This window comes from Acanthochromis polyacanthus, chromosome 16 (assembly GCF_021347895.1).
Source record: "Acanthochromis polyacanthus isolate Apoly-LR-REF ecotype Palm Island chromosome 16, KAUST_Apoly_ChrSc, whole genome shotgun sequence".
NCBI classification, from domain to species: Eukaryota; Metazoa; Chordata; class Actinopteri; family Pomacentridae; genus Acanthochromis; species Acanthochromis polyacanthus.
In genome coordinates, this window is record NC_067128.1 from 26,071,181 (window position 1) to 26,215,359 (window position 144,179).

Consider the following 144,179-nt stretch of genomic DNA (forward strand, 5'->3'; position numbering starts at 1 on the left):
CAGGACAGGTATTTTGGTATGAAGGTTTTTAACACCTCTGGGCTGCCTTCATTTTTCAGAGCTGTTTGCTATATCCATCTTTCTGGGAATTATGTACTTAGTTTATTTTTTTATTTTACAGTTAGTGTTTGATGTGCATGGTTTCATAACATATAACATACAGGTGTGGCAGGGTCTCGAGGTTTGACATGAGCCCCTGCCACTGCTGAGAGGAACTGTTTAAGCGCTGCGAACAGAGCATATGAGCTGTCCTGGAGGATCCTGCTCACTGTCCTTATGCTATACCAGTGTCTCCTTCTCATACAGAGTCTGATAAGCTGATTGATGAGTCAAACAAGCAGGTTATAAGGAAAGTAATGACACCCTCAGTGAAGGTGAAGTAAAATGTCCTCTGGATGTTTCTGCTGACACATGAATGTTGCTGGCATTTTCTGAGGATCTCCTCCAGAGACATGTACAATGTATATGACATATACAATGCATATACATTGTATATGTCCAGACATATACAATGTATATACATTGTATATGTCCAGACATATACAATGTATATGTCTAGAATCTCCTCAATGTACAATAAATAAACACAAGAAGTAAAAGAAGACAACGACGACGACGAAGAAGAAGACACGCTTCACACCAGTTGGTGGCGGTAATGCACCGATTCGCTGTTTGCCAATCGCCAATAAACCTCAAAGAAGAACAAGGAAGCGCAACATTTACTGCAGGCGTCATGGCGGACACAAGAGAAAAAGCGCTGCAAGACTACAGAAAGAAGTTATTGGAACACAAAGAAGTTGATGGACGATTGAAAGAATGTAATGCTCAGTATTACTTTACGTTTCCGATTTCGCGAAAAACATTTTGTTTGATTTAAACAGAAAAATGATACTGAATAGCCAACATCGGCTAGCTGATCAGCTAGCTAGTGCTTTGTCATGCAGTTAGCATCTTCGTTGAAATGAATAGAAGTAAACCGGTTGTCGTTAGCAGTACTAGCTTAGCTTAAGAGCAGTAGAGAGCAGCAGTAATACGTTGCATATCAGTTGGTTTAGTACTTTATGTCAGTTTTTGTAGTCATCGTTTTCACATACTGCATCGCCTTATTTGTTTACGTTGTCAAAAGCTTCACGTTACGCAAATTTTGGACTGATATCCCAGACATTAAGAGGCATGTCGACAGTACGTGCTTCAAAATTTGACAAGCAGACAGTTTAATTCTTGGATGTAATTGTCTTTAAGGCTATAAACAATGCAAGATGGAAATCTTTTTTCATAATTATTGTTTTATAGTGAGAGAACAGCTGCGAGAACAAACGAAGCAATACGAGAAATCAGAGAATGACCTAAAGGCTCTCCAAAGTGTTGGTCAGGTAAGAATATTGTCTAACTTTGATTCTGTAGCCAGTTCAATTCTGGGTTGTTGTGGCTTTAACAGGTTGCTCATAGAACTTACTTCTCTTGCAATTTGAGACAGTAGCCATTTGCAGTGTGCATCATCTCTGACTAAGGCTGTATTATCCACAGTTTTCATATTATTGCATTATGCAGTAGCCACTCTACTGAAGAAGCGGATATCTATTTGAAATTTGAGAAGATCAGTTGGCACTAAGATGATAGGTGTTTGGTCTTTGTAATGTAGCATGTATAGGGTGGCAGGCATTATTGCATGTTTGGAGCCACCAAAGCATATGGCAATGTTGATTGTCTGCCAAACGTTATCTACCAAACAAAAATACATGAACTAGACCCCCTTTGGCGAAACTCCTGTTGTTTAATTGATCAGCATGTCCATTTGGTGCCTTTTATATGCAGGAAGACATGAGTGAAATAACCCGTCAGTGTCATCGTTGAGGTTTCCTTCTGGAGAGAGCAGTGTACATTTGACTTCTGGGTTTTCATACTGTATGTAACTAACTTGAGGAACAAAGTTAACTTAGTGGGTAGTTGTTTTTTTTCAGAGATACAATTTCTGAAATTATGATGGTCTTTTCTAAGATCAGTCAAGTACGGAAATGTCTAACTTTTGAACAGTATGCTATTTTTATTCTTATTGTTATCATTAAAGGGGAACTTCGTTTTTTTTTTCAACCTGGGGTCTGTTTTCATATGTCATTTCATACATGTGAGTGATGGAGAAATGAATTTTCGACATAGCTCCAGTATTTAGGCAGGCAGCTTAGCAGCTCAGCTAGGGAAAAGTATGGGGCAACTGTCCCCCCGCGTCAAAGTCTGCCCTAATGTGCTTTTTTTCCCCCACACTTGCTAGAAAGCAAATCTCGTTCCGAAATCGCGTGATAGCTCACGCGATTTTACGCGATTTCAAACTGGTGTTTTGGCGTGAGCTGTCGCGTGATTTCGGATTTGCTTTCTAGTGTCCCAAGATTTGGATACAGACCACAACAAATAGCGATCGCCAAGTAATGTGGAGGTTTTCGTTCACTTCTCATCTCTAGTATGTTGTGGGACACTCGTTGAGACTATCTGAGCCGGTCAGTGTGGGGGGAAAAAAAAGCATGTTAGGGCAGTCTGGCTGAGCTGCTAAGCTGCCTGCCTGGCTGAATACTGGAGCTATGTCGAAAATTCATTTCTCCATCACTCACATGTATGAAATGACATATGAAAACAGACCCCAGGTTGAAAAAAACCAAAGTTCCCCTTTAACATATTCATACATATATATCCTGAGGCATTATTTAAGCCTAGGTTGATTCGGTAGCAGCTAGGACTGCAGCTATCAGGTGTTTTAATTATCTAATATTCTATCAATTATTCTGGCGATCAATTGAGTGATCAGATCCCATGTTTGACATGCTCATTACAACCTCAAAAGTGGAAGTGAGTACGCTGTGCAACAGAAATAACGGTACTGATGGAACACAGGCAGACATTTGCGGTGTATTGTACATATACAGTATAGTAACGGGGTATTCAACTACAACTCAAAGCCATGGGAGCCCGACATGTATGTTGTTGGTGATGCAGGAATCGCATAAATATGATTTTATTTTTAGTACATTTGAACTGCTGGTACTGCAACTGATAAAACACAAATAATAAAACTGATTAGTTTATTAGTATTTATTACAGAGAATATTCAATCAATAACATTAGTTTTGCTTTGATTTGGCCACAAATTCAAATGATTTCCTTCGTTGTGGCACAATGTCAGACCTACATGCACTTCAATACAACATCGTGTTTAAATATATGAACATGATCAATTCGTTTTGTGCAGAAAATGAGTCAAATTTTAAACGCTTCTGTTTGTGTGGACGAGTTTGAAGCAGAAAGTCTGAGTTATCAAAGAAAGTTGAAAACCACCTTCATCCCTGTTAACTCTAACTGGGGTTGTAGTTTTTGTCGAGCCGACATACACAAAGAAAGCCTGACTATGTCAAACTGCCTTCATAGTTCAGTCTCTGATCTGCTAAACCAGCGCCACAAACACTTGAAAAGCTGTGGCGGTTAAAATAGAAGCATCCCCTTAAAATTTATTGATTATAGGTCCGAGTCCGTAAAGGATGAAGTCTGGGTCCGGATACTGTATTTTTGGGTCGTGTGTTTCTCAGCTTCTCTTGAGAATATCCCATATGTGATTATTGGGGGGTTCAGGTCAGGTAAGCTGACTGGCCAATTAAGGACAGCTATATCATGGTCAGCAAACCATTTGGGAGCAGTGTTGGCACCATCAGCAGGTACCAAGTCCTGCTGAAAAAGGAAATAGCAATGTAACAATGTGTCAATAAATGTTAATGATAATTAATTACACGGCATCCCAAATCATCACAGACTGCGGAAACTTCCCACTGGACTTCAAACATCTTGGATTCTTTGCCTGTCTCTATAACTATATAGTTAAGAGTTCTAGAAGTCATTGGAAACTCAAGATATGATATATATGTGGTCTTTACAAGTGTATGAAAACTTTTGTTCACAATTGTACATATGGAGACATGCTAATATTGTTTTCTTAGGGGCTATTTGCTTTCTTTATTGTCCAAGATGTTTATCATATATTATCCATTTTCTATCATCTTAATTAGAATAAAACATACAGCTTGGAGAGTTGCACAGTGGTTGTTAGCACTGTCGCCTCACAGCTATAAGATCCCTAACTGGTGTCCCGGCTTGGGCCTGGGATTTTCTGTGTGAAGTTTGCCTGTTCTCCATGTGCAGTGTGAGTTTTCACCAGAATAGAGAGGATCAGAGGTTCATTTATTCTGTCTTTGCTAACCACGTCTCTTCCTTGCAGATTGTTGGAGAAGTGCTCAAACAACTCACTGAGGAGAAATGTAAGTTTATTGGCTGATATTCCATTTACATATGTCCTGTCTAGGGAGCTGTGGTAAACTCAAGTCGGATATATGGGATATTTCAAAATGCCTAAAGCTCAACTTGATGTCTACCGTTGCTCCACTTGGTCCTCGCAGTCTTGTCCAATTGATTGCATTATTTGGCCTGCTCCCCTCTGGTTCTTTTGTTTTCCTTTATCATCTATCTACTGAGCTTGCTTGGTTTTAGTTCATTCATGTTAACAAATAGACGCAAACAGAAACTAAACCATGACTGGAATGTAACACAGTGCTTTATTTCATTCAAGTCTATCCTTTCTCTTTAACATAGTGAAATAAGTATGTGTTTTTCCAACAAATTGAATCTCTAAAAGAGAATGGACATCCTGAAACAACCAAAACCTCACAATATATTGGAAATTATAATAGACGGAGTGGAGGTGATACAACAGAAATCGCCAGTTTGTAACAATTGTATACACTATTTGCATCATGTGCTGGCACACATGTGCAATGCATAAAATTAATGAGGTCGTTGCTGGCTCCTATAATGTTGTCCCACGCTTCAGGAAGCTCAAGGTAGCACACATGTTATGTTTAAGAAAAAAATAGGAAAACTAATGTGCAAAGTAACATGCAAACTGTGCTGACAGAAGCAATAAGGTACAAAATTATGCTGATATTCACAACAAAAACTAATATTACAAAGTATAAGTACAGTATTAAAAAAATAGAAATCAAATAGAAGTAATAAGCATATAGGAGGGGTTCTTGGATCCAAGCTCACTAAAGATTGTTGGGTTTTACAGTACAGTTGATGGAGCAGCCAACAGTTGAAGTCATGAGCCACTGTCCTTGACCAAGGTGTTATAGTGTCAGATGGCTGTGGGGATAAAGAATTTTATGTACCGTTTAGTCCTGCAGTACAGTGAGATGAGCCCCTCATTGTAGCAGCTCCTCTGTCCAACCAAGTTCCTGCCTATGATCGTAATTGACATGTCAGCATCCAGTTGTCATTGTTGTCTTGTCATCAGTAGCATTATGTAATTTGGAAAAAGCTACAGTTTAAGGTCATTATTTAAGATCATTTCAAACATGATATACTTAAAATTACAGGCTTCATCAACTTGTTAAAGGGACAGAATTCAGGCATTGGTCAGATTTCTCTTAATGTTATTGACCGCCTTATGCAGACATACTCTCCACAGTGCAACTGAGAAACTGTGACTGTATGAGAGCACTGTCGACTTTTTGCCTTAGATTCTGATCATTTTTTTCTACGGGTAATATTTTATCTGTTAGTGTAGTGAAGTTTTATTGTTATGGATATTTCATTTTGTAGCCTAATCGATTTGAAATGTAGAGCAAAATGAGTGAGAAGCGTTTTGGCACAGAAACTCCTTTGCTCTCTGGGAAGTTTTTGGAGAAATAATTAGTGAATGACAATAAATTCTAGATCTCATTTCTGTTCAGATTAGATTTTACTAACTCATGGACACTCCTTTGACCAGTGACTGTAGAAGGCCACCTTAAAATACAGCTTTATTCAGCTGACATGATTACTCAGATGTTAAAGGAAAGACACGGGCTATTGGATCCTGATATGTCACTTAGAGCCATAGTCAAACATTTGAATGTCCGTAACTACACCAGTCGTCTAAGGAACTGTTTAAGACGGCATGGCACAGCATACAAACTGCCATATGATGGATTGATGTCTTTAACAATACAGTCCTGTCCCCCCCAAAATGCCCTTCAGAAAGAGTGGGACAACATTCAACAAGCTCATTAAGTCTTTGTGGTGTAGAAAGCTGCCTTGTTCCTGAATTGTAGCTTCTATCACTCTACTTTCCCTTGGTCCATTATTTTTTGCAACATAGTGTGTACTTGGTTTGCTTCATGACAGCCATTCTGTCATAGAGATGCTGTGTCTTGGAATAAAAGCTTATCCTTATGCTGCATAGAGAGCAACCAACTACCGTAATTGATTAATTGAGGAAACGATCACCAGATTATTCGACAATGAAAAAAATCATTTGCAGAACTAGTTGTTTTTTTTCTTATCTCTTCTCTCCCCTTTGTTTCCTGCATGCCAGCTTCTCCAGTATTTGTTCTATGTCAAGTTAGTTTTATGTAGGACCACGTCTCTTGAAGCTTAGCACCCTGTGAACACCCTGAATTATCTAACTTAGACATAACATGCTATTGTATTTTGCTTTATTTCCAGTCATTGTCAAGGCCACCAATGGCCCCAGATATGTGGTTGGATGTCGTAGACAGGTAGGTGTGAGATATTAAATCATTTTAATTATTTTGACGCGATGAGTCTTCTGTAGATGAATGGAACTTGATTGGTCAATAGAACACTTCTGAAACCCAACTGTGTCCAAGACCGGACCTTCTGACTGATGATTTTAAGCTGTGTTGAAGAATGTGGAGGAAATCGTCCTTCATTGCTTCATTTACTTGTGTCAGTGTATAAAGCACCAGTTCCACTGGCAGCAAGTAGCCCCAGACAGTAACTGTACCATCACCACCACCATGCATAATACTAGGTATAGTGTTCTTGGAGTTAAAGACCTCATGTTCTCTCGCTGTGTTTTTTTTTTCTAATATGTGTATGTAAAATTTTGTTCACAACTGTAAGTAATGGTCGACTGGAGCTTTGATGGCATTTGCTTCAACTGGTACAGTAAATTCATTATGTGGCAAAGACATAGACAAATCAAAATAAAAGTTTCCTTCTTGATATAGAATGTGAATTGTAATCTGTAATATTTTTTATCCTAGTTGGACAAGTCACAGCTGAAACCAGGCACAAGAGTGGCGTTGGACATGACTACACTCACTATAATGAGGTAGGGTGGATATGATCATTACTTAGAAACGGGTACACAGTATCTCGGGCTAATAAATGACCTAATGGTAAATGTGTTCCTGCTTTGTCTGCATCTTGGTATTTGGCATTAAAGCACCCTCTCTCCCCAGATTAGCAAAGCAGTGTTTAATAATCAGCACCAAAGGGTTGTCAAAGAATGTGTGCCACCAAACTAGGCTGCAGAGAGCATGGAATTCAAGCTGAAGGTCTTTTATGTGCAAGTCAGTGTTTTACCCCAGGAAATTAAGCTACAGTGGTAAATCACACATATCCTGTTTAATTATTGGATAAAGGGCTCAACACCCTCATAAAATCATTGCATTTTCCGTGTGAATAACTGCTACTGCTCTTTCTCTCTGAAGAACAAAAAAGGATGCAAATAATAAAATATATGTGGTGAAAATAAATAATACAATTAAACAGATTGCAGGTACAATTAACTGAATGAAACAAGAACCTTCAATGAACTGTATACTTTGATGAAGGATATAAGATCCAAAAATGATAAATTAATCAAAATGGGTAGAAACAGAAGCGAAGTGATCTTAAATTTAAATTGATCAAGGCGTTGCCACAGAATTAAGTGTTGTAGAGATTTCTAGCTTGCTGGAGCGTAACAATTTAAAGATCTTCCAAGCTCTGTATAGAGGGACTTGCAGTAAAAGCCAGTCATTAGACCAGTCATACGGCCCAGAACACCAGTCTTATATAGCAGTAATGTAAGATGATAACTTTCCAATAAGGGCATTGCCAACAAGAAAAGCACTCAGAGAGCGCATTACTCTGCCAAGACTGCTCAGTCGTATCATTTCCGACGGCTGAAATCTTGAAAAAACTTCTGTGGCAGAAATCACGGCAACATAGAATGTGGCCATTTAATATAGATGTACCCACAAACAAAATGACCTTGCGCTGACCACAGGTGTGTGTTATGTATGTGTAGGTTATGTACGGATACCAATTTGCATGGCCAAAATATGTTGTGGGCGGCAGGAATTGATGGGATTCGGAAACACCCCCACAATTTAATCAATTGTTCCTTGTCTCAGTTCTGTTGGATGTGTCCCGATAAGTCTGCAATGGTCGATTTGTAGCAGGATTGCAATTGTGATCATCAGCAGGCAGCTAAAATAATGTTGACTTGTCACAGTGACACTGTGCCTATCTCACAATGATACAGTAATCTTTAACAAATCCGTGGAGCCAGACTATAAGCTGCGTCACTGCCAAAATCAAATCAGTTGGTCCTTCTGTCATTTCTGACTTTCCCTGAAAATTTCATCCAAATCCGTTATTCCATTTTTGAGTAGTGTTGCTAACAGTCAAACATATGGCGATCATTTATTGCTCCACCTCCTTGGAGTAATAAACAACAACATATTCTTATCCTGTCTTTCAAGAGAAGACCAACTAACTTTTTATGATGAGTACAATAAAAATTAGCAGTAATCTAAAGAATGATGAACTAAATGTTTAACAGCGGAGACTGAAGCATGCCTATAAATGACATCACCATAATCAAAAACAGAGAGAATAACCACTTAATCAGTCTTTTTCCACCAAACCGCGGACAAGAATTTCCCCTTTGTTTTGCAATATTTTTTAAATCATATTTGAATATTAGGCCTGTCGAACAAATGTTTTTTTCCCCTTTTGTTTCATTTATTAGCCATTATAAAGCAGCGTATTTACATTATGGTATAAGCCTCAGCAGTATAACAAAGTGCTGAGTGTCGGTTCCATGCTAAGTGCTGTGCTTAGTGGGGTTTTTTTTTCTTTTTTTGTGGTGTGGGAGACCTGGGAAATGTACAGCCTTGGGTAAAATGCTGTTCTTGTTTCTGTCACTTTTTAATGAGCCAGCCAAACACAGTGGAGGTGAGACAGGACAAAAACTACAACAACCAACTGTCATATTTTACTTGCACATTGCAAACAGCAATGTGGGAGAAATTATACTGTTGGTCTCCTAGTATGCATATCTGTACCAGATGACTTCTCTGGACTACTTGTGGACTGTTAATAATTTAAAAAAAACATATGCATTGTGGTTTGATAAAGAGCAAACCATGCACACAGCTGGTAGAATGTGTTTGTATGACGTCAGCATGAGTGTCCTGTTCTTTGAAAGGTATCTGCCCAGGGAAGTGGACCCACTGGTGTACAACATGTCCCATGAAGATCCTGGCAGCGTCTCGTACTCTGAGATTGGAGGCTTGTCTGAACAGATCCGTGAGCTGAGAGAGGTATAAAAAGCCCTCAATAATAAAATCATGCAAGTCAGACTCTCCATTTTTTATTTTATTTTTTTTAATTATGCGTGTTCCGTAGGCAGCTTCAACATGTTTTGCAGCATGTGAAATGGTGTTACCAGGGGCTTGTATATATTTTTTCCGAAATGACATTTGTATGGTGGATATAGAAGGATTCTGTTTTAGATTACAAGGGCGTGAAGATGACCACCACTGATTTTGATTATTTTTTTCTGTCCATTGAGTCAAAAACATTGCTGTTGTGTTGCAGGTGATTGAACTGCCTTTGACCAACCCTGAGCTCTTTCAGAGGGTGGGGATCATTCCCCCTAAAGGCTGTCTGCTCTACGGGCCTCCAGGTTAGAATGAATGACATTACACCTATGTTTATAAGGCTACAGCACACACCAGAGGCATCTGTTTGTGCTTGTCACATTTATGAGTACAGTACGAGTTTCTGAATCATAAGCACTTCCCTGAATGTTTTATAAGATTATCTATTTAGCTTTCATGGCACACATTGGTATCTGTTGTAAAGTAGTTGGTCGATTGTCTTTATCGAGTATCTCGTAGTGATAATTTCTTTATGAAACAGGCACTGGGAAGACTCTTCTTGCCAGAGCAGTGGCTAGTCAACTTGACTGTAACTTTCTTAAGGTAAGTGTCAGTACCAGCATCAAGATGTGTAGCCACATTGCCGGGCGGTCAGTCAGCTGACACTATCTGTGTTCGGGTGCTGCAGGTGGTGTCCAGCTCCATTGTGGACAAGTACATTGGTGAAAGTGCTAGGCTGATCCGAGAGATGTTCAACTACGCCAGGGACCACCAGCCATGCATCATCTTTATGGATGAGATAGATGCCATTGGTGAGTGATGCGAAGCACCTGGTTTGGTCTTTTTTCATCCTGTGGTTTTGTAAATTATGTTTAGTTTTATATGTAAATTATGTTTAGTTTTATATGTTAACTGTTTCTTTTCCAGGATTTCTATACTGCTTTTGAAGATGTAATTTTATTAGAGTGAGAGTTTTATTAATTGCTAAGGAAATCTACAGTATTAATCCAGCTTAAAGAAAGTAAAAAAAAAAATGCAATTACAAAGACTTAATATACAACAGCTAAGATAAACTAATATATGAATTCAGTAGAGTACAAAAACAAAATGAATCTGAAAGACTTAAAAATAGGAAATTTGTCTGTTTTAGCTTTACATGAACTGTGTTTCAGAAACTCCACTCAAGGCTCTGAATCTTTGTTGTGTGTGCTTGGTGTTACCTGTAGGGGGCCGTCGTTTCTCTGAGGGAACCTCTGCTGACAGAGAGATCCAAAGGACTCTTATGGAGGTAACTGAATCACTGCAGTGTCTTGGACTATCGTAAGAAGGAAACATTTAACAACAGCCCCTGCTGTCATAAATATGCAGCTGTTTAGTGCCATTTTGCATTTTATTTACATGATGTAATGAGTGATGATAATGATGCTAATTTCTTCATTTTAGAAGTGAGAGTAGACATGGACACCAGAACAACTAAATGTTCCTTATCTAGAGATATTAACCAAAAATCTTGATATTTTGTATGATCTCCTTTGACCATGATAACAGCTTGCATTCTTGCTGCTTTGTTTTTCTGTACTTTTTGACAGACTCCTTTGTTAATGAGTTCCATAGATTGCAGCTGTTCCCAGAGACTCGCTTTGGATGAAGCTTGAAACAAATCCCAGATCTGTTCAGTAGTATTCAAATCTCAACTTTGACTTTGCCAGTTCACCAGTTCCAGTACTCCAGATTCTATTTTCTTGATCACGCTGCACAGCTGTGAAGTATGCTTGGGGTCATTGTCTTCTTAGTATATGAACCCACGATCAATCAGGTTCAATCCAGAAGGGATTCCATGATGCACCAATATGTTGGGTCGACCTTCTTGTTCATGATACCATCCATTTGAACTCATTTGCCCATGCCTTTTCCGCAAATAGAATGCAGTACCATAGTGGAATCTCTACTGTTTTTTACTGTGTCCCTGAAAAATTTGAGGAGTTCTTGGATGTTTGCAAGCCTCAATAATGGCTTCTCAGCAGATTTTCTTCCGTTTACGTAGCAACATTTTTGGTCATCAGCAATACTGTTCATTTCGGAAATATTTACAGGTGTGCAGTTGTAGGTGAACAGGAAATAGAGAAGGGGACTCAGGATGCAACCCTGTGGGACGTCAGTGTTCAGAATAAAGCTGAAGTTCCTCAGATTACATGAGCTAGATGACTGAGAATCTACACAAACATACTGGCTTTATTGCTGCAAATTGGGCAAACTTGCGTGATTTTTTTTGCTTTATGAATGTAACTGTAAGGGAAAACAATTTAAGCCACTGCAATTGTTGAATTTTTGAAAGCAGACAATCTTTGTTTTGTTTTCTGTGTCCTGTCAGCTGCTAAACCAGATGGACGGCTTTGACACACTGCACAGGGTCAAGATGATCATGGCCACAAACAGACCTGACACTTTGGATCCTGCCTTGTTGCGACCCGGCAGACTGGACCGTAAAATTCGTAAGGTTTCCCTTTATTACTGTCTATCTTGTTTTTCAACTGTGTCCACACGCAGCAGAAAAAAATGTCGTTTTTTATGTCGTACAGACATTGAACTCCCCAACGAACAGGCTCGTCTGGACATCCTCAAGATCCATTCCAGCCCTATCACCAAGCACGGAGAAATAGGTTAGTGAGCAAAACTGATACCTAGATGAGTTTGCTTCCTCTTCCTGTACACTCCTGTGCTGCCTGTAATATGCTGTCATACCCTGTCATCACAATGTGACTCAAACTGATTAGATGTGCTCTCAGACATTAATATTTCTATTGTTGGTTGCTGGTGTTATTTAGGTGCAGGGCTCCAGACTAACTTTTTTTCCTAGGAGCACAGTGGCCCCTAACTTAAAATTTTAGGAGCGCAAGCAGAAAATTTAGGGGCGCACACCAAAATCGACTTGCAAAGTAAATATTCACATTTCCTCTCATTGTCACTGTGTTGCTGATAAATACTTTAACAATAAATGCAGAAACTATATTTTAAATTCACAGTTTATTAGGGCTGGAGCTGAATATCCGAATACACCCCCCCCGCCGTCGGACATATACACATATGTCTATAACATATGCACATATAAATATTCGGAGATTGTCTCTTCCCGCGCCTTCGGCCCATTTCGGCTCATCCCGCCGTGTTCTTCGGCTCATTTCGGCTCCTCCATTCGTGTTTGTAAACACCACCCGAATGGCCAGGTGGCTGCCGACTCTGACGTCACGCTTCACTTAGTTGCATAAACACAAGACAAGATGCTGAAGACCGGTGTTTGGGAATTCTTCAATTTAACTAAAGACTAAACGAGGGCAAAATGTGGACCCGGTTGGACGTTACGGGGCGGAACGAATATCTGGATATTCGTCTTTAAAAGGGCCCGAATATTCGGAGGCTTGTAACCATTCCAGCAGCACAGGAAGTGTTTCTCTAAGATGAGGTTTCTTGACATGACGAAGATGCTGCCGAAAAGTCCGAAAATTCACGTAAAGACGAAAGAAAACGGTTCCCCGCTCTTGTTGTCTAGCAAAGGATGTGTCTAAACTTATAAGCAGCTGGAATGGGGACAAGAAAGGAGCGAAGGACAGAAAGGTGAATTTGTGTTTAAAATAAGGCTGACGGCTGAACGTAAAGAAAGGCTTTGTGAAACATCAGGAGCTTCACCGTCATTCGCCCCCCCGCTCTCAGACACATTGGCCCGCCTTCTTCTTCTTTGGTGTTCGTCTCCTTACTTCTTTTGAAGTTAATATCGGTTGGCAAACCAGCTCATCTGCACATTACTGTCAACTACTGGACTGAAGTGTGGAAGCAGAAGTTTGTCAGCAACAAAAAAAAATCAATGATAATAAAAAAAATTTAAAAATGGCAAATTTACTGGTTGCACATGCATGAATAGATGAAAAATGTACTCGCACTCTCAAATTTTGGTCGCAAAATGTGACCATTTAGTTGCAGTCTGGAGCCTTGAGGATTCTGCCCTAAATGACAAAGCAGGTTTAGAATAAAAACTCTTTCTAAATAATAGGATTACCTCCCTCAAATGAATAAAAGTTAGGTAAAGCATTAATATCATTAGTCTTCATACCTTTGTCAGTATTATTTTGTTCACGTTTTTTGTTACTTTATAAAACAACCAATCTCTTCATTCTTTGCTGGTCAGTTTTGTATGCTTAGTGCACATACACAGCCATGTAAAATAGGTTGTTCTGTTCTGAATAGGTTTAGAGTTTAGACTCAAACTTTTGATTTTCATTGGCACCATCAATTGAGAAACTTTTCTCCCCATTTAAAGTGGTGCTTTTAAAAAGAGTTATGTTTCTGCAGATGTGCAGTAGTGCTCCAATGATCCCAGTAGTAATATGAGAGCTTTGATTTCTAGATAATGGATGTTCTAAGCAACTAACACTGAGAAAGTGGAACACTACTCAAGTGAACAGGGAGGAAGAGATAATCTAAGCATTAAGTTTTCTGTGTTTTCATGGACATTTTCAGATTTTGAAGCTATTGTCAAGCTGTCGGATGGTTTCAACGGTGCTGATTTGAGAAATGTGTGCACAGAAGCAGGTTAGATGGTCATTTGTATTCATTATTAGTTACATTTCCATAGTCTACATTACCAATGAACAGCTGTTTTTATGTGGACCTGTGTGTTTGCAGGATTATTTGCCATCCGCTCTGACCGTGAGTACGTCACTCAGGAAGATTTCATGAAGGCTGTGCGGAAGGTGGCTGATTCAAAGAAGCTGGAGTCCAAGCTGGACTACAAGCCTGTATAATCTCTTCGTCATAGTCTTTTCTTTACCAGATATTTTTCACTGCGTTGCCATGAATTTGCTGTGTTCTATGCTTCAAAATCAGAAAAGTGTGTTTATGTCTGTGGGAAGCAATATCAGAAAATATACATTGTCCTTCCAAATGCCAACGATGACTTTTTGTCAGTAACCGTAACCGTTGTGTCCACAGTGTTCTACCAAATTAAAGTTCTGGCATCCCACAAAAGTCTTGTATAAAATTACACAATATACTGAAATACTCCATTATGTCTTAAGTAGTATGTTTTCCAATATATTACCATTCATTCTTTCATGATCTTCATGTGTGATGAAAGTTCCACATCTCAGTAACTGCATTGTCCAGAACTAATTGAACACGTGATTTTGAGCACAGTGACCGTGGAAAGAGTGTTTTCACAAAACAAAGTATAAAATCTTGACTTATTTACTTACTTAGTAGTTTTTTTCCAGAGCTTTCAGCTGATTTCTGGACCACACCTGCATAAGAAAGCTGTGGCATTTCAGTGGCAACTTGAATCCCTTTGCTAAAGCCTTGAAGTGTTGAAAGCACTTGAAAAATCCAGTAAGTGAACAGTCAAGATGATTTCTTCTAATGAAACACTGTTTTGCTGTCAAGAAAAAATATCAAAGCGTGTCAGCCAAATAACAGTAAATGATTTTGTCTGTTATGTTAAACAATAAATGTATACTTAATGTTTTCAGTTACACAGGACTACATAAGGATACAGCTTGATTTCACTCGATAGGAAAAAATGTGGCATTGTGGCAGCTGTGCAAGAGTTTGTATAACATTCAGTGTAATCTGTAAACTTTTTAAAGGTCACATATTTTTAGATTTTTCCCTGTACTGCATGGTGGCTTCTGACTTTAGGACTTTCAGTTCCTTCTGTCTCTGATCAGTTGACAAATTCACAGCACATCTTTTGTTTTAATGCATATAGGATGACTTCATCACATGACATTGCAGTTACATCAGTTTGGGGTCCAGAGCAGCAGCTCGGAAATGACTACAAAGGGACTGTCATTTAACGTGTTAATGGGTGGAGTTTTAGTCACCATTTTATACTCAAATAATATTCTGACAACAGAAACGGTAAATTGTGCTTTAAAATATTGCTATGTAAACTGTTTTTACATAGTTCTTCCAATTTCACAGGCTCAAAAGTAATTGGGCAAATGACTAGTAAGCAGTTTCATATCCAAGTGCAACTCATCTCCTTTTTATTTTACCATAAAATATGTAAATAAATGATCTGAAGGTCAAGTGTTGCTGTCCATCCTAATGCAGTTTGAGTAACAAAAGTTATTACTGTAATAGTTTATGCATAACTTGCTTTAAGAGTTCAACAATACTATTATCCTCAAGGTGCATTTCATACACTTAATATCCCCCCTGTGCTTCCTCGTAGGAATTGTGCAAACTTTCTGGTTCTTTATGTTGTCCTTTGTCTCTTTCATGGGTTTTACAAAAGAGGAAAACAATCACATGCTGGACAAGAGCCACCTCTAGATGATACCTTGTCCCAAGGACAGATTTAAGAACTATTATGCAGCTATGTCACTGCTAGGGATCTGTTTGCAACCAGACAGCAGATGGTGCTGCCTTTATTTAATACACTCAGAGGATATCATCTGCCCCTGTTTAAGTCTTGTGGAGGAAAAAAACAGATTGCATCTATTATTGAGAAGTATCATTTATTTTCAGTAATGGGTTTTTTTTTTTTTATAGATTTGTCAGTTTGTTGCACATCATCACAAACACACCAACTTACTTTGTGAAATGTGGTGGCAGCATCGTGATGACGTGCATCTCAACAGCAGGCCCTGGAAAGCTTGTAAAGGGATCTGCAACTTGGGAGAAGACAGCGAAAGTATGCAGCCTAAGCTACACTAAAATGGTTTAAAGATGTCAGGCTGATTGAAACCAACCCACAAAGGCTCAATGCTGTAAATGCGTCCAGAGGTGCATTTACTGAATACTGGCTTCAACGTAGTGAACATTTTATGTTTTGTATTTTGAGTTAATCAAGGTTACTTTGTGGAAATTTGTGTTGAAAGGGTTTTTTTTTTTTGACAAGAAAGTCAAGGCACGTCAGTTCTATCAGCTGCCTCAACCCTGCCACTCTAAACACAAGTTCCCAGTTTTGGAAGCTGTTATTTCCTGTTCTAAAAGCAAACACATTCACTGAATGAGGAAAACATTGAAAAATGACACCAAAAATGATTACAAAATCTTTGTTATTTACATGCTTTAAAAACAAAATCAACCGTGATCTCAAAGTGATCAGCTGTGACAGGGACAATTTTTGGATATTTGCTTCTATGAACATAAATATAGAAGATTTACCTCAAAGTGCAAACCACTGCTAATATTCATATGTACACACGTGGACAAAATTGTTGGTACCCCTCAGTTAAAGAAGGAAAAACCCACAATTCTCACTGAAATCACTTGAAACTCACAAAAGTAACAATAAATAAAAATTTATTGAAAATTAAATAATCAAAAACAGCCATTACTTTTGAATTGTTGATTAACATAATTATTTAAAAAAACAAAGTAATGAAACAGGCCTGGACAAAAATGATGGTACCTCTATAAAAGATTGAAAACTATTTGACCAGAGTGACATGATTAACTCAGGTGTGTCATTTAATTGACATCACAGGTGTTTCCAAACTCATAATCAGTCAGTCTGCCTATTTAAAGGGAGACAAGTAGTCACCCTGCTGTTTGGTGAAAAGGTGTGTACCACACTGAACATGGACAACAGAAAGCGAAGGAGAGAATTGTCCCAGGACATCCGAAAAAAAATTATAGACAAACATCTTAAAGGTAAAGGCTATAAGACCATCTCTAAACAGCTTGAAGTTCCTGTGACAACAGTGGCTCATATTATTCAGAAGTTCAAGACCCACGGGACAGTAGCCAACCTCCCTGGACGTGGCCGCAAGAGGAAAATTGATGACAAATTGAAGAGACGGATCGTTGGAATTGTATCCAAAGAGCCCAGAGCAACCTCCAAAGAAATTAAAGATGAACTCCAAGGCCAAGGTACATCAGTGTCAGATCGCACCATTCGTCGTTGTTTGAGCCAAAGTGGACTTCATGGGAGACGACCAAGGAGGACACCACTGCTGAAAAAAACTCATAAAAAAGCCAGACTGGAATTTGCAAAAATGCATGTTGACAAGCCACAAAGCTTCTGGGAGAATGTCCTTTGGACAGATGAGACCAAACTGGAGCTTTTTGGTAAGGCACATCAACTCTATGTTCATAGACTCAAAAACCAAGCATACGAAGAAAAGAACACTGTCTCTACGGTGAAACATGGAGGAGGCTCAGTAATGTTTTGGGGCTGCTTTGCTGCATCTGGCACAGGGTGTCTTGAAAGTGTGCAAGGTACGATGAAATCTGAAGACTATCAAGGCATTCTGGAGAGAAATGTGCTGCCTAGTGTCAGAAAGCTTGGTCTCAGTCGCAGGTCATGGGTCTTCCAACAGGACAACGATCCAAAACACACAGCCAAAAACACCCAAGAATGGCTGAGAGAAAAGCGTTGGACTATTCTAAAGTGGCCTTCTATGAGCCCAGATCTGAATCCCATTGAACATATGTGGAAGGAGCTGAAACATGCCATTTGGAGAAGACACCCATCAAACCTGAGACAACTGGAGCTGTTTGCTCATGAGGAGTGGGCCAAAATACCTGTTGACAGCTGCAGAACGCTCATTGACAAATACAGAAATCGTTTAATTGCAGTGATTGCCTCAAAAGGTTGTGCAACAAAATATTAAGTTATGGGTACCATCATTTTTGTCCAGCCCTATTTCATTAGTTTGTTTTTTTAAATAATTATGTTAATCAACAATTCAAAAGTGATGGCTGATTTTGATTATTTAATTTTCAATAAATTTTTATTTATTGTTACTTTTGTGAGTTTCAAGTGATTTCAGTGAGAATTGTGGGTTTTTCCTTCTTTAACTGAGGGGTACCAACAATTTTGTCCACGTGTGTATATATATATATATACACACATACACACACAGTTCAGCATGCATATATATGTGTGTGTGTATACATATGCAGCAAATTGTGTGTAGTGATGAGGCAGCTCCAGCAATATCTTGTACACAGACATGCATGAAAAACATTTCAAATGAAATGACAGTGGCATTCTTAAGTCATAAGTATGACTTAAGTACTTAATGGATGTTTGACAGCACATAAGAAGTACTAGCAGAAAATGCTACATGCCCTTCCATGCATTTGTGTAAAGTTTTGTCATAAACTCTGGTAAAATCTTCATCTCAATAACATGAACACAATCTTTTTAAACTAATTACACACATAATTCATACATCATTCAAGTTAAGTCAGCAAAACAACTCAAATTCCCAGGCTAATGTGATCAGCAAAACCTGTCTCTTCAAGAGGGCACAGCTAAACTGACTCCTACAATACAATGCAAAATGTTCAAAAAGTCCACAGTAACACTAAAGGCTAAGCTGAAGGCTTAAAGGAATCATTGAACCTGGTTAGTATCTCTGTTCGTGAGTCTAACATTTGCTGAACACTGAACAGTCAATGGGGCTGCCCATGGCAGGAAAACACACATGAAGCTGTTGCTTTTAATCACTGTGTATCTTATGTTTGCAAAAAAAAATACCTTAACACTCCACAGCCTTTCTGGAAAAAAGTTTTTAGGATTGTTGGACGTGATAAGGGCAAATCGTCTCAACATGAAAACATCATCTCAAAGATGAAGTACAGTGCTGGTAACATCATGATGGAGGCTGCTTTGCTGCCTGTATGCCTGGACAGCTCACCATTAATGAGGAGAAAAATGGAAGGTTGAGTGGCTCAGTTAGTGCCCAGGTCTTAACCTAATAGAAGACTTTAGAGAGCCATTTTGTTATTTCTCTATTTTTGGGTGGGGGTATTTTTCTGAATACTGAAGGCAGTACAGTGGATTTTTCTGCAGCACCTGCAGCATAACCCATTTCTATTAAAGATACTACTTCTCTACAGTGAAACTTGCATTCAGCTTCTATCTTTCCATAGAAGCATGATGTAAAATAATGTAACAATCAGGATTTGGTGTCAGCTGCCGCCAGACTTACACTGACTGACATCACAGTCACAGGTTCAATATGGAGTCACTAGTCTTGTGCTGGTATCTGTGTCAGGGTAAAGGACTCCAGGATAAAGGCTCTGCAGATGGGGCAGTGCTGGAAGTGTGACGCACAGTTGTTACACACACAGGCGTGTCTGCACGGCAGAAGCACCCTGTTGACCTCTGCATTCTGACAGACTACACAGTCTCTGCCCATCCCCTCTGCCCAGTTCTCCTCCAGTACTGGACTCTGCTCCACACTGCTGGCCTCCTCGTTGGGTCCACTGGGTTGGGTATTCTGCTCTGGCTCAGGAGACCCAGAGATCCCTCCACTATCAGCTGACATGAAGAGTGGCTGCAGGAGACAGAAGGCATGGCTTTCTCACAAGCAAATACTTGGATTTGGCATAGCAGAAAAAACACTACACTGCTAGTGACTCCATTCTGCTGTCCTTGTAAGAAACAACTTAGCAGTAAGCCTGCATTACAACCTGGATGTGTCTCCTTTCAAAGATGTGGCTGTTTATCAGACAAATTGCCAAATGCTCCACACTAACTCACTTAACAGCCTCCAGCTGAAACAAAATGCTGCAGCCAGAATTCTGACAGGAACCAGTGAGAAAGATCATGTTTCTCCTGTATCAGCTTATCTTCTTTGACTCCCTGTAAAATCCAGGACATAATTAAAATTTCTCTTTGGAGATTAATAAAGTATCTATCTATCTATCTATCTATCTATCTATAATCTATTTTCTCACATACAGAACTCATAACAGACAAGCTCAATTATATCTCCACAACCTTATTGTACCATAGTACCTTAACACTTTGCTCTGCAGGTTACTTGTGGTTTCCAGAGTTTCCAGAAGTAGAATGGCAGGCAGAGACTTCAGTTACAACCCAGAGAGAGCAACAAACTATCCATCATAAGTGACTGTTTGCAGGCTTTTCAAATCTGGATGTCTAACAACCACCTTCAACTAAATCACGTCAATCTCAAGGCCTGCGGGCCATATTCGGCCTGCGAGATCATTTTACATTGATTTATTATTATTGTTATTAATGGCCCGACGATATGAAGCGCTGATAAAACACAAACTACACATCCCATAATGCAGCGCAACAGCTGCCTTGCCGAATGATAGGTTACCTGGGAACATTTCCGCCTCATTTAAGTCAAGCGTCTGTTATTGTCTGCAACCTTATTGTAATGTCAAAGCTAGGCCTTAACAATGGCGAAAACAAAAGTTGATTCTGCAAACAGAGCCTTTCAAAGCGATGGGAGGCTGAGTTTATGTATGTTGACACTGCCGGTAAAGCCGTGTTCAACACTGCTGAAAGAGCCCGTTTTAAGTTGTTAAACTGACCATTTAGTCAATTATGAAAACATATTGGTACCAATTTATAAGTCCTAAGAAATTAAATAATATCTTTATTAATGGTTAATACCTTGTGTACAGATGCTTTACAGAGCAGACTGTGGAAAGTCTTCCTCTAGCATTACTTCATTTGTCTCATTATCCCTTTATTCTAATCCAATGACCACTTACCTCCTCAAACCAAAATCCATTTGTAATCCATTACCAACGTAAAGTTAATAGGCTACAACAAGAATTATTCTATTTAATGACTTTGTACGATGTATAATTGTTGACTGAAACTTCATCTGACGACTTATCACTTACAGTCAGCAAATGGATTAATCGTGGTTTACTAGCTTCTGAACTCCAGATAACCACAAATTTTATATAAATAAATATGGATCACCTCACTGCCTCAGTTTAAGAGAAAAGCAGCAGAAAATGTTTGACTCAAACTGTGGCGCACCTTTAATTCGTACATGTTCCCTTGTGAAGTGAGAAGGTACTGAAAGAGAACTCTTGTAGAAAGGTCGTACTTGTCATCAGGAACATGAATAACTGTCACACTTGCTACCTGAAAGTGAAAAGACAGTATATGAGTTTTTTTGAATCAGTTGTCTCAATGGGCTACACTTGTTTTTTTTAAAGCATAGGATGTGCTGTCTGATGGACATGATAATGCAGATAATGCAGCACATTTCAGTCTCTCCTGGAAGTCATTAATAGTGTTGCACAGTTGTTGCTTAACAAGTGAAAAAAAAATGTGCAAGACAGGGAAAAGGCTCCTCTTACAGCTCTCCCGAGATGAACATATCGTTAGCCTAACAGCATAACTGCCTAAGTCATTTTTTGGCCTTCATGACTTAGGCAACTATGCTATTAGCAGATCGGTTCAGTGTCCTGGAAACACTGCTGTGGTGAAAATATAGATATAAAGCTGAGACTGTGACATGAGTCTGGCCATCATACTCACACACTTACTCAAATGAGTTCACGACACTCCCAAATGAAGATGTCTACATTAGATGAACTCACAATATTATACATGTGTCTAGCTCCTCCCTCTGCCACAGTCAGTACAGCCACAAGGGGGTAGTGTTCTCTTGGCAGCGGCCCAAAATCCGTGATGCCCTGATCAGCAGGAATCTGTGTATGGTGTTCTTCTCTGTTTTCTTTGCGAATACTGGGAGGGTGGGGTCAAAGAGGTTAATATTAGGATTTAGTTTAATAGACAAGTCAAACAAATGCCTTCGTCTTCGTGAGTATTTATCGTGTTACCAGAATAAAACGATTGCATCGACCACTTTGACTGAAGCTGCTACAATAGCACTGTGCCAACATTATCACACCTACCCCAAATGCTTAAACACTGTTAACAACACATATTTGGAGGCTTAATTTGATCATTTGTGCTACTTAGTGTATTTAATTCTTCTCATAGTAAACTGAGCAAAAACAAATATGACCTTATGTCAGAATTGCTCGTGCCTGAAACGGGCCTCCGTTATTGCTGCTTCCAGCTTTCTCAACATCTGAACATTATCCAAATTACTTCATGCTCGACATTTGCTGTGTTGTGTTAGCAAAACATTAACATTTAAAATGAAATGATGCTTTTTTTTTTTAGCTATTACTAGCACCATTTGAGATTGAAGGTTAACCATTATCCTCTGCCGACATGGAGCATAACCTAGTAAAGGGTTGCACTGAACGATCGTATTGTTTTTTCAGTCACACAATGTAACAACAAAGGTTTAAATTATTCTCAAGACTTTTTTTAAATTGCTTGATTAGTATAATAATTTAACAAAAACAAATCCCAAAAGCTTGTCTCGTAATTATTTCAAAGGTGCTCACACTAATTATCTGTTGTGCTATATTTGTTTTTTGTTTACTGCACTTTGATGAAGCCAAATCATAAAAATAGCTAAGTACTGCAATATTTATTAAAGCATCTTTTAGCACATACAATAAAAATAAAAATAGTGGGTTAGGCCAGATCAGACCAGGTGGTGCTAATGTTTCTTGTTAGCAATGTAAAGGATACTGGAACCTCTGGTAGTATTGGTACTGGAGGTGTAATGCTTCCTGGAAATGTTCGGGGGTGTGAAGCCTCAGGCCGTGCTGATGGGCCTGCAGCGCTCTCTGCAGGGCAGTGACCTCACAGCCCCAGAAACAGCTCAGGACACAGGGCTCTAGACAGCAAGGCCTCACTGACACACCACCTGCGAAAGGGTGTATGTTAGTATTATAACATCATGGGATACAACAGATAAAGGAGCTACTCAATGGGAATACTGGATATGTAATTCCTGAGGGCATATGAAGGCAAGATTCATAGCACTGCATTTTTACAGTTGTCCAAATTCTTTATTGGAAATCTTCATATATTCACATGGATACTTTCAATTCAACAGCAAACCCGGGACCAAAATTACATCTACACTGTGTATTTTCTAAGCAGCAATTTCTGTTCCTTAACATGATACTAATTTAGAAACAGCTACACACATGGAAGGTGTACAGTATAATCTCTAGTACACTGGGACAGGAGATGTTAACGGTCATTCTTTTGTACTAGTCAGTCTTCAACATTTTTGAGTGCATTTAACATCCCCAGACACTTTAAATCCAAATTCTGCTATCTCCACGCTTCCCAGTGACTGCATCCTGTTCCTAAAGATGATTGTTCTCACCAGTGACACCTGCTGGCCCAGAGCCTAACACCAGGGTGAAGGGATTGGTCACCTGAACCATTTGTCTCTCAGGGGTTGATACAATGGACTCTGTCTCTTCAGAGCTGCGAAGGATCACAGGGACATCAAAGCCACACCTACAGGACACAATGCAGACAGAGCAAAATGTGAAAGAGCACAAAGTGGGTTCATCTGATGCTGCTCAAATAAATAACTGTAAAGCTGACAACTGTATGCACAAGAAACATCTGTTGAAATCTGAATTCCTTGGAGTGACTGCCCTTACTGCCATGTTGTTGCTGACTGATTAAACTGCCACTGTATTAACTCTCTGTCCATTTTTAGTCCAAAAACGGGATATAAAACTACTGCTATCCCTGTTACTTTAAAAGTGGGTATCTGTATATCTCAAAAGATTCTATCATCATCTATCATATTTACTTGTAGAAACGAAATATGTAACTTTTATTGGAGGACAATGAATTTTAGTAAACCAAATCCCTGATCATTTCATGTGTTGTCTTGCATAACAAATTGGCATGTCCGTTTACATTAATATTTCTTACCAACAACAGTTTTCATTGAAGTAGCACACTGCCATTTTCTTGTACCACATTTAGCATAAAATACAGAGTGGTGTAAAGGCAGTGGGTCTTTGATTCCTTATTCAGACAACTTTATTTGTCCCCAGAGGGCAATTAAAAGGCACGTAGAGCAGGCAGTGCAACAATGACGTAATAAAGAGAGGGATTTAGTTATTACTGTAGTGTAGTTTCTATTCATAGTATTTTCCTCATTTCAATCCTTTGATACAACACGTGTGTGTCTAAATAACTTATTTCTTTACTACTCAATCCATTTTGCTGAAATTGTTTGTCAACATCAGTGATGTTAAAAAAAAATCGACATGTAATGACATTACAACAGCTGCCTCACACAGTACATATTGCATCGTACAGTCATGACTTTCTTTGAGGTGGGACTCCCATACCATGCCCATGGCAAATCCCCATCCAAACTGATACAACAACTGACAAAAGTAGCCTTCGCCGACTAAATCCGAACATACTTAGAGCCAATATGTAAACACAATGCATCAACACAGGGTAAATTTACTGAGCTAAATATCACTTACCAGCCGAGCACCATGGCGGCGGTTATAACAAAACATAAAGAAACCACACTGATGTAAAACAGCGGCGAGTACTCATATAAGGTGACTAAAAAACCCGCTGCCATTTCATAACATTTATATAGCTCACTGAACCTGTTTTATTTAGACTGACGGCCATTACAGGAACTGCCGAAGTAGAACTACGGTGGCCTAAAAGGTACTTTAGGTACACAGCAAGCCTTACATCTATTACAGGAATCACTTCTCAGTTTTGATTGTGCCAGTAATGCAGCTTCATAGTCACTTCAAAATGTACGGTTATTTAAATAGTTTACTGTTAAAAATCAGATGCCTTCCTAAGTCCTCAAGTTTGAGCTAACAACCGAAATTAATTAAATTGCAGAGGAAAGCAAGAACAAACTGACCTTCAAATGTAAGGTATATAAATATATCTTGAATGTCCTCCTTGCCATTATGCTTTAAAATGCTTCGTAAATACACACAAAAGTAAACCCTACATAAACGGCTGTATTTTCAGTCAATATATAGTTGCATCATAGGCGCACTGTATCAGTTTGATTTTAGAAAACCCTAGTCTTGCTCGCGTCTATACATTTATTTTGAATTCTTTAACAGGAAGTAAAATTTTTCATATTTGACTTGACATCATAAAGCAACTGAGACTATCATCCTGGTTTATTCATAAAAAAATTCCGGCATTTATCACGAAAGCTGGGAATGCAAAAGAGAGTAAGTGCATTCAGCAAAGCAGGAAGTGTATATGTTTTGTATGTAGTTTTGTAGCTATAATGTTAATAAATTCTGTTGGAAGGTCAGAACATTTCGGCAGACAGATGTTACCAGCTGGGAAGGAAGACGCCGTTAATCTGGTATTATCGCCTAGGATATCGCTGTGATTTTTATTAGACTTTTTTATGTATAGCCCCAAATAATTTGCGGCCACATCATGAGCAATATGAAGGACAAACCGACTATTCGTCAACAGAGCTCGGAAAATAACTCTGTCAGCAGTAGTGAATGGGATATGGCAAATGATGTGTTTGTGTCTAGCTACGATGACAATCCGATGGGAGACAGTGTTGATGCGGTGAACAGGGACCCAGTGCAGCACGGCTTGGACAGACATCTGCCTCTGTTAAGGGGGGACTCTCATTTGTCCCAGGATGGCATGATGTTGGGCCTGGCTGGGGAGGAATATTCTGGCTCATCCTATCTGGACATTGTTCCAAACTACACCGAAAGCGATGGAAATGTCACAACCAAGAAGCGCATACGGTCCAATAGCTCCAGGCACCGCGGTGATATCGTTACGGAGCTGGGACCAGAGGAGGTCCGGTGGTTTTACAAAGAGGATAAGCGGACATGGAAGCCATTCGTCGGACACGACTCTTTAAAAATCGAGACTGTCTATCGCAGATTCTGCGAACAGAATCCTCATGGGATCAAACGCCCCGCCGATCCAGCTGAGGCCGACGGACAAGAGACGGTCAGGTCCGGCGAGGTCCAGTCCGAAAGCTTGGCCGTTGACACAGGAACTGTCCGGGCCGAGCCGGCGGTACAGAGGGACGGGGGGCTGCGGCGCTCATTGTCAGAAGGGATTAAAAACTCGGATATCAATGTCAGCGTGGAGGCAGTGTGTGTCAGAGGAGGGCTGTATGAAGTGGATGTCAGGGAGAAGGAGTGCTACCCTGTTTACTGGAACCGTGAGCATGTCAACTATTTCAATTCATAATATTAAAGCTGTTACAATGTACTGCTACCTTTAGGTTACTAGTGCTATTAGTATGACTGCTTTATCTCACCTGTTTTTACTAATAAATGAGAGGTACAAGTATTACCACTTGTGCTGCTGCTTACACCAATTCCTATTTGTGCCCTACTGTTGGCTGTAGACTTATTAACACTACTGCTAGCACTACAGTTTCAACCACTTTGAATTCTAAGTCTAAAGCAAAAAGACACAAGTGAATATTCACATTACAGTTAGCACAGAAAATCAGAAAATCCTCACACTGTGGAAGCTGCAGTCAGAGAATATCACAAGACATCTGGGTCAAACTTGAATATTTCACTTGGACATACGTAACTGTATGTACAATATGCATGAGCATGACAGTATCTGTGCCTGAACATGTGTATTGCACATGTGTGTACTGTATATATGTACATATATGCATGACAGTATAAATTTGCATGCATGCCTGTGTGTAAGTCTGTATGCGTGTATACATGCATGTAGATGCGAGTGCATAGTATTGATCAAAGGTTTACATGCACTTCTTAAAACCAAATACACTCCCCTCCAAAAGTATTGGAATAATGAGGCCAATTCCTTAATTTTTGCTGTAGCCTGAAAACATTTGGGTTTGACAAAAAACTATGGATATGAGACAAGAGATCAACATTTCAGCTTTTATTTCCAGGTATTTACATCTGGATCTGCTACACAACTTAGAAAATAGCACCGTTTGTTAAAACCCACCCATTTTTCATGTGAGCAAAAATATTGGGACGTGACTGGAAGGTGTGTTTTGTTGTCCTAGTGTGTCCTATGCATTGATTATTCAAACAATAAATAGTGCTCAATGTTGATGTTCAATTTCAGATTTGGGTTTGCCAGTGCAGACTGCATCTATAGTTAGAGGTGTAACCAACATGAAAACCGCAGAGCTGTCTGTGGATGAAGAAACAGCAACTGTGAAGCTGAGAGAAAATGGAAAATCAATCTGAGATATTGCACAAACATTGGCCATAGCCAGTACAACCATTTGGAATGTTCTGAAGAAGAAAGAAACCACTTGTGTTTTAAGTAACAGACGTCAAATGGGTAGGATAAGGAAAACAGCAGCAGCTGATTATGGAAACACTGTGAGAGCTGTAAAGAAATGCCCTAAAACAACTGTTAGTGACATCACAACAACTTTCAGAGGACAGGAGAGAAGGTATCACAATCTACTGTTTGCAGAAGACTTCATTAACAAAAGTACAGAGGCTACGCTACACGAGAAGATTAGCAAAAAGAATTGGAAGGTCATGCTGGAATTTGTCTAAAAGTACAGAGATGAGCATCAAAAATTCTGGGGAAAAGTTTTATGGACTGATGAGACAAAGATGAACTTTTACCAAAGTGATGGGAAGGCTAACGTTTGGAGAAAGAAAGGATCTGCTCATGATCCCAACAAGCAAGCTGATCTGTGGAACACAGTGGAGGTAATGTCATGGCTTGGGCTTGCATGGCTTCTTCTGGGATGGGCTCATTAATCTTCATTAGTGATGTAACACATGATGGCTGCAGCAAAGTGAACTCAGACATCTACAGAAACATTTTGTCTGCCAATTTAAAGAAAGATGCAACCAAACTGATTGGGAGCTCCTTCAACATGTAGTGAAATAATGACCCAATACACACTGCCAAAATAACAAAGGAGTTCATCAGGGGCAAGAAGTGGAAGGTTTTAGACTGGCAAAGTCAGTCTCCAGACCTAAACCCTACATAGCATGCATTTTACCTGTTAAAGAGGAGATTAATACAAAACAAGCAACAACTGAAAGAGGCTGGAGTGAAAGCCTGCAAAAGCATCACAAAAGAAGAATGCAAAAGTCTGGTGATGCCAATGGGTCACAGACTCGATGCAGCTATTCTATGCAAATGATTTTCAATTAAATATTAAGTGTTATTTACTTAAAACTAGATTAAGTCTATCTGTTCCAATACCTTTGCTCACCTAAAAATGTTGTGTTCTGTTACAAACAATGCTACCTTCCAAATTGTGTATCAGATCTAAATGTGCAGTGGGTGCAAGTGGTGCAGTGGCGAGCAGAAAGTGTGACTGGCATTATGCATGTTTGTGTCTCTGTGCATTGTGTTTGTGTGTGGGCAAGGAAAAATAAGGTTTTAAATAAATATATTGTGGTGTCGCTCAGAACAAGACCGTATTCCTGTCATGAGGGGTCAGTGGTTCATTGATGGAACGTGGCTTCCCTTGGAGGAAGATGAAAGTGACCAAATAGAGCTTGAGCACCTGGCCTGTTTCCGGGGGCAACAGATGAGGGATACCTACGAGATAGAGGCGATGATCACAACAGTAGACTGCAAGGATGGTAAGGAATATAATACAGAGGATGCAAGAAAGCAGAATTAGAAAGATATACATGAGTGGCAAGATAAATGTGTGTGTAGAAGCAAGTATATGAATGAGAATAAGTATAGAGGCTGTGATCACTCAATAAGGGGTAACCATGTGCACACACAAATGTGTGTGTGGTAGGGATAACTTCTACATTTAGAGCAAGGTCACAATAAGTCAGGTGAGAACCAATTAGATGTTTCTATCATGACTTCTGTAAATGAACTTAAATGCAGAATAAATCAACACACACACACAAACACGTTCTACACACTCTCATGGGGAATAATGGAATAATTATGCTGGATGAAGTGTGTCACTTGCTGTTAATCACAATGTAACTGCCTCTCAGCCATCCACAGTCTGAAGCTGAGTAGGAGTCATGTGGACTGGCACAATGTGGACGAGGTGTACCTATATAGTGACGCCACCACCTCCAAGATCGCACGTACTGTGACTCAGAAACTGGGCTTCTCAAAAGGTATGCAGAAAAATGTTCCTGTCTATTTCATTCATTTGACCTAGTGAATAGTGTTGACATGTTGACCTGGGTGAAACACAAATTCAAGAATCACTGAGACAAAGACGTACTGTCAGAAGAAAAATGTAGTATCTGAGCTGAAGAACATCATGAAAGGCTAATTCAATGAGCAACACATAACAGCTCCATACACTTTCATTGTTCTGGGTTGAGGCAGAAAAGTCAGAGATGTCTTTAAACCAGTACAAATATAATCCAAAACTATCTGACTTAATAACAGAAACAAAAATACAAATATGTGAGTGAACTGGCCTTTATACAAACAAATCAGTCAAGCAAACAATTTGTAGTTTACAGGACTGACTAAGATATACAATAAAATCCATCTGAACTTTACATCTATGGTGAATTTGAAAACCATTTTCAACAAACGTCTAAAGGGTGGTAACGTTGTTCCATTTCATGAGAAGGAAACACAAACATAAAACTTAGTTTGCTTAGTTTTGTAAATGTGCTACCGAAAAATAGCTGCATTGTTGCTAAAAATATTGGATTGACCACTTCAGTAGTCATTTGATGGCAATGTCAGAAAACTAAATATAAATTCACTGCTATGGAACGCAAAACATGCTTTCTCTCATGTTCTCAGCCTCCAGCAGTGGGACACGCCTCCATCGGGGATATGTTGAGGAGGCCGCACCTGAAGATACTCCACCTGAAACCACACATATTGTCTTTGTGGTGCATGGCATCGGCCAGAAGATGGACCAGGGTCGCATCATCAGGAATACCAGCATGTAAGATAGTATGGTGTTTTGAGTGAACGCTTGGAGAACTGAATTCAATCAGAATAATTTTCTAATAAGCAATTGTTTTCCCTTGGCTGGTGGGCAGGATGAGAGATGCTGCCAGAAAGATGGAAGAGAAGCACTTCTCTGATCGGACAACAGAGCATGTAGAGTTTCTTCCAGTGGAGTGGAGGTCTAAACTGTGTCTGGATGGAGGTATGTAACTTTCCAACACAGAAGCTCTTTAACTGAATAACTGACCTGACATTATGTTTTGCCTTGAAATATAAAAAATATTACAGAAAAAACAGGTTTTATTATTCTACTATATACTGACCTACATGTGACCCATATATCTACATATTTTAAAATTAGGATTATTTTACATTTAGGTAAAGCCAGCAAATGCAAGACATGGTATCCATGGTTTCAACTTCGTGGCACCAAAAATTACATTTCCAGCACACACTCTATTCAGTTCAATTCAATTTTATTTTATTTGGCACCAATTAACAATTTACAGTCAGGTCCATAAGTATTTGGACATTGACACAATTTTCAGCATTTGGGTTCTGTACACCACCACAATGGATTTGAAGCAAAACAACCAAGATGTGCTTTAAGTGCAGATTTTTTACTTTAATTTGAAAGTATTTTCATCCTATTCATTTGAACGATTGTAAGATTCAGGTGGTAAAAGAGGCTCTTACTTGCCCGGGATGGCTATTGCAGCTGAGATGGTGGAAAAGAATAAGGTGAAACTCACAGAGGATGCAGATCTTCATATTTATTCACCAGCACATCACGAAGCAGTCCAACAGCATTTCCCCAGCACACAGAACAGGCCCACCTCAAAATCCCCTCACACCCAATATATAGGTGAGCTTAAACCACTATGCCCCATTGACAGGTAGAATCCAAGGAGCAGTGCAGCAGAATTACTTACAATATATTACAATTTATATACAAAATATGCCTATTTATTATTAACAAAACACATTACAGTTTACAAACTCATATGTACACTAAAAACTACCCCTTTAAGTTACATTAATTACCCACTACAATACATTTTCCCCAGCCCAGCCTCCCCTCCCATGAGGCCACTTGGCTCAGTCCAATCAGGGGAGATGAACAGCACCTGGACTGCACTCACATGGGCGCGCCTCCATGGAGTAACCCAGCCAATCACACCTGATCAGTGAGGGAAGACGGACAATCCCTCACAACGATGTAGGAATTATAACACATAGATGTGCTCTCCACCTTTTTAAAGTACCAAAATTATTTGGACAAACTAACATCATCATAAATCACACTGTCACTTCTAATATTTGGTTGCAAATCCTTTGCAGCCAATGACAGCCTGAATTATAGAAACCATAGACATCACCAGACACTGAGTCTGGTTTCTGGTGATGCTCTGCTAGGCCTCTACTGCTGCTGTCTTCAGTTCCTGCTTGTTCTTGGGACATTTTACCCTTCAGTTTTGTCTTCAGCAAGTGAAATGCATGCTAAATTGGATTCAGGTCAAGTGATTGACTTTGGCCATGTTCACAGTATGCTTTAGGTCATTTTCCATCCGCACTGTGAAGCGTCGTCCAGTGAGTTCTGAAGCATTTGGCTGAATATGAGCAGATAATCTTGCCCGAAACACTTCAGAGTTCATCCTGCTGCTTTTTTCAGCAGTCACATCATCTACAAATATAAGAGAATCAGTTCCATTTGCAGCCATACATGTCCACATCATTTGACTACCACCACCATGTTTCACCGATGAGGTAGTTTGCTTTGCATCTTGAGCAGTTCCTTCCCTTCTTCATACTCTTCTTTTTCTATCATTCTACTACAAGTTGATCTTTGTCTCCTCTGTCCAAAGGATGTTGTCTTACAACTGCACAGGCTCTTTGAGGTGGTTTTTGGTAAACTCTAATCTGGCCTTCTTGTTTTTCAGGCTCACCAATGGTTTATACCATGTGGTTAACCTTCTGTATTCAGTCTGGTGAAGTCTTCTCTTAATTGTTGACTTTGACACAGATATGCCTACTTCCTGTTGAGTGTTCTTGATCTGGCCAACTGTTGTGAAGGGGTTTTTCTTGACCAGAGATTCTTCTGTTTTCTGTCATCCGCCACATTTGTTGTCCATGGTCTTCTGGGTCTTTTGGCATCGCTGAGCTCACAAGTCCGTTTTGTAAAAAGAATGTAACAGTTGATTTGACCACACCTAATGTTTTTGCTGTCCCTCTGATGGGTTTGTTTTGATTTTTCAGCCTAATTATGGCTCTCTTCACTGATAGTGACAGCTCTTTGGAATTCATATTGAGAGTCGACCTCACCAGATTCTAAAAGCAAATACCTCACATGAAATTAGCTAATTAACCTTTTAACCTTTCTAGTGTAACTATATGGAAGAGAGATAGGGATAGAAGAAAGGAGAGGTGATCAGTGCATCATGGGAGTCCCCCAGCAGTCTAAACCTATAGCAGCAAAGCTAAGGGATGGCTCAGGTTATCCTGAGCAGCCCTAACTATGAGATTTATTCAAGGGGAAAGTTTTAATAATAGTCTTAATAGTAGAGACAATGTCTTCCTCCTAAACCCAAACTGAGAGCTGATTCCAAAACAGAGGAGTCTGATAACTGAAGTCTCTCCTCTTATTCTACTTCTGGGAGCTCTAGAATCCACAAGTAAACCTGCAGTCTGAGAGTGAAGTGCCCTGTTAGGATGATATGGTACACTAAGGTCTTCAGAATTAGATGAAGCTTGGTCATTAAGACTTTTTTGTTATGTGAAAAGCAGGATTTTAAATTGTATTCTGGATTATTACAGGGAGCCAATGAAAAGAAGCAAATACAGGAGAAATATGATCTAGTCCACTAGCTCCTGTTAGAACTCTGGATTGTGTCAACTGGAGTTACAGCAATTAAGCCTCAAAGTTACAAATGCATGGACTAATTTTTCAGCATCACTCTGAGACAGGATGTACCTGATTTTGGCAATATTGCACAGGTGAAATAAAGGCTGTCCTGTAGACTTGCTTTATGTGTGAGTTAAGGACATACCCTGGTCGAAAATAACTCCTAGGTTTCTTACAGTAGAACTGGAGGTCGAGCCAATGCCAGTCAGAGTAACTATCTGGTTTAGATAGTGTGTTTCTGAGGTACTTAGGGCCACATATCATCACTTCAGTTTTGTCTGAATTTAAACTAAGAAAATTACATGTCATCCAGATGTTTATATCCTTAAGACATGCTTGGAGTTTAACTAAAAGATGGTTTCATCTGGCGCTATAGATACATTTATTTGGGTGTCATCTGCATAAGACTGGAAATTTATACAGTGTTTTCTAATAATATTGCCCAAGGGGAGTGGCTACAAAGTAAATAATATTGGTCCTACCACAGAAACCTGTGGAACTCCATAACTAACTCTGGTGTGACTGTAAGATGTATTAAAGATGGATGTAGCAACTGGCTCCAAAAATGACAGCTCAGGATTTATTTTTCAGTAGTTTTCATGGTCAAAACCAGAGATCAAGTGGCCGATCTGAAAATAAATCAATATTGAACTTTTTACTAAGCGTCAAAGTTTTAGTTACATCATGGGGCATGGCTACTTGATTAACAGTCTGGTCAGGTATGATTGACAGGTTGTCTGGTCACTTATTCACTGTAAACTCTGATCTCCTTGTTTGGATGTAATCTTATATAATTACTGTTAATTTATTTATCAGTGGAGCAGCAGAATATTTTCCACAGAAAGTTTTACTGCCTGTTGGCTTTTTATAACTTGTATCTATAACTATGTATCTACCTTCGGTTGATTCTATCAGCAGATACCGAAAGGACTCTGATAGTTCGGTGAGTAATTGCTTATTTTCTTATTGGTGCCACTTTAAAGGCACTTGTATCCAGCTTTAGTGTCAGACATAATGTATGCAATGCACTGTTGGTGCAGTTTATTTCTGAGCGTGTTGACCCAAGAAGAGACTTAGCATCCCGTAAATATTACCTTTAATGTGAATTAGTGATGCTAACTGAGCTAGCTACTCAGTCCTAACCTGATTACAGATAATGTAGCAGCATTAAGCTAACAATGTTTGTGTTGTATTTCATGTAAACAGCCTAAGTGTGTTGTGTTAGTGTAATGTGGTACATTTAGTTAATAGAACTGTCCGTGGAGACGCTGGTTTGTGTTAATATAATGTTTAGAAAACTTCAATGTGATTAAAACATTAACATTAAGATTCTACGTTGTCAGTAGTCGTGAATATCTGTTGAGTCTCTGAAGTTAAACTGAATAAAACTATAAATATACTCTGTAATTGTTAATATTGCTTAATGAGCGATTCACATGTTGTAGTACTTCTTACTGCAGTGTAGATTGGAAAAAACTTCCAGAATATGACCAAAGTAATGATTAACACTACAGATAATTACATTTAAACTGCAGCACAGGTAAGCTGAAGAATAAAACTCTCTCTCCTAATGGTAAAGTGACTGCGGGCCTTTCTGTCTCAGTACTTGAAAAACTATATATGAAATAGGAAATCTTTTCAGGGTCACTTAAAAATTAACCTCTGCTGTTGATGCTGATACTATGATGTCTCTGTTCATCTCAGGTGTTTCATATTTACTGTGAGGCTCTTCTGAGTGAAGCCAATAGAAGGAAAAGCTCATCTGGTTGAAAAAAATGAGACTAAATAGATGACATCCTCAATGAATTATTTACAGTTTAGCTTTCACTTACAAAGGGGACAGACCAACTCTTTCAGCAAATTATTACTCCACCACTTTCCTTGGGTGGAGTTATATGACGATCAGCATACGTTTGTCCATCTGTTCGTCTGTCTGTCTTTCTGTGTGCAACATTACTCAAAAACGGAATGACACATTTGGATGAAATTGTCAGAGAACAGCAGAAATGAAACAAGGACCACCTCATTCTATTTTGGCAGTGATGCAGCTTATAGTCCGGATCCACAAATTTGTTCAAGATTTCTCTATCATTGCGAGATTGTGGCACAGCGTCACTGTGACTATGACAAGTGAATGCTACATCAGCTGCCTGCTGATGATCACATGATTGCAATCCTACTACAAATTGACAATTGCGAACTTATTGGGACTTATCTGTCAGAAATCATGTAACGACTGAGCAACCTTGGCAGGGTACTGTGCTCTGTGAGTGCTTTTCTTCTTATTCTGTTTTCTTAGTATTCACAGGTTTCATTTATCACCTAACTTCATATCTGCTGTTGTTGCATAAATACAATACAGAGTACATGTTGCTATTATTCATAGCAGATATGCAGCATTAAAACATAAACACATTCAGGCCAAGACCTTGATTATTACCTTTACTGCACACGTAAAAAACACATTATTTAACAATTCTGAACTGTAAAGATGTGTAAACCCATTTATTAAATGTATTACATAAATAATGTGTTGCCCAGCTTACAGTGAAGTGTAAATACTAAACAACCACAAGACAGATATGTATTGTGAGGAAAGGGAGCTGAATCTGCAGCAACATTATTGTTGTTACTGGAAAGATGAGGAGGATATCAGTGCTGCTCTTCCTCACAGTGATGAAGGAAAGAAGACTCTTCATCTCAGACAACCACAGCTGAATGTTCATGTTCTCAGTAGCTCTCAGTCCACATCAGACTAGATGTTCCCAATGATCCAGACCAAGGCTGGAAGGAAAAACAGTGAGGACAAGATCTACAAGGTTCTTTCATTCCAACTGCTGGAACATTAAATATAAGAGTGAGCACATCAGGATATGAATGTAACAAAATAGATTGTTTTGTTTGTTGTCCTGTTTTTTAATCTTATGGAAATGTCTGTTTTCCTGGTTGAGGCCAGAGAACAGTTTACAGCCTCAGATGGAAAATAAAGTTTATTATTTTTATTCTAATGGATCATTAGCATTAACATGAGCTCCACACAATTATCTAACAATAAATTGTTGTCGAGAAAACACTCTGTTGTTCTGTTCTACATTAAATGTCAGCAGAAAAGTACCACTCACCTTTGTAGCTCAGTATGATGGTGGGTAGACCTCAGTAACGTTTCTGTTTCTGAAAGAGAATCCTTTTAGCAGATGTTTTTCTCAGTGAAAAGAACAGACGCTCTTAAAAACAGTCAACAGTCTGAACCAAAGAACACTGATGTGAACCCAGAAAACTGAACTGTTCTTCATTCATTGAACTGAGAGATCAACATTCATCAATAACAGAGCTAAAAGTTAACTAATTTATGATGCTGGCAAACCTGATTTATTATCAGTGTTAACACTAAGTCAGGAAACGTAACCTGAGATTTACAAAACAACTTTAAAACAAGATGTTTGCGCATGTTTTTTCCATCAGAGATTACAGACTGATGTTAACTCACAGTAACTTCAGCTACAGTAATGTTGGTCACTACTTTTTTATGTGATTGTCCATGTGTGGAGAAGAGTACAAGTTACACAGATGACTTTAACGCTAATCTGTTGAGTTTATCTTCACTTTTGGTGGCTAAAATGACCTTGAGAAAGTGTTGTCGAAAACTTGAACGTCAGTGCCGTCACTCCAGGCTGGAGGTTTTTTATCAGGCATGGAAAGACAGTCTGACAACTTATCAATCTAAGGTGTCTGCTGCAAAGGCTGCATATTATTCTAGTTTAATTGTGGATAACAAACATAATTCTACGCTGTTACTTGACACAGTTTCCAAACTCACCCAACACCATCAAGTTATTAGCAGTTCTCTGATCTGTCTGCACATAACTTTCTGTTGTATTTTAATGACAAGGTAGAGGATATCAGAACTGAAATTCCTCAGTGACTCAACTGACCAAGTAGAGGGTTGAGTTATTTTTCCTATCTACGGAAATGTAGGGTTCTTGGATTCTGACCTTGTTTCTTTTGAAAATCTCACCAAGGTTTTCATGGCAGCGCAGTGTACAACCTGCTCTCTTGATCCTCTGCTAGAGTGGGCTATTAAAGAGCTTTGGTCGACATTAGGCCCTTACGTTGTATATCTTGAATATATTGCTTTTCACTGGAGTTTTCCCAGCTTGTTATAAATCTGCCATTGTTAAATCCTTGTTGAAGAAACCTGGCTTGGATGCTGACTCCCTAACTTATTACTGGCCCGTCTCAAACCTGTCTGTTTTGTGAAACGTGTTTGAGAAAGTGGTTTCAAATCAGCTTTTGAAGCGTTTGTCATTAAATAATCTTTTTGAGCCTCTTCAGTCAGCTTTTAGAGCGAATCACTCCACAGAAGCAGCGCTGACAAAAATGGTGAATGATTTGCTACTAGCTGTTGACTCAAAGGCATCATCTGTTCTGTTGTTGCTGGATCTCAGTTCTGCTTTTAATACGGTGGATCACTGTATTTTATTGGACAGACTTGAGAATTATTTTGGCATCTCAGTCCAGGTGCTCCAGTGATTGAGGTCTTACCTGAATTCTAATCATTTTGGTTGAACAGTTCATAAATAGTATGTATTACAGGTCAGAATCGCAGTTTGTCAGGAAGTGAGAAAGCATTAATAAATAGGTCATGTTCTTTTGGGACTAACAGTTGTACTGTACGTATTTGTATGTTCTTGCTACAGACACAGTGGACTCCATCACTCCAGACAAAGTGCGTGGTCTCAGAGATATGCTGAACAGCAGTGCCATGGACATCATGTACTATACAAGTCCTCTGTACAGAGATGAGGTGAGCCTGAGACTGACCTGCACTACAGCTTTTCAGTCCCCTTGGGGAACCACATCCAGCCTGAGGTTCAAGTTTATGACCACAGATTTAGGTGGTCACCTTGCTAGCAGTTTCCGAGCCTTAGTCCCATTAATATGAATCAACTAACTTCAGTCAAAACTAAATCATGAATACTCTCATTTTATCCAAAATGGCTGTATAGCACTAAATTATGGTCTACTGCCAGATGGTGAAATAATGCCTGCTTTATCAAACTTCTATGATATTCAATATTTTTTCTTTCTGACATTAAAAATACAGGTATAGACAAATATCTTACACATTTTTATATGTGCTGTTGTTGTGTGTCTGTGTAGATTACTAGGGGTTTAACACTGGAGCTGAATCGACTGTACTCACTCTTCTGCTCGCGAAATCCAGACTTTGAGAAAAGTGGGAAGGTGTCCATAGTGTCGCACTCGCTGGGCTGTGTCATCACCTTTGATATCATGACAGGCTGGGACCCCGTGCGTTTTCATCATCAAGAAGCGCCAGACCCAGAGAAGACAAAGGTCCGCTGGCCAAGTGATGAGGAGCGCCACCTTCAGGAGCAGCTGAGGCTCACTCACCTCAGGTACTGCACAGCTTATGAGTTTGCAGGTCTTGTAGTTGGTGATGTGCTGGATGCCCTGAAACACCTGCCAGGGGTCGTCATTGAAGTGGTCCTCAATCTTTGTCCTGTGACGCCTCTCTTCAGGTTGGCTCTAGCAGCACTGAATAGAGCCCTGTTACCCAACCTGAAGTTGGTTTCATGGTCACTGAGAAGAGATTTGACTTTGTCATCCAGGGCTTCTAATTAGGGTACGCCCGGATGTTTTCGTTGCCAGTGACATAGCCAACACAGTTCTGTATGTTGTAAAGTGCAGCTGATGTGTACTCCCCAAGTCCAGGTTCTGAGAAATGTCCCAGTTAACCCTTTCAAAGCAGTCCTGCAGCTATGAAGAAGCTCCCCCAGGCCATTTTTTAACATCTGTTGTGGTAGTTTGAGCTTTTCTTCTGAAAGGGATGTATGGTGTGGTTAAGAGTATAGACAAGTGATCTGACTGGCCAAAGTGTGGAAGTGGTGTTGATTTAAAGCCTTTCTTGATGTTAGACTAAAGTTTATCCAGTGTGCTTTCCCCTCTAGTGGAACAGTTGATGTGTTGCTCAAATTTGGGGAGAACTGTCTTTAGAAATCTGCATTCTTAAAATGATGATATTTGCTCTGTTGCGAAGGTGTGGTGCTGTGCAAGTTGTCTAGGGCTATGCTGGTTTTAGCACCCAGTGGAATGTAAACAGCTGTGACTATAACAACAGTAAACTCACTGGTAAGGTGAATGGGCCTGCATTTAACTGTCAGGTACTCCAAATCATGAGAATATTGGCTGTCCATGATTTTGGCATGAGTGCATCAGTTGTTGTTGAAATAAATAGACAGTCTTCATTCTTTGCTTCTGTCCCAGCGAAATGCTGTGTGTCCTATTATCTCCATGGCAACACTGGAAATGAGTAGGTGAAGCCAAATCTACGATATAAAGAAGAATGCAACAGTTCCATAAGAGTTTTTTGCTTGCTTGTTTTTTAACTCGTCCATTTTGTTGGTAATGGATCTGGCATTTGTGGGAAACGTGCTCCATAGCGGTGGTTTGTATGGTTATTTTCTTATCCTTGCGAGTAGACTGAACCAGCAACCTCGCTTTTGCTTCAAAGTCTCTCTTCATTCATGTCATCTGAGTGCTAAGAGATGATAAGCGCAGTTTGGTCCTTACTGACTCTCGTTCCAGTTCCACCAATGATTACATATATTTTTCAGCCTTTCTTCTAAATTACACCTAGCTACATTACATATATGTAAGACCGACTGACAAACATGTAACTGACTTGCATTGAAGTTATTAATGATATCCATCATTATGGCCAGGTTGAGGGACTTGGAGGATCAGTTCCAGGGTCTGCAGACCTCATCTTGTGTTGCAGTGCCAGCCTTGAAATTTAAGGTAAAGTTCAGATATCACAAGCCACTGCCATTCTGTTCAACATGTGTTGAAACATTCAGATTCAAAATGCAACTCTGATTCAAAATGCAAATATTGTAATAAAAATTAATGACACTCTGATTCAAAATGCAAACTTTGTCTCTAGAAGGATCATAGGCATCTTGAATGGACAGAATAGTGGATTTGAGGAGTATCTAGCGCAGGTTTCCCCACGCCTGAGGTTGATGTACTTTCAGATCATGCAGTAATCATTCAGACTTTTCATTTAGAGTTTCTACAGTCTACATTCAATAGTTTTCACTTTTTCATTAATTGTCGCTGGGGTACAGAGGTAACTGGAATACATGAACAGGATTTTGATATTAATGTATCACAGCGTTAAAAAAAAGTACAAGTTTGGTTAGAATGCAAGTTCATTTCAGAAACCTGCCTGATTAAGTACACACTGCTACTTGAAGTAACAGTACAACCACAGTCCTTTGTAACTGACCCCTGAGCAGCCCGGTACAAACTTTAGGGTCTGACAGCCAATCAGAGCAGAGTGTCTTGTTTTTTAACTGTGAGGCCGCCCTACTTTTGGCATTGCAGGTAGAAAATTTCTTCTGCATGGGCTCTCCTCTGGCTGTGTTCTTGGCATTGCGAGGAATTCGGCCTGGAAACAACGGTATACAGGACCACATCCTACCCACGCCAATCTGCAAACGCCTCTTCAACATATTCCATCCCACAGACCCCGTGGTGAGATACAGGCTCTACAGTTCAGCGTGTTACCATGCATACCAGTTTTATGATTTTACTCAATACAGACCAATTAACAAGCTGTCAGTTACAAGGTTCAACAACAGTGTTTCTGAGAAATATGTAAAGAATTTGTATTTGTTTCTTTCAGGCATACAGATTGGAACCTCTTATCTTAAAGCATTACAGTAACATTGCACCTGTTCAAATCCACTGGTAAGACAATTCATCTTGTTGTATATGAGAGATAAAATGCTTGCTATTATTTCTACTGAAAATGTGTCAAAGCTATAGATGATGTGATGAAGTCTTGCAAAAATCACTCACTTTTTTTTGTGTGTTCTTTTGGTATAGCAGTTGGTGAAATGGTTTTGTTGTGCTCAACATTTTCCAACATGACTAGTAGTAAATACTAAACTTAAAATAGTGAAAATTATCATATTATAGCCTGTCTCACATAACCCAACTACAATTGAAACTGTATTGCCCAGTTCAATGAAATTAGAGCTGTAAGAAGAATAAGGACTACATGTCTCAGTCATCAGAGGTTGATGTGGATGTGATGTGCAGGTACAACACCACCAGCCCAACACCCTATGACCTGATACGGCCCACTCTGCTCAATCCTCCGAAGGAGACCGCGTCTGTCTCAGACTCCGAGAGCATCCCTAGCCCCTGCACATCCCCACCCCAGGCCCGGCGGCACTATGGGGAGTCCATCACCAGCTTGGGCAAGGCCAGCATCATGGGTGAGCCCACAGGAAGAGTTATGACTGCATGGAGTGCAACATAAGTGTTTGTGTTGTGTCAGGCTTAAGAATCAGTGTAAGAAACAGAAACGCCAGAAAAAGCCTGCAGTGGATGCAAAAGCCAAATGAAAAGCCACATTTTAGTCACAGTAATCATACATTCATGGTTAAGCTGATTTGATCTCAGAGAAAGAAGAGCTGCCTGCACTGCTGATATTGCAGTATCACCAACAGGAAATCATGGTCTTGAGTTTTCAGTGATTCTAACAACTGAATTTTCTATGATGGAATCAATGTAACCCAGACAAAAAAAAAAAAAACAATCATGCATTTTGGTTCTTTGATTATAGGTCTTCTAAAAATATTAAAACAACTGCTGGGTCAAAAATATTCAGTAATAAGTTATAACAATTTTAATATTTGGTTAAATATCCCCTGGCCATTTTCACCACAACTACGTGTTTTTGGTTAGCCATTCACAATCTTTTGGCAAGCTTCTGATTGTATCTTTGACCACTCCTTTTAACTGAAGTGTTAAAGTTAAAGTATATTTGTTTTTTATTCCAGACACTTGTTTTTTTCATTGCAGTTCACAGGTTCTTAATTGGGTTTCAGTCAGGACTTTAGTGAGACCAGTCTGAAACCTTAATCCTAGTTTGATTTAGCAATACTGTTAACACTTTTGACGTGTGTTTGGAGTCATTGTCTTGTTGGAACACAAACTGCCTCCAAGCTCAATTTTTGTTTCATCTCACTACAGAACTTTCCTCGAGAAGGCCCTCTTTCTCTTCTTGTCCATATGATCAGCAGCAAACTTCAGTTGAGAGTTAAAGTGCCGCTCCTAGAGAAGGGCTTCCTTTTTTGTGTGGCAGGCTATCGACCCAAAGCAATGTAACACACCTGTATTTCACCAGCTTGTAATTCATTGCAGACCTGTGTGATACATATGGTGTAATATTTAATATATATTACTTAGAAATGCATGTACACAGCTACACTATAAGAAAATAAATCACTGAAGAACCGGGCAAGTTAAGTACGGCTTATGGACCTGGAGGAACATCAATGAAACACAAATTTCTTTTTAGCAGCTATAAGTATATTAAAACAAGACACTTGATGTAAATCAAAGAAAAAAGCAAATATAATCAGTTAAATGAAAAATTTACAAAATACACAACCATTTGAAGTATCTAAATTATACAGTTCAACAAGTTTCAACCATGCAAGTTTGCAAACATAATCATACAGTTCAAAATGCAAAGTCCCTTTAAGGCTTTCTAAATCTCAGAGGGGGAAAAACGAATAAAGGGGGTAAAAAAAAGTAACATTTTTAAAAACTGTTGGCACAGCAAGAAAAATCACTAATTGCAACAGGGTTTTAATTTGCAAGTCTAGCATTCCCACTTCCAGCAGCAGCGTTTTATTTTGCAGCGTTCAGCATCTTAAAAATAGAAGCTGTCCTGAGCAGCGCATCCTGAGTAGGGTCTGTAGGTCAGTCCAGGTTCCAGTCTTTTCTAGTTTGTTTGTAATAATAGAATTCATTGCTGAGGGTTTCAGCTTAGTCGTGTGGTCTTCCAGGACTTGGCCTGATGGATTGCATGCATGCATTAATTCAGCTGCAGGTGTAGGGTGGGGCCAAGGTGTGCTACCATTGGCTTATTAACTTGGACCAACAGCTTAGCTGTCCAAAACAACCAGAGCAGCCTTTCTGATTGATTCCCAACCAAAACTATTGTTGAGTGGCCCATTTTACTTGAGTTACACCTGCTTTTTGGTAATTCTTGGTTGACTTGTGACCATCCTGACCAATTGTCTCTGAGCATCACAGTTGACACACCTGTCTCATGAACATTACTAACAAGCATTTGTTTGCACAGTTGATTATGGAATATGTAGCTGCTTTAAAATGCCTCCAAGTGACTTTCATGACTTGTTCAAGTCAATGATTTCCTCTTTTTTTTTTTTTTTTTAGATTTTTCCACTGTAGTATTTGTGGCTGAGTCTATTGAGTGTGGGTTCATTTTAAATTGGCTCAGAGGAGTGACCAGCTGTAGTCAGTCAGAATCACTTGTGAAATTAAGGAGCTATGCCACTAAAAAAAATTTAATAACTCAGCCTTCCACATCTCTAAAACTAATCATTGAAGTTGCTCTTTGCATATTTTTTACCCCACAGATTTTGTCACATTTCCAGAAGACATTAAATAAATATATTAAAGAACCAAAAATGCGTTATTCTTTTTTGGAACAAAGACATGTCTTAATGGTTCCATCACAGAAAATTTTGAGTTACAGGGGTCAGTGGAAACTCAAGACTGCCATGATTTACATGGTCTTTATAAGTGTTTGTAAACTTTTGTTCACTACTGTATGTATGCCCTACTGAATAAGCTCCCACTCATCAAGCAGCTGTGGGGATACGACATCAATTGGTCATTTAGACTTGCAGAGAACCAACATAGGCAGAGGAGATTAATGCCTTTCGTGCCTGTACACTACATTCAAAGCTGTAGCTAGTAGCTGGATACCTAAGTTTGGCAGAAATTTCCCATTTGATTTATTCATACAGCAATAAAAATGCAGGCAGTTCCCACATGTTGTGTATCTCTAAAGGTTATTCTGCCCTTGCGGTTACATGTCAAGTTTTATGCTGACATGGACAAATACTGTGGAGCCTGAGAGAACACTGACAAATTACGCCATCACTGATACTGGATGTGGTCAAAGGTCTAATAGACATGTGACTCGGAACCAGCAGTGGTCAGCAAAACATTGTGTCTGAGCCTACAGAGCTTTCTAACCAGGTCAATGATGTTTCCTAGAGAGTTTCAGCTCAGTACAGTATATGGAGCATGGTAAGTGAGAACTGTAGACACTTCTGTTGATAAAGGAGTTCAGTTTGTTAGAGATTATTTATTTACAATATCCATCCTCTATACACCGCTTTATCCTCACTAGGGGTGCTGGAGCCTATCTCAGCTGACACTGGCGAAGGCAGGGGACACCCTGGACAGGTCGCCAGTCTGTTGCAGGGCTACATATACAGACAAACAATCACTCTCACATTCACACCTACGGGCAATTTAGAGTAACCAATTTAACCTCAGCGTATTTTTGGACTGTGGGAGGAAGCCGGAGAAAACCCCCGCATGCACAGGGAGAACATGCAAACTCCATGCAGAAAGATCCCAGGCCCAGGCCGGGATTTGAACCGGGGATCTTCTTGCTGCAAGGCGAAAGTGCTAACCACTACACTACTGTACAGCCCTATTTACAATATAGTAATATATGTTTATGTAATACATTATTATTACTGCCCTCAGGTGCTGCGAGCCTCGGAAAAGGAATCGGCGGAATCTTGTTTTCCCGCTTTTCCCGTTCCAGTGGCCAAGTGGGCGGAGTGGAGGAGGATCCATCAGATTCAGAGGGTGGAGGCTCTGAAGTGGAAAATGTAGCATCAGCAGAGGAAGGAGTGACAGTGACAGAGGGCGAAGAAAAGGACAAACAAATAGAGGAGGAGCAGAGGGAAGTGGAGCCTGCCATGTCCCAGTCCACCTCAGCTGTGATGGACAGCACCTCCTGTAAGTGCTGTGCTTTTTTTGAGAAACTCTGGTAAACATAGTATGAAAGCCAATTTTACCAATTTCCTATAACAAGGATTAATTGCATTATCACATCACCATTTTTATCAAGACATGTTGAGTTCCAGTATCCCCCATAAGCTTTCAGCGCATTGTGAAATTGTGTCACCTGGTTCAGGCCAGTTCTGTCAGTGAACAGTGAACCTATTTAGAATTGATTTTACGTATTTGTACTTTTGTGTGTGTTTAAACAGCTTCTTAGATCTTAATGGTTTAATATTTAGGGAAATATTTTAGACTATATGCAATTTAATGCATATGTCTATTAGACTAAATCAACATTCTTGAAGTCAGTATCCTCCCATAATAGAACACTAGGGTTATACAGTACCTACAACTGCTTAATGATTTGTGACTTGAAGAAAAATAACATTGTTTCTTGATTTTTTACATTTTTATATTTTTTTTTCAATATACATAAGAAAAGGAAAAAAACACACACAATGAAATATGCATGATTTGAATTAAAAAGTAACTTGAGTATATCTTGTTTTCCAATGGTTGTTTCACCATTAGGCAGAGAGGAAGATGTGTCCTCTGAGTTTGATTTGGTCACCATGATATAGCTGTTACGTGTGGTTTAATGTGGGCAACAGGTATCAAGAGTCAGCATGTCATTCCCTAGCTCTCTTCTCCCATATTTCCTCTCTGTTTCCAGTGACTCTCTAATAGAGGTGCAAATATCCAAAGGTAATCGATCTTTAAAAAATGTAAAATTATAGATTTAGATAAAATACATTTATTATGTTGTATAATATATTGTACATTTATTTCAGAACATTTTAAAGTTCAACAATGCACCCAAAGAGAATATACATCGGCTGAAAAATCTCAATTTGTATGATATAATCTGCAGAGTTGATGTGAATATTAGAAATTTCAACACTTGTTCAAATGGAAATGGACCATAGCTAATACCATTAAGAACCATTCAGATAGATACACTGAATCAACATTCTGACAGTGAGCACTACAGGCAATAAGTTCGCCCCCCCCTACCCCAACACTCAAAGTCACTGGGAACGACTTATATTTTCTGTAACTGTATACTAACAAAACTGTTACTTTCTTTGTTCCAGTGGAGCTGGAGAGACGCATCGACTTTGAGTTGCGGGAAGGCTTGGTGGAAAGTCGCTATTGGTCAGCAGTGACCTCGCACACAGCATATTGGTGCTCTTATGATGTGGCTCTGTTTCTCCTCACCTTTATGTATAGACCACAAGAGCCAGCTGAATCTGCAGAAGACAACCCAGACACCTCATAACATCAGTGCAGGGTTATTATGGAGTCGTCCTTCCTGGGTTCAAATTCGCTTTCTGTTCACACCTTTTGAAACTGAAAGTGCAACTAATGGTGAATGAAATTAAATTACCTCATTTTTCACTCTCTAATTTCCTCAAATAATTTTGTGCATCACACAATTTTAAAAATATGAAATCTAAATAATGGGTGATTGAATACATGATCAAATATTCACATTGGAAATATGATTCATAATTTAAATTATGGTTACTTTCTTGATTGGTCAGTTTCTTCTCGTGGATTCATATCAATTTTTCAATGTTGCAGGTTAACTTATTATGAAAGTAACTTAAGAAATTATGGTCCCGATGATATCGAGTGACACTACTTGTTTTTTTTTATTTTATTAGCTGTTGACTTCCCCAGAGTTAGACTTAAACTTTGCATCTCTGCTTGTGGCCTTGAGGCTATGTTGTTGCAAATTTTACAACACAAAAGTCTTGCACAAAAATATTGGTTAGTGAAGTTTCATATAAATTTTGTCTGTAACACATTTTCATGTATGAATTTGCATCATGTACCCACACATTTCAAGATTTCGATTTGATTGGAAATAATTAAATTAGAATCGGTAGTCTTATTTCCATATGTTGCTATCAGAACAGAAATGCTGCAATTGAGTGAAGTGAAAATGAATTGAACCAGCAGAGACACAAGAACACACAAATTGCGTACTTAGTTTGCATGCCATCTCACTTCATCCTGGGTTACACACTGTAACATCCATGTGATTTTTCCTCCAGACTGTGTACAGAGTCTTCCGTCAGCGAGGTGTTTACTCTTAAAACTTGCCACTGTGCTCTGGACTTCTCTCAGCAGTTGTCAAAGCCCTCCACTATGTTTGGCTGTATTAATGATGTTGTGCTTATGGTTACTTGTTTGACCACAAAGCTCTGTAGGCCAGTGACTGTCAATGTGCTACTGAAACAGTAGCACAGAGAAAAGCCTACTGGTTTTTGTGAGTCTAACCATATGCTTGCTAACATGTTAATAATTGCTCATAATAATTTCTTGTAATCGTATTGCATCCTATTCTAGAGAAGACTAAAAGGAATTCTTTTTGCTATACAGTGCATTAGGCAGACGCTGAACCTCACAACTTGAATACTTAGAAGTAATGAGAAACAGTGAATATCTTGCCTTACCCTAACACTGTGTCTACATAGGAGATCAAGTGTAAGCAGCACGCTAGTAGACAGAAAAGTAGTGAAGGTGCTCAATTCATGTAAAAACAGTATGTGCTTAGACAGTATTGACAACTGGAGAAGACAGGAGCTTGATTTGTATAGCTAAATTCCATGAGAATTTGCTACAAGACCAATGTAGCATTCCTACTGAACCAGGAGTCACCTGAAGTTGAGTTATGTTGTGGCCAGTATGGACAGGAAAGATGATTGCACGCAAAAAATCTATCCTTTAATTTTTTTAAAAAATCACTGGGAGCCTGAAAACTCTACCTTTATATCAATCTACATTTTATTTTCATGTTTACATGGACTGAACTGCTGTGTCTATCAGGAATGAAAAGCATTATTCGCGGCCAAATGTTTGGCTAGTTATTCTTGTAGCTGTTACAGTTCTTACTCAGTGCGAGAGACAGCATGATATTGACTGTAATCTCTATTCAATATTACATGAAAAATTGCACTTGATTTAATATTTTAGTGTCTGTTGTACAAGAACTTAGCAAATTGTCAGTCACAAAAGATTGGTTCAGTCAAAAGTCAAATTGAGTGACCCAGGTTGGATATCCACAGACAAAAGGTTATATCAGAGAATATGTTTTCCATAATGGTGGTAGAGCAGGTTGTCCAATAATTGCAAGGTTGGTGATTCGATCACTGCCCATCTGCATGCTAGAGTGTCTTTGGATTAGGCACTGACCTGGAAGTTGCTACCAATGGCGAGCAAGCACTTTGCATGGCATCTTTGCCACTTTTTGTGTGTGAATGGATAAATGAAAAACACATTGTAAAGCGCATTGAGTACCATGAACGTAAAAATATATCAATGAAGACAATTCACACATATTTCTTCAAGTTTGCACATTTAATTTTTTTAAGGAATTGAAGTTGCACTTCAGCCCAGGCCAAGCATGATATAGCTATGTGCAATGAACATTTGGACTTGGATAATGAAAATATGGAGACACGAGCATGCAGATTACCATTCAGGACCTACTAACTCTACAAGGTGTCCATTGTAATCAAATAACAAACTGAGATACATTTGACCGTGCCATACCGAACACTTTTTTCTTTTTACATTTTTGTTCATTGTTTTGTTGTGATACATGTTTGCATTATTGTTTATCTGTAAGAATTTCCTGTACCTGACGTACACCGATCAGGCATAACATTGTGACCACTGACAGGTGACGTGAATAACACTGATTATCTCTTCATCATGGCACCTGTTAATGGGTGGGCATATTAGGCAGCAAGTGAGCATTTGTCCTCATACTTGATGTGTTCGAAGCAGGAAAAATTACCCGGGGAACACATGGCACCAGGATGCACTATGGGAAGAAGGGAAACCATCAGAGGCAGTGCGATGTTTTGGGCAATGTTCTGCTGGGAAACCTTGGATCCTTTATCACGTACCACCTAACTAAGCATTGCTGCGGATCATGTACACCTTTTCATGGAAACGGTATTCCCTAATGGCTGTGACCTCTTTCAGCAGGATACTGTGCCATGCCACTAAGCAAAAGTGGTTCAGCAATGGTTTGTGGAGCACAACAAATTTGAGGTATTGACTTGGCCTCCAAATTCCCCAGATCTCAGTCCAATCAAGCAGCTGTGGGATGTGCTGGACAAACAAGTCCGATCCATGGAGACCACACCTCGCAACTTACAGGACTTGAAGGATCTAATACGATACGCCAGATACCACAGCACACCTTCGGGGTCTAGTGGAGTCCATACCTCGACGGGTCAGGGCTGGGCTGTTTTGGTAGCAAATGGGGGACCAACACAATGTTAGGCAGGTGGTCATAATATTATGTAATACATAATTACTCCTGCAGGTGTAGATGTGTTTTGTACCTACAAACCTTTCAAAGAAGAGATGAGGAGAAATTGTGTTGATGAATTTATGACTCTTGAAGAGCTCTGCCTCCTAAAATAGTTTGAAAAAATACAGTTCAACATAACTAATCATAATAAGCTTCAACTGAAGCTTATTAAACTACAAAAACATCTTGCTGTCAACTATTTCCATATGCAGTAGCACTGCTATCTTAGGGGATGTTCACTGTCTGGTATTCAAGTTTTTTTTTTTTTTTTTTTTACAAAAACACTGATATTTAAATTATAATTTTGTCGCTAGCAATTGTCTCATTTGAATATTTTAATGTGATAATTCCTCCTCTGCTCCAATTTCATCATACAATGCCAACAGCTTACCAACAAAATTTTGTTTCTTATGCATATCTGACCTTGTTTGTGATGTTCATGTCTTTCTAGTAAAAATTATAAGAGCGAATGAACATATCCTTCCGGCTGAGCAACTTACCATTATATGTGCCATACCTAAGAACACAAGTATATGCTCGATAGAATTGTTGTTAGCAAGCCAGACATATATGTAACATATGTGATGTTGTGAAGGTTTGTCTTTCTCCTTGATGTGTCCAGAGCATATTTTTCTTTTTCTACTACACTGAAAATGAAATTGAAACATTCTATATATCGGCATTCAGGGAAAAGAGGTGTCCATAACACATTCAGGAAAAAACAAAGTCTTTTGCAACCTCATTGCTAATGAACATTGAATTTCCATTCGGGGATTAATGAAGTTATTGTGTTGTACATTTCTTCATGAACCAAATTAATTAATGACTGGGATTGGACATGACAGTATACTGTTTACATTTTGAAAAGTGCCATTTTTTCAGTCATACCTTTTTGTTAAATTAGGTATTTAAATTTTGAGGCTGGTCAAATTCTTTGGGGACTTCTTTGCATCTACTTTCTTAATTGATTGAAAGTAAAATGTGATGAGTCTGACTTTGCACATGAGGACACTGTCCTTTTGTTTTCATGCTTACTCTTTCTACCTTCACTGTACTTTACCTTCTAGAGTGATTTGGTTCTTTACCTTGATAGATCTTTGGTTTTTCATTAAAATAAAGAGAGGCTACACCGCCATATGCTCTCCATTCATTCATTTAGTGTGATCTCAAAAGCTCCTATTTTGCTTCCTGAAATGCTCAGTTCAGCCTGTTGACTTATCCAACCTACTACCTCGACTTTTATGAACCTGTTTTTCTAATAACATTCTTTATTTGTATTATCAAGATTCAAGAGTTTTAATTTGCCACATGCTCATACAGTCTGTGCAGTGAAATGTAGTGACTTTTCTAAAAGCTGCACAAAAACAAGACATTACAAAGAACACAATTTTTTTTAAAAAACATTGAACATTAGAAATAGGTCATATCATAAATAGTGAGGTGGATTTTAAACTAAAATGCCGTGTACATTGTGCAACACTGTGCAGTTTGACTTGAGGTCAGAGTTCACAGTCCAGATGGAAAGAGGAAAGAAGCTCGTCCTAAGTCTTTCTGTGTCCACCTTCATGTTCTTCAGGTGCCAGCCAGAGCATAGCCACTTAAACAGTCCATTGCTGGGGTGGTGGGGGAACAGGATTCCATAATCCTGTTCGACCTGACCTCAGTCCTGTCTTCCAGAGTGGGGAGCTCTGTACCCATGATACGCTCTGCTGACCTCAGCACCCTCTGCAGGGTTCTCCGGTCATAGTGTGGTTTCCATAACATTGGGTGATGGTCCCAGTCAGAGCGCTCTCCACCACTCCCATCATATTATATTGTGTTGATGACAGTTGTTAGTGTTTTTTTTTTAAGTTTTTGTTGTTCTTCATATTTTTGTTTTAGGTTTGGTTTAGTCTGTACACTGTGAGGTCAAAGTGTGACTGTTAGATACCCGTAAAACTATTTACATCCCTGTTTAACCGCTATAGAACCGTCAGAGCCAGTGGCAGATTTCAAAAAGTCTTGCTGAGATAAGGCTGTTCTCAGCAGCTACACTGAGCGCTGACTGTCCAGTCATAGCTGTCTAACCAGTACGCTCACATCACCGAAGCAGTTGGAACACATTTTTAATTAGGCTTTATCTTGATAAATTGACCACAGATCTGACATTTATACAACTACTTTCTTGCCTGAAATAATCTTAAAACTACATTTTGTGTCACAATAGCAGTAGTCTTACCAAAGAAACTTATCTCTGAAAGTTTTGTCCTCGGTCTTTGCTGCTAGTCGGCGCAAAATGCATTATGGGTTATTTGGCTGCCCAAGTCCACACAAGGAACAGGAGAAGAGATTGGTGAGGGATGTGGAAACATTACACACATTGGCACACATGCATGATAACAATAACGTAAGCGATACATATGTAACCCTTGTTATGATAGAACAATTAATATGTTAAAGGTAGACCAGTATCAGAAGGCTAGGTTGCTCGGAGCCTGAGGTCTTAACATCAATAAAGAGACATGAAACAAAGATAAATGTGCCAAAAGTTGTATAATATACACACTCAGTGCAGGTCAACTGCACAACAACAAAAGTATGCCAGTACAATTGACAACAAAATAATAAAGCACGCACAATGACAAACAAAACTAAAAAAAAAGTGTCTGAGTCCAGTCTTTCAATGTTAAGTCGTTGGATCAGTCGTTGGGGCCCAGTCCAGATGTGTGTGTGTCTTATCTGTGCTACCATGAAGTAGTAAAGGCAGTAAATCCTTTGTAGAAACAATCTTCCTGTTTTCTCTCAAGTTCTTGTAAATTAGCTCACCATACAGTTAACTTGAATCTCAGTTCTTTGATGGATGCCTCCTTTAATGGATGTTCTACTGGATGCTGGACAGGTTCAGAAATCCACCTCTTACCAAAACCTGACCTACAGACAGGTCATACATCCATATAAAGTGTCATCCACATGTCATCCTCAAATTAGGCTCCACTTTACTTCAGCACTTAGTATGAAACACCATCAGTATAACCTTTGCTTCAATTCACAGTTGTTAATTGGCTCTGTTGTAGGGCTGCAACAATGAATTAAAATCGATTCGAAATAGATTTTTCAAAGCGTTGGCAACGAACTTCATTATTGATTCATTGCGTCGCGCAATTCATGCATCACGTGCCATGTCGTGGAGCCATCTACTTTTCCTGCAGAGGTTTGTCAATGCTAGTTGACTGAAATAAAGTTAAAAAAAAAACTCCACCTGCAGAGCTTTGTCAATGCTGGCTGTCTAAAATAAAATTTTTAAAAAATTTCTCCTGCAGAGCGAGTTGAACAGAACAAGGTTGTGGCAGAGCTGAGGCGGTATTTTCAGAGGGAAATAAATTCATGGACGACCTGACGGTCACCACAACATCTGTGCCTGGATACTCCAGGGCCTGGAGAAGTTAATCTCCTGGGAAGAATGGATTTGAAACAGGGAAGCCTGCTAGAAGAGCTTTCAGCAGCTCTGAAGCCTTTTGAATGTGCCACTGTGTTCATGAGTGGACAGAAGTACACAACAATATCGACCATACCTTCACTTGTGAAGGGGCTACTGAAGTCCACCCAGAGTGCTGCCTTTGAGTCAACCCCACTCCGGGCTTTCCAACTCACTGCTACGGAGGAGCTACAGGAGCGATGGAAAGGGGAGACTTTTTTCTCAGATACAGCACCTAACACTGTGATTCTTGCAACAGCCCTTGATCCAAGGTTTAGAAGACTTAAGTTTCTTTCACCTGATGAAGTCCTTCATGTCCAAATTAAATAGCAAACAATGGCACTTGCAGAGAAAAGGGAGATGGATGTGCAGCAGCATGGCAGTTGCAGTAGCACCTCCACTGATACTCCAGCTGCTAAATCAACACCTCCTGCCACCCTACTGGATTCATTTCGTGGTTCTGATGGTGAAGACGACAACAGAGGAAGTCAAGGGGAGGATGTTCATGCCCAAGTGAGAAACAAAGTCCTCACATACTCTGGAGAAAAGAACCTTGCCAAAGAAGAAAATGCATTGCAGTGGTGGACAGGCTGGGTTATATTATAGTAATACTACCATTGGAATGACTACTAATACTTGTATTCCAATTTAAAGTACTGAAAAGCAAAAAATGGTTTTGACATTACCCATGCCATTTTGAGTAAGAATATCTCAGTAACTACAAATATAACCCAGCTGCTTTTTTGTACAGTCATAGAAGACAGATGGAACTGTCTTGTAGAAAAATTTGGGGTCTCTGGTACCTGTCCCACACTGAGATTTTTGCCACCAAAAATAGCCAATTAAAACTCTCGTCCAACTTTGGGAGCTCATATTTTCCAAACTGAGGTACCTAGAAAGCTCCAGTTTGCTAAGTTATCACACAAGTTTGTGTAGAATGGAACCCAGGGGTGTCAGAACACTTCTGTGCAGTATTTCTAGTACTTTTAAGGTCCCAAACCCCACTCGTGAGTAGGTATCTCTTAATTTTTAGCATTTTTAGCAAGCCCCCATGGCCTGCAGAGTGTAGGGAAACACCTGAGGATGTTTGTGGGGCACTAGCTACATGCAGAGGTCTTGTTTACCAACTCACAGCTCTCTGGTATGTCTAGAGGCTGAGAAATAACCACTTCAAGATGCAAAAAAACCCTGGCGAGGCTTTCTATAGCCCGAATTCTGAAAATTTCAGACCCCCACAACTCAGAAACTATTTGAGCTACAGGCCTACAATTTTGCATAGAAAGTACTTTTGTGACTATCTAATGGAATGCAAATTTAGGACTAATTTGAAGATGGTGCAGCAACACCCCCAAGGAATATCTGACCATTTCACCTGGAATGACCCATCTTTTAATTCCCTCCCAGTTATTATCTTTGATAATAAAGTGTGACAGACTTTATTATCAGTCAGATTGTGCTGTTGTAATTTGTGTGTTTCAATATAATGTAATTCTACTTAAGTTCTTTCCCAAAACTACTGTAGTTTAAGATTCAATTAGATTAGAGTTCTTTAGAGGTACAAGTCTTGTAAATTGAGGGAAAAACTTGTGATTTTTTTTATTGGCTGTCCAGTTATGTGTTCTGTCTTGTAATGTACATCTACTGCATATGCATTGAATGCTTCCCACTTTAGGCAGTGTTCGGTTGCTATGTGTTCTGTGAGAAAGAGGCATAAGTCTTGGGAATTGACAAAGGATCTTGTGTGTCAAGGTTGTTATAAATGGAGATTGCTTCCAAAAAGCATCTATGTCTCTGCTGATGTAAACACAATGCAGAGAAGATAAACCATTGCTTACATAGTAACACTACAGCAGCAGTTTGTTAGGATTCCCTCTTCACCACCTCCTGCCTAGCTCCCTGTTTTCCTATCTCTCTCCATCACTCATCAGCGACACACTCGTCAGCAAGCATTCAACAACTCGCAGCCAGCCTTCACTGCCGCTGGCAGTCACACTGGACTAGAAACCTCTACCAGTCTGTCAGCTGTTTGGGGGGAGAAAAGCACAAGAACAGGTAGGGTAAACTTCTGACCTACAGAATGATGAATTGTGAATATTGAGTTTGCAGTGGGCAGAATAATTAACTTCATTTCATTGACCTCTGAAATGTATGTTATTCTTGAATGTGAGTTGATTCACTACCAAAAAATGTCATTTATTTCTCAAACCTCTTAACAGCAGCTACAAATATTGTGGAAAAAAGTAAAGAATTACCAGTTATATGAAAGAGAAAATTTTTCTGATCTAACAAAAATTCTGATGATGTAGATAAAGACTTGAATACTTCTTAGTGTTTATTAAAGAAAAACAAAAAACTAAGTTATATAAAGATCTGACGGAAAATGGCAAACAATAAAAATCTATCAATAAAGACAAAAGAAGCATAACACATTTACATAATGACTTAAATTTACGATCAAGAATTTTCTGGTATTTGAGTCATTAACATAACTTTTCACCGCAAGATATTACACTGGCCTAAATGTTTAGAAATTTAAAAAATTATCCGAAATGTTGGTAGCAACAAATAATCAGATTTTTATTTATTTTTTTGGCCCTGCACTCTTTTACTTTTAGTCTCTTGGCCCACTTTTTGAACATCAATTTGGTAGCTAGACATAATGAGCAGAGTCCTATCCATCCTTGGCTTGTGTAGGTTTTAAGACCACAATGAACAGTCAGTCTGCCATCAACAAAGAAGTCTTCATCCCTCGTGATGAGCGGCTGTTGGTATCAGTGGAGGTATGGAGGAGGAAAAGAAAGAAGATCTCTTTTCTGCCTCCTGGAGCCAAGAGAGATTATGCCACATTCATCTGTGTTTCAGGTAATAATAATAATAAAAAAGCCTTTTAGACTTTCTGTCTTTGATTAAAATGAAGCTATCATGCATGGCCTGTAATTCTGTCTGTACTTTCCAGACTTAAGACACTGATGATGAGAGTGTAGTGTCCTCGTGCAGTGTATTGAAACTTTGACTAAACACCAAGTTAATCCTAAGCCAAAGAAGACAGTCATAGTTAGACTGACCATTTATTGTCACACTTCCTCATTAACATGTTGGTGAAAACTATAAATAAAACAATACAAATTTGACAGCATCTGTGTTTTAACTTAATATTGCATTGTCAGAGACTTCAAAAATGAAATTACATCACTTTATGCCTTTTGGGTAACGTCACACTGGCCACTAGCATGTTTTTAAAGCTTGTAAATAAATGTCAAATTATATTTTTAACCACTTATCCAATACCCTTTTTAACAAAGTATCACTATATTTTTAACATCCTTAACATCACATGTATGAACCTACAGCATTGCATCTATGATCAATTTTAGCAGATGGCAGCAGATTTACATTCAGAGCATGCTTACCATGTTTGCCTTGCTTTTTGAAGAACGGGGAAGAGAAAGTAAACAGGAAGGGCACTAACAGGGCGTGATGTCATCAGATGAACCACCATCAAAAATGCATATTTCACAAACATTTTAAACTTTTAGCAGTTATTAACACATTGTGTAACTGAAATTAGTAAAAACGAAACAAATGTCTTTGTGGCAGGACAGAGAGGAAGTCCAACCCTCACTTCATTCATTAAAAAACAAGGCACAACAGACTCAAAACATATCAGAAGATAAATTCAGCTATGTCAGTAATTTAGATAAATACAAATAAAGTGAAATATGATTATCAAATTGCACAGATAATCATTTTGTCACAGTTACTGATTTTCTTTATTGGTATTCAAGCAGCACTGAAAGTACATTTGATTATTTTTTTTAAAAAGATTCAGCATTAGCCTATAAGAGGCTTAGAAAAGCATTCATTGTTGCACGTTTGCTCCCTTTGAAACATAACTGAACTCACAAAAATGAGAGCATAGGTATTTCAAATGCCTATCCTTACATTTTACTGACAGCAGTGTGAATTGTGACTCTTGTGTCAAAGAAACAAGAAGAGAAGTAGTAATGTTTGCAGCAAGTAGTTGCTTTAGAGCCCCACAAGATCATGGACTGGGCTATTTCACCTAACCACGGCTTCATCATAGTTGTATGAGATCAAGAACTGATCATATGAGTGATTTGTATAATTGTTATTAATAGTACAAACTTTTGATGTAACATTGTACATGAAGCATCTACGTATTTGAACCATTTCAATTCAAAGCTTTGCTTGAAGATAGTTTGACTGCACCAGATTATATAAAATAACTTATTCACTAACCTTGTTTTACATTTAAGGACCAGTGTATAAGAATTCGTAGCATCTAGCAGTGAGATTGCAGACTGCAAGCAACTGAACACACCTCTCTCACATCTTGTGAGAGCATGTTGGTGAACCTATGATGACTGGCAGTTGCACATAAGAGGCCCATTTTTAAAGCCAGAGTTGGGTTTGTCTATTCTAGAAACCTGGTGGCATAACATGAAGCAGTACTTGCTTCTCATTTAGATATATAGGGCTTATGCTAAGCTATGGAAAGCACAATGGTTTGTTGTCGCAGATGAATATACACTAATGCAATCATTACTGTTAATACTATGTTCCATTTCTGCAAATAGATCCTTCGAAATCCTACACACCAGTCCTTTGATCAGTCAGTCTGTGGATTTTTAGCTGCAGTCACATTAACACTCAAATTTTTTTTTGTTTTACAGTTTTACAAACTAAGCCTTTGTTTAGTATGGGTCAAAACCAGTGTTGTTGATAAGAACAGATACACTGTTGAATGTATCATTGCAGCCATTGTTTAGGAGAATACAGGAAGGGCGGGAGCAGAGCTGTCAATGGACATGGGAGATAAAGAGCTGCAGAAAATGTACGCACTTCAGAGACAGTGAAAGTCAACGTAACCATCAAAAACAACAAACAAATTTATGGCTGAGCAATTCACCTACTTGTGATTTTTATCATATGAACAACCCATTAACAGTGTACATAAATGTTGTTGAATGCATTGATTTTGAGCATGTTAACATGTTGGTAACACATTATCAACATGTAATCATATATATAAATTTGTAAGTTATTCTGAGACATTTGATGACTTGACCACTTTCAATGAAAGAGTGTCATAAGTTCCCTTTTGCTGCTGAGCCCTCAGGTTAACCCTCATCAGTACACGTACCAAAACATATTATTCTGTACACCTGGGGTCCAGCTGGACCCCAGAAGTATTTCGTCTGTGTCACATTTCTGTCCCTGTCCATATCCTCTCAATATGTATTTTCTTAAAATGTGTGTCGTCTGTAGATACAAATGTGAAAGAAACAATGAAACTTGGGTGGCTTATGATGCTTTTATTCAAGAGAAAATGAAATGAGAGTAACACAACATTTTCACTATTTTCATACTTTTGGGATTTTTGGTGGAATTAACATGTCCCATTATACCTCTGATGGTACAAAGTAAAGAGACATTAATCGTTTATAGTAGAATAGCATATATATACAGTTCTTGTGATTAAAATTTCCCTCTTTTCCACTGGGGTCCAAGCGGACCCCGTGATAGTACAATGATGTTTAAGGTGGAAATATAGGTCCAACGGAAAACATTTAAATCATCAGTTCACAAAACAGTGTCAAATTTAAATAAACACATAGTGTTTGGCCTCAATGTATATGACACTTCCATTCCTCTGCACAATTATATACATTCGTTGCACACAACACTGTGAGCGGAATTGTCCTTGCAGACATTATTGGCACACATAGTGCAGGCTTGCTAGATCCTCTGGTCGGCCTCCCTTGGGCAGGTAGCATCACCCTTTAAGAGCTGGTGCTCTCGCAGCTGCATGCTGGTGAATATTGAACTGCGTGCTGATGAATGTTTACCTACTTACTCTTTACCTACTAATTTATTTTATTTTATTTTAACTGTACTTGCGCCAAGAGCACCAGAGAAAATTCCTTGTAAGTGCAAAAACCTACTTGGCAATAAATCGCATTCTGATTCTGATTCTGATTCTGATTCTGATGTTGAGCTGAATCATCCATAACTGATTCGGGATCAGACTCATGGTCTTCAGTTTCTGAAGCTTCATCAGGTCTAGCCATATAGTCATCATCATCTTCTACATGAGAGGGTTCAGAATTTGATGGTTCGAAGTCACTTTCTACGATCATGCGAAGGGCCTGGGCTGCAGTGTATCTTACCTGTCTTGCCATAGTTCAAATGATAACTATTAATGATTACTGACGTGTATTGCTTACAATATTAGTCTAAGAACTCCAGTGGCGGCCCGTGACCAAAATTACCGAGGAAGCCAGTGTGAACAACAAATTAGATTTGGTGTTTTAACTGTTATTTTCATGTAAACAAATCAGCCTACTGTTACAGTACCTTTAGTCGACCGACTTCTCATTCATTTCAGTGAAAAAAAGAGGTTAAGTGCTCCAGGGGTTGTTCAGGGAGCCGGTAGACCAGTCAAATAGGAGACATGGCCAGCAGAAAAGCCGGTTAAGCTTGGCACTTCCCGTTAGCCACTCGTTTCTGGCATAGTTAGCTTCACAAAAAGAGCGAGCTTTTCCATTAGCTCTACACCTAGTTAGATTGAGCTTTGGAGATGGCCTACCGTCCCTTTTGACGTGTAGTTGAACTTCAAAAGGAAGTTTTGTGAAGTCATTTTTTACAAGAAACTTAAGGTCCCAGTCACCATCCATTCTCTGGCTAGCTTGATGGCTATACTTGCTGTGTGGGCTTGCTGGCGCCTGGCGGGACAGCTGCATTAGTGTGGGTATTGTTCATCACAGTTTGTGATTGGTTGGAAGCCAGATTTGATCTGGCCTCCCTTATGTTTTTTTTCATGATGCATCGACCATTAAGCGATGAGCCTTGCTTCAATCTGATTGGCTAATACGGGCTGTTTTTTTCTCTAAGGGAGGCAAGGCGAAGCTGGCCTCTGAACAGACAGACAGCGCCTGAAGCAGTCATCGCAAGAGCAACATGACGCAAACATACATGCATAAAAGATGCACAGTCCAGCTGGGGCTGCTGTGTGGGGGTTAGCACTTTCACCTTGCAGCTAGAAGATCCCTAGTTAGCTTCCCAGCCTTCCCGGGATCTTTTTGCATGGAATTTGCATGTTCTCCCTGTGCATGAGTGGGTTTTCTCTGGGTACTCCGGCTTCCTCCCTCAGTGTGAATGTGAGTGTGATTGTTTGAAAAGTATGTAGCCCTGCGACAGACTGGTGGCCTGTCCAGGGTGTCTCCTGCCTTCACCCCATCTCATGGCTGGGAGCCTTTAAAGTGTGCATAAAAGATGTTCAGCTCAGTTTGTCAGCCAGAGAGATGTCAGCATTCACCATGGGTGTTTCTTTATAGTCCGTCACAGTTCTTAGACCCTTCCATAGTCCTCTGGTGTCCCTCTGCTGCCCCTGTGACTCCAGCTTCTCCCAGTACGTCTGTTTGGCCTCCCTTACAGCTCTGCAGACAGCATATGTAGCAGCTCGGTAAGGTCCCATGTCTCCGTTAGAGAGTCCTGTGTTGTAGGCAGCAGAGCAGGACTTCAGAGCGTCGTGGATGCCTTTGTTCATCCACGACTTCTGGTTGGGAAACTACCTGATAGTTCTTTTGGGGGCAGTGTCCTCCACTAGCTTCCCAATAAATCCCGCAATTGTCTCTGTAAACATGCTGATGTCATCACCAGAGCTGCGCTGGGACATTTCCCAGTCCGCTGTCTCCAAGGCGTCCTGCAGAGTGGCCTGTGATTGGTCAGACCAGCACATCACTTCTCTCTCTCTGCTGGGGCTGTTCACTTAAGCCGCTGCTTGTACCTGGGTAGAGGGAGGATGGAGGCGTGGTCCGACCTGCCAAATGGTGGTTGAGTCTTTGCTGCATAGCCGTCTCTGAAGAGAGAATAACAGTGGTCCAAAGTTTGGTCTTCTCTGGTGGGGGAAGGTGATGTGCTGGCGAAGTTCTGGCATCACATTCCTCAGGTTGGCACTGTTTAAATCCCTGGCCACGATGAGGGCAGCTTCCCGGTGGTTAGCTTGGTAGCTGGAGACAGACTCATTAAGCTCAACTAATGCACCATTCTTGTCAGAATGTGGGTGAATGTAGACGGCACTGAGAATGACGGAGGTGAATTCCTGGGAGAGGTAGAAAGTCGGCATTTGATGGTTAAAAGTTCCAGGTTGGGTGAACAGGACTTTGAGAGATAAACAACATCTCTGCACCAGTTGTTGTTGGTCATGAGTCAGACCCCACCACCTTTAGACTTTCCTGGCTTAGCCATTCTGTCCGACGAACTGTGAAGAACTCCCCTAGTTGAGCAGCATGGTTCGGGATCATGGGGATCAGCCATGTCTTCATGAGGCAGATAGTGTTGCAGTCTCTTGTGTCCTTCAGGTACTTCATCTTGGCTCTGAGCTCATCCAAATTGTTGTCCAGGGACTGGACGTTCGCGAGCAGGATACTAGGTAGTGGTGGTCGGTGCGCTCGCAGTCTTAGCCTGTTCCTAATGCCTGGTCATTTCCCCCAGGGCATGTTATGCTGCCGACATCCTTTGTTGTTGTTGGAGCGGCCCTGCAGGATCTCACTGGGCGAGGACCCATCGGCAGTAAAAGTCAAAGAATATGGTGATAAACTGATATTCACCAATGTGTCTCTGTCAAATTGGTTATGACCAGGACATGCCATGGTGAATGATGTGCAAACAATTGCTGGAGCAGGTATGATGGCAGACGCACTCACAGGTGCCATCTTGGAAGAACTTGTGCTATGTTGAAGTGGCACAGAAATGTTACTAAGTCCAACCTTGGTATGGTTGCCTGCACAGCTTTTACCAACTAGGGTGCACATTCACATATGCAGCTGACATGTTTAATTGCCATCTGATTAATGGAACAAGATGCATGTCTGACAAGGCAAAATTTGAGTGATTAATGCAGGAACAGGATCTCCAGAACCCCAAACAGAGGATCAACTGCAAAAAGCTATTGATTCCTTTATAATGGTGATTAACTGTAGTGTAGAATTCAGTTTTATTCCATGTAAAAATTTGGTTGTTTCACATTCTGAACACTGTCTAACTTTCGGCGGATTTTACATTACTTTTTGCTCCAGCTTTTTCAGCCTACTAACACTCCTCTTAAGTGAAACAGGCTTTTGCTGTAGTTCGCTTGCTAAATTTCTGATCTCCATGCATGTGTGATGCTGTTTAATTCTGTCATAACATTACTTAATCTAATGATATAAAATGTCCTATAAATGTTATAACACTCAAACTGAAATAATACTTTATCAAGGTAATAAAAATTAAAGAAATAATTTCATGTCTTTTGCGCAGTAATTGTATTGTTTTGTTCAACAAGGCAGTTGTTACAGGCTTTTATGCTAAACTACTGTGACAGACTTCCAAACACCATATAACTCTGTGCATATTATCTCTTTACCCAGTGACCAACACCGTACCACATCAGCTCTTCATTACAAAAGTGAAGCAGTTTGGTGGGTCCTCCTCCTTCACCAGGAGGTCCCAGTGGACAGTTGAGCAACTCAGACAGGTCAATGGCATTAACGCCAACAAGGTCAGTAACATTCAGACATTCTGTTCTTTGATACCATGATCTATCAGAATATTTCATAATTATTAGAGATGTCCCAGGCCAATGAGTGAAATGAGAGTTTGCCATAGAATTTTATAGGTGATTGTGTCAGTACCAGTTTATTTCTGATCTACTGTGTGTGTGCACTGCCAGACAGCTGTCAGATAAGAATGTGAGATGTGACAAGACACGCTATGAAACTTATATTGGCACTGGATGGGTGACATTAAGTGCCATAGAGGTCTCTGTCATGGTGCCTGTGGCTAGCAAAACCCAACAATGTCCTCAGCTTGCCAACAAAGACGTGACCGTAGGGAATGTCTCCTCAGGTTGCTACAGTATTAAACATTCACCTCCACTCCATCGGATGGTGCAACAGAAGCTAATGGTCTCTTATACATGTTTGTCATGCATGTAGAAAGTATAAGTTTTTGCAGTCTTTTGTAGATTAGAGCCATGGTACACCTTACCCTTTTGACATTACATTATAGACATGGCCCAAAAAGAGCTACTTTCACAACAAGGTTTGTGATCCTCTACATAACCTTAAGGAACAACTTGAATGTAGATTTTTTTTTAATGCATTGCAGAGCTTTTCAGTTGTCAAGCATAAATATTGGATTGATTTAAGCTTTAATGTACTTGTCTATGAAAATGTTAGGGGATTGGGACTCTTTATTGACAAACACTAAATATTAAAGGCTTCAGATTAGATTGGAGGGCAAGAAATAAATAAAATGATCCACATATTTCTGAAAGGTATTATATAGTTTCCCAACTTTGTTTGTTCCCCTGTATTCTGCTCTTCCAGGATAGCCCAGAGTTTGACCTAGTGTTTGACAACGCTTTTGACCAGTGGGTGGCAAGGTCATCAGCAGAGAAGTGTATCTTTATCCAGATCCTGTACCATGCCTGCCAGACCTACTGGCAGGGGAAAGCAGGCAGTTTGGGAAAGCCTGTGAAACTGATCAAGGTAGGCCAACAGGGGAGAGCAACTCAGGGTGCTCACCCTGAGGTTGGAGCTGGTCCAAGCGATTCCTCTGCATCCAGAACTGCGAAGGCCCGACGAAAAAGCTATGTTCCACCCAGAGAGACAGAGTTCATCAACTGCCAATCCAAACTTACCGGAGGTAGTGTCAAAGGATTACTGAGGGTTATGATACTCCAGAAGCTGTTTAGTTTATATGCAGCTCCATTTGTAATGTGTTGTTCTTCTTTTTCCAGATGCCTGCACCATGAATCTGGTCATCTACCGCTGCAAAGTCTTCCTGAATCGCATGAAGAACTTGATAGTTGCAAACCAAAACCGTTCACCTGGTCGAGTTAAGGCAACAGTTAAAGAGACACTTAAGTCAGGTGTTGATTATAAAATTTTTGTGTGTAGTCAAGAATAGCAATTCTCATTCTGTGAACAGTTATCTAATGTGTCCTGTAGCTCTTAGGAATTCTGTGAAGTCTGAGAAAATAAACCAGATGATGTCATGGGGACGTCATTATGGTCTCAAACTCAGCTTGTAGTATTTATGTCAGGAAACCTGTGTCGTAAATTGGAGATGTGAAGATTTTCCAATTTGCATTATAAGAAATGTAGCTTCTACAAAGTCTGGAGATTCATCCATACCAGGCTCTGGTCTTTTTATTCCAACTTTTACTTGTAAAATTTTGACCTTTGTGTTTTTATATCTGCCTTTCACCAGTTCCCCAACTTCAAGGAAGTTACAGACTAAAATGCAAAAATAATTCTTTAAATTGGTGGAAATTACAGTTAGTAAATGATTGACACATACTGATTTACAGCCTGTAATTGTAGGAAACACAAACTTTTCAATGAGTTATGTGAGTCATATACGTTTTCATTAATACAATATGAATCATTTTTATTGGTTGACAGAGAACTACACACTATTTTTTTTCACTTTTTTTGACATGGTCACTGTACCAGGTCAATCAATTTGGCCACAAATAGTTGTTTTTTGCTGAGAAGCATGACTGACTGCTAAATGTTGAACCTCAGCCAAGCAGAGCCTGACAAATGACAGACAGCTCTGAGGCATTGTGGTTGGTAAGGTACCAACATTTGACTTTAATATTTCACCATCCAGCTCCAGTGGTGAATGTGTCCTAATGTTCTGAAAAGAGTGAAGTTGGAAGCATTAATGGCCACTGGATGATGAGAATGGGTGTGAGTCCCACATACACAAAGGTGATATCACACTTATAAGTGGTTCACGACCCTTTTGGCAAGTCTATTTTAATACCATATTGACATGCCCACATTTACTGTATATTGTATAATATTATGTATATTAATTGTATATTATGAGTTATTGTTGATCACATGGGGTAATCTGGTTATTAAAAGTTTTTATGTCTGTTTCACATATGTTTCAAATATTATCAACAATCTGTTTTCTTTAAATGATGCTAAATGAGCCTCAATAACGCTGAATGACAGGCTCTCAAAATTTCCAATATTTCTATTTTCTTCAGTCCTCTGTAACTGTGTACCAAACAATACATTCTGACAGTGCAGAGAGCTCAACACACAATCACTGTAGTGCACTGTTAGCCTAAAACAGAGACAAAAACAAACTTAAATCGTATAAATACACTTTTGGTCTTGCTTACACACCTGAACCATTGGTGAATTGTGAACTGCTATGAGTCAGTCTTTGAGGCAAATTTGATTAATTAAACCAAAAACAATGTGTTCTATGAAATATGAGATGTGACACAGAAAAACATGTCTGAAACACCTCCTGTGAAGTGTATAAAGTATTACGGAGGTACAGTAACACCCCTAAATGGGTATATAGAAGAGAAAGGAGATATTAGAAATTGTGAAACTATTGAAAACTTTACTGTTTTTACACTATATTCTAAGATTCAAAACTGCAAACTTTATGTCACAGGTTTCCTGTCTGCCCGCAGGTCATATTATCCTCGGTGTGTGCCTTTGGGTTATTTTCCCTCCTGTCTTTTTGTCTATTGTCCCTACTGTGCTGCACTTCTCTGCTGCACCAGAATGGCCTCTTTGTGATGTGATGGTCAGATAAGAGGAGACTTTGTTTATTTCGGGGAGGTTCATACAATAGCTATTCTTTTGGCAGCCTATGGCTCTGAGTCTGAAAGGGACTGCAACACGCCATTGAACTCGCTAACCGAGGTAATGTGATGGATGGGATATGTGCCAAGTTGCAGCAAGACACCAAGTTCCTGTTCAGCAACTCTTTATGCTTGACCTCAATCGACCTTTGATGTGTGGTTTTATCAGTTATAGCAGTACAGTATTACGCTTTAGTAAACTTAAGGAAATTACCCCTTCTCTTGCTTTTAGCAGTCAGGTGTCGTTGTCAGCGTGTTGTCTCTAGCTGTTAAATTTTTGACTGTCAAGACAAAAGCATTGTATGCTGTAGTAAATCTTATGTATGGATTGTCTAATTCTTTGGCAGTAGGTTTCACCGATCTTGAATCCTAGCTTAAGTTCAACCTGTTGGAAATTCATCTTTGAAATACAGTGTATTTGATGCTGCAGCTTTGCCAGTTGTTAGCTAAAATGAATGGAATTTACCCGCTTCGACAACTTTATGTCATTGAAGGTGAAGTCAATAAAAAACCACTGGACTAATTTGTGTTGGTTTACATTCCTCTCTTCAGTCCATCAGTATGATCGTCTTGTCAGTAAATACTTTGTCTGGACCAAATAAGTTATTCAGTCTAAATATTAATGGCCAATACGTGACCTCAGTGATACTGCTGATGTCTGTTGTCAAGTCAAAATGCTTATGGTGGTTATTGAAACTTATATACTTAAAACCTTCAACCTGTTTCTTGGCACCACTTTCAGAACTAAGTTTATTTTGATACTATGGTCAAACTGTATTCTGGGAAGATTTTCTGTCAAGTGTTACATTGATTTCTGACTTAAAATACACTGAATAATCCCTTGAATAAGTTTCCCTTTACATGCTTTCTCTTTCTCTGTGTCTTTAAACAGGTCAGACTAGACAACGTGTCACAGGAGGAACTCTGGGTAATGTAGCCAAGAGGGTGAATGTGACTCTGGGGCAGCGTGGAGACAGATTGACCCATGCTGAAGATAAGACTGTGGAGCTGATGCACAAAGCCCAGCAGTTTGCAGACACTGCTCATAAGGTGACAGAAACATCCACGTTTTCCTAGAAGATAAATAATAGGTATTTGATCTTATTAAAAAAAAGTGTTTGTTATGGCTTTTATGACAACAAATATATTTTATATTTCCTATGCAGCTGGCCCTGAAGTATTCAAAGTAGAGTCTGGTGGATGAGGCTGCATTCTTCAGGAATCCTGTAACATGAACACTCACACTATCTGATACAGTCTGGGCCCAGCAGATGCAGATAATGCCTTTATGAAAGTCTGTTAGGTAGAAGATCATGTAGTCATTCTGTCATCAGAATGCTTCATTTAAAACTGAGTGCAACTAAAATGACTAAATACTCTGCCCTACTGTTTGTGATATTTGATCTGTCCATTTGAAATGTTTCTGTCCTGTTTCCACGGTGTTAGAATTTGAATGTCTTCCCTGTCATTACATTGTGTCCCAAAAGTTTGTCCTCCCCAATGGACAACATGTTTGATTGTTTGTCACCAAAATGAGTTACACCTGGTCAATCAGGTACTGTTTGACTGTTGGTCTGGTCCAACTGTCATATGCCAGTATAAAAATTTCTTCCCTGACCAAAATGCATTTCACTCGCAACCAGATTTTGGAAGCGTTGTTACCATGGCCAAGAGCAAAGGTGGAAAGACTGCTCTTTCAGAGTCAGAGATTCGTGCACAGGCCATTGCTCTTGGAAATGCAGGAAAAGCTTATCATCAGGTAGCTCAAGCCCTTGGCAGAAGTATGCACTGGGTGCAGAAGTGGTGGCAATGGTACAACAAAGGAGGATCCTTCAAAGACTAAACTTGCTAAGGACGTCCATCTGCCCTTCCTGCAAGAGTCAAGGATCTGATGAAAAAGGCCAAGGGTAAAAGATATTAGTCATGCCGCCAACTCAGTAAGAAGCTGAAAAATCTTTGAGAAAATATTTCTAAGAGCACTGTGCATCGTTATTTAACAGAAACATTGGGGCTGAAAGCTTACAAGAGGCAATGTACCCCACGACTCACCAAACTGCAAAAGGAGAAGAGACTGACTTTAACAAAGATTTCATAACTCTGACTCAAAAAGACTGGGAGAACTGGATTTTTTCTGATGAATGGCCTCTCTACTAGTTTCAAACACCCAACAGTCAAAACAACCCTATCTATACAAGTGATTGTGAAAATGTACCATCTTCTGAGCAAGTGAAACTGAACGGAAAATGTTTAACAGATGTTCAGAATTGGTATTTATGCAAGATGGTGCCCCTGCTCACACTGCCCGTTTGACTCAGCAGTAGTGTTCTGAGCATCTGCCTGCATAAGGAGGAATGGCCACCAAACTGCTCTGACCTAAGCCCAATTGAGAACTGTTGGGGAATCCTCAACAGTCACATCTTTACCAGTCCACCACCGACCACCATGAAACAGCTCAACTCTGGGGCTGTGTGATAGTGGAGGAAGATAGAACCAGCAACTCTCAAAAACCTCATACATTTCATGGCGGAAAGACTGAAAGCTGTGGTCAGAGTGAAAGGGGGAATTACTGGTTATTGAATGCATTTATTACATTGCATATTCAGTCTTTGAGCTATTCTTTCTGGTGAGAACAAACTTTTGGGACATGCTGTAGATATTAATGTTCATTGTAAGAATAAGAGATTCGGGCTTAAAAAGAGCTGCAGATATTAAACATCTGTGTTCATATGTGTTTTAATATGCCTTTAAACACCAAAGCAGGCCTTCCCATTGCACTCCAAGAACAGTTAATTCTTTGTTTAAACTAGCGTATTATTTGAAATGTCTTTCATTTAATCATGTGATTTAATCATGTTGCAGTTTGGTATCACCACTCTTATCATTCTCTGTGTGTGTGTATGTGTGTGCTGTCTATGTCATGTGCCATCTATGTCCACACCATTGTGTCACCAAAGTGTCACTTTATTTATTGTCTGTTGTGTCTTATGGTCTGTGCATTTTATTGTGTTTGTGTTTGTGGTCTTGTCTTGGACGGTTGAATGAAGGTGGACCAGATGGTTCAGGTAAGTTTAAGTGTTTATGATTAAGAGATAAACATAAAGCAGTGTCTGTAAACACAGTCTGTGTAGGCAGTCAAGGTGTTTTTTAAACCTGAAATTACTGTAATTGATGTACTTTATGTGTATGTCCTCTTTAAATTTTGTTTTTTATTTCTTATGGCTACCACTTGTTGTGATGTAAATATCGTTGAAGCATTAACCTATTGATAATGCTCCCAATCTTCTCTTTGGCTCAATTAAATAAGAGTATGTTGAGATACACTTTGTTTGTTACTGTCATCCTTGGTATAGCAGCTGTTCAACTTATAACCCTAGAAGATGCTCATACAGTGATCAGTTTCTTTTAGTCTACAAATTACTGAATTTATGTGAAAAGCTGTCAAAGCTCCCTATCTAACCTGATTTCAATGTGTGCAATCCAGTAACTATAAAACTGGTTGGTCTCCTTCTCTACTTACAAATTAAGTCATTTATTGGGATTACTCAAAAAGCTATTGATGAGCAGTGAGGAAAATGTAGTTTACATCTGGTTCTCAGCATACAGTCCAGTCTGTAAACAAGATGACAGAACTCACTGACACAAGACAGAAAACTTATGATCACCAAAAAAGGTAAGTATACCTACTGCACATGTGGTTGACCGGCCGACTCGTAGAGCAGTTTTATAGTGTTGTCCTATTTTATTTCGCATTTTTTGTGTAGTCTGAGTACTCAGTACATTATATCATATGTTTTTTTTAATCTTTCAAGAACTTGTAAAAACTTTTTAACTCCGCGAACATGCGCTGCAACATTCAAGTAGCTCTGTTAGCGCTAGCTAGTAGCCATTTTTCTGCTAACACTGCGACCATGGATTCTGCAGTTTGTATCCTGACTTTTTGGAATTTTCCTGGAATATTGTCCTCCCCATGGAAGTAGTGCCTAGGACTTCTGTGGGCACTACTACTGTTGCATTTTCTTCTCTTAAGGAACTTCATCCCCACAAGCAGGCTGATTTCCCCAGACAATCAGCGGATCACCTTCTCCACAGATTTCCTGCTGCAGCTTGGATTTAACCCTCAACACGCCGCCACCACCACAGACTCATTTCCCAAGGAAATGCTGGGCAAGAACTCATCTCACCACAGCAAATCCACTCACAACAAATACAACGTAACCAGAAGGGGGATGAAAAAAGGTGGAGTAAAACCAGATTAAGTCGGTACACATGTTAGCAGCAGCTGTTCCCCTCTGTGTGCCCACTCCATAACAAGCTTAGATGAGCTAAAAGCCAAAATCAATCACCTGCATGAATACAGGACTGCCTTGATGTTTGCTTTCAAGGAGGCTTAGTTAAATAAGAACGACAGTCACAGCCTGCTGCATACTGATAGCTTTGTTCTCCCTCTAAGACTGGACATGTAAACACGCTGGTGCTCAACGGTCATTGTAAGGGAGAAACTGCACCACAGATGTTGAACTCTTGGGTGTCTCCCTTTCCCCCTAATTTACCCAGGGATTTTCTATAGCTTTTTCTCATTCTGGTATACATCCATTCCAAAGCTCATGCTAACATGCTATTAGAAATGCATGAGGGCTATGTCTCCAGGGAGAGATACTTAGAAGCATCAAAAGTTTACGATGGTCACCATTTTTGGTTGCCACAACAACCAAGTGCATACATAATACAACACTTATGGATTATATGTAATGTATTGGTATTATTATGTATGGCCATAATGTTAGAAAAACTTTCGCAGATCTGATTACACATATCTCACCACCAAATTGGCCATTCAGACACTTGATGATAGACTATATTGACATGACTGCAACCTTGCGGGTGAGGAGGATGAGATATGTCTTAAATGAGATATAGCAAGCGGATAGAGGCAGTGTCCACCCAAGGGACATATGTTAAATCAGTGTCAAAGTTCCCCTGTAGAGAAGTTTTCCCTTGGTTTGGAAAACCAGACACAACAAGCTCAGATAATGGACCACATTTTGTGGAAAGAGTGTTCAGGTTAACATTGAAAAAGCTAGGGACAAAACGGAAGTTTGGCTGTTTATATCATCCACAATCGCAGGGATCAGTGGAAAGGGCTAGCAGTAGTCTGGAGGTGAGATTGAGCAAAAATAATGGCACCAATCTTAGTTTGTTGGATGCTTTACTGCAGGGAGAAGAACATGCCAGAGAACCTGCAGCGATTAAGTCCAGAAGTTTTTGAGTCCATCATGGTCTTCAAAAGAAAGTGGAATGAACCAAGATGTGAACGCCCAGATAGAGTCCACTTAGTAAACTAGTGAACTGGTAACTAATATGGTGTTCTGAGGGAAATGGATAAAGACACCCCACCTAAAAGCAGCTGCTAATTTGATGGTATTGTCAATTTGTTGATTGGCAAAATGGATTTTTGTGATAAAAGAGAATTTGGGAAAAATTCAAGTTCCAGTGACTGAAAGTTACTTGTGTGCTGTTATGATGATGCTGCTGCCTCGGTGGATGGTCTGGTTAGCCTATGGATGTGGGACAGAGCAGTGATGGACAGAGTGGAGCCTCGGAGTCGAGAGAACTTTGGCATTCCTCAAGAATGACTGCTGGAAAAGAGGTCTCTTAGAAAGGGGACTCGATGGTAAAGGAGAGGTCAATATGGAGCTTTCAGATGTGGTCTTTTAAAGTGGACTTCTGCATATCATTAAGGAAGGAGGATTCTGGATCAACCTCCGTTGGGGAGGGCTAAAATCTAGATGTCCCTTGCAGAGCTACATTTTAAGAAACCTGTATAGTGGCTTATGGTTTCTATTCAGTCCAATATTGTGACACATTTCTATAATTGCACTCCTGGTAATTAGATGATGACAACAATATACATGACATTAGACATTTAGAGTGTTAAATTAACTTAAATAATAGAACAACAGATTTAAAAAGAGATCATGGTGTGAGGGTGATCATGATGAGGTTCTTGAAGTTAATGTTCAATAGCTCCTTTAAATGAGTATACAGACAGTATGGTTAAATCCAGGGTTGTGGAGAAATTGTTTTCCTTTGTTCTGATGTGACCTGTGTGTCCTGTAGCAGTGGCAGTGAAGTGAAATGTTTTTGAAGTTATCAAGATTTGACCTTCACTTCCTGCAGATACAGTCGTTGGTCAGAGGGTGTATTGGCAGTCAGTTGGTCCCTTTGCTTTTTTGCTCTTGCCTGGAGGTCTGTTTTAGGGAATCCTTGAAAATCTGCTCTCGTGTTCTTCTGCTAATTCGATACTTTGCGCCCTCTTACAAGACATGTTCCACATCTGGCATGGTGTCTTGGTATCCCTTTTTGTTCTGCTAATCAGAAGGAAGCCCCGTCTCCAACCTGTGGTTGCGAAGGTGTCATTCTTTACATTCTTTGTATCTCAGCTCCACTGATCACAGGCAGACCCATCTCTAACCTGTGGCTGTGACAGTGTTAAATCTGGACATACAAGAGGGGGACAAGCAAAATTTGCTCTTGTCCTGTTCCAGTGCTGTTAATGACTGGTGGATCCTGCATAGCTGTCAGCTTGCTAGCCCTCTGCCAGATTGATGCTGCCAAGTAATCTGCCCTTTCCTTTCATCTTTACCATTCAGAATTCATTCTGCTCTTAGCAGTCGCATCATTAATAAATACAGCAGTCATACATTCAGTGGTACAGCATTTAAAAATGCCTCCACCTTTTTTTTTGACAGATTCTGAATTTGGTATGGAGCCTTAGTAATTCCTTCTCTTTTCCAACTCTTCTCTTCCCAGCCTCTTGGTGATATTGAATGCAACAGTGCATTTCCTCCTTTTAAGAATGTAACAAATCAGTAATTCGGTGTTCATTAATATGCTTCACGTTACAACCCACACACAGTGATAGACAAATGTGACATGGATCCACAAATGTCTAACCCAGTCATAGAAAGAGATGCACAGGTCTGCTTCTAGGATTAGTTTTCATGTCTGTATTCAACAAGGCAATGAGGCAGATTTCATTGCCCTGAAATTATTCACTGATCTATAAAATTTGCAGTAATGATGATTTGGATGGACTGGTTTAAAATCAGTCAGGGCCAAGTCCCTCCCTTAGGTAAACAATATCAAGGGCCAACCAAGAAATTACTTTTGTCAGGATGATGACATTATACTGATTTATTAGAGGTATACAAAAAGACACATGGACAGACTGAAGAGACGGACATAACAGAGACATTTATTTCTGTAAGATAAGACAAAAATAAACTGTGGTAAAATAGATTAAAATACAGTCATTATTGTGTGACAAACAGTTACAAAAAATGATGAAGTTTATGTATGAGAGTTTCTGTAAGGGGCAAAATTCTGATTTTGCAAAGTTTTAATTAAGATATTCATTATGGCCAGAATTAATTCAAGTATAGTTCTTGCTCAGTCCCCATTTCACTGATATCGTTCCAGTGAGTCAATGCTATCACAGGAGAGCAGTCAAACAGAATATTCAGCCTCTGTTTTATCAAAGCACACTTTCTCAGAGTTAGCACAGCCAAGGCAGCAACAGAGCTGTATTAACTTTACAATATATTTTTTATTATCCATACTATTATTATCACATAAAAACAGAATTAACAAGAGTGTTTTGATGTGAAATAAATGCTCACAAAGCATAAAATCATCACCAACCCACAAAAAGAATCACATTCTCAATTTGAGACACAGATTATTTCTTGAAAGAGTCTCTTTTTGTGGTGATAAAGAAAAAAACACCACAGGAAAATGGTGCCATCATGTGGTAAAATGCAATACATTTTATAGAGGGCAATATACAGTGAGTGAACTACATGGTAGTGATGATGCTATCGTCCGCTTACTGGCATGTCTGATGGTGACAGGACTGTGGTTTCAAAATATGTGGATTTGGTTTAACAAATGCATACCATAGACAGGAACTAAACAAACAAACAAACAAACAAACAAACATTCACCTTCAATAAACTACATGTACTGTTAACATTTAAATTTACAATTACAGTTATACAAAAAAAAATCAGGCTTTGTGTGGTGGTTGGTTGGTCCTATTAGTTGCTGGTTTGATAATGCTGAAGAAAATAAAATGAATAGTACCAGCACACCATCACAGAAATGCAGATTTTCATTTAACTGTAATTGTAAATGTTTACACTAAGTCTTGTGCTATATATGTGATGAAATAAGATAAAAGAACATCCCCTGCTCTTCCAAATAGATGAGAAAAATAACCCTTTTCAGTTCATTAGTGTTCATGTTAACATATTTATTTTGATTAGTTGAATGTTACATTGCAATATTTTGGTGTATTTAATTATAGGAATATTATACATAAGGACAAACTAAATATTTTGTGGTACTAATGATGTTGCACTTGTCTTTACATGCGAGGCCTGCAGCAGAGTATGCAGATCCAGGATCGGCCTCTACAGTCACTCGAGATGCTGCTCATCTACTACCTCGCAAGGCGCTTATCCATAGTCTACAGACTGACGGATGCCAACACTCCAAATGATTTGGGACGCATTCAGATTGAGCACCATTCTTATGTTTCTTTTCTAACAAAGTGAAAGTGAGCTTTTTGTTTACAATGAAGAAAATAAAAGGTTGTTCAATATTACAACTGAAAACTGCCTGTGGGACATGACAAGCTCTGGATCTATCACTGGCTGTGTTTCCATCTCTGTGGAATGATGCAAATGATGACAAATTCCTTCATCTCTCATCATGCGCGTGCAGCTAATCGGTTTAACACACAGGGGTGGGCATGTCTTGGCTCTTGGCTGAGGGGCTGAGCTGCCTGATTGAATCATTCAGTAATGGCCTGTTATCGGACTGCTCTGAGGCCCTTTGGTGCTCTCCTTGCCCTTGTTCTCTTGTATTCAGAAGCACCATTCACCTTGCTGTGCTACAGTGATGATGGAAGTATATTGTTTGAGTTTTTCAGATGAGCTTGTCAGTTTCATTCATATCCACACAGCAGTGCCTGACAGTGCATTTTATTTTTTTGTGGTTTGATAACAGCTTTTTTATCAAATATTTAACTTTTATGTCCCTTACCTACAAATATCATGTTAATATTCCTATATCTCAGCATGGACTTAAAGGGTTTCTGAATTACTGAGTGTGTATAACAACATGTAACCACAATCAGAATCAGTGCCTTCATTCACGTTGTCGGACTTCATGTTTGATGATTTTTTTAGTCAGATCTGATCTTTTGTGCTCTTGGATCACATACATGCCTCTAAGTGACAGGTTTGAACATCCTAAAGTGCAACGTATGTGCAAATTTATTTGAAATGTGATCCAAAAATGCACATGAATAAAAACAGTAGTTTGTGCCACAGTCATAAATATGGATAACATAGCTGTGCTATACACCCTGTGGCAAATTATTAGGCAAGTAGGTTTTTTTTGTCCAAATCATCGTCTTAGAAATAGGTCATGAGCTTGGTATGTATTCAGTTATCTTCTCCTGTGTTAACTTGGTATTACCAGGCAAGAATTTAATTTATGTTACTTTGGAAGCAACAAAATCACCACAGCATCTCAGCATGCAAGAAATAAGTGTGCCAAATTATTAAGCAACTTTGGAGGGAGGCAGCTGAGGCTCGAGTCGTGAAGTGAGACACCTGAACGGCTCCCCAGACACTACGAAGTGGTGCTGCTCCGCCGATGGGGATGCGGAGGACACCGCACACCCCAAACTAACATTAGCATCAGGTGGTATAAGCACAGCAGCTAGCATGACAATAGTAAACTCCCTGCATCTATCAGTCACATACTCCAGGTCCAGGGAGTAGTGGCTGGCTAAAGTCTCAGTGTTCATACACCACCTATTGTTCACAAAATGCATAATCCCCTCTTACGAGAGTCTCTGATCCTGTCATGCCAGTGAGCTGTGTGGCCTGCTAGCTCAATAGCTGTATCTGGAATGAGCAGAATGTAACTGTCCCTGACGATTTTGTTAGCTGCAACCTGTAGCTTCAATTTGTTCATCTTATTTACGAGGGATCTTGTGTTGGTGAGAGATACTCAGAAGTGGTGGCTTATGTGGTCACGGCTGTAGCCTCACCAGCACACCAGTTCTGCAGTCCCAATGTTGCCTCTGATTCATGCAATGTCTCTGTCTTCTGCTGGAGAGGCAGTCTATGAAGATTGCAGACACCTGGCTATGACCACAGGGATGTCGTGGGAACAAACAAACTTGGCTGTCACAGTCTGCTCACTGTGCATTCCTATATTTAGGAGATCGTGCGAGGTGTAGATGTTAATGTTGTAGGAACAGATAAGAACTTGCACACAAATATTCAACAAAACACCTAAAGGAAGCGCACTGAATCGCTGTGTCTATGTGCATATACAGCCTGTCTTTGGGAGGACCCATGCAGGCAGAAGGAGAACTAGCAAACTCCACACAGAAAGACCAAAGGCTGGGAAATGAACTCATGATCTTCTAGCTATGAGGCGACAGTGCGAACCACCACTCAGCTATACTGACCTGATTGGCATTTGTCTGGTATATTTATTGCACAACTGTATAACTGATCTCAGGGTTTAGTCACTGTTAAATGCATCTGCAATCCCACAGTCACCAAGGTTGGCTAGCAAAGGAAAGTGGCTTTTCTACCAAACCAGTACACCTTGTTTGGATTTCTATGACTGCCTTTCAGGGGTAATCTGAAATTCATCATTTTGGAAGGTCATATTGAAAGTGATTGCATTAAATAGGAGTACAGAAATACTCATTATGTGGTTTGACAACACATTATACAGAAGTACTTTTTTGTCAAGTATGCATACATTGTAAGCCTCACGAGTGTAAAGGCCATATCTGGAAATTTTCCCAAATCTCAAACATATTGTAGATACATTTACTGTAAAGCTGGAGTCACAAAATATGCTTTAGCATAAGCTTGTGCTTAGTGCTGCCAATCTAGGTAGATTTTATTTCAGAGAAGATTGAAGGCAAAATGATGAATCTGTGCAGGGTTTCTCACATTTTTCAAAGCAGTGTTCATCAACAGAGGGCAGTAGTGTGTCACTAACTGCTGCCTTGACCAACTCCATCAAGAATAAAGAGCCACAAGAATGTATCATCATTTAAAGTGTTTGAGAAGAACAGGAGCTCTCTCCTTTAAATTACATTTACTTAATATGTCTTAATAGCAACTGGAGAATTTATTGTACGATAAAAGATTTCTGCCATTTCCAACAGTAACTATGCCAATAGAGGCTCATATTTTAAAGTAAATTGGAAGTGGATTTCACCAAAAAAAATACTCACTTTTCTGTATGTTGCCATGCCCAGATGCTGCTTCTTCTACCCTATCAACTCACTATTGTTCTTCCCATTAAATCTTACCCATGACCAGTGTCATCTTCTGTGACAGGGCAGGACAGAGCCCATTGTGATAGATGTGACATTAACGGGAAATGAAAGCAGGGAGATGCGACACCCCATTCCAATAGTGGCATTTGTCACTGCCCTGGTCATGCAGATTGGGCCAGCCTTATCCACAGACTAAGATTAATGATGACGGTGGCCCTGTCTTTGTTTCCATGTGTGATTTCCTCAAGCATAGCACAGTCTCCAAACACTACCTGCCTTATATCAACCCCACACAGATCGGAGATGCAACATGGACAATGACACAATAATATTGTCTGCTATGATTGATGAAGGCCAGATGCCGGTTTCAATTAATTAATTGATAAATATTTGATTTTAATATTACAATTGTAGCTGAATAATACTCTATACAGAAAAACAGAAAAGGATGAACATGATAAACACTGACAGCTTTGATAAAGGTGTTGTTAGACGCAACTTGTAAGTTTTTGGACAAGTGTACGGTATATTCATAGATGATTAGGTCCTGGTCTGTGATAAGAAACAGAATAAACATGAACAGCCTGTATCACTGCACAGAAAATGCCTTGGCCTGACAGGTAGCCAGGCAGGCTCAGATAGATTGGGGACTGAGCCAGTTGTATTCAATTCTGTTGTCTTCAGGGATGAGGTATATTCTGCTCCTCATCAATCATTTGATGTGACATCCACTTATATATATATATATATATATATATATATGTACATATACACAAACTCTCTGCAATCTGTCCCATTATCAACTGGACAGCACTCGGATATTACCTCTGTTTGTTAACTGAAAATTTCAACGTCAGGTTTGAAGTAACCAATGACTCTACTGCATATGTGTGTTGAAAATGTCAAGTTCTGTGGAACAACACACCTTTAATACATCCATTTTGCTACTGACTCTCACCCAGGCATGGGTGAAATGAGGGAAAATCCTAGACATGTTATAGCATGTGTGCAGAGTAGTTGTTGGTTGACAGTTGCTTAGTATTCGTGACCCCCTTTGTGATAGATAGATCATTTTTTATGTACTTCTAAGCCAACCTTTCTTTCCTTTTGCAGTTGGTTTGGCACCATAATGTGCAGAACAGGGCCCAGGCAGAGTGAGGTTGACACTGTCTCCAGCAGAGCTTGGGAGAAGGTAAACAGTGATGCCTGCCAAGATTGCCCAGGGGAGAAGGCATAATGTGACTGAGGTAGTTGAGCAGAGAACTGCCTTTTGCTCTCTAGGGAATATGAATGTTGATTAAACATGTGCTCAGCCTTGGATATTGAGTAATTGGATATGGAGCAAATGTCAAGCATTTGTTAATTTCAGGGGTACGGGGGGGGGGGGGGGGGGGGGTTCATAGTCTATGATTAGGGGAGGGAGAGGGCTGAGAGCTGATGAGGCATGGTCAGGAAATTAAGGGTCGAAGTCACTGACAAACACATCCTTTATTTTGAAAACCAAACTTGTGTGTTTTCTTCATTAAAAATTAAATCATACTTGCACTTTCTCCTACTGCTACATTACCATAGTTAAGCTGCACTTACTTATTTTCATTTTATTTATTTCAGACATTCCACAGTATCATAAAGGCAAAAGAGAAAATGAATACACAATACAAAAAACACCAAAACAACCAAACCAAATCCAAAACCTAAAATAATATCTGTAAATCAATAGGAAGAAGTTACTTCCAGCCGGTAGTTGTATTAATTGTGAGATCCTCATCTAGACCATTCCAGAAGTTTACTCCACGTATTGATAAACCAGTATTTCCTCTAGGATTATTTGCAGCGGCGGCGGCAGACTCTCCAGAAAATTCAGAAATCTAATACTTACTCTAAATTCTAGAAGCTCTAGGAATGCCCAAACTGCAAGACAAAAAACTACAAATATCCTAGACAGAGAAGCTAAACAGAGAACACCACAGTGGACTTGGAGATCGAGCAGGGTACTTAACTGACGAGAGAATGCAGGCAGTAGGAAGGGAGACAAGGTGGGCAGAGGTGGTGTGCAGCCGGCATGATGGCAGAGACAAGACGGGGGGCAGGGACTCTGGAATTGGGTTTACAGACATGTTGAGATCCAGGACTAAGACACAAAGAACAACGGTTAGAGTAGGCGTAATAGGAACCAGGCAAACAACAATCAGACACTGACTATGACTTTTCAACAATCCAGCGACGAGTGATGACCGCATCAGTTTTTTGTGGGAGAGGAGAGTAGGTGCAGCAGGTCATCCCCACCTGGTGGTAATCAGTCTGGGATTGCAGATAGACAGCACCTGCCTCACACACCATGCTCATGCCCACCTAGAGAGAGAGGAACGGAGATGGAAGGGAGAACCTGCCGCTATCTGGCATAAGAGGAGGAGGGCATAACAGTGGGAGGGGATACAGACCTTGACTACAGACCCCCACCACAGGCCTGTGACAAAAACAGCATCTCTCTACTGAACCAACTCTACAGCTTCTTTGGAAGTTTTGACACACTGAACAAGAGTGAAGTCTCCTCCCTCATCCAATGACCAGGCTCTGAGTTTTTCCTCAATCACTGTGCTGAAAAAAATTCAAAAGGAATACCACCTGCAAGGCTGTGAGTCCTGACAACACACACACACACATTCACATTGCTGACCCATGACTGCACGCCAACTCACAGCACCAACCAAATAATTGTCAAATTTGGAGATGATTAACTGTGGTGGGTCTCAACAGCAGCAAAAACAAATCCAACTACAGCAATGAAGTGAAACAGCTGGCCAAGTGGTGCAAAGAAAACAACTGTTCCCAATATGTGGGAAAAACTAAGGAAGTTGTCATTGACCTCAGGAAGGTCCACACCTGACACCCTATACTGCAAATCTCAAAGATCTTCTCCTGGAACAACACCACAGCCTCCCCGGCCAAGAGAGCCCAGCAGCATCTCTACTTCTTCTGGAAGTTGAGAGCAAGAGTCCCCACTAACATCATGAGTACTATCTATCGTGGCACCACAGAGAGCATCCTGATTAGCTGCATAGCCACGTGGTTTGGGAGCTGCCCTTCTGCCAACCACAGGACCCTGCAGCGTACAGTGAGAACAGCTGAGAAGATCATTGGTGTCACACTCCCCAACCTCCTGGACATATAGAACACCCACCTCACATGCCACCTGCATTGTTAGCGACCCCACCCACCCATCCAACCAGTCAAACTGGTTTTAATACCACAATAAAAGGCACTGCCTTTTTATAGTCAACACATCTGCTGGCTGTACTACTCATCCTATACATGAAAACAATCAGACTGGACTGTTTTATCACTGCATTGTATTTTGCACCAACTAGAAAATATATTGCACTGCTTTTACGTCTGTAAATATAATGTGCTGCCATCTCTAAATATTTGTCTACTTGCACAACAGCAAGACAGTATTTTACTACATAATTGCACTATCCATTTCACTGCATTGCTTGTTTCTTAAGCTGCATGTCCACTAGATGCGATTTTCCCGCACGGCAACACATCGCATCTGAAAATCACACGGATGTGGGTGGTCACTAGCGGACCACAGCATTGTCACATGACATGCTCGAGCAACAGTGGGCCACTACATGGTCACGTGACCGAGCTGATTTATCTGCTGGCCAATTAAGTTGGCCGATTATACCCCTTTTCAAAATAATCATCATCGGTGGGAGTTTTCCCCATTAAACACTGATATATTCAGAATTCTTCATTAAACAGTAAATGCTGTTAAGTAAGTCACACAGAACGATGTCCTTGCGTTGTTTAAGCTACAGCCAGGCAACATTACACTAGAGGGCTGAGCCAACAGGTGAGTTGAAAACTACGTTGTGAAATTAAAAATGGCTCAACATGTCTCCCGTTTCAGTTATGAGAAAAAAATTCAAGTTAAAGTGGTGAAGTACATTACAGTCTGTCTTCAGCAAACGTCATGATGTCATATCACTCTTAGTTTTACTTTGTCAGAAAATACTATAATGTGACACAGGCTTTAACAGCCACTCACTGTGTGTGTTGTTTTGGAGTAACATTACTGTCGCACTCTTTGTGACCATTATATATTTAAAATGCAACTCTGTTAAAGATCACATGTTTTGACATCTGAGAAAGGCATCTATGTTTTTTTTATTTTGGTTCATATGAGTTCTGACTTCATGGAAAAGAAAAGATTAGACAAGAGAAGATGTGACTTTAAAGGGCATCAGAGGGCTGCGTAAATATTGTTTTGCCAGTAACTTCACTCATTATGTTGCTTATATACAACATATATACGGGATGTATATATATATATATATAGAGAGAGAGAGAGAGAGAGAGAGAGAGTCTGTTTGCGCATGCAAAATGAAATGCGATTCATTTAGATTAAAAATTAATTGTATTTAGCCGAGATTAATCAAAATTAATCCACAGCAACCCTGTGATTAATCTGATTAATTTTTTTGATCGTTTGACAGCACTACTTAAAACATTTTTCCAGCATAAGTCTTTAAGCTTTTTTTTCACCTTTTCCACTTCAGTTTTTCTCCATTGGAGATCTTTATATTTAACCTCTGGCATGGACAGACCCACTTGTATAGATGGGTGGAGGTGACAATGTTAGCAGTTCCTACAACTTCCCTACAGTAGTCTATGTGAGGACTATTTGAAAATCAAGTAACAGGTCAAATTATTTTTATCCATAATTTTTTCCACGTAGCTGATGGCCTTGTGGCCAACTAGGTGGATCAGTCCATTTGGCATTTGCCAGATTTTAGCCTTCATGGCAGACATAATTGCAGCATGGATTATGTTCAGGTGCAAAGTTTATTGCATGAAAGAAGCCCCATATTATTATTACCCGGAGAAAACCCATGCACAGGGAGAACATGCAAACTCCATGCAGAAAGATCCCAGGCCCAGGCCGGGATTTGAACCGGGGATCTTCTTGCTGCAAGGTGAAAATGCTAACCACTATGCCACTGTGCAGTCCGGGTCACAATGTATGAATAACATAAAATTAAATAGCAAAAACTTGAATGTTTTGCTTTCTTGCTTTTACGGTATCTAACAAATCGATGATTTGATGTAGTCTGTAACATATGTCTCTTAATATTTCACCAAAGAAATGGATGTGATTGAAATTGGTTTTGCATAAGCAGAACCGCTATGTAGAAATAGTGCTGTCCTTACTCGAGACAGTCCAGATCCCAAGCATCAACACAGCATCTACATTACCTGTTTTAACTGCTTTCTATTGAAGATATAGGTAATATGAAAACAATCAGCAGTGAATTTTCTCTGTAAAACCAGATTATGATCTTTTCTTAACCTTAACCAAGTTCTGCAGTGAAAGACAAATAAAATTAACTACCAGTTAACATTCTCTGTAGTATCAACATTTTTCAAAAAAATATTAGAAAACGGGAAACATTATGTTTTCCACAAAACATATTGTAATTGTAAATTTGTATGGAAGCAATTTCTAGCCTTATATATCTTTTGTCTTAAATTATGGGCTTCTATAGCTCAACCAAATTACTGACGAACTCTGCTTCACCACTTCCAATGCCAGAATTGCCCACCCACCTCACGTTTCCTTTGTCGGTATTGTCTCTCTGCTGTGAGCCTTAAATGTGAACCTTCAACTTGCTTTATTTCTCCCAGTCCAATCTAATGAGCATCATCTCTGACTAGGGATGCTGGCTGAGGCTTTCGACTCTCCTTTGTGTGGCTGGACAGGTTTCTAACTGGATGATGAATGACCCTGTTTCTCACCACATAATTGGCTCCTCGGTGTTTGGCCTTAGACTGGCTGCATGTCTGCTGGGCAGCCACCTCCATCTGTCAATCACCAACCTGCTGCCTGGCTGGACCCCTGATAGCTATGCTAATGCACTGTCCTCATGCTCCATTGGCTGAATGTGAGCTGGTCCAAGCTAATCCATTAAAGTGGTGACAGTAATAATCTCTCCCCAAATACAGGGTTCCCAGTGTGCTAAACGTTATTTGACCGTTCCTGACACATTGGCACTGTCAGGTGCACCATGAGTTGATGGATTAGTCTGGCCCCAGCTCACTCATTCATCACCTGCTGACTTGTGTTTGTGTGCTGTATCAATAATTTAAAGGTTTCTGTGTTTTTTGATTAGTTTCAATTAAGACATGTGCCCCACCTTTCAAATCACTGGTGTAACTCATGTTATTGTTGATAGTTATTTTTGCCTGAAAGCAATTTCTGTCTTCACCTATACAAATATATATCTTATGAATATTGTTTTTAATAAGATCAATGCTTATTTGATGACACACACCCATAGCCACCAATACCAAGGATCAAGAGCTGTGACAAGTAACAATGCTAAATGGATTGGTTAACATCTGTATTACTGGGAGGAATTTTGCTGGCTTGCTGGGATAGATAGCAGCAAAACGTCTCACAAGAATGTAAATAGAGAGCAAATATATGGTGAGTAAGCTTATGAAGACCAGCAACACAGGGCTTTAGTCAGAGTTCAACACACTGGCTGGAGGCAGTGAAAGTTGTTCTGGTACAGATGGAGTGGACTTTAAACAAAACTAACTGAAGTTCACAAGGAACAGACTCATGTGCCACCTTAACTGGACTCTGTGATAAACAAATGACAGAAAAAGAAGCATTTGATGGCAGTCAGATGTCACCGCAGATGGCAGCCTCAGCATTGTGCTCTCTAGGAATTTTTCTGTTTTTTTTTTTTTTTTTTTAAATTTTTTCAGTGTTTAGTCATCTGAGTCCAATAACTTACAGCAGAGAGGAGCTGCTCAACATCAGAGAGTCCTCTCCGTACAATTTTCCAACTTTTTACTCAAATCCAGAGAGTTTTCTGGAATTTTTAGTTGGATGAGCAGCAAACCTCTTGCTACTACAGTCTGCAGTCTCCACCTGCCTTGCCATGATGGTGGCTGCCTTAAGACAGTCCCCATTGTCCCTGTATCCAAGGAGAACACAGTGAGCTGCCTGAACGACTATCGCCCAACTCCTATCATAACCAAATGCTTTGAACGACTCATATCATCCCATATTAAGGCTCCTATTCCTGCTGACCTTGATCCACATCAGTTTGCATACAGGGCAAACAGGTAAACAGAAGACGGCACCATCACATCTCTCCACACAGGCCTCACACACCCGGAAGGAAATAACACCTATGTGAGGACGCTGTTCATGGATTTCAGCTCCGCCTTCAATACAGTTCTCCCTCACAAACTGGTTATGAAGTTGAGCAACCTTAAGCTTAGCAACTCACTGTGCTCCTTGATATTGGACTTTATCAGTAACAGAGCCCAAAATGCCAGGATTAGAGACCACATCTCCACTATCCTGATCACTGGTACTCCTCAGGGGTGTGTCCTAAGCCCCCTCCTCTACTCTCTGTTCACACATGACTGTTCTCCTCTTTGCTCCTGCAACACCATCGTCAAGTTTAGAATGGAATAGAATAGAATAGAATAGAATAGAATAGAATAGAATAGAATATGCTTTATTGTCATTATACAGTGTATAACAAAATTGCAAAGCTTCTCCTTTTCAGTGCAAGAAAATCTTAAGATATAGTGCAAAACAGTCTATTTAGAAATATACATAATAAATAACAATGAATATAAATAGCAGAGTGAATGAGGTAGTGGTGTATATTGCACATTTTACATTATATTGTTGCCTGGGTGTTGGACATGAGACATGTGAGAGTTCAGGGTGGTGATGGCTCTCAGAAAGAAGCTGTTTTTAAGTTTGTTTGTCCTCGCTTTAATGCATCTGTAGCTCCTTCCAGAGGGCAACAGATCAAAAAGCTGAGAACCAAGATGTGAACAGTCCTTGATGATGTTCACATCATCGAGTAAACATTACTTGATGATGTTCAAGTAAATGTCATATTGTAGGACAGACACAGTTGTTATGTTTCTATGCCACTACATTTTATACATGTTTAACCCATTTTGCTTACCTGAAAATACAGGAAAACTGGCCTTGGACTCATTTCAATGAACAAATTTCAGGCTTCTCAGTTTTCCAATCCTTGGTCCTTCAGCCCATGACCGTGATATTGATCTCAGTGCATCCTAACAAAGGGTATCTCACTATCTAAAATGCATCTCGAGGATTGAGGAGCATGCTGGAGGAGCTATGAGCAAGGATGCATAGGGGTATCCTCACTGTGTCCCCAATGAAGTCTTTCCTACACCTGTGAAATAAAAGCTGGGGTATCCAAATCTAACACTGCATGTGTGTTAAATAAAAAAAAAGGTATGACATCTGTATATCTTTGTCACATTCTGGCATGTTGTAACTTATAACTGGAAATATATACTGCAATGTATCATGAATGCTGTTCTGCTGTTCTGCTAGAGATCATAAAACAATGTGGTAGGTTAAATATATTTCAGGTCTGCTGCCTCAAAAATACTGCAACTTATATCATTACTTTGAATTTCTCATTCTAGATTAACATTGACTACAGCTACTACTGTGTCAGAGCAAATATAAATAGGGTCCATTTGATACACTCATCAGATTCAGCCACAAACAGTACAGTGGAAAATCAATGGAACTAAGCCCAGATATGAAAAAACAACAAATCTGAAAAGTCATTTTTAGTCATTTTAAAGTAGCAACAGATCCCAAAATCATCTGCACAAACATTTGTTTGTGTAAGTATAAAGTGTATGACATAGCTTTAACACTGCTATGATCAAGAAGAAAACAAACCTGATGCTGACAGACAAATAATCATAAGTGTCAAGAATCACCAAAACTCAGGCCTGCAATGAACAGCATTATTGTGGGTCCCACACTAGCTAAAGTCATGTAGTCATGTTGGCTGGAGTTGTATTTTTTTATCATACACAACCCACTGCAGGTGATCCTAAGTATAATGTGAGCATATGTACAAGTCTTGTGGTAAAATCTGTCCCCCTCTCAATGTCCCTCTTCTGACTAAGTTGTGTTTCCCATAGCACCATTTGTGTTGTTGGGGTTAGAAATTGGGTTATTGCAATGGATAGCAAGGTTGGTTGCATGGTCAGCTAAGGAGAAAATACACATTGTAGGAGAAACAAACTTTGACACCTGTACTCGGTACAAGGGGACAGCACATTGATGATACACTAGGCTTTTGGCATTTAAATGAATGACACTGCAGTTTGTGTTGTTCTGTGCTGCTAGCAACAAAGCAGATCCTACACTGAGGTCTTTGTTTCAACATGGTGTCCATCACTTGCAAAGCGAAAAAGAAAACAAGAAACATAGAAATACTCAAATGCAGGCTATTTCAGTTTGTGAGGTGGCAATCATATCAAATGAATGTGCACAAGCACTAAAAAAAGGAAGAAATAACTGACAATTTCTGGTATTTATCATCTTTTACTCTATTTTACTCTTACTTTATTTACCCAACTTTAGGCTTGATTCGCCACAATTCTTCACATCTTTATTGTTGTTCATAGGGGCTACATACAATTCTTACATGTACACCCCCTGTCAAAAGTTTTAGGACACTTTCTCATTCAAATAAAGTAGAACCTGTCCTACAACTTTTGACAGGGGATGTATCTACCAAATTTGGTGCACACATGCAGCACATCAGGATGAACAAAAAAGTCAGTGACAGCCACATTCCAAACCCAACAGGAAGTGAGCTATTTTGCCTTGAATCTCAGATTTTGCCCATTTTTCATTTTTTTTCTAGAGCGAACTCCTCCTAGGAGGAAACTCCAATTCACCTCAAATTCGGCCAGTACATACAGCAGGCCTTAATGATCCAAATTTATTAAAATCTTTTTTCCAAAGTCAAAGGGCGTGTCCGAGGCGGCCTCTGGAATTTTGGTCCTTCGCCATGAAATTTCAAATGCTGTGTAAATGCTCTGAGCATGCTCCAATCTGCCTGAAACTTTACATGTATGATCAGAGTCCTGCCCTGATCACATCCATATGATGAAATACACCCCCTGTCAAAAGTTGTAGGACAGGTTCTACTTTATTTAAATGAGACAGTGTCCTAAAACTTTTGACAGGGGGTGTATGTGCTGCTGTAGCCTTTCTCAGCCTGCTTTGCAGAGTTTTGCTGGATTAATAAAAGTCAAACAAAAAAAGAACGCAGGCCTCTGAATGAAATTTTAATAAACCTCTTTGACTTGTTTGCAGGACATGCCTGTGAACCAAACAGCTTGTTGAGGATGAGAAGAAGGGTTTGGTTGATGGGTGGGGTCAGATGTTGCAGAGTTTGGCTATCTAAAGTGTGGAGAGCTGTTACACAGGCTTACCAACAGTGGCAACAAAAATGTAAGGTGAAAAACCTGTGACGACATGTGTCACGTTGATTTCAGCACAGGGCCAGCGCGTTAAGTTCAGTGTCCTTTGTGCCTGCCCAAATCCTCCTCTATCTTGCCCTAATCTGAAAGAAAGCACATATATCTAGAGCTAGATGGACAGAGCTGCAGGGTTAGAAGGGCTGCCTGGCTGACAGAAAATACTGATCTCTTTGTAAACCTAAGCGAATGGGACACTGATGGTCTTAGTTAGACAGGAATATCTTTCAATGAGAAAACACGGTTGTAGGGTAAATGTACAAAACTAGTCAAAGCTGAATTCAGAGTTAAGATCAGCACTGATGATTTTGTTGTACTCATTTCCCTTAGCCTTATACTACCACTAAAGCATCAAAGTGTGCTAGTGTACCAGAGTGTACTTAATAAACACCCACCTAGAGTCATAATGAATGACAGTATCTTCAGCCACATCTGAAAGAACAGATGATCTGGCCTCACAGAACCCTATATCTCGCAGACAGTCTTGGATTACACGAAGAGACAGATGATATCAGAATGAGTGTACTGTACACAGAACAGACAAGTCAAACATGGCCGTCAGCTGCCCAAGAAGCCGACTCATCATCCTCTTGGCAACTTTATCAACTCTGACCTTTGACCCCTTGCATGTGTTGCTCCAAGTAAAACTAACAAGAAGGCCTCTCTCCACACTAAATTTTCCTTATTCCAAAATTTAACAGGGAGCATGCTTAGCACATGATCCATCCTGGGAATCAGTGCCTATCCATATGGATGGAGATTTGAAGAGCAGACTGGGTGAGTAGAAGAAAATATGCAAATGTAAAATTGTGTTTGACCAAGCTTGCATAGATGTTTGGTCACACTGTGTCTCTAGACATTATCCCTATTATTCTCTATCTGCCACCAAATGCATGGTGAAGTGATTTGGAAGCACATGTAAGTCAACATCCAAGAAAGAAAGAAAGAAAGAAAGAAAGAAAGAAAGAAAGAAATTGGCTTGAGGAAAGGAGGCTAGGTTGGTTTGGTGCACACACAGCATGCAGATAATGGATGCATGTGCATCAGTCCTAAATATCTAGGACAGTGGCTATGACTGTTTGACAGGATGAAGACATAATTGATAAGATGAGTGTTTTGAGAAAGACAACTCTCTGTTCTTCCCTCCTCCAATGAGGACAACTTTTTACATGGATATGTTGCACTACCTGTATTTAAAAAAGAGTGGACTCACCATAAAGAGGTCTGTTAGTCAAAAACATTTCAGTGCAGCTTTGTTGTTCCTTTAATGTAATTCCTTTATCTTAGTAATTGTTTGTGTTAGTAATTGTAGGCTGCTGGCTGTAAAAAAACAAAAACAAAACTGTACACTGCAATTTGAAATGAAGATTATCTTTGGCAAGGTGTGGCTGATACTTAAGAATAAAATCTGTTTTTTGGTCATCATTCTAAAAGATGCTCAAAATGTTATATTGTCCTCAATCAATGTGGGCACAAAACATTTCCTGAATAATTAGTTCAGTATAGCAGACTAGGGAGATCTCAGACACTTATTAATCATTCAATAATTTGAAAAGTGGTTAAAATCGCAATACCACTGCTTGCACTTGACATTTTGACATGTCAGACATAACATAAACAACTTTTCTATTCAGGTGTCAGTAAGCTGTAAGATTATGCAGCTTGAAAAAATAATCAATTGGTTACTTCTAAAAATTTGATTTAAACACTAAGGCTATGACCACAGCTTTCCCTTGTAAACATCCACCATGGCTTACAACCACACTTTCCATGTTTAATGAGGAGTCAAAAGTAACCTTTCTGTTGTGCTCACTTTCACTAGGTAGACATAAAGTAGTGTTAATGCTCTCGTGAACAGCTGTTTTTTGTCCATCAGAAAACTACCACGGAAATTTGTTCCACTGGACTTGTGGTGATGTAATGATGTCATCATTTTCCCAGATCTCAGTCATGAACTGGATGCGTGCTGTGACAACAGACACACAATCAAACAAACAACAAAGAAAAAAGTTGTAATGACCGAGAACCTGACGATTATCTAATATGGAAAAGCTATTTAACATTATTTTAAAATAACCTTATTTTCTGGTGAATGGCACTCGGTTATGAGAGTAACATATTCTTAACTTATTATTGTTGCAATATTCTCTACAATATAATATAATATAATATAATATAATATAATATAATATAATATAATATAATATAATAAATATCTATGCAACTTAATAGTAAGTTCACAGTAAGATTACATTCCAGTAAAGTTTGTAGTGTATCTATAAAACTTTTCCCCATACCTGGAATGAATGAAATATAGCACTATTCGTATATTTTCCTGCAATTTTATGGGCCTATGGGACATTATATGCTGGTTATTTTGCGACATGTGTAAGTTAGAATTAAAATATATAGCCTATTGAGCAAAAGCACCAAAATGCTCAATAATATTAGATTGTAGAGTTGTTACAATAGTACATTACATTAGTCACTTCATTATTATTTTATTTTATTTTAATATGTATATATGTATATGTATATATATATATATATATATATGTATAAAAACCCCATGAGATGTGCAACTGAAATCACCACAGCGAGAGTGTGTTTGTGTTTTGTGTGTGTGTGAGTGTTTGAAAAGAGAATTAGTGGCCAGAGGAAGGACGTCGACCAAATAAATACGTGAATTGCTGCCCTTAACCCCCTCAACTCTGGTGCGGATTTTTTTTCCCCGACAAACGTATTTAATACAAGAATATGAGAATAGATGTGTGTGTGTGTGTGTGTGTGTGTGTGTGTGTGTGTGTGTGTGTGTGTGTGTGTGTGTGTGTGTGTGTGTGTGTGGGCAGGTAATTATAGAGGTTGTGGGGACCTAATGTCCTCACACCCATAGGAAAACCAAAAGAAATGTCATTTTTGGGGACCTCATTTGGGTCCCCATGAGGGGAAACCGTGTTTTCTTGGCCATGTTGTTGTTACTGAAAAAAGTAAAAATGCAAAATCATTTCTTTAGGGTTCGGCATTGTTTTGGTCTGGGTTAAGGTTAGGGTTAGGGGTTAGATATGAATGGGAGTCAATTGTAGGTCCCCACAAGGATAGGAATACACAGTGTGTGTGTGTACGTGTTTATCTATACCGGTGGGGACTTGGTGGGGACTTTGACCTGACTCCACGCTATCTCGGTGTGGACTCGCATCACGGTGGGGACCAAAAATGAGGTCCCCACGGGGGGAAACAGTGTTTTCTTGGCCATGTTCTTGTTACTGAAAAAAGCAAAAGTACAAAAAAGTGTCTTTAGAGTTAGGCATTGTTTTGGTGTTGGTTAAGGTTTATTGTTAGGGTTAGGGTTAGGGGTTAGATATGAATGGGAGTCAATGGTAAGTCCCCCCCCCAAAAAAAAAAAAATATGTCAGTAAAACTTCTAATATTTTCTGAACATTCACATAAAAATCAACCAAAATCCAGTGAAATTCGCTGGATTTTGGTTGATTTTTATGTGAATGTTCTTAAGAATAAGAAAAAAAAAGAAAGAGAGAAAAAAGAAAAAAGGAAGAAAAAAAGAAAAAAAAGAAAAAAAGGTAAGTCCCCACGGGGATATAAGAACCAGACTGTGTGTGTGTGTGCGCGCGTGCGTGTGTGTGTGTGTGTGTGTGTGTGTGTGTGTGTGTGTGTGTGTGTGTGTGTGTGTGTGTACTTGTTTCTGCTATACCGGTGGGGACTTTGACCTGACTATTTGCTATAAAGGTGGGGACTTGTCTTACGGTGGGGACCTAAAATGAGGTCCCCACGGGTGGCAACACCGTTTTCTTGGCCATATTGTTGTTAATAAAAAATGTAAAAGTGCAAAAACGTTTGTTTAGGGTTAGGCATTGATTTGGTGATGGTTAAGGTTAGGGTTAGGGTAAGGGTTAGGAGTTAGATATGAATGGGAGTCAATGGTAAGTCCCCACCGGTATAGAAAAACAAACATGCATGTGTGTGTGTTTGTATGCGCGTGTGCTCTCCATAATTATTGGCAACCTGGTTAAGATGTGTTGAAAGCCTTTAAATAAATTCAGTTTTTGTTGCAGAAGCATACTCTCACACTGAAAATTGTAGAAAAGTGTATTATAGGACAAGATGAGGTGCTGTTTTCTTGTACAAAGTATTAACATCAGAGTTCTAATAATTGTGGCACACATGATTTGTGTGTGATTTTTTTCACCGCTGAATAAATGCACTTAAATTAAAGGTTGGATTTTCCTCTTCCTTTTTTCATTGTGGTCCTATTATTTAGAGAGAAAAAAAGAATTTATTAGAAGCTAAAGAACACACCTTAACCAGGGGTGCCAGTAATTATGGAGGGCGCTGTATATATGTATATGTATATATATATTATGGCATGCCGTTTAGGAAATTATATATATAATGAAAGTCGATATATATATAATGAAACTTGATATATATATAATGAAAGTTGATATATATATAATGAAACTTGATATATATATAATGAAAGTCGATATATATATAATGAAACTTGATATATATATAATGAAACTTGATATATATATAATGAAACTTGATATATATATATAATGAAACTTGATATATATATAATGAAACTTGATATATATATAATGAAAGTCGATATATATATAATGAAACTTGATATATATATATAATGAAACTTGATATATATATAATGAAAGTCGATATATATATAATGAAACTTGATATATATATAATGAAACTTGATATATATATAATGAAAGTCGATATATATATAATGAAACTTGATATATATATAATGAAACTTGATATATATATAATGAAACTTGATATATATATAATGAAAGTTGAGATATATATATAATGAAAGTCGGAATATAGAATGTTCAGATTTTCATTCCATCTATTCAAAGTTTCATTCCATATATTCAGACTTTTTCCTACTGAGCCCTGGAAGGACATGGCAAACAAAAACAGGAACCTTATTGGACATTTGCTCTTCAGATGAGCTCTTCTGTGATTATCTGTCTTCATGGTTGTCACAGGGAACGGCGACTACGTTTGAGAAAACAGGTAATTTTTAGAGATGTTTTGATTCTGAACACTGAACGTGTTAGCATTAGCTTAGCTACTTAGCTTCGACTACATTTGCATCCCTACATAGCTTAAAGGTTAAACACATGCACCATATGTTGATGATAATGATAATATCTATGTTTATCTTTATAGCTGGTCTTAAGGCTAATTACGAGGCAGAGGTCAGCTGCTGCCTGGACACATCCATGATCACGCCACTGGTGGGACACAATTGTACTGGATTTCAGCTGAAGGCTGTTGTTCTGTCCAAACTGAGACATTTTTATTGTGACATACCCTCCACTGTTGTTAGCTTTTGATTCAATAAATTTTTTTGAGATGAGGAAATCACTATTGCATGTTTCTAGTTAAATACCCTATTTTTATGATATATCACTAAAGCATGCACTTTTTATATTTTCCATCAATTTCACCCAAAAGTTGAATAACTACTTGTGAGCAGTGTATGTAGACACATAATAGAAGCACATTTCAATAATATGTCTGCTGCAGTAGTGCAGTTTATCTACCTAGATTGGTGTAACAGTAAAAAAAAAACACATATGCTACTGATGTTTCTGACTAAAATCTGCTTGAAAAGCACAACTGCTTATCTGTCAAAATGTGTGTAACAAAAGTGTGCACTGAACACTGAATAAAGTCTCTGTAGATTATAGACAAAATTTGCATCTCTCATCACAAATTTCTGTTTATTCACCCAAAGTGCATGAGTAAAATACAAAACAGGTGAAGTACTAAAAAAGATTTATTTTCTAGAAAAGCCAATAGTCAACAATGCAGTTTAATTCTGGGACAGTTGCTCCAGCACCGACGCCATGCGTCCCATCAGTGCAACCAAGGTTTTCATTCATCTTCTGGATGTTCTGGAGAATGGCAGAGGTCACGTCTTGGTGTCTTCCGATCTGTTCCAAGAACCGTTCCTCTGACCTCTCCAGATACTGCAGAGGATCCAAAGCAGCTTCCTGGTTCCCTTTTCCTGCATAAAAGCACCAAAAAGTACTAGTTGTCAGTAATTATTTTCTATTTTCATAAACACAGTTAACTTAAAGTAAATGTTCTATTTTGTGATTTTAGGATGGGTCAAAAGATAACATACTGATCATGTTGATGTCTGCATAGTCTAAACAGATCTTACTTGATTTGGTCTGTAGAGAGGAGGACGGCGTGGAGGAGCTGCAGGACGGAACCAGTAAGCTGCAGACTAGTGCTCCTGGTAACTGGACCTCATCATCCAAGGCCGACAACTTAATAAAATGAACAAGACATGCTGTTGATAGCATCTGTAATACAAATGATTTTATCCATTAACTGATTTATTGCTTTGTCCATACAATGTTAGAAAGTGTTACAAATAATACCTGTAATAATTTCCAACAGTGATAAATGCCTTGTTTTATTTTAAAACAAAAAACACCAAAAGCATCTGTGTATAAGAAATCAGTGCATTGGATTTCCACATCTGCAAAGCTAGAAAATCACACATCAGAATTTTACCTTGAAATTATGAAAATAGCTGCAGATTACCAGTACTCTTTACTTCATTGTGTTAACTTGATCATTTGAATCAGTTTTTTAGACTTGTATTACTGATACGAAACATAATCAACACATAAATTAAAATGTGTTCGCAAAGAGTTCACTGGTTCTTCAAGGAAAATTTCAATGATAACCATATAGTTCAGTAATATGATTAATGGGTCATTGTGTAACAGCGTGGGAGGTTCTGAATACAGGTCTTGGACTGAAATATTGCTGCTGCTTTCCTCCGGTTTTATAAGGAGTTGTTTCATAGCTTGTTAGCTTACCAGCGGCTAACTGGCTGGCAAACAATAGTTCAACGCCAACCTCCAATCAGTGATCCGGTGTCCGGACCGCGTTAGCTGGCGGAACGTTCATAATACTGATGTGGGACTGTTGTAGCTAGCGTATTCATAGTAGGATAACAGCAGGATGTTGGAGAAATAAAACTTACCATTATCAGGATCGCTGGTCTGCATGGCAGACTCTTAGCGCATCGCACTGCTTGAATGTCTGTGTATTTCAGGCCGATTTCAAAATAAAACTCAATAAAATTCTCGTCCGGGTGAGTGTCCTTCATTGTCGCTTCGCCATACGGACATGTCCCTTCCGGGGCTCGGTAGGAAAAAAGATTTGATATATATATAATGAAAGTTGATATATATATATATATAATGAAAGTCGATATATATATATAATGAAAGTTGATATATATATATAATGAAAGTTGATATATATATAATGAAAGTCGATATATATATAATGAAAGTTGATATATATATAATGAAAGTCGATATATATATAATGAAACTTGATATATATATAATGAAAGTTGATATATATATAATGAAAGTCGATATATTATATATATATATATATATATATATATATATATATATATATATATCAAGTTTCATTATATATATATCAAGTTTCATTATATATATATCGACTTTCATTATATATATATATCAAGTTTCATTATATATATATCGACTTTCATTATATATATATCAAGTTTCATTATATATATATCAAGTTTCGTTATATATATATCGACTTTCATTATATATATATCAAGTTTCATTATATATATATCAAGTTTCATTATATATATAATTTCCTAAACGGCATGCCATAATATATATATATATATATATATATATATATATATAGAGAGAGAGAGAGAGAGAGAGAGAGAGAGAGAGGGAGGGAGAGAGAGAGCAAGCAATACAGAAGATTGGCACTTTTGGTTTCCAACATAATTCCATATGTATTAAATATTAAATACTAAATAATCAAATATAGACCATTGAATGAGACAGTATGTCCAAACTTTTGACGGTAGTGTATAAAAGAGGATTTGATTGTTTTGTGTTCAGTTCTTATACAATTTTAAATGGGAGTTTTTCTGTGGATTGATAGTCAGTGCTTGCTCATTAGGAGGGGTACTGCTGAGCTTTTCTATGTCATATTGTGAGGTCTTTAACTTACTGTGCTTAATGATAATATATTTTGTGGTTTTTGCGCGATTCCGATCAAACTAGTATGAACTGAATTAATTTCTTATGGTTGGCCTTTCTCCATAATATTTTTATAATATTACATTTTGTCAGGTTATAGTGACCTTGCTGTCGATTGGTTTCGCAATAACGCCCTATTACTATAATAACAACATTGTCTTTTTTGATTACACTCCAATGAACCTGTTTTATTATCATGCCAGAGTTTTTAACTATATACTCCCTAATATACTCTTCAATAGCATAGATGCCATTTTGTTGTTGTGGGGGCTTCTGAGTAACAGTCTGAGTTTGTTCATCATGTTACACAGCTTTCTGCGCGAGCTCTGACCCATATTTCACAGGGACATGCGATTGTTTCCGGCAACCTTCAGAACGCATTTACCCTCAGCACTGTCGGCCGGCTGAATGAATTAGGCCTGTTAGGGTGTGCTCATGTGCGCTGCAAGAGAAGATAACTACAAAAATAAATCAATAAATAAACATCCCTCCACTCTCGATTTGTCTTTTACAGCTTTTTTTTCACCAGTGAGTTGTGTCTTATTTTACTATTTACCTCTATGTTACATGGAGCGAGATGCAGGCTGTCATTAACACAGTTTGTTGTCCTGTTTAGCGATATATCCACTGAAAATATGATGCAAAAAGGGTCCAGAGGAAACTGCATATTACGACATATTTTACAACGTATTTTTTTGGAACAGGAAAATCATTTGAAACATACGCATATACATTTGTCGTAAACAAAAAGTAGAGGTGAGCAGTGAGCAATAGAAATGCAATCGAATGCGCCCTAGAGATGTTATTCTTAATCATTGTGGTGTAGTGGGAGATATGTGTAGGCTAGTATTTTTCCACAATGGAAATATTTGTAGAAGTCTATCTGTTTAACTTTGTCACCCATTACTAATATTATATTACATATTACCATCTCATGAGCCACACTCGAAGACGATTTTAAAAGACAGACGGCCTCGTATAGAAGCCAGGTACAAAGCCAGACTCCTGCCTCACAGCAATCTGGCCCTAAACATGATGTCCTTTTATCAAAACGCACATATATTACAGAAATGATATTGTTTGTGAAGTGGAAGCTAAAATGGTAAATATAAAAGAAAAACAGACAGCTTGTTTCATTTGAGGAGACTGAGATAATACAACAAAAGGATCCTATCTGCCAAATTAAAAGCCACCTCTCAGAGAAGCCTACCACAAAATACGATGCTGGACACAACAACAAGAACAACAACAGCAATAATCGTGTCATCATTGCTATGGATGGTTATGGATTTAAATTCATATTTATCTATAATCATGACAGTACATTTAGACCTTCTCCATTTCTCCATCAGCCTACTGTTTTTCTGGTCAATACAAACCGCAGAGGATTGTTCAGGCTGACAGTGATAAATGACCTCTCGCTGGTCCATTGGATCCATCTGTTTATTGAAAATGTGTAGTGTCCTTATGTATGTCGAGCTTTCTGCATCAAAATTTCAGTCAAAATGTGCACCAGCTAGTGTATGTTTTGACTGACAATAAAGTGGCTTTTCTATTCTATGTATTTTCTCTTGTGATACTGATGAAGAGCCATGAAACCGGTGGGCATAAGCCTTAAAAATCTAAATCACGTGTGCTTCAGTTATAGGGATGAGGTTTATTCATGTTTTCAGCAATAAAGTGACTCCCCCGCCGCTTCTCTCTCTCTCCATCACATCCACGCACACACAACCCAGCATTACAGGCTGAACATTTGCTAAAATCTAGCGGCCGCTGCGCCTCCAACTTGGCGTGATTTCCTTGAATTTTGCAGCCGATCATCCATCATTTCTGTCTCTATCGAATACCACGAGACAACTGCAATCCCGTCTCCGACTACAGCTGGCTACGTGACCTGCTCCACCGAGGAAAGCTGCTGCTTCAACCACTGCCCCATTCACTGACCGTTCTTGTCTGGATTTTTAAAGGAGGCTGCGAGAAAATAGTGTACAAACCACGAAGAGAAAAACAGAATAAAGAGATGCAGTGCACAGAGAACAGAAACAACCATTCAGTGATTTTGTTTATTATAAAATCTTACTTTGAGTCGGGAATTTTAAAAAGAACATGTCGATGGTTGAAGCTCAGTCTAACTTCTAGTAATCGCAAGCACAAACATGGAAAGAAACAACCGAATCAAAAGCACAAAAAGCACAACAATTAAAATCGTTAACCAGCCCTCCAGTTTCTGAAAACATCGTCCACCGTGTTTTATTTTTCTTCTCTGCTTGTTGGTCCTAATTTAGGAGAGGGCCTGTGTGTGATTTTCTTTGTACCGTTTCATTTGGAGGGGGTGGGTGTATTTCATTTCTGCTTTTGGGGATGAAGCTTTACTGAGCAAAGTAGAAAAAAGAAAAACGATGTAAAAAATATAAATAAATTAATTAATTAAAAGGAAATTGTGTATCATTCTGCCTTGCTTTACTATGGTCCTTGGTGATCCTAAGTCCTTGGTATTTTTATTTTCTGTGCAGCTGCTCCCACCAAGTTCACCTAAGTCGAAGTTCGCTGGCGACCACTGAGGTCCGGCCTGTCCATGGTGATCCTCTACAGGTGTGTGCCATGCTGGCTTGGGCAAAATGAGGTGGGAGTGGTCAGGCTGTTGTATGGTCAGGTGGGTGTGACTTGCAGTGGCAGTTCTGGTGCTGAGCTGCACAGCCAGATGGAAGTAGATCCCTGAGCCAACACTGGAGACCTAGACATTCAGGACAGTGGTTTAACACGCATTAATTCAGGCTTAGTCCAAGACTCAGCTAGTCATCACCATCAACCAAGTTTAAGCACACCTCAGGTTAAGATTTTTCCCCCCTGAAATGCAAAGCGATAAAATTATATCAACTCAGGCTGTACCAAAGGCTACCCAAAATTAAAAACAGTAGTAGTTGAAGTAATTTATATCATCTGGTTTCCAGGTTGTTTTGTTGAACTGAGTAATGGCAGTGATTTTTGTGCCACTTGCATGCACACCCACTTCAAAAAACAGGGATCATTTGTCTCTTTTTTTTTTTTGAACAATCCTTCCAGAAACATTACATTAATGCATGCAAAAGTAAGTGTAGCCTAAATGTTTCCAATTTTATGGAGACTCCTCAGATTTATCTTGAAAGCCCTAATCCAGACTTTGAGATAAAACCCTTCATCCATAAACAAATCTTTTTTCTGTTTTTGTTTTACCTGTTTTAGACAATATGAAAGCAGATAAACTGAACCCATCATGCACTAGATAAATCTTGTGTCTTATTGATTCATGATTTTTAAGTGAATAACATGTCTGGATGAAAAGTTTTAAGTGGGATTTGGTTTTAATTTTACAATTCTGTATTTTTTTTATTTTTTTTTTACAGAATTATACTTTTATTTCATTGAAATTGTGTCTTGAGGAACAAATGAAGTGTTTTGAGATTAAATGAATTGAATCCATGATAAATTACTTTCAGATTTTTTTCTGCTGTTGTAATAAGTCTCACAAAAATATGATTTAGATTTTTTTTTTGCTATTGCATTTTGAAATCACAAACATTTAAAGCTTACATTATTAAGCATATGATAGGGCCAGTTATTGCGGCAGAGAGGAGAATAAAATGGCCCAGATTCAGGCACGTATTCGGTAGTAGCTAAATGTTATGGCTCGGGTTTTATCGTTCATTTGAATCACCATTTTACTCCTAACATGGCCCTCATCATTCCTGCAGTCCGGAGAAGATTTACTGCCATGTTCAGCATATGGTCTCACCACACATGAAATTAGGGGAGGCAAAACACCTGACTTTAAAGATTAACTACTGTAACTAGTTAATGATCATTCAATGAAAAACAATTATATTAACATTCTCTGAAAAATCTATAGTTAGAACTGAGTATATTTAGATGAAGCATCGTGAGCTTCTGTGTGAACTTCATTAACAAAGCTAGGGGAATAATCAGACTGAGAAGAGGGGGCTGTGCTGTTAAAAACTGGGCCCCGATAAAATGACAAAAAAAAAAGAGCAAATGCAGCTCCTATTTACATATAAGAGCTCTATTAATCAAGGTAAGTGTCATTACAGCGGGGCTCATTGAGCAGTGGCGAGTGGGTGTTAAATAAAATTCTCTGTGCTTGGATGCCTGTGGCAAGTGATATGTCTTGATTTGAGAACTGTCAGCAGTGGTGTGGAGCTGATGGAAGCTGGAGGGGGAGGAGGGGTAGTATTACCCCAATTCTTAATCAGATTGCAGAGACAGCAGCGGTGGAGGAAAATAGAAAATGGAGGAAAAGGGGGACAGACTTATGGAGAAAAAGAAGTGGTGTGAAGCTAGAGTAGTAGAGGAAAATGTTTTAAACTACACTCGGTAAAGTTAGTGTGAACGGACAGCTTTTTATGGGGGACAGTCAGCTTTTACTTCACCGTGTTGTAATGCTCACCTCAGTGGAGTGAATTTACATGTAGTGCCATTGTCCATCCATCCCCATATTCATACCCATACCATTCATTGGCCCTGCAATGAAAAAAAAAACATTTTAAAGACCAACAACACGACAAACAGGTTACATAATGACAGCACTTCACAGTTTTGCTGAGACCATCGTTCTTTACAGCTACTGGCCACATCATCCTCTTGTTCTTTAGATAACACAGTTTGGATAGCACAGCACAACATGTTCAGTTGATAATTGCTTATAGACAGCTGTAAGTAAGAATGAGCTTTAGGCTGGTTGGCTTACATTTATTTACATGCATGTACATGTATCCATGTGGATACATTACACTCTACATTTTACACTCATCCACCAGCCTGTTCAACTCACACTTATTTTCTGCCATGCTACAAAAAAGACCAACTACATCCTGCATTGGAACTGAACACTGCCACTGGATGTAAACGATGAAATGCAAAAATGGCATTAAAATCATCCCCATTATCATCATCATCATCAAAGTAATTCTATCCTACAACAGGTTGATTTGATTTCAAAAGTTCACATAATTAATATCTGAAAGAATTGAATACACTGTTCAGTATGCAGTTGTCATCTCTCAAATTGTACAACCAGATTTACAAACACACATAGCACTATTTTGCCCTTGATGTAAATGTAAATGAGATCTCAGTCACCTCCAGGTCGGAGACCCATGTGCTGTTGCCCATCAAGAACGAAGCCTGCCATTGGCTGGCCATCTGGACTATAAGCTGTACCCTGACTCACTGTGAAAGGAGAGCAGAAACAAGACTTATAGTGAACCTGCTGTCTACCACTTGAATTCCAATTCAAACACACGACACACAGAGACAGCTTTATATTGTGTACCCTTTTCTTATGAGTAAAGATTTCAGACTCTGAGGACTTCTGACACAATCTGTTTCATACTGAATACTGTTTTAACATGTCTATCTTCTGTAGTTGCTGTGATTCATCAAGTATTATCAAAAATAAACCATAGTTTGCATTTGGATTTACGTGATTAGTATTTTTAAGGTGGGGAAGTATTTAGTACACTGAACACTAAATAAAGTGCACCTTTACCTGCTCTGTTGGACTGGTCAATCATAGGCTGGACTATTCTTCTCCTTGCATTGATGAACCTGGAAAGGAAAAATGTAAAAAATATATGAACTCCTTGTTGAACAATTATCACATAAAAAGTCACTAACTGTTGAATAGCTTAAAGAGAAAAACTGGAGTGTGGACTGTGTGTCACCAAGAATGTCACTAATTAGCTATTAAGTATATAATTATGTGTGTGTGTGTTTGTATGTGCATGTAGGTGTGATGAAGAAATTACTACAAAAGAAATACAACAAGGCATTGCATAACACCACTGGTCAGTGGCTGACAGACATGAAAGCAGACCACAGCAGTGTCCCAGAACAAGTCCCAAGGACCATCATAATAGCTGACATCCAAAAACAGTGTCAACAATGAAGAGATGAACAGCACCAGGCCACTGCCAAAAACCTGCATTTGCACAACATTGCGGCTCATGTGAGGGACCATAGTCGCTAAATACATGAGCAGGGCACAGAAAGGAATTGGAAATACCTGTGAAACTGAGTACCAGCTACTGGTTGACAGAGCAGTCACTCAGTACTGAAAGATGAGAAGAAACACTGCGTGGATTGACCATAGGAAACCTTTTGACTCAATGCTGCACACGTGTATGGTGAAGGTCTTTGAGCTGTACAACATCAACAGGACAGTAAGAGCTTTCATAAAGATCTCAGTTACCCTTTTCTGTTCGTTAACCAGACAACAACTAAAAAGGTCGGCTGCACTTGTAAATGTGCATCCTGCTTGCTTATCTGTAAAAGTTGCATTGACAATCTTACTAGGTCAGACATTTCCGTACCGCTTTCAACATGGCACAAGTGTGAACTGAATCTTTGCATTAATAAACAGACATACACAAACAGCAGTTTGTATTTTGAAGCTGTGTGATGTGTTTCAAAGAAGGATTTTCCACACTTTTAGCATCAATATTTCTCTGAAAACATCAGAGAGAGGCTTGATACACCGTTTTTGAACAAAAATTACAAAACACCTTTTTCATGCACTTTGCTTTACAATTTCAAATGTGTTAGGCAGCACAATTAAACCTCCATTATAATAAAACCTTAAAGTGATTAAAAAAACAGTCACAGAAACAAAAATGATGATACCAATAATGAATGTAATCCATGAAGTGTTTTTCCTACAGCTGTTTAAAACTACTGGCTCTGAGTTTCTGAGTTTGTTTAGCACCTGCAGCACAAGACAGCAGCAGGATTCATGTGTGTGTCTCCAAAGAGATACAGGTGCACACATTTGCACACTGAACGACAGCGTGGGTAGCTTAATTAAAATGTTATAACTATAAATTATCACAGAGAGCAGATCAGTCCAGACCAGGACAATATACGACTCATTAACACCTACACACGTGGACAAAATTGTTGGTACCCCTCAGTTAAAGAAGGAAAAACCCACAATTCTCACTGAAATCACTTGAAACTCACAAAAGTAACAATAAATAAAAATTTATTGAAAATTAAATAATCAAAAACAGCCATTACTTTTGAATTGTTGATTAACATAATTATTTAAAAAAACAAACTAATGAAACAGGCCTGGACAAAAATGATGGTACCTCTATAAAAGATTGAAAACTATTTGACCAGAGTGACATGATTAACTCAGGTGTGTCATTTAATTGACATCACAGGTGTTTCCAAACTCATAATCAGTCAGTCTGCCTATTTAAAGGGAGACAAGTAGTCACCCTGCTGTTTGGTGAAAAGGTGTGTACCACACTGAACATGGACAACAGAAAGCGAAGGAGAGAATTGTCCCAGGACATCCGAAAAAAAATTAGACAAACATCTTAAAGGTAAAGGCTATAAGACCATCTCTAAACAGCTTGAAGTTCCTGTGACAACAGTGGCTCATATTATTCAGAAGTTCAAGACCCACGGGACAGTAGCCAACCTCCCTGGACGTGGCCGCAAGAGGAAAATTGATGACAAATTGAAGAGACGGATCGTTGGAATTGTATCCAAAGAGCCCAGAGCAACCTCCAAAGAAATTAAAGGTGAACTCCAAGGCCAAGGTACATCAGTGTCAGATCGCACCATTCGTCGTTGTTTGAGCCAAAGTGGACTTCATGGGAGACGACCAAGGAGGACACCACTGCTGAAAAAAACTCATAAAAAAGCCAGACTGGAATTTGCAAAAATGCATGTTGACAAGCCACAAAGCTTCTGGGAGAATGTCCTTTGGACAGATGAGACCAAACTGGAGCTTTTTGGTAAGGCACATCAACTCTATGTTCATAGACTCAAAAACCAAGCATACGAAGAAAAGAACACTGTCCCTACGGTGAAACATGGAGGAGGCTCAGTAATGTTTTGGGGCTGCTTTGCTGCATCTGGCACAGGGTGTCTTGAAAGTGTGCAAGGTACGATGAAATCTGAAGACTATCAAGGCATTCTGGAGAGAAATGTGCTGCCTAGTGTCAGAAAGCTTGGTCTCAGTCGCAGGTCATGGGTCTTCCAACAGGACAACCATCCAAAACACACAGCCAAAAACACCCAAGAATGGCTGAGAGAAAAGCATTGGACTATTCTAAAGTGGCCTTCTATGAGCCCAGATCTGAATCCCATTGAACATATGTGGAAGGAGCTGAAACATGCCATTTGGAGAAGACACCCATCAAACCTGAGACAACTGGAGCTGTTTGCTCATGAGGAGTGGGCCAAAATACCTGTTGACAGCTGCAGAACGCTCATTGACAAATACAGAAATCGTTTAATTGCAGTGATTGCCTCAAAAGGTTGTGCAACAAAATATTAAGTTATGGGTACCATCATTTTTGTCCAGCCCTATTTCATTGGTTTGTTTTTTTTAAATAATTATGTTAATCAACAATTCAAAAGTGATGGCTGATTTTGATTATTTAATTTTCAATAAATTTTTATTTATTGTTACTTTTGTGAGTTTCAAGTGATTTCAGTGAGAATTGTGGGTTTTTCCTTCTTTAACTGAGGGGTACCAACAATTTTGTCCACGTGTGTATGCTGATGATCAGATACCCCGCTGGTATGATAACCTGGAAGGAAGAGATAGAAACCACTGATATCAAGACAATGAACCTCTTTACAATGCATGAAGGGTTTCACCTCTTGTACAGCACCGTGAGGCTATACATTGAGCGGCAGGATGGAGGCCGAGGATCCAGGAATACATCATGAAGATGTCCCCCAGCGATGATATAACCAAGCAGCTATCATCGTGCATAGAAACATCTGCGCTCACTATGGGGTGGAAGTCCCAGGATCAAAATGAAAGACACCTCCAAAGTTGGTAAATAATATCAAGCTAAGATCCCATGGGAGGTGAATGTGTCCATCCCAACACAAGAAGCTTGAAAAACATCAAGGGATTTGGAAATGAAGGCAACAGTGATGGTGATTGGAGCACTCAGGATTGTAACTAACAAACTGGGAGAATGGTTTTAGCAAATCCCACGAACATCATCTGACATTTCTGTCCATATACTGTGCAGAACCCAGGCCTCTGTTAGAGGACCTGAGCTTGAAGGAGACATAAGATCGCCCACATAGAACCACATACACATGTAGGGCAACCATTTTCAGGCTGATAGCAAAGAGCTGTTGTTCTTTGACAATAAAAAAGGCTTACTTTCATTTGACTCTATAAACTAACCAAGGTTAATATGACGACAGACTATGTGATCTAAAGTCAAGTAAAATTTATGTCTAAAATGTATTTCACAAACAGGCATCAATTGTGTGTGTTACTGTGATAGCAGTTCAATGTTTTATGGCAATGCAATTGCTGAGATCCAGTTTGTAGTGACTTACCAGTTGTTTACTTGAAGAATGGTGAGACCTGTGTCTTGTGCTAGCTGCTTTTTTTGTTCTTCTGAAGGGTATGGGTGCTGTGAGGAAAAAAAAAAAAATTTAATAAACAATAACTAAAGAAAAGCAAAGTACAAGGCTTTAACCAAAAACAGTTTTTACTGATATAAACTTATAGGGGCAATTAGGGTACTTCAAGGGAAAATTCCTGTTCAGGAAGTATAATAGCATTCTGTGAAAATCTCTGCGCACGCACGCACGCACGCACGCGCGCACGCACGCACACACACGCATACACACGGAGTTAACCCTCCCTGGCCTCTGCCTTGTCCTCTGTATTTCAGACAGTGGGCAGAGAGTGGCAGATGGCAGACAGAGGTGACCCATGTACTGAGAGCAGGGTCATGGGCCTGTCTCCATTCTGCTGCTGACAGACCATATAGCCGCCTCCTGTAATCATCAGTGAAGGATAAGATTCCACTCATGAAACCAAAGGCTTTTAATGTTATAATTCTAAATCCATGTTTCAATATCTTTTATGGTTTTTGGCACAGTCCAGAATTTTCCTTCAGCTAGTGGGGGTCTTCAGGTAATGTCAAAAAATAAAATAAAAAAGTAGCTTGTTCAAAACAAAATTGTGCTTCACAGTGCAAGTGTCACGGCCTCTGCCTAAGCTCCGCCTCCTTACGGCCATCCACGCCTCTGCCGGTGTGTCTCCGGTCTGTGCGGCTCTCTGCAGCTGCTGATCAGCATAGATTGGGTGCAGCTGCAGGAGCCGCACACCTGCAGCTCTTATCACCAACTGCTACAAAGACCGGCTTCACAGGGCAGTGGTCGTCGGATCATCTTGTTTGTTTCCACTCTCTGAGGCTACAGTGAGCTGCTGGAGCAGCTTGCGTTCCCCACAGAGTAGGACCTTGCAGTCCTCTTTGAGAGGGGGGTGAACCCTGGGTTTACAAAATAAAACATACTTATAAAAAATATAAATTATACCATATCTATAATGAAAACAGAGCATATAAACCAGCAAAAGTTGCATTGGCACCACCCAACAAAAAAGAGGAAAAAACTCCACTGTCCATCCCTCTGTAGGTAGCATTTCCCACATGTGACCTCCAGATGAAGTCATTTTGCAGCTGATATATCCAACAAAATCACTGCAACACCAACCTTAGTTACCCTTAGCTAAACATGTTATATATTCTTTTTGGTATACTCCGGGTTGCTCAGAATTTCCATCAGCTACTGTGAGTGGCAGTAGAATACAGCATGTTGCAGAGGAGTTTGTGTAAAAATAAATAAATAAGAATGTCTTTTTTGTGTACCGCCTCCAGGCCAGGTCGATATTGACAATGAGAATTAATTCTCAACTAACTTTCCTGGTTAAATAAAGTTTAAATGAATAAAATAAAAGTCTTACAATCTTAAACTGATTACTGACTTAATCCCCCAAATTCCAATCTTTGTATATACAATTTCAACGTGAGAAATTGTTTTCATAAAATAATCCTGCCTTGAAATGGCTTAGATGTTATTCTACACTATTCTTTCCTCTAGAATGTACAATTTCAAAGTGAGAATGCTCCACCATAACATTGATTGCTTGCTTTGGTGATATGTCTCGTCCCAGAAACACTGTATGGTCATGTAAACAAGGTATAAAAAAACAAACTTGATTTTCGTTTTTGATTTTTTGATCTTTAATGCAAAAGACGTCAAGCAACTTTTAATGAAAGTTGTTTAAGTTGTTGTCTTTCTCCAGAAGCCAAACCAGATGCACCATGATTAAAATTTGAGAAACAATAAAAGGGGAAGACCTGTCCAGGGTGTCCCCTGCCTTCGCCTGAGTCAGCTGGGATAGGCTCCAGCACCCCCCGCAACCCTATGAGGATAAAGCGGTGTATAGGGAATGGATGGATGGATGTAATAAAAGGGGAAAACTTTCAAGGGCATCAGTAGTTTTTATGGCCATTGTGTAGAACTAAGATTTTATGTTTTTCTGCTGATAACATGGAGTCAGTAAGTTAGCAGCTTATTTATTTTTGCAAATATTTCCGTACAGGAAAGGGGGGTCGAATGCTCATGTTCCTCCGAAAAAAATGTGTTCACTCTTTAATTACCTTCAAAAATGAAAACAAACCTATTTTCCTCAAAATTAATTCACAAACTGACCCCTAAACACAATGGAAGAGCACTGAATTTCTGCTTAGTTTAGATTTACATGTCAACAAGCAGCAGTGAGCAAAACAGCTGTGCACATGGCTCATAAGTGTGTGTCAAAGTTTTTAGTCACTGTGTCCTCCATATGAGTTCACTTCACACTTTTATTTGACTCTTACATGACACTTGTGACCTTCAGCAGGTTCCAGGGTTGGCATCAGTGTTTGAATGTACATAGATGCAGGATTACACGGAAACTTACAGTTATGCCCAAGCTAATGGGATGATAGCGAATAATATAATGAAGCTTTCACAGCTGTTTTCTCCTCGGGGGGGGGGGGGGGGGGGGGGGGGTGTGTGTGTGGAGGCGGGGGTATTTAAGGGACTTCAGAAGCGATGACAAAAACAGGAGGGTACAGCTACTGGTGCACAGAAACGCCCCTCACAATCTTCCAACTGCGGGCCTCACACTGCAAAGTCTGACAAAGCATAATCCTGCTCCTTTCACCCTCTCAACGACCGATGTTCAATGCTTGATCGCTTGGGTGTTGCAAAAGGCCTTTCAGATGCCAAATTCCCCTTGCACACTTTTCATAGGCACATCCTGCCATGGTAAACACTTGTGCTTAACAAATTAGGCTTGACAAGGAATGGGGAACAGAGAGGGGATAATTCAATTATCCTCCTTTTTTATCTGGAAAATCTAAAGGTGGTCTTTGGAAAGGAGGGGACTACTATGAGTACAGGACCTGTGTGGGCCTTTCACAAAAACACAGCAGATCTAAGCACATCAGCAGTAGAAAGGAGATGACAGTAGTGTCTTTTGGACCTTGGATTAAAGGTAATGATCATTCATAGGGACTTCCTCAACCCTCCTACAGAAAGAATCAGCATTGCTGCTTCTGAATGGAAGACCTCTGATGTCGATTTCTGTTCAAACCCTGAACTGCTATTTCAAAATCGCTCTTAAGACATGAGTCTTTGCTCCATTTCTTGCAATTAAATAAAGACGAAATGAGGCATAATTTCAAACAACAAGGGTGGGGATTAAACAACATTATTTCTAGTGTGTGAAATCATCATAGGCTTACTGTTACAGAGAATAAAGATGAAAAGATTTATGAAGTCACATCTGGATGTGTTTTTTCTGGAAAAGGATCTGGGGTAGGTTACTTTACCGTAAGGTGCTGGAATAACCATGCTCTCATTATATTTGTGGCCACTTTGGGGAAGATGCCTCGTTTTTTCTGTCTTTTCTTGTCCTGGTCATCTTCGTCTCCTGTACCCGGTGATGCCAGACTGTTGTCAATGGCCTCCCCTGCAATCAGAGATAAAGGGAGGCATGTCATGAGAAAGCTTTAATGCAGCCCTGTCTCCTTCATCCTTCTTCACAAAACCATGCCAGGAAAGGGCAAACAGAGGAAGCCTTCATTCCTCTGTGGCACAGCAGCACAAGATTCTTGCTCCCACCTCTGCTTGACTCCCTGCATACTGGATAATGAAAAGGAGTTTGTAGTGTGGTAGCTCAATAAAACCAAGTGCTATTAATTCAATCTGAGCCACGCGTTTGACATGTGGTAATGACTGTGGGAGTCGTGTGCCTGACATGAAATAATGAGTGTTCAAACTGCTGTCAGAGTGCTATATACTCTTATTTATACATGACCTCTATTTGAAATAAAACTAATCATGTCCTAAGAAAAAACAAAAACAAAAACAAAAAGCCTATACTGTGAACAAAGTATAAACTCAATGACATGAAAACCCTTCTCAGGGTACTGAAGCAGAATGAGGGGGCTGAGTGTGGGTGCCACAATTGCATTCCCACTGACTGCCACCCCCACCCCCCAAACTTATCACCAACACTATGTGTGTGTTGGATTGTTTGCAGCACAGCATCATATTGGCCATTAACAGAATTTCAGCAGGAAGTTGACATGGAATGGGGCAAGAGCTTTCCTTTAAGTTAGGATTTCCACCCCTACAAGCTAACTCACTCCATCTCACATCACACGGGGCACTCTGCTCCATCTCCCTCTCTGCCATTAATTGTGCATCAGCCAAGATGATTTACTTTTAACAGTGGTAGTTATTTTCCTTGCCCTCAGGGCAGAGAAGCCTTGAAAGCCTGCCTGCAGGGCATGTGAATAATGCATCTGAGAGACTCCTCCCCTGAGGCGGGACAGGAACCCTACTTTTCTTAAGATTTGCCCTAGCATGTCTTTTTGTTTTTAGGGAGGCATCAATCAAACATAAAAAAAACCTCTCTGCTATATGAGCAATATTCATGCATAAATTGTCCAGCTAATAAATATTGACAATAAAAAGGATGTGTTGTAGGCTTGGGGGCTCTGGGAGTTGTGGGAGTTTTGATGGATGGTGTCCAGTTCTGAGTCACAGCATACAGAGTTCATACTGCCTGTCCCCGACTCTTACGTTGTCCTCCATCTCTCATATAGTCTTTTGGTAAAGTTACTTTTTTCTGGGAGTAGGTTTCTTGGGGATATTTTAAGGATATTAAAATGAAGTCATTCCACGTGGTGTGACAGCATGGCATGCATTCTGTATCATCTTCACTGCAAGTTTTACTCACTGATTCAAGATCAAACTTCAAATCAAACAGACAGACCTAGCATCTTTAGAAACTTTGTTATCTTCATACATAACCAACATAAAGTTTCAATAACTATTTGTTCTAAAAGCTCTACGAAGAAGAGTGGCCCAACTTTTTAACTTGTCTTTACCACAATGTAAGTGCTGAACATTTAATGACTAATATATCAAACCAATCACTTAGACTAAGGTGAGATAAAGAATGGTGATGTAATAATTTTAACTAGCTACATATCAATGTGAGTACTTATATTTGCATCAGAAAATGGACACAAAAATGATGACACTCATTGTAACTTCAGTTGTATATTTGTTTGACTGTCCTGAAAAAGCCTTCAGGAGGAAGGGCTGCTGCACACCAATTTCTAGAACAAATTAAATTATTTTGTTTCAGCCTCTCTCAATAAGTCTGACCAAAAGAATAAAGACAAACTAAATGGCGATTCAGTCATCAAGTTAGAGTAAAATTAATTTTTAAAAAAACAGACAACATAATTTATAGTTGCAGATGAAAGCCCTACAAAGAAAGAAAGAAAGAAAGAAAGAAAGAAAGAAAGAAAGAAAGAAAGAAAGAAAGAAAGAAAGACTGGCTCAGCTTAATGTTTAGGAAGGCATGCTTTTCTCCCCTCCACCCTTTATCCCCAACACTCCGCTCTGATCCATCTCTTCTCTTGTAGTCTCTTCATCCTTCCTTCTTCAGCTCTAGAGAGGGGAAAGCCGCGGGGCAGATCCTCCGCGACACTAATCGCTTCTGACTGTTCCCCGGCAACTTGGCCAGTCTAAACAGTTTGTGACAGTGAAGTCTCTAAGTCATACACCCGTACAAGTCTCCCATGCACCCCTCCCCCCCCACCCCCTGCCCCCTCCCCCCCACACACACTCCCTCCACCCCCCACACACACGCACACACACACACACACACACACACTCAACTCCATCCCCATCCCCATCCCCACCCACCTCCCTCTTGCCTGTCAGTGTCTGCACTCGTGACACTGGAGGGGGTAGGTTGAAGGGGGAAGAGGGAAGAGGGAAGAGGGAAGATGGTGGGCATTACTGCAGGGATGGCTGGAGTATTGCCCTGGGGCTAAGATGAAAAAACACACAAAAAGACAGCACCCTAAGATATGAAGTGTAGTCTGCCTATCCTTTTTTCCCACCTTCACCTCTGCTTGTATTTTACACTAAGATCTGTCCAGCTCATGTTGAATCATGCCTCTTTATCAAACCCAATAACTGCAAACAATGCAAAAAATATTTATATTACTTTGCAAATTTCACCAGCATTTACTAATGAATGCGATAAAACAGCTATTATGTTGTAAAAAAATATTATCAATTTAAAGGAAACATGTTCTGACCAATGGAATGCATTACTCAATAGAAGTAGAGCTAATTGTCTCTACTCCTTTATTTCTTACATAAATATTTAGTCTTCTACCTGTTTCACTATCGTTCTCATTTTTTAAAAACATGATAAATCTATTAATGTATATGTACTGTGTGTATGGACATATTTATATTACTGTGTGGGTGTACACTATTTTGATCATTATCATTATTTCATACTCTTCAGTAGAAGTAAAGAGATGGTTAGGAGATAGTTTGGAGATGGTTTGCAATCAGTATACAGTATTCTGCACCAGTCAAAAGTTTGGACACACCTTTTTATTCAGTGGTTTTTATTTATTTTAATAATTTTCTACATTGTAGATTAATACTGAAGACACTAATGTTGTGAAAGAATATATATGGAATTATGTAGTCAGTAAAAAGTGTTCAACAAAGCAGAATGTATTTTATATTTTAGATTCTTCAAAGTAGCCCCCTTTTGCTTTGATGACAGCCTTGCACTGGTACTGTGTATATGTACAAAGCGCCATGTATACATTTTTGAAATTGCATTAGCATTAAAGGCATTATGGAGGATGTTTTTTTTTGGTTTAATTTGTCTGATTCACATAAAATGAATATACTGACCTTTAGTGGACTTGTATGTATGGTCTCTAAAAGAATTTAAAAAAAAAAAACTGTGGACATGGCAGGACCTGAAAAACATCAGCCAATCAACACGCTCTGACCGAGGCGTTCGGTTTGCTCCCTTTCCTGTCAATCAAAAATCTTCCGGCTCAGGCCTAGTTACGTAGAGTACGTACGCCTTGGACTTACGTGTTTTGTGTATGTGTTGCTTTGGTATAACTTCGTAGTTAGCTGGCGACTTGTTTTGCTCATCTTTTTTTACATAATGGCAGATAAAGATCCAGGGGGACCCAGCCGTTAAAGACAACTTCACGAGTGCTACGCAAGTTTCTGGAGGGGGGCGTTTCTTCGTAAATGTTAAGAGGGGGGAGGTTAGAGAGGGATGAGGGAGAGGTTGTATGTGCGCATGCGCATGCTACGTTCAAAGTCGTAGGAAATTAAATCTCCTCTAATGCCTCTAAATGTTTGTGCATCAACATGTGAATGCATTTCTTGAAAGAAAACCCAAAAAACATTCATTATTAACTTTTTAAACTTACTATGTTAATAAGTTAAACATCTCTCAGTTAAATAAAATAATCTAAGCAGTGTCAAATTCAAGACTGGGAGACAGCTGAATTGAGTTTATAAAACAACCTGGTTTGTTTTGAAAAAAAAAAGTCATAATATTATTGCACTGGCAGTCATTTAGGACTCAATAACAGTCAAAAATCGCTTGACAAGACATTTTTTTGCAGATCTACACAGCCTTCAACTTTATGTTTTTTCTTATTATAAATGCCTAAATAAAAGAACCATTGATCTACACATATACATATACATGTTGGACATTTTGGATACCCGTTATTTATTATTGCTTTACTTTCTTATATTTATTTTTGCTTTATTTTCTTATTTATCACCCCCTCTGCTTTCTGTAGCTCAGCAGCTGGTCTGCTCGAAAACAAAGCTGCTGGGTGATGTGTCCATAAGATAGAGTGTGGAACATCTAGCAGAACTGATTGCTGCACCCCCGTCAGTGATGCAAAGCCAGCAAGACTGGTCTAATGAGTTCAGCGGGGCCCTGATCCATCATCAGTGACACCTCATGACTCCTCCCCTTATTAGATGTGATACACATCTCTAGAGTAGTCTGAAAGGTTTCTAACAAGGACAGAAACTGTGAATCCTCTACGTCAACACAAAGATAGAAAAGAAAATGTTGACTGAACAGTGCAACTGTTTGACACTGGCACCGCCACACGACAGAGGTAATCATTTAAACTGCAGTGGACCTGGCCACAGCATGGAGGTCATGGTAATTCTAAGAGCTTCAGTAGAAAGTAGCTGGACTACTTCTTTAGGCTCTTGAAGACGATTTACCTCTCAGGTTTATTCAGTTTTGACGGTGCACAGATGAATAAAGTGTACATATCATGTTTTTTGTAATCTGAATGAACAGACAGTATACAATTAAAATAGCACAATTCCTACCAGTTATCAGCACATAAAGTATCAAAATATGGGAATTCAAATAAATAAAAGTGTAAAAAAATTAAATTGTTGAACCAACACAATAAAAGGAATATTTTCCTTTCCTTCCATATACAGCATTCTCCATATCTCTTTCTCCCAGGCCTTCTCTTTCCAATCTTTCTGTCTTTTCCTCCTATTTTAATCAATTACTGATATCAACAGCATGACAGATGTTAAAGTGGCATTAGTCTCCTTTGTCCGGCTCTGGATCTGACAAAGAGACAGCACAACCTTAGAGATGTTCAACTTATTAACATAATAGGTTTTAGAACTTAATAATAGATGAAACGATCAGATATGTTTTTGGAGTATTATTTTTTTCTCACATTCCATTTTTTAGTGACAGTGTATGGGATCTTCCCCTCCCACTGTCTATTGTTTTATTTGGGGGTTTTGATGGACTTTTTAAGCTGTCCCCTTGTCCTACCGAGGCCTCTTCCAGACATTCCTGAGACAGCTCAGCCTCCTTTAGCTGTGGTTAACGGCAGCCCAACCCTGGTCCTCTCTGTATATCACTCAGCTTACAAGGCAGGCAAAATCTGGCACCTTGTAAAGGACTAGCAACCATGAGCTAAACCACTAGCCACATAGTGGATGGATCATTTCCCTGTGGTTAGCCAGGGCTGAGAGCCACATCACCACCACTTTCGTATTTACAAATGATCGTGGATTTTAAAAGGTTTCAGTGGTATCCCACTTCAAGTAGCATGAGCACAATTACTCTCTGATAGGATTGTCATAGAATAGTTCTGCCCATTCATTTTCAGAGCCAATACTCTTAGTTTTTTAGTGATTTCGATCTAAATCTATATTCAATCTTAGCGCTGGTGCTGAATGCTGGCTCTGCATGTAATTTGTGTATTGTAGTTTGGTGCATATGAATACATTTCCTGTAGAAACAGGTTTTGCTGTGAGTTGAGGCTTAAGATGGAATGCAGTGACCTTTTCAAAGCTATGTTATTATGCCCGATGGTTTGTGTTTATTTGTTTTGGTTCAAAAGCTCTGGATTATGGAAGAAAAAAGAAAAAAAATTGTTGGAATGACTCAAAATGTTTTGGCAAGGCAAATTAAAGATAACAATGAGGCGGGAGAAGTGTCTATCTGGATTTGGAGATGACACTAGGTAAAGGCACAGGATTTTTAAGTGCAAAAAATATGCAATATTCACTGCTGGAATGAGAAAAAACCCCAAACCTTAAATGTTCAATTCCTTCATGAATTAATTCATCTGCAACCACTAATTAAAAATAGTCGCATCTGAAGTTAAGGTAAAAAGACTTCAGATTTCAGGATTTTAAAAAAAAGATGACTGTGATCCTTGCATCCGTACCTACATCAGCTTACATATGGAAGCATGTCCTGTGAAAAATCAGACTGTTTCAGTTGGCTGTTTTAAAACATCTGACGAGATCTAGATGAAAACATTTGTACAACTCAAAGGAGGCCATCTAACTTTTACAAATATAGTCATCATGATACACCTCTAACTGTCCTTTGTATCCTTTCAGGTTGTGTAATTGACTTTTCCCTGGCATTGGAGACCAGGTAAGAAGCAGAAGGCAGCATGCAACAAATCCTGCAGCAGCAACCATTCTACCATTCATCATTCTGCCCTCTTCTTTTCCTTTTGTTCCTAACCCATAAAGTGTCCTGCCCTTCCATCCCTACGGGGTGGATTCTGCACCCCTCATCCTCCATGCATTTTCTCCCAGGTTGAAAGGGCACAGACCTCAGGGTCTCCCTCACTGCTTAAATAACCCAAAGGAAAGAAACTATTTACACTGCAACCTTTCTCAGCTCACCTCTACACAACTTCGGAAACATTAATAAGTTAATTAGGATTTACCACAACACAAATGTCATAATCTCAGTGGATATTAGGTGGAGTTCAGAAGTCAAGATGATTTTCTAAAATCCTATGTGTACAGTCAAAGTAAGATTCTTGATCCCTTTCTCATTATCATATAATCCTCTGAGTTTCTCTTGTCCTCCAAAGCATCCTGCTATTGTTCTCTTCAGTGCTGTGCTCATTGCTGCCTGATGGGCAGGGGGCGGAAAGTTGCTATAATGTCCATTCTATTTTTACTGCAGCCAAAGGGGAGAGAAACAAAAACAAGCCATAAAGCCCTTATAGCCTCCAATTAGCACATCAGAAATCACATTAAGGGCAGGACACCACTGTCACAGAAAAAGGATCAGGGCTGGATAGCATCAGAGAGAGACAGCAGTAGAACACTGAGCATGAAGTTGCAAGCACACTAAATAGCAGCTCTGTCACCCTGTGAGTGTGAATAAGAAACACGTTGTAAAGCACTTTTCAAAAAGTTACAGTTAGTTACAGGTAGTTCCTGCAGGAGTACTCCTCGGTTTACTTTTTTTAATAAACTAAATTGATTAACTTTCTTGAAAGGATTCCCTCAAGTCACCAGGCATCAAAGCTCATGCCTCAGAAGGGAAAGAAGTCAAAGCTTTGATATGAAGGAGAATCCAGGAGACACTGCGAGCACTCTTACCAAGTTCGCTGATGTTGTCACCACTCTGGGAGACGTGTCCCCCACTGGATGGTCCTGGGGTGCCCACGGAGGGAGTGGAATGGGTGTCATCCATGTCTCTCCAGGACGCTGGATTCTGAGAGGTCAAGGAGAGGTCCGCACACCAGGGAATAAAAGATAAGGAAAAAGAGCAGAGGAAGAGAGAAGGGAAAACAGATGAGGACGGTCCAGTAAGGTCCAGTTGATGCAGCTTTTCCAAAACACAAAGACAGCAGGCATTATTAGCATAGCAAAGCAGCAACCAAGTTGTCATAAATGTGAGACAAGAACAACATTACCATTTTGTCCAATAGGGAGGTTTAAGTAAAACCACAGAAAGAGTACAAGCAAAAGTTTTTGCAACAGCTTAACTCTGCAGTGTGAGGACCTTCTTGGATGTTTCCATGACCAGTGTTGAGGAGAAATGCTGTATTTATTGGGCTGGCCAGCCTGGCCACTCAAACATAAGCCCAAACCAAACAGCAGATCTCCCTCTTTAGCCTCTCTGCGTCAGCTGTTTGCCGGATGGTGATCAGATGAAGAGCTTGGCAGATGACAACAAGAAGCACAGGGACAATGGCGCAGTGTGAATGGGTCCTCTCAATGATGGACCCTCTTTTCTTATTAAGCCACACAATAATTACAACTCCTCCGTACACACAGCTATTTAAAGAGGCATCGTGTGTTTTCATGTTTGTCAAGATAAAAGACATTTCCTACTGCCCATCTGTTAAAACCTAATTAACAGGAATGGAGCCGAGTGTACAGACAGGAGCAGCTTGTTTATTAGGTTCATACACAAACGAAGAGAACTGAACCATTGATGCTTATGTTGACCTTATATAGCAGTTCTGTGCCTCATACTGGCATCCATTCCTTTGCATTACTACATCAAATGACCAGAAGCAGTAAATGTAAAGATTGTCGTCAAAATTTACACAGCAAAGCATATACAAGCTTTATGTTACAAAGCACAATAAGACCCTTCTATATTTAAAGGATCGAATGAGAGCAGACTTATTCTGTGTTACCAGTAAAGCATAGGCATTATTTATTGAAATTAATGGACTTAATTACAACATTTAAGGAGGAGTTACAACCACTTTTAGTGGATAATCCGCTACTCTAACGTTTTAGATACATTTTACACTATTTCATACTCTTGCATAGAAAGAAAATTTTACAAATATGACTTTTGGTTTGGGAACAAATTTTTGGGATGAATGAGCTGAATTTTCATGTTCAAAGCAATGACTGATGAGCAAGCTCCCTTTACTGTTTGTTTTCAGATCATGTAGTTTCTTCTCTGTGAACTCTTAACATGTTTCTCTCCAGTAAATGCATGGACACATATTTAAACATGCACGAAATGTGTATATTCTGTTTTCTGAACGTTTATATTTTGACAAGTCTTTGACATTGTTGTTTGCCGGTAGTGTTTATATGCGTCTCAAAAAATTACAGCATGGCGAGAAAGTTCCTTTTTCTTGTGTAATTTCATTCAAATAGGTAAATAAAAACATTTTCCATATTCATTAAATGTAAAGTACAATCATTTCAATACAAAAGATACACTAGAGAAATTTAAAATTTTGGACAAGTATGTTAATTTATATGATGAAGAATTAGTTGGGGGCTGCACAGTGGCTTGGTGATGAGCACTTTTTCCTTGCAGCTAGAAGGTCTCTGTTTCACATCCCGGCCTTCCCAGGATCTTCATGCATGATGTTTGCACGTCTCCCTGTTTTCTCTGGGTACTTCCTCCCACATTCCAAAAACATGCTCAGGTTAATTGGCAACTCTAAATTGTCCGTTAGGTGTGAATGCTTGTCTGTATATCTAGCCCTGTGATAGGCTAGCAACCTGTGCAGGGTGTCCCTATACCTTCACCCTGGCTAGGCTGCAGCTCTCCTGCGACCCCAATGAGGATTAAGTGGTGTATAGATAATAGATGGATGGATGGATGGATGGATGGATGGATGATGGATGGATGGATGGATAACTGGTTGCGGCACCCTTAAAACAAATTACTGTATCAAAGCGGTGTGCCATGAAAGTGTTCAGCCTGTGGCACTGCTGAGGTGTTATTGAAATCTTGGTTGCTTTGATGGTACCCTAGAACTCGTCTGTATTTTTGGGTTGGGTGTTTCCCATCTTCCTCTTGACAATATCTCATGTTCGGTTCTGGGTGTAGGTAAGGTGAGTTTGCTGACCAAAGATTCCATTGTTTGGTCTGTTTTTCTCTGCAGCAGTTTGTATATTTACAGGAATTATTTACTTTCAATGTGCAAACTTTATATTCATATAAAAAAAATCTAGCCTTCTACAGACCCCCTAGAATCCAGCTATAATAGTCCCATTGGCTAATGAACACCAGACTAAAAGCTCAGCAGCAAACACAACACTGACACCTGCACTCCATACTATACTGATCATCTATCTGCTTTTCTGTTTAAATAAATACATAGTAAAAGTCTAATTAACAGATGAAATATGATTTAAACAAGAAATCTAAACTTGATTATTCTAAACAGAGCGGTTTTCCATACAGATGTCTTCATCTGAGGCTTTAGATAACTGCCTCAACAGCATCACACAGCAAAACTACACCCAATACAAGCTTTCAGAATATTACGGTGAGAGGCATCCACTACTTACAATATTTAGAAAAAAAGGTGTTCTGACCATCAGAAAAAAATAAGGATCACACCCGGCCACTGACTCCTCAGACAGATAAAGGTAACTGACAAACGCCTTCCTAAGAATTTAGAGGAGACAGAGTGACTCACGTGATCTGCGAGGTTGGTGGAGGATCCTGAGAGGTCGTCATAGTCCGACTTGCAGACATCTCGTTCCTCTATGACCAGGTCGATGGGCATTTTACCTTTGAGGCAGCTGATGTACCGGTGGCAGAAGTTATCACATAACTCATGAACCTGCGACAACACACTTTCTTTTAAATCATCCGAATTTCAATTGAACATCATAAAATAATTCAAACGTGCATTTCAAATGGCTGTGCCGTCACAGGTGAGGGTAAACAGAACGACATTATTTACCTTCTCTAACTCCAAGAGATGAAATCGTAGAACTTGAATCGCTTGAATCATCTAAAAAAAAAAAAACAGGATTATTTTTATTTGTAAATCAAAATTAAATTATATAACAAAACAAAACATGGATTTAGAGACGCTCGGGCTACAATAATATTAATGGCTGTGTGTTTTTGCTATTTTACATCACACAAATATTGGTTTTATATTGCAACGACAGCCTAAATACGTCCTGAAGGCACGAGGTTGCCCGGGGCAGGCTTGTACCACCCCGCTGTGAGAGAAACACAAGGCAGAAAACAGCTGAGAATCAAAGGAGAGCGAAAGAAAGAGGAGAGAGTGCTCACCAGGTTATCCAGCTCTGGGTTGGAAGAAAATAAAGGCTTTTCTGCTCGCATCTGTGGAGAAAAGGGAAATGAAAGGCCTCCGTTGACGTTTCCCAACTGATACTGATTTTTGATTTCCAAAGGAATAGAATAAATTGGACTATAGTGTTTCAAAAATTCATCACAGAGATTAAATTATGGCCTCGATTTGACTCATGACATGTCGGAGTTTCAGTGCAGTGCTAAAGATGCTTTGTCTTGCTTCTTATCGGGAAAGGCTGCTTTATTTCCACTGTGTGCTGCTCCCTTCAGCTGTTCCTACCTGTTTAGCAAACACGGCTATATCTTCATTGAAGGAGTCGGAGGAGCACACGTCTCCTCCCGCCACCCCGGGCTCTCTGGGCGTGCAGGTAGCCAGCTCACACTTCTCGAACACCAGAGCCAGCAGAGGAAATAAAGGGTGGCTGCAACACAGGCGAACAGGCCCGTTTGGTTGGATTGCAATTGTCAAGCATTAACTTTAGCCTACACATCCAAGCACTGACAGACAGCATTTCACACCGATCTGGGCGAGTTTAACCTGAAAAAGTATGTATTGTTTGTTATTGCAAGAGAAAACAAATGCACCGTTTCTGCTTAGAGATTTGTGGCACTTATCGACGATGGAGGAAAAGAAATAAAATTTGTTTCATTCTACTGCCAGCAGGGGAAAAAAATCAATAAAAAATAGCAATACATAAATGTTGGAAATGGCTTAATGTCAAGATTACGCTATGGAATTACTTGTAGTGGGAATTAAATTAATTTTAATCTCGGCCTATGCAAAATGTATGTGAAAAATCACTGTCTTTATGTTTAACAGCTGGATTAACTCAAACTTTTGTTCAAATTTAAAAAAAAAATCAATATTTAATTTACAATTGTTTTGCCGCCCCATAAGAAAACATTCTTGTTATTATTCTTTTTGTTGGTGCTGTTTCTTGGTATTTCCGCACCCGTAAATCTGGTCCTTGTCTCTCTTCAGCGCGTCGTTCACGGCGCTGCCCATGCTGCCGGGCAGGAGGCTGTGCGGTGCGTGGGCTCCATAGTGCTGCGTCGGGTGCGGGGGAGGCCCCTGGTTCAGGTGGTGGACCTGGGGCAAGGGCCGTGGGGCATGAGGGTCTCCGTACATTGAAACAGGGACTCCCACTCCATCCATCGCACCTCCGTAATGACCGAGCTCATCATACTGGGATGAAAGTTGAGGACAGCGTTAGAGCTCGATCTGTGGCGGAAGACAAGCTGAGGAAACTTTTCATTTAAATTCACAAGACGAAAAATGTCATAGTTTGGCTGTCAAGGTAAACAACAATACTCCACAACTGTGTTTCATGTGTTCAGGTATTAGACCTCACATGGCAATTACAGTTCAGACTGTGCGTCACTGTAGTGCAAAAGCATGCGATCAACTCTTTTTGCATTCCGCGACGTATTTTTCATGTATTTACTTACTGTAGGCAAATATTTTTTTGTTTTAAGGAGTAAGCTTATCTGTGAGGGACAAGAGTAACATTGCGTATACCATTTAAATAATGGCAATTCAAAAAGCATCTTAAGCATACCCTTTGCGCCATCCCCGTGCAGCTTCCAGACGCGCAAAGAGAAGTTGATTAAAAATTTTGATTTAAAAACTTTTAAATCCAGTTGGAAATTCTATTCCTGTCGTGTTCTGTGACATGGAGTTAGTCAAAACTGGTCGAAAATGATGCCAAAAGATCAAAAACAGATAGAAAACAGCGTCTGTCCTCGCATTACCAAGAGTGCCAAAACGCGCAATGACAACTGACAAACAGGTTTCCAGTGACTCCTCTATGAGAGGATTAAAGATAATCTGTCAGCTCTGGATGTTTGATAAAGTTTTCAGTATAAATTATCCCTCTCATAAGAAGACGCTGAGGGTCCGCGGATTAGTCATCAGCCAAGTGTGTCCTCATATCCATAGCTCTTCGTGCCTACAAGCTCACTGTCCACAAGTCGGCTGTAGAGCCACTTTATAGGATCGCTGCGTGATGTTCTCGGCAAGCTGATGACGGAACGGGGTGGCAAAGGGCGGGTGCAACCAGTAACTTATCTTTGAGAAGTGTATGTGTTGTAAAACATACTTTCAAAATAAACCTGGTCTCCCAAAACGTAAGTTCTCACCATTTGAGTGAGATGCGGAATACACACATCACAATACATAATCCCTCCTGCGGTGGACAGTCACTTCAATGTAGAATCTACAATTAGCTGTCAACTTCAGCATAAAGAGTATGCAATCTATATAAAGACAGCATAAAAAATATAGAATTAATGCATTAAGATGTAGTGAAATATCAATGTTCTTGTGCAGCATAATATCAAATAGCTGTCAGTGGACATCCTACTGTCGCATGCATTTGACCAGAAACCTCCAGCTGCAGCTGCCATACAGTTCTTATTTATTAAAGTGGATTCTGCATTCCATGGAACTGACGTGTTCTGTTGTTAAACTTCTTTGGCATAAAATTGTGGCATATTGCTCACTGTGTCGGAGTGAACTGAACTCTGCATACTCCTGAAGGTAAACTGACTACCTGGAAGATAAGAAATATTAAACCTCTTTAACAAGAGTGTGCATTCAAAAGAGGCAGTAACGTAAAGAAGGTATATCACAATGTAAGCAGACGATACAGTAAAAAAAAAAAAAAAAAAGTTTTTTTTATATTGTCAGAACAAAAGCTTTAGGTTTCTCATTTGAGAAATAAAACCAATCTATTGTTTTCACGAAGTCCAATTTAAATGCCTTTATTTTGAAGAAAACGCCACCCCAATGCCATGCAGGTGTGTCTGTACATGTCTGCTCCCTGATGCTCTTCTAGCCTTTTGATTTAAGTGGGGCCTGAAAATTGTGAAGTTCAGCCAGATTTAAGTGCCCTTAGTAGTGGATGAAGTGGGAGTGATGTATAAGAACTGTCAGAATATAGAAATGAAATGAGTGAAATCCAGTGGTACACTTCTAACCACCTTATTTGAATACAACAATGATATCACTACAGCTACTTCACTTTTATCATTTCAACTGAAAAAATAAGGACTGCAACTGCTGAGCACCAATGTATTCATTCAGTTGCTGAAGTCTCTGAAGTTGGGGTTTTTACGATCCCTATAAAATCAATAACAGTTACATTATTTGACTTCATTCATGCTACACACTTCAGTTATGAAAACATTTGGTAGTTCTGGTTGAAAGGTACACTTGTGAAAATGTTCAAAATTGTTTTGAGATCGTCATTGATGGACTGAATTTGGTAACTTGAGTAGTAGCTCCACAAGATGCTTTATGAATGTCTAACAGTTCTTTTTCACAGAGTTCTAAAATCTTATGGGTCACATATAAACGGAACTTTTTGTACTTGTATCACTGACAGCCGTAACTGATAAAATTGTATTATCTGAAACAGTGTAACTGCTGTAGTATGTACCTGTCAAAGCAGCTAGTGCTACCAGAATAGAATAGAATAGAATAGAATAGAATAGAATAGAATAGAATAGGTCTTTATTATCACTGTTAAAAAAACAATGAAAATCAATTTAGCACTCTCCATATAGCAGCATTACAAATAAACTATATGAAGCAATATTAAACACAGACTTAAAATATATACAACTGAAATATAAGAGCAAAACACAGTGTGTTATTGCACACAATATGAATTTGCCAACCTACCTGTGGTATAGGCATGCTAACACAGTGAGGGCATGCTCATTAAGTTATATGAGATCAGGATATTTCAAAAAGTTCTCAGCCTCACCCAAAAGCGACAGATGAAACTAAAATTTTAAGGCATTAAGTGTACTGTAAAACCTTATGTCACTGTCAACAAAAACTTCAATGTTTAAAGCAATCAAAGAAAAAAAGGAGAGGAAAGCATCAAGCAGAATGGATCTGTCCACACAGCACAGGTGGCTGAAGCAGCCAAATGTGGCTTTGAGGTGCTGCCCCATGCACGATGCATGCCTGACCTGCACCATCATCACTCTGAAAATGGTGACCACTGAAGTAGGATTCGAGTTTAGGAGACAGAAGTCAGATGGTGCAGGTCAGGTGTGCAACATGCATGGGGAGTTGAGGAGTATCTGAAGGCTCAAGACGTGACCTTCTGCCACAAAGGGGTAGCGAATCTTGAACATCAGCAGACAATTAGAGAACAGTATGTTGAAAAATAATATAAAAACAATGTTGCTCCTGTGATGGGTTTTTGGTGAGGCTGAGAACTTTTTAAAGTAGCCTTGTAGGGTCGGCTCTTATCTCTGAGGAGTTAATCAGCTGTTTATAACATGAGATGTCTGTGTTAAATGAACCCACAAGAAGCCAAAACAGGGCAATGACTTACTGGGGAGTCTAAACATGACAATATATGATGATTGTGCTCCTGTGGAATCACACTTGATTTTCAATTTAAAATCATCAATCTAAAAAAGTCTAAGAAATTTAAAGAAACAAATCCGTGTTTAAAATGAATAGTCTGAATTGTGATGATTTAAACCTCACTATACAAAAGTTTATCTAATAATGTGTGAGTGCAGAGGTTATTATCTATTTATTATTATAAATATTATTATTATTATTATTACCATTACTAGTACTTATAGAGGTAGCAGTAACCACAGGTGGTAGTAAGTGTTTTTTGGTGGTGTTTAGTTGCATTACACCATTTTTTCAATGTACAAGTATTAGAAAAAGGAAATGTGAATGCTGAGTCATGTATTGCCTATATTCTCTCATAAACAACAGACAGAGATTATACTTGATGCACGTCAGTTCACCAGTTTTGACAGATAGAAGTTTGAAATTTTTAACTTTCCTCCACGTCCAGTTATAGAACATTTTTAGAGGGATAATAACTAATATATAATTGTATATAAGCTCCATGATGAACCCAAGGCAACACAACATAATTGTTGTAGGCATGTCTGAAGTGATATGAACTCATCACTATAATTCCTAAATGTGTATAGGAACAAATCAATAACATACAGATATGAACACTATTTACAGTGCTACCATAAAAAATATTAATTTAAACATATTTAATTAAATGTAGGATTGTGGAATGTAAGAAACAGACAGTACAGAAAAAGATCACAGAGTATCGTTAAATGGCAAAACTTAAAACAATTTGCAGTGGAAAGACAGAAATTACATGAATATAGAAAAATGGAATGAATATTGCTACTGCATATATTCCAGCAACATTTATCATGACGACACTTGTTGAGATGTAATATAAAAATTTCATAAAATCATATTAATATCAAAAATATCCAATCATTTAATTTACCAAAATGGGTTTTTATTTTAGTTTTTCAGTCCAGCTGCAGCATCTTCATTAGCTGAGTCTTTCTTGATTATTCACATTAACAAAGCATTTGCTTTAAAAAGTAGAATATTTCCAGTATGTAATTTTTTTGATCAAAATATCTCACACATTTTTTTATATCCTCTGTGAATTATTAAACACATAGATTTGAATTATAAATACACTAACTCTGAGGAAACAGGCAAAACATGCACCATGCTCCAGGCTATATGTCCTCTCATTGCATATCATTTCCATGTAGTCTCCCGGTTTCTTTCTCTCTCTCTGCTTTTCCTCCTTTGTGTTTACCTCCCCCTCAGTCCCCTCCTCTGCACACACCCTCCCACCACCCTAGCCAGCCAATGTGATCTACATAGAGGCTGATTCAGGCTGTCAGGTCCTGTCTTAAATGTAACAAATTACCATTGAGCTGAGGAACAGTGCATCCATCCCGACACCTCACCAGAGAAGGAGCTTGTGCACCAGAATCCATGACCACTTCTTCTATCCCCCATTCTTTATACACATCCACCCTACTTGTCCTGCAGTTCGCCATGTCCATCCCCGTCTTCTCCGTCATCAGCCAGCCCTGGTCTGGCTGATTCTGTCACTTGTCATCCTATTCCCCAGTGAGAATCATTAACATTGTCAGAATTGGCTGGGAAAGGAGGCCAGTAGGGACTTGGTTGGAGGTGGGGATGTATGTGGGAGAGAACGAGTGTGTAGTAATATGTATGTCTGCAAAAATGTGTGTTTGCATGAGCTGCAAGTACTTAGTTCAGTTGATAAATGTGTGTATTACTTTTAATTATGTCATGATTGTATATGCATGACAGTGATGATTGGTTTATGTGAGATGGTGCTGTATGCAGATAGAGGAAGTGTTGGTGAAGGCCAGCCAAGATCAGTGATAAACAGTATGCATGTGGCAGGCCTCAGCATTTTAGAGGAGCTGCTGTGTGAACTGAACTAAATGTAGAGAAATTGTTTATGGACAAAATCTCAGAGATTTTGTCCATAAACAATTACTGCCTGAATTTGAGATCAAGATTAGACAGATCACCATAACTTTTCTGAAAGAATTAAGTTCATTTTGGTCTTACCAATAGTATTTTTTTGTATTGCAAAATGTCTTCTTGTTTTGTCATCATTTCCACCAGTTATGAAGGCATTGTAGTCATCGCTGTCATTGCTCAGTTCTGGAAGCATGGGAATATCACTTGGGCACATCATAGGGGTTTGTTTTCAAAGCAAATTAGACCCAAAGTGAGAGGCAAGTCAGGTCAGACCGAAACAAATATTCAATTAAAAGCCAGGTAAGGTTCCATTGTCCTACTGGGAGCTAGGATCTGTCTGTTTAGCCCAATACAATTATGCTTATATTGGACGATTGTGCAGCAGATTATTTATTCCCAGTACCAATGTTTAGCTATCATAACAGAACTGAAATAAAAGGTCTGAGTGGGAAGTTAGTGTGCAGCTTATCCAGACTCTGTGCTCTAACTGTAACAACAGTTTTTCCCTAACACACTGAAATTACCATGCACCAATATTGCTGAAAACAAAAATTGTCAGTAAAAGCAATACTGGGTTTTGTAGAGCAGTCTCACACCAATTTCTAAAGCCTGATAGTTTAACAGAGTAGTCCGGTTGGAAACAGACCAAAAGTATATCCGGATAATAGCCTGATCTGGAAATAAATGTGAAAGAGAGCTCATATGAAGAAAGGAATTGGCAGGGCTAAGAGCGACAGAGAGAAAATGGTGTAAATCCAGAGAGCACACTAACCTCAGTGATTATCAAAGTCTACTGACATTATTCTTCTCCAGTTTAAAAACTGCTAAGACCAAGTTCTATCAAAACAAGATCTGTGTGTCATGCCCTGCACTTCCACTGCTTAGTGGCAGAGCTGCCACTAAGCAGTGGAGGTGCTTCTTCCTTTCTCCTTTTCTGTTTCCTCAGGTGGACTGAGTGAGCATGGTGGTGGAATGTGGACAAGCAAAAACTACAAAAGGATATGACATATGAGAGGTCTCCACTATAGGAACTGGCAACAAGAAACCCAGCTGCATTTCTGTAACTCATATCTCTCCCAGTCCACAAGATACTGCAGACCTTGTCGTCTGCAGCAGACACCCATTGGATAAAGCCCATTGGATGAAACGAGACAGGAAAACCAAAAAAAAAAAAAAAAAAAAAATTGGTGCCATGATTGGTTGAGAGATCTGTTGCTATTGGTCAACCTCTGGCCCATTAAAATAGAGAGTTATTAGCCAGTCAGAGCTAGCCGTTTTCTCTCGGACTGCCAGTTCATCATTGAGCACTTCCTGTAGACCTGGGAGGGCACTGTCATTCCAGCTGCTCTCTGTGGTCATCGTCCGGAACTCCATGGCGTACTTTGCCGCACTGTGGGAGCCTTGCAGGTGAAGAACAGCTGGTGGATGGCATTTCTTCTTTGGACTGGATAGTCAAAGGTCTTCTTCACTGAGCCAGACAGTAAACTGATTAGGTAAGCTAACTTAACTCTATCCAAAGAATAGAATTGTGGCTACAGGTAAAATACTAGAGACCGGAGTTTTAAAAAAATAAGCCTGACAAGAACCGAAATCTCTGCTTTAACGTTTGGGGACTGGAACATGAGGTTCTCGAACTGGGACCAGTAAGACGGAGTTAACATTAGCAGAAAGGCTAGAACTGGAAGCAGAAACGGAACAGGTACAAGGTGACTGAGTATCGGGTGTTGAAAGCAGATTAATCTTACCTGTGAGCTGAGAGACCTGATTTAATAAGACACAGTTATTTTGTACTAGGCTGTCTGACAATCCTTCATGTTGGGCAAGTACTGCTCCTTGATTAGCTATGGCCTGCTGAAACGAAACTCTGGTTGCCAAAGCCTCAGCCCCACTCTCGTTGCCTGCTGTGTTCATGTGGCCAGATTGTGGTGTTATGATGCTGAAGTCAGAGACTCAGATGCACCGCAACAGAGATGCGACAGACTGGCATTTGGAGTAAACATCTTTAACTCGACCTCTCCAAGACTGAGCTCCTTGTCATCACAGCCAGTCCCTCTATACTGCAAGAAATCAACATCCACCTTGAATCAACCCAACTAAAACCCTCAAAGTCTGCCAGAAATGTGGGTGTCATGACTGATGACCAGCTAACCTTCAAGACTGGGATGGCTCGTATGGCCTCTGTTGCTCAGTTGTGTTGATTCTTCCTATTTAGCATCAGAAAGATCAGACTCTTCCTGTTTGAACATACAGCACAACACCTGGTACAGGCTCTTGTAATATTACACATCAACTACTGCAACTCATTACTGGCAGGCCTCCCCGCATGCACGGTCAAACCTCTGCAGATGATCCAAAATGCAGCAGTGAGTGTGGTTTTCAACCAGCCAAAAACAGCATGTCACTCCGCTGTTCAGAACTCTTCACTAGTTACCAGTTGCTGCCTGCATGAAATTCAAAATTCTGACACTTGCCTACAAAAATACAATGAAAACAATTACCTCCTGCTGAAGTCTTTCACTATGCTCAGCCAACAAAAGGCACCTGATACAACCATCACAACAGGGCCCAAAGTCAATAGCTAGACTCTTCCCCTCTGGGGTTCCCAGGTGGTAGAACGAGTTATCAACCTATGTTCAATCTGCAGAGTCCCTCTCAGTCTTTTAGAAACACTAAAGACCCAGCTTTCACACTTGACAGACCAAAAAATAAAAAATAAAAAAATCCTATCATACTACCTGTAGGCACCAAGGTCCTATAACACTTCAACTTGTTTTATGGCACTTGTCCAGGTTGTTTTCTCCTGACTAGGTCCTTGCCTGTGTTGTATCTACTCCCAGATGTATGTCGCTATGGACAAAAGCATCTGCTAAATGAAATTGCAGAAATTGTAGAAGTGTCACTCAGAATGAGATTAAAACATGTAGTCACGAAAAATTTACAACAGAAAGTTTGGACCATAATTTTAGGGTTTAGCTTCGTCTTCTTTCTCAAATAAGTTTGTTCAACCTGGCGTTTTGTTTCCAACTTTTTCATCAACTGACAAGTTCCTTGAGACTATCAGACTTTAGTTGTAAAATCTCTGTTCTGAGATCTCAGCATGTAAACTATCCTTCAGCATCAGGTCGGTGAAAAGGTAGGTCATGTCTTTTGTAAGCTGGTCTCTGGTGTCTCTGACAGTTGTCTGTGGCCCCTCTGTGCAAAGCACCTTCGTCCTGACACAGTTTGATGATCCTCACATATAGTAAATGTGCATCACTCTCCCAGCTAAGGCGGTAATTGTTCAGCTTTGAAGATAGGTTCATTCTTCCTATAAACCATAAATTACAGCATACTCACTATAAATCTATAAGCTAATGCAACATGTAAACACTATAAATCTTACTGTTAATCAATCCACTGTATGTTATTAGTCATTAGACTGCATTCTGCAATTCCAAAAGACCTGAGTAACATAATAGTATGTATCTAATCTGTCATCTGTTACATTTAGTTTGACTAAAGTTTTGATTAAAAGCTGAATGTCAATACAGATGCTGTCACCATACAAGTTTATCAAACTCTAAAGCTTGAACGTTAATTGACTACAAAATTATCAGGCAATTTTTCTCAATGTATTGTATCATATTCACCAATATGTCAACAGGAGCCCAACCATGTGACCAAATAGCTAGACCACATAACCGTCTAAATGTGGGACTCTGCCAGCCATTTTTAAGGGTGGCATGGTGGCATGTTGCAATATATATGGCAATGCACAGTTTGTTCGTGACTATTTGGATAAAAATATGCCTACTGATAAAAGCCTCCACAAATAATTACCATGTACGTAGGATGAAATATTTCCCACTCACAAGAATTAAAAACATTGTAGGTTAGCCTATATATGATCAGAACATAGGCTATGACTGTGGAAATGTTGAGAGAATTTAATAAATTCTTCAGGTGAGGATAAGAAGTATGTCTAAGAAACAGCCCTTTACTATTTATTAATTTAGTTTCAATGTCACAGAGTAGTAACAAAAATGGCTGTGCTCCAGTTTTTCTACACTGAGGAGGACACATGACAACAAGAGCTCTTGCACCTTATGCCACAAGAAGGTACTTCTGTGCTTGAGTGCTTAAAAGGTAAACAAAAGCAAGGCATATACTGTACATTGTATTGTAGTGCTAAGAAGGCTGTACAGAATATGTACCAGTGTACTCAGTGTCAGAGTTTTATAATAGCAAGTAAAAAAAACAATCCCATTGAATCTCTATTCAAGTGTGGAACACTCATATTGTCACAGATCCTATCAACATGTCCCTATAGTAGTTAAATTGACTTATGATGATCTGTAATAAATTTCACCAGACACATCAACCAAAACAAATGGCTCAGCCATTTAAAAATTTCAATCCTTGACCACAGAAGTGTTGTTAGTAATTTAAAACGTTATTGATGTGGGGTTTTTGGGTTTTGCCTCTCAGGTATTTCTAGAGTACACACTGAGCTGTCAAAGTCCCTAAGCACTGGTGCACCTTTTGATAAAGATATTTCAACATTGCCATAAGTTTGCATTTTGTAGTAATGGAAACTAGATATTTGTTTTTGGCTGATCATATGAAGATTTCTAACAAGAACACATTAAATGGAAAACAGCTCTATATCTGTTTTGATCAAGCATGGGTAGTTAAAAAAAATCCATTTAATTTTTCATTTTTTTTAAAAAATTTTTTAAACGAAAGCAAATTGATTGAGAAGTAGTCTCAGATTGAGCATACTCCTAAGTGAGCTACTGGGGGACCCTACCAGAGATTAAACCACCAGAGAATTCAAGTCATTTGTCAGTGGAGTAGGCAATATACTTTCCATGGACAGCTTTACTGTTTGTTAGCTTGTCATTTTTTGTTTCTTTGGTAAGTAAACCTTTGGATTTAAAATTGCATTTTATAAGCAATTTTACTATTCAATAGAATTTTTGGAATGCAGCTTCTGATGATGCTGTATAATAAAAGCCTGTGTAGAGAGTCAGAGGAGATCAGAAGTCAAAAGATGTGCAGAGGCTGTTATTTAGTGCTTCAGCTGGAGCCTATGATTGCCTTGTCTTCCACCTATGGGTCACTGCTCTATGTACAGGAGTTAAGGAAAGAGACAAGATCCACAATGGACCTGTGTCTGTGTTCCCCCTTAATGATTAGTCTGTCATTGTTAAGTGGTGCACCAAGGTGGCAGACCAGACCAGAGCCGCCTCAAGCCCTCATTCTGTGTGCATCTGTATGAGTGTGTGTGTGTGTGTGTGTGTGTGTGTGTGTGTGTGTGTGTGTGTGTGTGTGTGTGTGTGTGTATGTGTGTGTACTCTTCCTCCAGACTGGGCATCAGTATTAATGAGCCCAGATTTCATTTCCGATGAGCGATTATTTGACTGTTCATTTGGCTAAGATTTATGACGAGGCCCTATATCTGTAGCCTGCAGCACTGCTCTAGTACTTAATAATGGGAAATGAACACATTAATCACCCTGTAGCAGCCAGCCACAGAAACCACGGGGTGCACCATCCAATCTGCATCATGAGATGAGAGAGAGAATATCACCTCATATTCATTCAAAATCCTTATCTCGTACATGGTGGTAGGAAAAATTACCTGCGTAATTGAATATGATTTAGCACGCTAAAAACTGAGAGTTACACACACACACACACACACACATGCACGCACACACACCTAGTTCTACTCTGATCAAAGACTTCAACAAACATCAATCTGTTTGCCTGGTCAGTGTGTCAGTCGAGGAGGCGTACACACAGTCACCACAACAAACTCACAGGGTTTACTTTGGGTGGAGCATGTCCACTGACCAGGAAACCCTATGAGTCACTAAGCGGCCTATCACTGACCACACCTGACACTGGGCCACAGTTCTGAGATCTTGGAGCCGGGTGAACAAAAGATCACAGCAAGCATTGCCTTTTCACTGTATTTACCTATCAGTAGCTACAAAAACACTAACAGAGCTGAGGAATAATAGTGACTTCACAAGCATACAGATTATGTAAAGTGGCAGTATGTGATTATGCACAGAAGCATAGTTCAGCTTCACAAGGCATGAATGCATGACTTGATTATATTATTATTTTATATTATTGCTAGCCCAGGTCTTATTAATATCAAGAATGATATGCCATTAATGTATAACATTATAATCAATTACGTATCATCTTGCTGGGAATATTATAACAGCAATAACAAACAAATAAAAGTTTTTCAGTAACACAGGTTATATTCTGCTCTGTTTGAACACTTGGTTGTCCGGGCCACCTCCTTTGCCTCTAGCCTTCTCTCTCCCTCTGACAGTATGGATCTGCAATCACCAAGGATGGAAGACAGCTGCGGACTGGCACACCTGACCACAATCACCGTTCTCCGTAAAGCCTGGCAATTCACTACACTCCGAACCAGATCGTAGACGCTGTCAGTGGATCAGGTCGCTGCGATTCTGTTACTTGTGTGAAAACACCATCTAATTCTGTCGTCTGCCTGCCTGCCCTGCCAAGCCGCTGCCACCGGGTTAAGGCTTGGTTCAGCTTGTTTCTTGCTTTCCGCATCTGCGAGGTCTGTGCAGCTCTGTGTGGACAAATTTCGCAGCCACGCCCCCTCGATCGGCCCTTCTCAAGGGGAACATTTCCGCATCGTGCACCTCCACATTTTTCTAACTATTCGGATGGAACCACGTGGTAAAACATGGCAAAGGGCCAGGACTTACTGGTAGCTGAAATCTAGAAATACGGGAATTTACACAATTCATCACACAGAGATCACGTGACAACCGGGTTATGAACAATTTATGCTGTGAAATTAAAACTAACTTTTGAAATGCTTTATTCTGTAAAATGCTCGTTCATGCAGAAAGTATAACCCAGCCTTTATGCTTTCTGCATGAACAAGCCGCATGGAAATGAGCCACATGGAAATCCACACAAGAAACCGTGTGTGACTTTATACTCCATGCGGCATCTGCTTCCAAACTACAGGGTGCAGTGTATTGCAAACACACATCTACCTAGTCTACTCTAGTATGAAACTAGAGTAGAAGAAGTTTGCCGTTGTTTACAACACAATATGACATTTTACCGATTAGTTGCATTTCAACAGTTAGTTTTAATTTCACACCATGAATTGTTCATAACCCGGTTATCACGGTGATCTCTGTGTGATGAATCATAAGTTCCCATATTTCTAGACTTCATCTACAACTAGGTCTTGGTTCTCTGACATATTTATAAAAATGTGGAAGTGCACGATGCGGAAATTTTCTGCAAGAGAACTGCCACTTGAGGGGGCGTGGGTGCTAAAATTACATAATTTGTCCGCACAGGGCCGCACCAACCTCGCAGATGTGAAAAGCATAGGTCCAATAGATGCGATTTTTCCACACGTCAACGCGCCACATCTGAAAATCACACTGATATTGGGCAGTCACTAGCAGGCCACAACATTGTCACGTGACGGTGCTCGAACAACAGCGGGCCACTGCGTGGTCACATGACAGCGCTTTCAGCTTGACAGCCCAGCAAACATGTCGAATAAACACAGTAGCTGGGCCAATGACGTATATATAGAGCTCTATATATACGTCATTGAGCTGGGCCTCGAGCTGAAAGCTCAGTCACATGACCACATAGTGACCTGCTGTTGCTCGATCGCTGTCATGTGATAATGTTGTGGTCCGCTAGTGACCGCCCACAGTCTGTGCGATTTTCAGATGCGGTGCGTTGCCATGTGGGAAAATCGCATGTAGTGGACACGCAGCTTGAATCTCTGTCACATTAATGGACTCCACTTCACAGCCCCCAGCACATGCCTCTGCCCACACCGGCACCTCTCCAGGATTGTCGTCCCCAGGGTCTGTCTGCCCCACTCCCTCCTTAGTTGTCATCCCCTTGAGCTTAGAAGATTAGTTTCTTCTGTTTTAAAACCTTTTTGTAGTTTGTTCTTTTGTATAGTTTTGTATTGTTAGCTTCGTTTTTGCTTTAGGACTTCGTTTAATTAGTAGTTCTTTAGCTGTACTTTTGTTACTTCACTACTTTCCCCTCCTTAGCCAGTTTGTTCATTCATTTATATTATTGCTGATTTAAGAAATATTTTGTTCAACTTGATCAGTCTCTGCCTGTTGCTGTGTGCTCTGCACTTGGGTTCAAAACCTCCACCGACACTTGGTTAAGGCGGTAGGAAAACATCTTGACCTCCACTTACATTTCACGGTTCCATTTGGATTGGGTGATCTGCTATTAGAGATATGGTAGGTATAGGTTAAGTCCGAGCGTTGTTTCAGTGTTGCATGAAACTCTATAGCAGAAGAGCAAAAATGCGTATTATTGGGTATCTGTTTATAGCACAGTCAAACAAACTGTGGGCTCAGAGGATTCATTGCCACAAAGCGTGTCTCAAAAAGATGTGTTCAGTTCAGTTTATTCACACATCATCCAGGGTGTACATGCATGTTATTTGTCTTCTATATGCAGCAACTATGCAACAACGAAAACCAAGTATACTGAATATTGTCACTGTTTTCTGGTTTGTGGAAACATCATTTCTCTTTTTTTTGTATATATTTCTCATTAATTTATAATTGCTAACGTGACACTCGTATAGGATCAAATGGAATATACAGATTTTTCATATCCGGAATAAAATCAAATTATGTATGCTTATGTACGATTTACATGACAAAAAAAAATGAATAATTGGTCTGACAATGTTTTAAAAGTATGAGTGAGAATAAGGTAATTTCAGGCCCGTTTCATTCACATTTTTGGATTTTTTTTTAATAAGACCAGTGCTTCGCTGGACTGTTCTGTTTTGAAAACTAGAAAAAGACCGCTGAATAGAGGTCAAACTAATGTGAGGCACCTTTAAGCAGTGTCCATTTTCCATTAAGTGTTTGATTATTATACTTTTGCCCACCTAGCAACATAAACTACTACAGTACTAAGTGACAAATTAGCATTTTAAAAAAATGTACAATTTTCCATTGCATCTCTTTTGCAGAAAACAGATGGGGATGAGAAGGCTGCTGTTATTGTCTTCACTAAGAATTTATGATGGTGGAGACTTCATGTAAAATTCATGCTAATATTGTTCACTGTATGTTTTTGCTTTTGTTAAGGGCATGAAAGCAAACCGATGAAGAAAAATAGGCCTTATTGCCGCGTGCTCGGAACCAACTGCAGTCTACATAAAGAACGATTCATCTTCTCTGTGTCCTTGTTTTACTTGTTGAAATTACTCATATTTTGCTTCAAGTCCAGTTCTCCTGATAATTACTACTAATAAAAAAACAACAAAATACTAAATCCTCGTCCTTCATTGCTTTTGGGTCTTGCACTGTACTGTCACTAAAGATCTGGTTGGTCATTAACCATTCATAGCACAGGAGTGGGTGTGTGTATCCCTTTTCCATCCCTGTAGGCATTGTGGATAGAAGTCCGCTTACTCATTCTTCTCCTTCAAAGAATTTTAATTGTTAATTCTGAAAGATTTTGGCAAAGCAACCTTTATTATACTCCATGCCACATTCCATGTTTCATATGTATAGGTTTAAAAAATAAACAACATAATATAAGTTCTTTGGTGTTTTGATGATGCTGATGAAGACTGCTGTTTCACATGTTGGTGCAGATTCTCTAACAGTCTTTCAGCTGGATTGAGATCTGGTGTCTGCGAAGGCCATAGCATATGACCCACATCCTTTTCATCTATCAACAAATCATTCAGCGATCTCTCAGTCTAACTACATTAACTACAATCACTCAGAGATAAAAAAAAATATTTCCAGTGACCCTTTTCTTTAAGGTTCATTTTTTATGTAACACTGGCCTTTGTTGGAGTTTATTGTAATTAGATACAGTACATCTTTCTATGAAAAGGGTTCTTTTACTCAAGGCAGCTTTTCAGATAGACAGATCTGATGACTTGGGCCGATACCACTATGTAATGCGTAAATACCACTGACAGGGAAAATATATTGATTGCAGACTGACAGTTTACAATTCAATTGTATTTTCGCCAATAGCCATAGGGGAAAAATTAAAAATGATTGTAGTTCAACATTAAAAAAATAATTTAAATATTCAATGTAAATACATCTTAAAGGAGCATTTCCCTATTTTAGTGACAGAAATATTGCACAAGCAATTTGACAATGACTGTAAAAAAGAATACTGTTTAAAGAGGTATACTGTTAAAGGCAAGAGCTGTAAACTATCATAGGCGCAAGGAAACATACTTAAAAAACTCATAGTCAATTTTGCAGCTCTGGCACAGAGCTGGCATAAATTCAAGCTATCACAACCTGCCTTGCATTTTAATGGGATGGATGTACTGTCTGTACAAGCAGCTTATGGGGAGAATCACCGACTGCTGGCTCAGCGTGGTAACCAGCAACTTAGAGGTTTCAACAGCTAAACATCACCATCTACTGGACTTAGGACAATAAAATAGTAGTTAGAACCAATCTTCTGTTCAGTTACATTTCATTTGTGAAAGAAACAGCAGACCCTTGAAACCCTGTAACTGCAAGCTATTTCATCTTAGACCACTACAATCAGTGTTATTTAGCCATCTGCACAGTTAAAATTTGATTAGTTTGTTGCAATAATTTAGAAAAAGCACAGTTTGTAATATAAAGACCCAAACTAACTTGATAATTTACAAAATATTTTGTTTCCTTCGACAAGACACTGAACTCGAAGTTGTGCAAATGGCAGGTAACTTCCTTGCACGATAGCTCTTTCGGCATTTGGTCATGAGAATAAGTGAATGGGAATACACTGTAAAGTACTTTGAGTCAAGCTAAAGGATAAAAGTGTTATTTAAATGCAGACCATTTGCCATTTTTACAAATGCTGTTTTGGGCAAGTAACAACAATACAAACATTTTACTCAGTGTGTGGCTGTTCTTGTGCTTGATGAAACAGAGCGTGTTTGCACAAGTGCTAGGAAATAATAATCATTAAATAAAAAATGTGGCCTATAAATGTAAGGTCAATCTTATGCCATTACAACAACATTAATCAGGTCTCTTTAACATGTTTTAAATCTGTATGGCAAGATTGCATGGCATTATGTGAATGTGTAGCATCACAATTTCAATGTTTTGCATTCAAATGATGTTAGAACTTTTAAATATACATTTTTACCAACCAGGCATAAGTGCATCCCACCAGCAACATCCAACATGTACAAAGGTGTGAGGCCTGATCATTGTTTTTTGAAGCTTTAATTAAATATTCAACCTCTTCCAAATGAATCACAATAATTGTTTGGGGGGACAAATGTGCTCAAAAAGTAGGTAATGTTGCAGATGTATCAGAAATGGTGAAGAGATAAATGAGGTTCTATTGCATAGGAATGGCAAAACTTCGCAACAAAAATTCGAAGCATAGTTGCATCAACAAGAACCCCACCACCACCCTCACTTGCATAGAGGTGCATGATTCTGGTCCTTGTTGTTTGCAGCTTTTAATATTATGGTTAGGTGAGTTGTTGGCACCATGCTGGCCCCCCAACCTGGAAGACCAGATGTTGAATTTTGTCAGGACTCTATTTTAAGGTAGCTATGGTTGGGCCTCCAGTAGGCAAAGCCCCCATTGGTAATATCACAGAGATCATTGAAGCAAAAGCTTCCCCCCATGGTTAGGTAGCTGCACAAGAGGAGGAGCCTATGTCCCACTTGAAACAACAAGGACTAAACTCAGGTCTCAAAAACCCATGAAACTTGGGCACATAGACCTGTGAAAAATGTAAATGTTTAGTGGATCACAATGGCCATGCGTACGACCTGGCCTGTCTGGGAGAGTCAAATGTAACAAAAGCAGTATAGACACTGTGTTCCAGAGTGATAGGCAATGTTATATTTAAAAGTTCAAGGCTCCCTGAAATACAAATATGGGGGTAAAGGCAAAACAGATGCTACCAAAATGAAAGAAATATAACCAATGATGTGTTTTCCTGCCTCATAGAAACAGAGAAAAAGAAATCAATACACCTAAGAAATACAAATTAAACCTTATCGCTTGGAACCCAAACCAGAAGTACAAATACAGTAGCACCCCTAAACTAAAAATGAGTTTTCCTATTTCACAACGTTCAACAATCTGGGAGTCCAGGAGATACAGCAACTCAATTCCTGTATCACAAGATTCAAAACCGAAACTACACTGGGGGCAAGCTCGATTATTCCCAAGAAGAACCACCACCAAATGCTGGATGAAAGAGCCTTTTAAAGGTAACATGAACCTCTTGACTGGAGGTTGTAGTCTGGTCTGCTCCAATCCAGCTTCAGGTCCAGAGAGGGTAGCCAGAACAAGACAAGAGGATGAATGTGCTAGACGGGCATGGAGTTGTTATACAACACTGGTGATATACACAGAAGAAGAAGCAGGAGTGCAATGGCCCAGAGTCATAACACTGTGTCAAAATGGCTAAACAGTTCCCTCTGAAAAATTTGAACTACGTAGCCCTCACACAATGTTAAACCTACATGTACAAAATTTAGAAAGCCACGTGTAACATCCCTTACAGATGTTTACAGTCTCTTGGAGCGACACCCAAAACCTTATAGGCAGTCAACAATTTTGCATTTCCATTGCAACTTTTCTGCAATTGATTTCCATGTACTGATATTTTACTGGTAGAAACTCCTAAAGAACAACGAGTTTTACCTTTTCACAATGTTGAACAATCCAGGAGTTCCTCAATAGCCGTTACCCCTCACATACACCAACTCAGTTCCTGTAATCGGCAAGATTCAAAGCAGAACAGTAACCGGGGGCAGCTTGACGACTCCCAAGAAGAACCACCACCAAATGCTGAGTGAAGAGGCCTTTTAAAAAGTCACATGCTCCTCTTGTAGCAGTATGTTCTGTGTTTTAAGAATATTTGCATGACAAGAAAGCAATATGGTTAAAATGCTGAAAGAGAAATGCCTTAATGTGTTCAGTGGGGATCTGGAGAGGGTCACAATTAGGCTGAACAGGGCTCGAGACAAGGAGGGGCAGCTGAACCCAGGAAACTAACTGAAGACTACAGACTGCAATGAATGCACTGACAGAAATTGGTAATTGTTCTGACACCCTCTAGTGGTGAACAGGTAAAGACAAATGAAGTCAACAGCAAGAGGAAAGCGCCCCGAAATACTAGGGCTACGGAAGTCAACAAAGGACAAACTATTCAGCCTTGCTACAGGTCAGAAAATACCATACAAATTAAATCCAAAGATATAAATAATTAAAATGCGGCTTGACTGACCAGCCACAGGTTGGGGAGATAGTCAGTGAACGGAGGAGTGGTGACATGGCGTGAAGTCGGGTTCAGGGTTGAACAGTCAGACTGTGGATCCAGGGATCAGGAGTTCTGAGACAAGCCAAGATCTGGGCTTTTGGTGAGTTGCGGTGGAGAGTAGCAGCATGAGGAATGTGATCCAGGCAGGGAGCAGAGCGGAGTACTAGGCAGAAAGAAAAAAGGAACTATGCAATATTATTTGGCCTGAACTGACCAATTGTTCGATGGTCTGACATTGAATGGTGAGTATAGCCCACCAGAAAAAACAGGATTATTGTCTAATTATATGTCAATTGTGCCCACAAACTCAGCCAGAAACCTGGGTGTCATGATTGATTACCAGCTGAGCTTACCTTTAAGAGTTTCACGTGACCTCAGTTTCTCGGATCTTGTCGTTATGCCCTCTACAACATCAGGAAGATCAGACCCTTCCTGACCCAACAGGGCCGCACAACTTCTGGTTCAGGCTCTTGTGATGTCACGCATTGACTACTGCAACTCTCTTCTGGCAGGTCTCCCTGGAATGTACAGTCAAACCTCTACAGATGATTCCAGAATGCAGCAGCACGTCTGGTCTTCAACCAGCCCAAAAGAGCTCATGTCACTCCCCTGTTATCTCCCTTCACTGGCTTCCAGTTGCAGCCAGAATCAAATTCAAAACTCTCCTCCTGGCTTACAAAAAATTTACAAGAACGGCCCCAACCTACCTGGATTCCCTGATCCAGGTCTACTCCCCTTCACGCCCACTTCGCTCTGCATATGAGAGACGCCTGGTGCTTCCAGCCCAGCACGGCTCGAAATCTCTAACCAGACTCTTCTCCTCTGTTGTTCCCAAATGGTGGAACAAACTACTAAACTCTGTGCATTCTGCTGAGTCCCTTTCTACTTTTAAGAGACAATTGAAGACTCAATTGTTCAGAGAACACCAAGGCACTTAATCCGACTCCACCTTAGGGGTAGAATAAGTCAGTGGTCCAAAACCCAGCACTTATTTAGCACTGACAAAGTTGAAAAAAAGGGGGGGGGGGGGGGGGGGTGGCACTTCTTCTGCAACTTGATGGCAACACCTTTGACAATCGCACATGAAGCAATTTTTGCACTTACTAAAGGTTTTTCCTTATGTCTGATTCTTGCTTGTGTTGTACGTCGCTTTGGACAAAAGCGTCTGCTAAATGAAATTGTTAGAATTGTAGATGTCAATGTAATGGATGCTACAGTGTATCGCCTCTCTCCCCTCAACCTGGTCTACCTCCAGCCCCCAGTATTGCCCACATTGCTATGTGGACAATGAGATTTGAGGCCAAGCACAGTTTTTAAGTTGGTTGTTTGTCACACACAACTTTAAAACATACTCTTGTCCCTAGCAGTGAACACATCAGTTCATGATGGCATATCACTTGGAGTCAAACAACTGAAAAGTCTGATTTGAGTGTCAACTGTCTCTGTTGACATTTTTCATCAGGATGTAGAGAGGGCTCTGAAGCTGAAAGACTCACATTCAGCTCACAAAGAATGCATCTGTTAATTGAGTGACTTACAGAAGTGGAATAATTGTTGTTCATAGGGTCTACTGGTGGCTTGCCATAATTTGCAGAAGTTGTCCAGATGGTTGTTTGAAGAGTGTGGTGGTTGGTATCAGGAGTATTTTAGGGCATTTGAGTTATGTCCAATCTCAAAAATCTGCCTCATTCATCTTGGTGCCCTTGTAGACCAGTACCCTCTGGCAGATTACAGTATCGGAGGCATATGGCCAGCAAATGGTGACACTCTAAAGATTCATACATATACAAGGTTACCTCATAGTACTTCCAGCTGTGCTCATGTGTTTGTAATCATTATTTAAAATTTAATCATATTTTCTTCTTTGATAACTACATTGAAGAATGGAAGCCGCTTCTGTTACGGTGGGTGCTGGAGGCTCAGTAGCAGGAAATGAGAGAGCGGGAGAAATGGTTTTCAAATGCTTTATTTACAGACTCGGAAAACACACATGCCCCAAAAACCGGAACCGGTATTGCCAATCTTTACTCGAGGGTTACAAAGAAAACTAAACCTAAAATGCCTCTAGAGGATAGGAGAGTAATAACCAAAACAAAATCTAAACTATTAAACCCACTATTGGTCTCACCAAGGCAGGAAACAACCAAGGAAACCCAAACAAACTAAACTCAAAACAACCAGGGGCCTGTTTAACAAACCTCTGAGTTTAATCCTCAAACTCTGAGTTGATCTATTCTGAGTAGAAAACTCTGAGTTTTCGGTTCACAATGGCTGATTTGAGTTGGTTTAATCAACTCGGAGTAGGTTACCCGGAGTTAAGCCGCGTGCAACCACAACTATAAAAAGACAGCATTAGTAGAGCTCCGATTTGACAAGCCACTATGGCAATGGGGAAGCGGAGAGCTACGTTTTTACACCACTTGAACTGGATATCTTAATGCAGTCATATAGCGACTTCGAACACGTTTTTCGAAAGAAGTGCAACACCGCTGCAGCTGTAAAAGAGAGGAAGACGGCGTGGGAGAACATTACTGCCCGGGTCAATCCGTAAGTTTAAATGTAGTCCTTTGAAACACAATATTATTACAGGGTAAACTGTTTGAATAGTAGCCTATTAAGTTATTTCATTTAGGTGCAATCCCGTGGGGCAGCAGCTGAAGATGAAGTCTAAAAACATTGTTCAAACAGGTAAGGCCTCGGAATAATCTCATGGAAGAAATTTTTGATCATGTTTTACATTGTAAAGTAGCCTAAATATTAGGTACGTGGCTGTTTGACTGTGCAGTTGTTTATCCACACACAGCCTAAACGTCTGCATCCATAATCATGTTCTGTTAATAATTAAGCCTGTTTAATAACACAGACTTCTACTCATCCAACAGAAAGAGAGCAATCCCCGTAAAATGGGTGGTGGCCCTGCACCGCCACTCCAACGGAGGCAGAGGAGCTGGCCCCAAGCCAGAATTGGGAAGGCCAGTAGCTCAGGGAATCTCTGGAAGGAGCTCATCTTCTGAGACCACCCCACAAGACACAAGTGTGTTCATAAAATGTAATATGCCTGTGTGTATGTATTTTTAAAGCATATTCATTTCTCTTTTTCATTGGCCCAACAGATTCTGATGGTGCTGTCTGCCTGGTGGAGCCTCTTCCCGACCTTGTAACCGGAAGTAGGGAATACTTCAAAGATTTTGCCAAAGGATAATATAAGTATACTGAAACATATCACTGATCTAGGATGAAACCATGTCTGCTGCCTTTACAGATGTTGATCCAGAAAGGCAAATAGAGGTATGTTACTGATAGCTCTCTTCCCATTCACATTTCTGAACATTCTGGTGGAATATAGAGTGACATTTAGCCTACACATTCTCTTCTTTTAACAGAGCATGGCTGAACAACAGCAGGATGGTCAATCAACTTCCACTGCACAGATTGACACAGTGAGATGGATGTTCAGTAAGCATCAGAGCTTCATTCCATTGAATTAATGTGCAACTGTATAATTTAATGTCCTATGTATTCCCAGGTATCAGTAAACAAATATACAAAATCCACTTACTGAGAAAAATGCAAAAAATGGATAAAGAAATGCACTACTTTGACTACCAGATTAAGAGGTCAGATCTGGAAATTTAACTACTGGAGCACAAGTTAAAGGTGGGTGATGGTCACAGGTGAATTGTTAGCTATTGGAACACAAACTAAACTAGCTCTTTTTTGTAGGAAATAAAGAAGACCAAATGAAATGTGTATCATGTGTTTATTTCCTGTGGTGGTGTTGATGGTGATGATTGTGGCTTAAACTCCAAAGTGGTGATTGCATAGGTTGTCTCTGACTGCTCTGCTGTCCTGGATAGCTGGCAGGTGGATGGGGTCATCATGTGGGTCTTCAGTTTGTATGGCAGGGTGTTGCTCTCCTCTAATATGGCAATATTATGAACAACAATACATGCCACTATAATATCACAGGCCCTCTCGGGTGTCACCCTGAGGTGACGTAGGCACTGGAAAGGGGCTTTCAGCAGGCCTATGGTCATCTCCACCCAGGCTCTGGTCCTGCAGTGAGCCCAGTTGGGGGCCTGGTTCAGGGTATGGGGTGATCAGCCTGGGTTGGCAAGGTTAACCCCAGTCACCCAGCAGAAGCCCGTCAAACTTTCCTGTAATGTATAGTGGATACATTACAGTATATTAAAGGAGGGAGACAAGTGAATTATATTGTGAAAATCTTTAGGCTGCTTACCACGCTGCAGTCTATTGCTCAGGTTAGACTCTCGAAAAATCCTTGAGTCGTAAACAGAGCCAGGTCACTTGGCCTCCACATTGGAAATGATGCATGAAGCATCACATATGATCTGGACAGTGCAGAGAATGACAGATGTTGAACTATGATGCAGTCTTTAACATTTAGAAACTAGTCTGTCTACCTGTAGCCTACCTGCACATTTATGCTGTGAATAGACTTCGTATTCACATAGTCACCTTCATTCTGTGATGGGGATATGGGTGCCATCAATGCATCCAATAACACTGGGAAATCCTAAAGCAAAATAAAATTACTAATCCCAGTCTGAGGTTGCAGCACAATGTCATTAACAGACTATGATTTAAACATCTCTACATCATTCACCTGCAATCCTGTGGAACTCATCCTTGATGGCTCTCAGAAGTTTGTGCCCAGGGAAGACGACAAACATTGGTAGTTGTTTCAGGGCCAGGCACACTTTTCTGACCGCCCTGCAAACAGTGGCCTTACTGTAGTGCTCTGCATCTTCTAGGTTGTATAAAAAACAAAACAAAAACACTCCCATTCGTAAAGAACCGCAGTGCAACACATTATCTGCTGGGATGTTAAAGCACAACTGCAAGGACGGATGAGGTGGTGGATGTAGGTTATGGACCGTGAGGTGAAGTGGTACCATTCAAAAAGATAACCGTCCTGAAATGCCAAGACATCTATGCGGTCTGAAAACAATCTCCCGACAAAGATTCAATTCTGTGTGCAGTAATGCTGCCGTTAGGAAAAGGGGCGTTTAGAACCCAAGCGGAGACACAACAGGTGTTAAAGAAAAAGGGGTTTGATTAAATAAGGATCAAACAACAACAAAACTGAAAACCGGGCTGTGGTGGCAAAGCAAAAAACTAAGCAACTGAAAAAAAAACAACTGAACTAAGGGAAGGTACTCACACATGGGGAAACTAATAACAGTGAGTGAAAACAAACTGAGTTCCATCCAAGTAACTGAGTCCAAAGGGTAACTCCATAAGGGGAAAACACTGAGAAGTCCAAAACCGATGCAGTCCAGAGGGGTAGGGAACGCGGGGGAGCAACAATGATCCAGCAAAGACTGAGCGACAGGGCAGAGCTTTAAGTAGCAGAGGAGGAGACCAGGTGAATGGAGTTGAGCTGATTACAACAGCTGACAGCAATGAGTCAACAGGCTGCAGCAGACAGGGGGCGAGCGACTGGGAGAGAGAGAGACAGGTAGTGATGGTGAAATCGAAGCTTCATGAAGCAATGAACCACTTTGACACATCTGCTTCAAGAATGACACATTGCTTCGAAACATTTGACACAACCAGAAGAGTCACATCTGCTGGTCCTGTGTCAGAACTGCATCTAAGTTGAAAAAACTGAAAAAGCCTCAGAACTGCTTGTCTCACACTGTTTTGTACTTGCAATAAATGTTTTAAAACGTTATACATGTATGTTTGTGTGCATATATCTGTAGTGTGT

The 144,179-nt window shown here is 39.6% G+C and overlaps 5 protein-coding genes and 2 long non-coding RNA genes across 9 annotated transcripts; 4 read left to right on the forward strand and 3 right to left on the reverse strand.

The window, feature by feature from the left end:
* The first annotated feature begins 674 nt into the window (after nt 1-674).
* Nucleotides 675-14,995, forward strand: psmc6 (proteasome 26S subunit, ATPase 6). Its single transcript, XM_022205128.2, has 14 exons — nt 675-818; nt 1,294-1,373; nt 4,256-4,295; nt 6,523-6,575; nt 7,086-7,153; nt 9,302-9,416; nt 9,694-9,781; nt 10,018-10,079; nt 10,165-10,288; nt 10,703-10,764; nt 11,848-11,968; nt 12,056-12,136; nt 13,989-14,060; nt 14,154-14,995. Exons 1-14 carry the CDS (start codon nt 734-736, stop codon nt 14,270-14,272), a joined length of 1,170 nt encoding a protein of 389 aa, XP_022060820.1. The 5' UTR covers nt 675-733; the 3' UTR covers nt 14,273-14,995.
* A 3,461-nt stretch (nt 14,996-18,456) lies between these two features.
* Nucleotides 18,457-24,944, reverse strand: cgrrf1 (cell growth regulator with ring finger domain 1). 2 transcript variants are annotated; one of them, XM_022205130.2, is made up of 6 exons: nt 24,600-24,944; nt 23,465-23,601; nt 22,822-22,993; nt 21,804-21,951; nt 21,235-21,342; nt 18,457-19,762 (listed from the first exon to the last, which is right to left on the reverse strand). In XM_022205130.2, the coding sequence occupies exons 1-6, from the start codon at nt 24,701-24,703 to the stop codon at nt 19,454-19,456; spliced, it is 978 nt and encodes a 325-aa protein (XP_022060822.2). In that variant the 5' UTR covers nt 24,704-24,944; the 3' UTR covers nt 18,457-19,453. The 2 variants fall into 2 exon arrangements, with proteins under 2 accessions (XP_022060822.2, XP_022060821.2); XM_022205129.2 differs by having other exon boundaries at nt 22,816-22,993; nt 24,600-24,941.
* A 283-nt stretch (nt 24,945-25,227) lies between these two features.
* Nucleotides 25,228-50,313, forward strand: ddhd1b (DDHD domain containing 1b). Its single transcript, XM_022205127.2, has 13 exons — nt 25,228-26,302; nt 28,524-28,700; nt 29,079-29,207; nt 29,857-30,004; nt 30,102-30,211; nt 37,609-37,715; nt 38,072-38,328; nt 39,655-39,730; nt 40,319-40,468; nt 40,620-40,684; nt 41,039-41,217; nt 44,543-44,800; nt 45,940-50,313. Exons 1-13 carry the CDS (start codon nt 25,546-25,548, stop codon nt 46,122-46,124), a joined length of 2,598 nt encoding a protein of 865 aa, XP_022060819.1. The 5' UTR covers nt 25,228-25,545; the 3' UTR covers nt 46,125-50,313.
* A 4,227-nt stretch (nt 50,314-54,540) lies between these two features.
* stxbp6l (syntaxin binding protein 6 (amisyn), like) lies at nt 54,541-68,640 on the forward strand. Its single transcript, XM_022205126.2, has 7 exons — nt 54,541-54,684; nt 55,327-55,494; nt 62,067-62,197; nt 63,027-63,345; nt 63,440-63,571; nt 66,213-66,370; nt 66,487-68,640. The coding sequence occupies exons 2-7, from the start codon at nt 55,341-55,343 to the stop codon at nt 66,508-66,510; spliced, it is 918 nt and encodes a 305-aa protein (XP_022060818.1). The 5' UTR covers nt 54,541-54,684; nt 55,327-55,340; the 3' UTR covers nt 66,511-68,640.
* A 23,039-nt stretch (nt 68,641-91,679) lies between these two features.
* LOC127530373 (uncharacterized) lies at nt 91,680-92,735 on the forward strand. The gene is made up of 2 exons (XR_007936987.1): nt 91,680-92,132; nt 92,289-92,735. It is a non-coding gene; the product is annotated as an uncharacterized LOC127530373 (long non-coding RNA).
* A 148-nt stretch (nt 92,736-92,883) lies between these two features.
* On the reverse strand, nt 92,884-94,270 carry LOC127530372 (uncharacterized). Of its 2 annotated transcripts, none has more exons than XR_007936985.1 (3): nt 94,129-94,270; nt 93,292-93,436; nt 92,884-93,132 (listed from the first exon to the last, which is right to left on the reverse strand). It is a non-coding gene; the product is annotated as an uncharacterized LOC127530372 (long non-coding RNA). The 2 variants fall into 2 exon arrangements; XR_007936986.1 differs by having other exon boundaries at nt 93,292-93,400; nt 94,129-94,259.
* A 2,976-nt stretch (nt 94,271-97,246) lies between these two features.
* meis2b (Meis homeobox 2b) lies at nt 97,247-120,751 on the reverse strand. The gene is made up of 13 exons (XM_022206703.2): nt 120,350-120,751; nt 119,744-119,976; nt 119,071-119,212; nt 118,770-118,820; nt 118,429-118,479; nt 118,159-118,305; nt 115,352-115,466; nt 107,908-108,047; nt 104,573-104,649; nt 100,740-100,798; nt 100,331-100,420; nt 99,639-99,712; nt 97,247-97,931 (listed from the first exon to the last, which is right to left on the reverse strand). The coding sequence occupies exons 1-12, from the start codon at nt 120,359-120,361 to the stop codon at nt 99,654-99,656; spliced, it is 1,176 nt and encodes a 391-aa protein (XP_022062395.1). The 5' UTR covers nt 120,362-120,751; the 3' UTR covers nt 97,247-97,931; nt 99,639-99,653.
* Between the last annotated feature and the right edge of the window lie 23,428 nt (nt 120,752-144,179).

Coding starts and splice junctions, on each gene's coding strand:
- ddhd1b (XM_022205127.2), top strand. CDS start 25,546: ATGAGCAATATGAAGGACAAACCGACTATTCGTCAACAGAGCTCGGAA. Junction 28,701..29,078: donor AACAGTAGACTGCAAGGATG/GTAAGGAATATA, acceptor ACTGCCTCTCAG/CCATCCACAGTCTGAAGCTG. Junction 41,218..44,542: donor GGGCAAGGCCAGCATCATGG/GTGAGCCCACAG, acceptor TACTGCCCTCAG/GTGCTGCGAGCCTCGGAAAA.
- stxbp6l (XM_022205126.2), top strand. CDS start 55,341: ATGAACAGTCAGTCTGCCATCAACAAAGAAGTCTTCATCCCTCGTGAT. Junction 55,495..62,066: donor CACATTCATCTGTGTTTCAG/GTAATAATAATA, acceptor CTCTTTACCCAG/TGACCAACACCGTACCACAT. Junction 63,346..63,439: donor CCAATCCAAACTTACCGGAG/GTAGTGTCAAAG, acceptor TTCTTTTTCCAG/ATGCCTGCACCATGAATCTG.
- cgrrf1 (XM_022205129.2), bottom strand. CDS start 24,703: ATGGCAGCGGGTTTTTTAGTCACCTTATATGAGTACTCGCCGCTGTTT. Junction 23,602..24,599: donor GCCGCCATGGTGCTCGGCTG/GTAAGTGATATT, acceptor TGTGTCCTGTAG/GTGTGGCTTTGATGTCCCTG. Junction 21,343..21,803: donor CTAGACACATGTATAATATT/GTGAGTTCATCT, acceptor TTTCACTTTCAG/GTAGCAAGTGTGACAGTTAT.
- meis2b (XM_022206703.2), bottom strand. Junction 118,306..118,428: donor ATCTCTTGGAGTTAGAGAAG/GTAAATAATGTC, acceptor GTGTTGTCGCAG/GTTCATGAGTTATGTGATAA. Junction 104,650..107,907: donor GGTTATTCCAGCACCTTACG/GTAAAGTAACCT, acceptor TTTTCCTCACAG/CACCCATACCCTTCAGAAGA.
- psmc6 (XM_022205128.2), top strand. CDS start 734: ATGGCGGACACAAGAGAAAAAGCGCTGCAAGACTACAGAAAGAAGTTA. Junction 11,969..12,055: donor CAGACTGGACCGTAAAATTC/GTAAGGTTTCCC, acceptor TATGTCGTACAG/ACATTGAACTCCCCAACGAA. Junction 12,137..13,988: donor CACCAAGCACGGAGAAATAG/GTTAGTGAGCAA, acceptor GGACATTTTCAG/ATTTTGAAGCTATTGTCAAG.